Source organism: Prunus avium, chromosome 5 (assembly GCF_965620075.1).
Source record: "Prunus avium chromosome 5, drPruAviu1.hap1.1, whole genome shotgun sequence".
Lineage (NCBI taxonomy): Eukaryota > Viridiplantae > Streptophyta > Magnoliopsida > Rosales > Rosaceae > Prunus > Prunus avium.
The window spans coordinates 16,579,622-16,723,800 of record NC_142288.1 but is presented as its reverse complement, the minus strand read 5'-3'; the positions used below and the strand labels follow the sequence as shown (position 1 = coordinate 16,723,800).

At 36.7% G+C, this 144,179-nt stretch overlaps 8 protein-coding genes, 2 non-coding genes and 3 pseudogenes across 10 annotated transcripts; 8 read left to right on the top strand and 5 right to left on the bottom strand.

Moving 5' to 3' along the window:
• Positions 1-713: 713 nt before the first annotated feature.
• LOC110744368 (serpin-ZX pseudogene) lies at positions 714-2,069 on the top strand (annotated as a pseudogene).
• Positions 2,070-16,427: 14,358 nt separating this feature from the next.
• On the bottom strand, positions 16,428-19,452 carry LOC148294408 (uncharacterized; annotated as a pseudogene).
• A 12,061-nt stretch (positions 19,453-31,513) lies between these two features.
• LOC110744369 (zingipain-2 pseudogene) lies at positions 31,514-32,414 on the top strand (annotated as a pseudogene).
• An 11,032-nt stretch (positions 32,415-43,446) lies between these two features.
• BSK2 (BR-signaling kinase 2) lies at positions 43,447-49,909 on the top strand. Its single transcript, XM_021944328.2, has 10 exons — positions 43,447-43,745; positions 43,854-44,077; positions 44,562-44,697; positions 45,171-45,304; positions 46,239-46,344; positions 47,115-47,200; positions 47,770-47,958; positions 48,086-48,244; positions 48,975-49,088; positions 49,424-49,909. Exons 1-10 carry the CDS (start codon positions 43,658-43,660, stop codon positions 49,673-49,675), a joined length of 1,488 nt encoding a protein of 495 aa, XP_021800020.1. The 5' UTR covers positions 43,447-43,657; the 3' UTR covers positions 49,676-49,909.
• A 10,975-nt stretch (positions 49,910-60,884) lies between these two features.
• LOC110768794 (ent-kaurenoic acid oxidase 2-like) lies at positions 60,885-65,603 on the top strand. The gene is made up of 8 exons (XM_021972649.2): positions 60,885-61,117; positions 61,251-61,731; positions 61,824-62,087; positions 62,339-62,428; positions 62,571-62,649; positions 62,734-62,840; positions 62,942-63,063; positions 65,431-65,603. The coding sequence occupies exons 1-8, from the start codon at positions 60,885-60,887 to the stop codon at positions 65,534-65,536; spliced, it is 1,482 nt and encodes a 493-aa protein (XP_021828341.2). The 3' UTR covers positions 65,537-65,603.
• A 637-nt stretch (positions 65,604-66,240) lies between these two features.
• LOC110768800 (ent-kaurenoic acid oxidase 2-like) lies at positions 66,241-69,879 on the top strand. The gene is made up of 8 exons (XM_021972655.2): positions 66,241-66,507; positions 66,633-67,113; positions 67,206-67,469; positions 67,624-67,713; positions 68,017-68,095; positions 68,179-68,285; positions 68,383-68,504; positions 69,225-69,879. The coding sequence occupies exons 1-8, from the start codon at positions 66,275-66,277 to the stop codon at positions 69,328-69,330; spliced, it is 1,482 nt and encodes a 493-aa protein (XP_021828347.1). The 5' UTR covers positions 66,241-66,274; the 3' UTR covers positions 69,331-69,879.
• LOC110768801 (glycine cleavage system H protein 3, mitochondrial) lies at positions 69,498-71,037 on the bottom strand. Its single transcript, XM_021972656.2, has 4 exons — positions 70,833-71,037; positions 70,425-70,513; positions 70,102-70,272; positions 69,498-69,878 (listed from the first exon to the last, which is right to left on the bottom strand). The coding sequence occupies exons 1-4, from the start codon at positions 70,939-70,941 to the stop codon at positions 69,750-69,752; spliced, it is 498 nt and encodes a 165-aa protein (XP_021828348.1). The 5' UTR covers positions 70,942-71,037; the 3' UTR covers positions 69,498-69,749.
• Positions 71,038-80,340: 9,303 nt separating this feature from the next.
• On the top strand, positions 80,341-84,772 carry LOC110768792 (ubiquitin family protein). The gene is made up of 7 exons (XM_021972647.2): positions 80,341-80,810; positions 82,560-82,692; positions 83,163-83,248; positions 83,345-83,423; positions 83,505-83,614; positions 83,777-83,841; positions 84,396-84,772. The coding sequence occupies exons 1-7, from the start codon at positions 80,658-80,660 to the stop codon at positions 84,487-84,489; spliced, it is 720 nt and encodes a 239-aa protein (XP_021828339.2). The 5' UTR covers positions 80,341-80,657; the 3' UTR covers positions 84,490-84,772.
• A 1,228-nt stretch (positions 84,773-86,000) lies between these two features.
• LOC110768803 (phenylalanine--tRNA ligase beta subunit, cytoplasmic-like) lies at positions 86,001-90,998 on the top strand. Its single transcript, XM_021972659.2, has 18 exons — positions 86,001-86,159; positions 86,267-86,322; positions 86,437-86,537; positions 86,834-86,963; positions 87,056-87,171; positions 87,554-87,620; positions 87,922-87,963; positions 88,142-88,183; positions 88,445-88,521; positions 88,726-88,852; positions 88,942-89,109; positions 89,324-89,440; positions 89,534-89,635; positions 89,752-89,961; positions 90,083-90,190; positions 90,485-90,580; positions 90,679-90,762; positions 90,860-90,998. The coding sequence occupies exons 1-18, from the start codon at positions 86,102-86,104 to the stop codon at positions 90,926-90,928; spliced, it is 1,770 nt and encodes a 589-aa protein (XP_021828351.2). The 5' UTR covers positions 86,001-86,101; the 3' UTR covers positions 90,929-90,998.
• A 12,387-nt stretch (positions 90,999-103,385) lies between these two features.
• PLL1 (poltergeist like 1) lies at positions 103,386-110,286 on the top strand. The gene is made up of 4 exons (XM_021972652.2): positions 103,386-105,404; positions 106,767-106,880; positions 107,701-107,965; positions 109,588-110,286. Exons 1-4 carry the CDS (start codon positions 103,575-103,577, stop codon positions 109,710-109,712), a joined length of 2,334 nt encoding a protein of 777 aa, XP_021828344.1. The 5' UTR covers positions 103,386-103,574; the 3' UTR covers positions 109,713-110,286.
• A 525-nt stretch (positions 110,287-110,811) lies between these two features.
• LOC110768799 (pentatricopeptide (PPR) repeat-containing protein) lies at positions 110,812-113,427 on the bottom strand. The gene has a single exon (XM_021972654.2). It carries the CDS (start codon positions 113,088-113,090, stop codon positions 110,925-110,927), a length of 2,166 nt encoding a protein of 721 aa, XP_021828346.1. The 5' UTR covers positions 113,091-113,427; the 3' UTR covers positions 110,812-110,924.
• Positions 113,292-113,422, bottom strand: LOC148294407 (U6atac minor spliceosomal RNA). The gene has a single exon (XR_015836174.1). It is a non-coding gene; the product is annotated as a U6atac minor spliceosomal RNA (small nuclear RNA).
• Positions 113,428-121,145: 7,718 nt separating the features above from the next.
• On the bottom strand, positions 121,146-121,252 carry LOC148294406 (small nucleolar RNA R71). The gene has a single exon (XR_015836213.1). It is a non-coding gene; the product is annotated as a small nucleolar RNA R71 (small nucleolar RNA).
• Positions 121,253-144,179: the final 22,927 nt, after the last annotated feature.

Genomic DNA, 144,179 nt, shown 5'->3' with positions numbered 1-144,179 from the left:
TCAAGAAGACGTTCGAGTTTGTGGAGAATTTCAAGAAAGGTCCAAAGAAGTCGTATATGGTAGGGGCTCAACTAGTTCGCTGATAAGGACGAGGATGAAATGTCTAAGCCATGCAGATTGCCCGCTTGAAGGAAGAAGAAAAGGAAGGAGTTGTTTAGGCAGTACTCTGTATCTTTCTCTATCATATTTGTATTACAGCTAATATAAGCTTGCATTGCACCAAATCAAATGAATAAGAAGTAAGATTATTTCCTTTCATTTATTAGAATCGAATCTCCAAATTAATAATCTTTCTTTTTGTAGCGCATTATTAAACCTCATGTATTGAGATTAAGAAACAAGTCGGTGGAATGATATTCTTATATTATTATATTCAATTCAATCAATTCAGCAGTTTTATTATCCAATTGAAATACAAAACTCTAACCACAACGTTCCCTTTTGCACATAAAATAGGACTCTTTTTGGAGTTTAATTCAGTAACAATCCTTATGCAAACAACCTTGATAATTTTATAACCTTATTCAGATAATATAATATAAATTTGGCAGTAGAGTACGTATCCTTGTACAACAAGTAATTGAACTTCTAGAAAAGGCCGAGTGTTCTGTTCTTCTTTCCTATTTTTTCTTTTCTTTGGCTATATAGTAGTTACGCGCTGCAGACTTAAAATAGTGTTCTAGGGTTTAATCAGAGCTACATCTGTCATAGCAATGGCGTCTCTCATAGCGATTCGACACGCACGAAGCATGACGCTGTCTTCCTTCTTCAAGACACGATGTCCTCTGCCCCCTCCTCGTTTCACCTCCATCCACAACAACAATTACAACAACATCAGAACTCTAAGCACCTCTGTGGTTCCGGGAACAATAGACCTTCGAGAATCAGTGCGCAACCAAACCGACGTCGGCCTAAGAATGACGAAGCACCTGTTTCAAACTAAAGCCAACGGGAAGAACATGGTGTACTCGCCGCTGTCCATTCATACTTTGCTAAGCCTGACGGCAGCTGGTACAAAGGGTGCAACCCAAGACGAGCTGCTCTCTTTCCTAAAGTCTAAGTCCACCGCCGAACTCAACTCCCTCGCCTCCAATCTCGTCCCTCTGGTGTTTGCCAACGGCTCCCCCAGCGGCGGTCCGTGCTTGTCCTTTGCGAATGGCCTTTGGATCGACAAGTCTCTCCCTTTCAAGCCTTCTTTCAAAGAGGTGGTGGATACTTCTTACAAGGGGGTTCCAAAGCAAGTCGATTTCCAGAACAAGGCCGAAGAAGCCAGAACTGAAGTCAACTCATGGGCTGCAAAAGAGACTAAGGGCCTTATTACAGAGGTTCTTCCTTCAGGGACAGTTAATAGCTCAACAAGGCTCATCTTGGCAAATGCATTATACTTCAAAGGAGCTTGGGATGAAGATCCGTTTGATGGCTCAAAAACGAAGGACTATGTCTTCCACCTTCTCAATGGTAGATCAAATATAAAGGCACCCTTCATGACTAGCCGCAACGACCACTTTATAAAGGCCTTTGACGGCTTCAAAGTATTGAAACTCCCATACAAACGAGGAAAGGATGAGCAGCGGCGTTTTTGCATGTGCTTGTTTCTTCCAGATGAAAAGGATGGGCTACCTGCTCTTGTTGAGAGAGTTTGTTCTGAGCCTGGCTTCTTAGATCGCCATATTCCACGTTGCGATGTTGAAGTGGGTGACTTTAGAATCCCAAAGTTTAAGATTACTTCTAGGTTTAAAGTTTGTGACATTCTCAAGCAGTTAGGTTTGGAGCTTCCCTTCCTTTTTGATCCATATAAAGGAGGCAACTTGACAGAGATGGTGGAATCGCCTCCGGGTGAGGACCCTTTTGTTTCAGATATTCTCCAGGGAGCGGTCATTGAAGTTAATGAAGAAGGAACGGAAGCTGCAGCTGTTACAGCTTTTGTAAAGAAGGCAGGGTCGATGCTATATAAGCCTAGGAAGAAGATAGACTTTGTGGCAGATCACCCATTCTTGTTTTTTATCAGAGAGGAAATGACTGGAGCGGTGTTGTTCATCGGGCAGCTGCTCAGTCCTCTACAAGACTGATTATATATTACTAGACTGCTATTATATAAATCCTCTCTGAGTATTTACATCATTCTTCATAAATTTTTTTTAATCTTTTAAGGGAGTCTTAAGTTTAGGTGGAAATTATGAATTACAAGCAAGCCAGAAACGTCTATGAAAGTTTAGACTTTTGTTTAACTTTCATCGTGGATATATGATTTAATTCTTTTACTTGTCAAAATCCTATTTGCCTTAATTCGTTAGGTGTGTAAAACTTCATAAAGGAGGTCCACGAATTTTCTCACATTAAGTCTACTTGCATATGCTTTTCTTAGTTTCAAAATGTGTACAAGGGGTCTTGGACTATATATCGTACCAAATCGAGCTCTTCAGTATATAACCTGAAGGGTAATGATTTTAAATTCTCATTTTCTCCTTTGGCTTGATTTATTCAATCTTAAGACTAGAAAAAAGAGGGCACAGAAGAGGGGAGTGCGAGTGCAAAATGATGCAATTGAGTTTTTGTTAGCATACAGGAGCCAATTTCTGTCAACAATTCATGAAGCAAATGGCTCCTTGCTTCCTTATATTTCTTGGCAGTAGACCTTTAAATTTTTCTTCTTACATTCGAAATCTGTGGGTTTGAATCCAACATGGAAAACAGAGAACGATGCAGGTGGCAATGAGTTTTATGGAATTTGAGCTAACTGTGTCTACAAATTTTTGGTGCCTTTGCGTTGATTCTGTTCATCACAATTCAACCACCACTTTACTGTTTTGGAAACTAGGAATTTGGTTTGCAACTTCTGGTTTCTTTTTCCCACTTAATTGCTTCTGCTGGTAAAGCTTTCTCTTCTCTTGTTTTGTCATTGGATTTCCAGAAGGCTTTGTCTTCTGCCTTATAATTCTGCATCTCTATACAACTACACCCTATCAAATGAAAACACCCCCATCTTAAATCTCAATTTGTCTTTTTAAGGAGAAAAAAAAGATACTGAATGAAGCCTATAATAAATAAATTTTCATCTAAGATTTGTGAAATTGTTATGGAAGACAAGTTTGGATTGTAAAAACCAAGCTTTTTGTAACCCCAAAACTAAAAACCAAGCTTTAATAAATAAATAAAAACTATCCAAAATCACAGTTCTCATCTGGTCCTCAAATTTCTCAACCCTTTTTTCTTGTTTTATTTTGATGGGTAAATTCATTTTTGGACTTGGTGTCATTTTCGTGCCTTTCTCCCCAGTCTCAACATATTACTTGAAAATTTACCGAATGTGTATAGGATAATATTGGTATTAGCAGAAATTTGGAAAGCTTGGGTTCACTCGTCAACCGTGTTTAAGGAAGTTGCTTACATCTACACATGTATGGTCAATTTATCTAAATTGAAAACAAAAGTCACGCGGGTTATTCCTAATAGATGGGATTTATCTAAGGAAGTTGCTTACATCTACACAATACCAAAATCTTACATGCAAAGATATGTTAGAAAATAATGTATTTAAAATTTAAAATTTTATTTTTTAAGTCATTGTGAATGGAAATTATTTTAAAATTGAAAATATTCGGATTGTTGCTCTATTAAACGATGGCATCAGGCCATGTCTTATGCCCAAAAGGTATTTGACATGTTGTTTAAACTTTTCTGAAAAATTACAATTAAATATATTAAATATATTTGAAAAGATGCCTTACATACTAGAACACAAGTCCATTCTCTTTTGCCGTGTAAGTGAGTGAAATGCTTGTTGGGTACGTGCGTGTACCTTCACTTAGTACCAACAGGTATGGCATGTTTATAAATAGAAAAGGTCCCATTAGCATTCTTGATTCAATGCATTCCTCGATAATTAGTCTTCTATAGCATTTTATACATTACATTTAAAAGTAGTTTAAGAAAGAGTTCATGCACAAGTTTGAGTTTGCTTTTCTAGGGAATTGGAGTGTTACTTCGACAAAAAGTCGATAGTTGTATTCTTGGGGATGTAATGTAAGAGTTCCTTGGACTTTGTATTATCCATACCTTTCATTTCTTACTCACCTTACACCCTTGGCCCCATTACAACCTATACTAAAGACCTAAATTGATCTTAAATGTCATGTGGTTGAATTGCATCCATTTTTCTACTTTTAAGTGTTTGGCATCCTTCTTGAGATCATATTAATGCAAGTTCTTCATCTTCCTATTTTGAGTTAAGTCCCTTATGATTTAACTCTAATCTCATGTTTATAATTGAGTGTTGCATTGTAGCCCTCTTCTGAGTGATTCATTTGTGAGAGGACAACTTCGGTGAAATTTGAAGTTGCATTTGTGCTTGGTATGATTTTTGAAATTGTGTGAAAACTAAGATTGGGGAATTTGTTGCATTTGGCTATCACACTAATACACTTTGAACATGTTATGTTTTGAACTTTGCCGCCTTGTAAATAATGTCTAAAATTGAGCTTTTAAACTTTTGAGTCATGTGCATGAGTCATTTCTCTTCAGAAAATGTTCGGAAAGATTGTTTTGAGTTTTATTTTTATTTCTTTTATTTTTGTTTTTGTTTTTGTAATTATTTTTGTTTTGGTTTTTGTTTTTGTTTTTGCTTAAGGACTAACAAATCTATTAAGTTTTCTAACCATTTTGTTTTGTAGAGTTAGAAAAACGTTTGTGGGTATCGTTTCTGTTAAACCCTCAGGAGACACAACTCCTCCTACTAGGGATGCCTAGAGGTTTAAAGGCTTGTTGCATACGCTCAATGCAATCGAGTTACCTACGAAAGTGGTCTAGTTAACTTCTTGTTTTGTTTTTAACTTTGTTTTGTGTTGTTTTGCTCGAGGACTAGCAAAATCTAGGTTTGGGGGTATTTGATCGGTTCATAATTGTATATCATTTTGTACCCTTATAGCTTATTATTTGGTTATGTTTTTGAGTTAAACTTGTGCTTTTAATCCTTTTTGTGTTTATTTTTCAGTTCATTGAGCTTTAGGTAATAATGATGGCTTTAGAGAGCATAATTCATGCAATTCAAGCATGTTAAGGCCTAATTTGGATGAATGGATGAAGAGCTTAAAGACAAACTCATTTTGGCTACAGCCCCCTGCCAGTCCAGTTCCGTAGGTCATATTGCAAGCTTTGTTTCAACAACCTACATAGCTCGAATGAGGCCACATTCTTCATGAACGTTGTTCCAATTGGTGTGTACTATAACATATCCAAAATTCAGCCCCATTGGATAAATCTGGAGTCCGTTACCTAGCAAACACAGAACCATGCTCAGGATGGATCTTATCAGCGCGGAAAATGAGTTAGCAATTTGTTTCGGCCTTAACTTCTTCCTCCGACCTTGGATTGGCCCAAATAACATATGGCTGGAAATAAGACATTCTGAACTTCAATTTCGAGTGCTTAAAGTCCTAATTTGATTAAGAGAAGCCCAAGTTGTAAGCCCTTGAAGTTGCTGGTCATGCTGACCTCAGCATGTGCTGGTTGGATGCTTGGTCATGGTGAGCTAGGTATGAGCTATCATTTCTGGTTGGAAGCTTGGTCATGGTGACATGAAGATGAGCTAGGGCTGCTGGTGGGATCTATTGGTGAAGTGCATCAACCAATTCAAGATTTTCTAATACAAGTGCATCACCCAATTTAGATTTTCTAATACAAGTGCATCAACCATTTCAGATTTTAAAAAACAAGTGTTGTATGCATTAGCCATATTGAATTCAGATTTTCACTTCCCCTAGGCCTATAAATAGGGAAGTTCTCTAAGCTTGTAAACACACCCCAAGGGGGGGAGCTCTCAAACACTTCTCTAGAGCTCCCTTCCCTTCTCTCCCTCAAATTCTCTTAGTTTCTCTTTCTAGTTTTCAATTGTTATAATGAGATCTTTGTGCTGAAATTCTCCTTAAGTTTTTCCAAGTTCTACTTAATTTTCATTATGTAAACTCTTTTCTTTAGTCTCAAGTTTGATTAGTTTCCAAGTTTCAATTATGGTTCATGTTCTTATTCATTATGCTTATAAGTTAATATGCTAGTTTGAATGATTGATCACCATTAAGGCTTGCATGTTAGCTATCTTGGTTTGAATTAAGAGTATACACCATGCTTTAATTCGAATTGAACTATGAATAGGAAGAGTATGTATGGACATTCGACAACAGGGATTAGATACATGCTTGGTTGTTTAAATTGTTCTTCTATGCTTAATGGGTTCCTAATGCTTAATTTTAGGTTAGACAACAAATGATCAAATTAGGGAATTAGGAACACAAGGTTATGACCACACACCATGACTTAATTATACATTAGCTAGAATCAATCCGTTAATCTAATTGAACTTGGGAACTTATCTGCTTGAGTTAGTTATTTTCTTTCTTCCTTGTTTTATTTATTTCCCTTCTTTTTCATTTCTGTTTTGTGTAGGGAAAATGAATTGAATCATTCAATCACCAATCCTCGTGGGATCGACCTCGCACTTACATACGCTATACTACCAAACGGCTCGTGCACTTGCGAGTATCACAAGTTGAGGATGCAGCTGAATTCATTTTGGTGCAGCTGTATCTACGCAACAAGTTTTTGGCGCCGTTGCCGGGGAGCGGTAACATTGTTTGATTCTATTTGGCTTTCCTATTTTATTTTATTTTCTTAACTGATCAATTTCAAGTTTTAAAGTTAATGACGTTAATGGACAAGTTGTGTTTGTAGTCCAACAGAAAAGGACAATTGCCCAACAAGCAAGAGAACTGGGTTTAAGTCCCAGCTTACACAACCCATTGGTGCTTGTTGCTTTGAAACATGGAATTGGATGTGTGTTGATTTTCCTTTTCATTTTAGTTTTTATTTCCTAATCCTTTTAATTCTATTTCAAGTTTTCTATGTTTGTTTTAGCAATTTATTATAGCTCAATAATAAATGGAGAGAGATGGCAACCTCAATCATAAGAATGGGAAGTGTGGAGCAGTGGGAGAAGTCGCGACCTCCAAGTGCATCCATGCTCGACCTAATCGCTTCAAGGGGGAGCATTTCAATCCTTTCTCTTCTTTGAATTCTGTTTATTTCCGTAGTTGTTTTTGCCTTTTGGTCCGCGTTGAGTTCTTTGTTTTTCTATGCTGAATCCAACCATATAAAGAACTTAAAAGTTGGACTTACGGTTGGAAAGTTATAGCCTAAAAACTGAACAGAGGTCGAAGCTGAAAAACATAGAAACGAATCTGTCCAAATGGTGATAAATAGGTGATAGAAAGTGCTGTTTGTTTTTTGGTTTCTTGGTTTGTTTCTTTTAGTACAATAATTTATATCGTTTGTTTGAGTTTGTTTAGAGTACTTAGTTCATTTTCGTTTATGGTTTGTTGTTTCATGTTATCTTAATTTGTTTTTGTTTCTTTTTCTTACGAGAATATATATTTTTTTTTTTTAAATTTATTTTTCATATGAGCTGACTTATGGTAACTCCAGTGAGCACTTTCGTCAATACAGTGTCTAGGAGTTCTTTAGGCGACACCTTCGGTGTCTAAGAAGTTTGGGTTTTAAGCGGGACCATTGTGACCCCTCCAACCTTCCCGGATCCCCTGGCTGTGTTTTCTGAGGCCCTTAACTGGTCATCCGTGAGTTGCTTGTATATTGTGTGTTTTTAAATTAAGTTTTTTTTATTTTCTTTGTTTTCTTTTCTGTTGAGTCTTTGTTTTTGTTTTGTTTCTGTTTTTGTGTTGTTATGTTAGTTTATTTATTTATTTACGTGGTATGGTTAGTTAGTTTATTTCTGAGTGTTAAAACACATTTTTATTTCAAACATTGCATAAAAACAAAACAATAAAAATAAAAATAAAAAAACAATAAAAATAAAAAACATCATCATCATCATCTTCATCATCATCTTCTTCATCATCTTCTTCATCTTCTTCATCTCCATCATCATCATGGCTTGCCTCTATTTTCTCGCACTTGTAGAATCTGCAGCAGCTCCACATGGTCCTCATTTTTTCTCTGCAGTGCTTCCACGTGCTGATTGGCACAGTAGAGCCGCTTCTGCAAGTCCGCCACCATAGCCTTCAAGGAAGCTATTTCCTCGCTCATCGCGGCACACTCCCTTGTCCTCGCCAATAATCGCATGCCCAAATTGGTAACGGAGACCGCGTGGAGCACAGTTAAATTGTGGGACTCCTCTACTGCTGCCTTATCAGATCTCTGTGCCACATGCAGATGATCTGTCGGAGTGAGCTTGCTGCTAATCATGCCTCCTAGCAGCACTGCTCTGTTCGACAGTGCCTCAGAAAAGTTCGGTACTGCCTCAGCAAAGTTTGAGGCCGTGCCGTGATGATATGAAGAGTTTGGAAAGACAGTGTTTGGAGGAGCCCTTGTCTGGGCATTCGGTGGTGCAAGTGAGAGCTCAAGGTTGAGATCATCAAGGTGAGTGCATGAGGATGCCATTTGTTTTGCTTCTGAATTTTTTGATGTTTTTCCTTGAGTTTGCAGGAAGAAATGCTGGGTATCATCCGCTTGCAGAGGTGTGGTTTAAATAGACATACGCTGATGAGAGAAAGCCAACACCATTTCGGATTTCCCGGGCATGCTCGACCTAATCGCTTCAAGGGGGAGCACCTTTACTTTCACTTTACTTTTCTTTTTTCCGTGTTTTCTGGTGTTTTATGTTTTTGCCCGTTACTATCATTTTCTAGAGCTTTGTGTTTTTGCTTTTTCCTTTCGGCTGTCATCTTTATTTTATTTTAGTTAGGGAACTGTGCTTTCTTTTCCGTTTGTCGTCTTTATTTGATTTAAGTTTGGGAAGCGTGCTTTCTTTTCCGTTTTTTTTTTTTTTTTTTTTTTTTTTTTTTTTTTTTTTCTTCCGCAACTTTACTATTTTATTTTCAAAACAAAATAACGAAAATACAAAAACAACAAAATAAAATAAAAACAACAATAATGCAGTAGGAAATCATTTCTTCTCGGTGCTTGGTGTCTCGACCATTGGAGCTTTGAGTTTGGCCCTCTGGCTGTCCTCTTCCGGGGCTTCACGCACAGCTTCTTGGGGCTCATCACTTGAGCTCCCAAAGATCGCAATCTTAGCTTGAGCGTAACTGTTGCGTAGATACAGCTGCACCAAAATGGATTCAGTTGCATCCTCAACTTGTGATACTCGCAAGTGCACGAGCCGTTCGGTAGTATAGCGTATGTAAGTGCGAGGTCGATCCCACGAGGATTGGTGATTGAATGATCCAATTTAGTTTCCCTACACAAAATAGAAACAAAAACAAAGAACATAAAACAAGGAAGAAAGAAATAAGTAACTCAAGCAAATAAGTTCCCAAGTTCAATTTAGATTAATGGATTGATTCTAGCTAAAGTATGATTAAGCCATGGTGTGTGGTCATAACCTTGTGTTCCTAATTCCCTAATTTGATCATTTGTTGTCTAACCTAAAATTAAGCATTAGGAACCCATTAAGCATAGAAGAACATTTTAAACAACCAAGTATGTATCTAATCCCTGTTGTCGAATGTCCATACATACTCTTCCTATTCATAGTTCAATTCGAATTAAAGCATGGTGTATACTCTTAATTCAAACCAAGATAGCTAACATGCAAGCCTAAATGGTGATCAATCATTCAAACTAGCATATTAACTTATAAGCATAATGAATAAGAACAAAAACCATAATTGAAACTTGGAAACTAATTCAACTTGAAAACTTAATAAAAGAATTTACATAACAAAGAAAAATAAATTACAACTAAGAAAACATTAAGGAAACTAAGAGAACTTTGAGGAAGAAAGGAAGTGTTTGAGAACTTTGAGGAGGGAGAAGAAAGTGTTTGGGAACTTTAGAGAATTTTGGAAGAACATGTGTTTGAGAGCTTTGAGGATTTTGGAAGGGAATGTGTTTAAGACATGGGGAATTTGGAAGAGAGTGTTTGAGAACTTGGAGGATTTGGAGAAGAAAGTAGAGAGGTGTTTTGAGAGCTTTGTGGATTTTGGAAGAGAGTGTTTAGGAACTTTGAGAATTTGGAAGAGAGTGGTTGAGAACTTGGAGGATGTTTGTGAACTTGGAGAATTTGAGAACTTAGGGAAGGAAGAGAAATGTGTTTGTGAAGTGTTTGAGACATGGAGACTTTTGGAAGAGAAGGGAAGTAGAGAGATGTTTGAGAACTTTGAGGATTTTGGAAGAACATGTGTTTGAAAGCTTTAGAGAATTAGAAGAAGAGAAAGGAAAAGTGTTTGATATTTAGTACAAAGAAAATTTAATAGAATGATCTTATTACAACAATTGAGAACTACAAAGGGAAACTAAGAGAATTTGAGGGAGAGAAGGAAAGGGAGCTCTAGAGAAGTGTTTGAGAGCTCCCCCCCCCTTGGGGTGTTATTACAAGCTTAGAGAACTTCCCTATTTATAGGCCTAGGGGAAGTGAAAATCAGAATTCAATAAGACTAATGCATACAACACTTGAATTATAAAATCTGAAATGGTTGATGCACTTGTATTAGAAAATCTGAAATGGGTGATGCACTTGTATTAGAAAATCTTGAATTGGTTGATGCACTTCACCACTAAATCCCACCAGCAGCCCTAGCTCATCTTCATGTCACCATGACCAAGCTTCCAACCAGAAATGATAGCTCATACCTAGCTCACCATGACCAAGCATCCAACCAGCACATGCTGAGGTCAGCATGACCAGCAACTTCAAGGGCTTACAACTTGGGCTTCTCTTAATCAAATTAGGACTTTAAGCACTCTAAATTGAAGTTCAGAATGTCTTCTTTCCAGCCATATGTTATTTGGGCCAATCCAAGGTCGGAGGAAGAAGTTAAGGCCGAAACAAATTGCTAACTCATTTTCCGCGCTGATAAGATCCATCCTGAGCATGGTTCTGTGTTTGCTAGGTAACGGACTCCAGATTTATCCAATGGGGCTGAATTCTGGATATGTTATAGTACACACCAATTGGAGCAACTTGCATGAAGAATGTGGCCTCATCCGAGCTATGTAGGTTGCTGAAACAAAGCTTGCAATATGACCTACGGAACTGGACTGGCAGGGGGCTGTAGCCATAATGAATTTGTCTTTAAGCTCTTCATCAATTCATCCAAATTAGGCCTTAACATGCTTGAATTGCATGAATTATGTTCTCCAAAGCCATCATTGTTACCTAAAGCTCAATTAACTGAAAGATAAACACAAAAAGGATTAAAAGCACAAGTTTAACTCAAAAACATAACCAAATCATAAGCTAGAAGGGTAAGAAATAATATACAATTATGAACCGATCAGTAACTACTCTCGCGATCTGCTTGTTTGCGTTTACCCGGTCGGTCTAGGTCTTCCAACTGTTTTCGCATGTCGCGAGAGTACAACTCTACCATCTTTGATAGGTTTCTATTCTCGTCCCGCAATACTTCTAGCTGGTGTCGATTCACCTCCACTATCCTTGACCTCTCCCTTTTCAAGCTTTTTATAGCAGTCTGACACTCCTCAACCATACTTCGCTCCGCCGCCAACTGACCTTTCAGCACCTCTACCTCATGGGACTTCGCAAGTAGGCGATGACCCAAACTTGCGACTGTTGCTGTACTCTGCACGCTCAGTGCCAGGGCATCGCTCACGACCCGGTTATCATCCCTTGTCCCCAGAACACGTATATCTTTAGGAGTCACTAAATTTCTAGCCACTCCAATGGCAACATCGTTGTCCAGGAGTATTGAGTCAGTTACTGTCACAGGCCCCCGTGCGGAAGCAAAGTAGGGCATCCATATTGGTGCCGCTGCTTGGCCTCGTGTCTGAGTCGGTGGAGCTAGGTTGAGATCCAACGAAAATGGGTAGTTAGAGGCCATTTGATTTCTCACTCTCTTTTCTTCTTTCTTTCTTTTCTCTTTTGTGTGTTTCTGAGTTTGTGTTTTTTTTACCCTTTCTTTTTACCTTTTATAGACTTAGTCTGCTAAACCCTAGCCGCTGCGGTTCTGAGTTCTGTGCGGCCCTTACGGCTTATCTCTATATGTCGCCGCACCCGTTTCCCAACCCCCCTTAATTGCATTTTCACCTTTCACCACCTTCTAGTGAAAAAGTCGTCCCGCTTCACCCAAGAAGCCAATAATTCTGGCTTGGGGGATGTGACAGCTGCTTCTGCGCGGCGACACGTCCCTCACCCCTTTCACCCGTGACTTCCCAGGAACCAAGGCATCAGGGACCACGCTCTTCCCTTTCAGAAATCACACTCTTTGCGCTCCCATTGCACGTTTTTTTTTATAAAAAAATAATAATAATAAAAATAAATAAATAAATAAAAATAATAACAAACGTGTGGGCTTCAGATTTCATTGTGGGTTAGGTTTTCACCGTTGTTAGGTTTCAAGGTGGGCTAACTTTCTTTTGGGTTGGGCTTTCAATTGTTTGGGTTTTGGTTTGCGTAAGACTGTCTGTTTAGGGCTTACTGTTTTGTCTGTTTAGGGCTTTCTGTTTCGAGTGTTTTACTGTTTCATTTTTTTTTCTTTTTTGTTTATTTGTTTGTTTGTTTTGTAATTATTTTATTTTATTTGTGTTTTTTTTATTTTTTTTTGTGGTTTATATTTACTTTAGTACCTTTCATTTCTTGTTATGACATTGCTTGTTCCTAATTTTTAAACATTGAGGACAATGTTCATTTCTAGGTTTGGGGGTATTGGAGTTTAGCATGTAAAATTGGTTTTTCCTTAATTTAATTTTTTTTTTTTTATTTGCTTGTTTTTATTTTTACTTTATTTTGTTTAAGTCTTGCTTTTATTTTTATTTTTATTTTTATTTTATTTTGATTTTGATTTTATTCACTTTCTGAACACATTTGATGAGATTGTGATAAATATTGCATGACTTAAATAAAAAATTGAATTTTATTTATTATTTATTTTTTTCCTTGTAAATTTTTATTGTAAAAAATAATAATTAATTTGGCATCGTTCTAGCATGACATGTTCGAAACCTTCTTTGCACTTGCCATTTGTTTCATAATTTTCCAATTAAAGGATTTGCATGATCTAAAGAATTGTATGAATCATAAATTAGACTTATTTAACCAACTATATAAAGTGAGCTTTTGAGCCTTGTACTTCAATTCATGAGTGTTATATACATACTCTTATTTTCTTGTCATCAAAGTTGTTGTTTGATCTCATTATTCATTGATTTGGTTGAACACTTAAAAGTCATTCATTCTTATGCAATTTGATTTCATGACATTTAAGAAGTGATATTAAGGCCCTCTTTGGATCGTTTGTGCCTTTCAAGCTAACCTTATGCATGCTTAAGCATGATTTTCCATTGTTAACCATTTTGAGCCTACATGTAAACCTTTTCTTTCATTTTACCAATTATATTTCCTCGCCTTAGCCCGAAAAACAAGAATTTACCTTTCTAAGGAACTCATGAGCTCTAATTCGGATGTGTTTTTCATGCTAAGTTTGGGAAGGGATATTACATAAAAAAAAAAAAAAAAATTCACTCAATTGGTGAAAGAAAAGAAAAGAAAAGAGAAAGTTGTGATTAAGTGGCGGTTGTTTGAAAATTCATTTTTGGGCCTTCAAAATAATTTGGTGTTTGGAAAGGAGTTTGAATCAATGTAAATGAAGGTATAAGGAGTTTTGATCATGTAAAAGAAAAAAAAATCTAATCGTGATGATTCGAAGTCTTGTAAACAATTATTTTATGCTCTTACATTGCGAGTTCCTTGGACTTTGTATTATCCATACCTTTCATTTCTTACTCACCTTACACCCTTGGCCCCATTACAACCTATACTAAAGACCTAAATTGATCTTAAATGTCATGTGGTTGAATTGCATCCATTTTTCTACTTTTAAGTGTTTGGCATCCTTCTTGAGATCATATTAATGCAAGTTCTTCATCTTCCTATTTTGAGTTAAGTCCCTTATGATTTAACTCTAATCTCATGTTTATAATTGAGTGTTGCATTGTAGCCCTCTTCTGAGTGATTCATTTGTGAGAGGACAACTTCGGTGAAATTTGAAGTTGCATTTGTGCTTGGTATGATTTTTGAAATTGTGTGAAAACTAAGATTGGGGAATTTGTTGCATTTGGCTATCACACTAATACACTTTGAACATGTTATGTTTTGAACTTTGCCGCCTTGTAAATAATGTCTAAAATTGAGCTTTTAAACTTTTGAGTCATGTGCATGAGTCATTTCTCTTCAGAAAATGTTCGGAAAGATTGTTTTGAGTTTTATTTTTATTTCTTTTATTTTTGTTTTTGTTTTTGTAATTATTTTTGTTTTGGTTTTTGTTTTTTTTTTTGCTTAAGGACTAACAAATCTATTAAGTTTTCTAACCATTTTGTTTTGTAGAGTTAGAAAAACGTTTGTGGGTATCGTTTCTGTTAAACCCTCAGGAGACACAACTCCTCCTACTAGGGATGCCTAGAGGTTTAAAGGCTTGTTGCATACGCTCAATGCAATCGAGTTACCTACGAAAGTGGTCTAGTTAACTTCTTGTTTTGTTTTTAACTTTGTTTTGTGTTGTTTTGCTCGAGGACTAGCAAAATCTAGGTTTGGGGGTATTTGATCGGTTCATAATTGTATATCATTTTGTACCCTTATAGCTTATGATTTGGTTATGTTTTTGAGTTAAACTTGTGCTTTTAATCCTTTTTGTGTTTATTTTTCAGTTCATTGAGCTTTATGTAATAATGATGGCTTTAGAGAGCATAATTCATGCAATTCAAGCATGTTAAGGCCTAATTTGGATGAATGGATGAAGAGCTTAAAGACAAACTCATTTTGGCTACAGCCCCCTGCCAGTCCAGTTCCGTAGGTCATATTGCAAGCTTTGTTTCAACAACCTACATAGCTCGAATGAGGCCACATTCTTCATGACAGTTGTTCCAATTGGTGTGTACTATAACATATCCAAAATTCAACCCCATTGGATAAATCTGGAGTCCGTTACCTAGCAAACACAGAACCATGCTCAGGATGGATCTTATCAGCGCAGAAAATGAGTTAGCAATTTGTTTCGGCCTTAACTTCTTCCTCCGACCTTGGATTGGCCCAAATAACATATGGCTGGAAAGAAGACATTCTGAACTTCAATTTCGAATGCTTAAAGTCCTAATTTGATTAAGAGAAGCCCAAGTTGTAAGCCCTTGACGTTTCTGGTCATGCTGACCTCAGCATGTGCTGGTTGGATGCTTGGTCATGGTGAGCTAGGTATGAGCTATCATTTCTGGTTGGAAGCTTGGTCATGGTGGCATGAAGATGAGCTAGGGCTGCTGGTGGGATCTATTGGTGAAGTGCATCAACCAATTCAAGATTTTCTAATACAAGTGCATCACCCAATTTAGATTTTCTAATACAAGTGCATCAACCATTTCAGATTTTATAAAACAAGTGTTGTATGCATTAGCCATATTGAATTCAGATTTTCACTTCCCCTATGCCTATAAATAGGGAAGTTCTCTAAGCTTGTAAACACACCCCAAGGGGGGGAGCTCTCAAACACTTCTCTAGAGCTCCCTTCCCTTCTCTCCCTCAAATTCTCTTAGTTTCTCTTTCTAGTTTTCAATTGTTATAATGAGATCTTTGTGCTGAAATTCTCCTTAAGTTTTTCCAAGTTCTACTTAATTTTCATTATGTAAACTCTTTTCTTTAGTCTCAAGTTTGATTAGTTTCCAAGTTTCAATTATGGTTCATGTTCTTATTCATTATGCTTATAAGTTAATATGCTAGTTTGAATGATTGATCACCATTAAGGCTTGCATGTTAGCTATCTTGGTTTGAATTAAGAGTATACACCATGCTTTAATTCGAATTGAACTATGAATAGGAAGAGTATGTATGGACATTCGACAACAGGGATTAGATACATGCTTGGTTGTTTAAATTGTTCTTCTATGCTTAATGGGTTCCTAATGCTTAATTTTAGGTTAGACAACAAATGATCAAATTAGGGAATTAGGAACACAAGGTTATGACCACACACCATGGCTTAATCATACATTAGCTAGAATCAATCCGTTAATCTAATTGAACTTGGGAACTTATCTGCTTGAGTTAGTTATTTTCTTTCTTCCTTGTTTTATTTATTTCCCTTCTTTTTCATTTCTGTTTTGTGTAGGGAAAATGAATTGAATCATTCAATCACCAATCCTCGTGGGATCGACCTCGCACTTACATACGCTATACTACCGAACGGCTCGTGCACTTGCGAGTATCACAAGTTGAGGATGCAGCTGAATCCATTTTGGTGCAGCTGTATCTACGCAACAATCATCACCAGTGATGATTAGATCATCCACGTATACCAACACGATAGCTAATTTTCCTCCATTAGCTTTGACAAATAAACTAGGATCTGCATGGGTCACTGAATAACCACTTCGAGAGAGAAATTCTGCAATCTTACCGTACCATGCTCTTGGTGCTTGCTTCAATCCGTAAAGTGCCTTTTTCAGCTTGCACACATACTCGGGATGGACTTCGTTCTCAAATCCCATTGGTTGAGTCATGTAGATTTCCCGATCTAACTCCCCATGCAGAAATGCATTCTTCACATCCATCTGGTACAGGTTCCAATCTTTGTTGGCCGCAAGTGCAAGTAGGACTCGTACGGTCACAAGCTTTGCCACTGGACTAAACGTTTCATCATAATCTAGTCCGTATTGCTGAGAGAAACCTCGAGCCACCAACCGAGCCTTGTACCTCTCGACCGACCCATCAGGACGACGCTTTATCTTATACACCCATTTGCAGGATATGGGTTTCACATCTCTTGGCTTTGGCACTAGATCCCAAGTCTGATTTTGCTCAAGTGCAGTGATTTCTTCTCCCATAGCTTTAACCCATTCGGAACTCTGTGATGCTTCTTCAAATGTTTCAGGTTCAACTGTTTCTTCTGCTATGGCTGCGTTGGCGTATTTGGGATTTTGCTTCCGTACTCTTGTTGACCTTCTGAGTTGTGACTGTGGAGTTGGTATTTCCACTTCACTAGGTCTAACTTCTTCTAGTGTTTGTTGATGTACACCAGTTTGCCAAGGATTTTGAGTAACTTCTTGCTCGTCATCGTCATCGTCAGGAAAATCTTCATGCTCATTTGAACTCGGTCGGATTGGAACAATTTGCTCCCCCAACTTTTGTTGCAGCTTATCTTCAATTTCTCTCGAGTCTGGTAACACCTCCTTTTCTGGGGACCACCAAGATGATGCTTCATCGAACACCACATCTCGTGATGTGTAGCACCTTCCATTTGTAGGGTCACAACACTTCCACCCTTTTCTCTGGTTGTCGTATCCCACAAAGATACATCTGATTGCCTTCTTGTCAAACTTGCTACGTAGATGACTTGGAACAAATATGTAGCACACACAACCGAATACTCGAAAGTAACTGACTGTAGGTTTCATATCCCACAGTTTCTCGAATGGTGAAATAAATTCTAACCTTGGTTGAGGAAGTTTGTTGATCACATGGGCTGCAGTTCTCATGGCTTCAACCCAAAACCTTCCAGGCACATTCTTGGCATGCAGCATGCTTCGACATATCTCTGCAAGATGCCGGTTCTTTCTCTCTGCTACTCCATTATGTTGTGGCGTGTTGGCACATGTGAATTGATGACGTATGCGAGACTCTCGTAGATATTGGCAGAATTCATTCGAGGTATATTCTCCTCCATTATCTGTGCGTAGACAAATAATCTTCTTTCCCACTTCTCCTTCAACTATTTCTCTAAACTCTTTAAACTTTGAAAATGTGTCGGATTTTTCTTTCATAAAGAAAACCCACACATACCTGGAGAAGTCATCAATGAACGTCACCATGTATCGCATCCCGCTAATCGATGGTTGCTTAACAGGCCCGAACACATCAGAATGGATTAACTCTAGCGGTGCTTTTGCTTTGAACTTGGATTCCTCATATGGTAGTTGATGCGCTTTACCATATTGACATCCTGCACAGACCGTATCTGTTCTCACATCAAGCTGAGGCAGACCCTTGAGCATTGACTTCTTGATCATCACGCTTAGCTTGTGATAGCTAACGTGGCCCAATCTCATATGCCATAAATCTGCTGTCTCGTTCTTTCTTGTCTTGTCTACATATGCAGACTCTGCTGACATTACGTAGACTGACTCTAGTCGTCGTCCCTCCATTGTCGGCATCCCTGAGATCTTGAGGTCTCGATACACCTTCACATCTCTTGGACTGAATAGGACATAGTGGCCTGATGATGTCAGTTGTGCTACTGAAAACAGATTCTTCTTCATGCCTGGAACATGGTAGACATCTTGAAGCGGCACTTCATTAGAATTGTATCGTGGTGCTACTACTGTCTTACCGATGTGGGTTATCGGTAACCTTGAGTTGTTGGCAGTCACCACCACACGATTGCCTTTGTACTCAGTCAGGTTCTGCAGCTTCTCCTTATCACATGTCATGTGATTTGAGCAGCCTGAGTCGATAATCCAATCATTCTTGTAGTCAATCCTTTCAGGTGACGTCACAGTGAGAGCTATCTCCTCTTCCTCTATAGCAAGAGATGCTTCCGCGTCCCAATCATCCTCACTTTTCTCCTTTGAGTTGGAAGTAGCAGTATTACTCTCAGCGGGCCTTTTGTTGGACCAACAATCTTTCGCCATGTGGCCCTTCTTTCCGCAGTTGTAGCATTTACCTTCGAATCTTTTAGTATTCTTGGATTGACCACGGTTGCCGTGAAACTTTGAAGCTCCCCCTGGCCGAGAACTTCCTTCTCCTTGATGACTTTTCGCCTTGTCACCATCTCTTTTAGATCCATTACCAAAGTGTTGCTTGAAGTTGCCTTTACTTTTGTTGGAGTAGAGCGCTTCCTCCTCTCCTTTTAACGAGACCCCTCCCATTTGCTTAGCCATAGCTTCTTGATCGGCAAGCAAATTTTCAAACTCAACAAGTGATGGTTGAGTAGGCCACCCTTGTACAGCAGCAACGAAGCCTCGGTATTCGGGTCTCAGACCATGGATAATTATCCTTTTTATCCTAGACTCCACAATAGCAGCAGTAGGATCTAAATCAGAAATTTCACGGCATATGGACTTTACCTTGTGGAAGTACTGAGCAATCGTCATGTCACGTTGTGCAACGGATAGCAGCTCGTTCTCAAGAAGTTGTAGTCTTGTGTCATTCCTTTTTGAAAAGAGTGTTGCAAAGGTGTCCCATGCTTCCTTTGGTGTTTTGGCTTTCCTTATGTGCTCCAACATTTCTTCTTCAATTGTTGTCTTCAGGGCAAACATGGCTTTACCTGCTTTGATCTTCCACTTACGCAAAGCGTCGCTACTGTCTTCTCGTGGTTGTGCAACATCGTTGCCCCCGACGACATCCCAAAGATCTTGACCTTGCAGATAAGACTCCATGCATGTCGCCCACGTGTTGTAATTTTTGTTGTTGAGCTTCGTGATTCCTCCAACTACGTGAAGATCACCCATCGTGTCGGCAGAATTCCGGCAGTACCGAACAAGCTTGATCTAAATATGCAAACTTGTAGAGACAAACTCTTCACGACTCAAAGAAACTCCCGCAGAATCAGTCACTGACCGTCCCGCTCTGATACCAATTGTTGAGCAAATTTTAGAGTACACAACTCTAAGATAGACTTGTTGGAGACAAAACAAGTAAACAATTTACTTGTATTAGACTCACAAAATATTACAACAAACAACTCTCAAAGGAAAGACTAACTCTTACAAACACTCTTTCTCACTTCACTCACACTTCTCACAATGACTCCTTAGCTCTATAGCTCACTCTTCTAGTTGACACACACTTCACTTCTTGATTCTATACAACGCATGGCTTCATGCCTATTTATAGTTGTTCTAGCCGACATAGCTCTCCATTCCACTGCCTTTGCTACATAATTCTTTTACTTTCTAGACTATTCTCCATTCCTAGCCGACATAGCCTATGTAACTTTCTAGAATCAACTACATTAATCTATTACAATACTAGTTACTAGGTCGGTGGAACTTCCTTCACTTTTCCAGATTTTTCTCTACTTATCTAGCTCAAGTATATTGACTATCTTCTCTAGGCTTTATTTCCTTTTATACTTCTAGAACTTTGTAGAGATTGCTCCTCAAAATAGGTTGAGCTGGGGTTGATACTTTAACATACTATTCCACCTATTCCTGAGTTTCTCCCTTTGTTAACAAAAACATATAGAGATGGGATGTTTGGGGAAGAGGATGAGGGCTATTAGGGATGGGTTCATTCGAAGAGAGAGATGGGAGGAGAGAGAAAGAAAGAGATGGATTTATGGGAGAAATCATTTCAATGTCAAACATTAAATATTAAATATTTTTTTCTTTAAGTCCTTAGAAGTCATTTTACAAAGGAGTAAATTTGTCTTAAATTTTTTGAAGATAAGGTGGGTGGGGAAATAAGACAAGGGGTGGAAATAGCAGCACTCAAATAATAAACGAACCCGTAGAGAGAGAGAGAGAGAGAGAGAGAGAGAGAAACAAACTCGTGTTATTCGTTGGAAACACGCCTCAACCAAACTAATAATGTAATATATAAAATGACATGGGTTTCAACTACTTTAATGTTATTGTGTAATATACAACCCACAAAAGAAGTAGTAGGAAGTTTCTCTAATAGACACCGACTATCAATACTGTGGGTAATGCGAAAACATTATCATTATTAACTAACAATCCAACATAAAGATAAAGAAATATAATCTTGATTTAAAAATAACTAATAATGAGAAATAAATTAAAAATATAATTGGAAAAAAAAATCAAATAAGATCTAAACAAAATATCCAAACTAAGCTCAAAAACATGAAAAGAAAATAAGATATCAAATTAATTGGGGAGGACCGTACCACTAATCATGGAATCATGTGATTTTCCATTAGTATCAGCGAAGACGTCCGAAACATCAAGGTGGGTTATATCCACTCGGTGCAAGCCCATAAGATCAACTTCAAACGAGTGTGTCTCAACCATTTTTTCATTGCCCTTGATCGGGGCTTGGTAAAGATCTACAAAATGTTTTGACGTGCGGCAAATGAGTGCAATTGGAATTGAGGAATTTCAAGCCCTCAATTATTTAGAATCAAATAACTTTAAATTCTGATTCGATCAAGGAACTTCAGGCCCTGATCTCTTGTATAATACAAACTCATCATAAGATATAATAATTAATTAAAATGATGCTTTTTAAAAATAAAAATAAAAACCATGATAAGGTTAGAATTGTATGAAAATATGAAATAGCAATAGAAGTCATGACTACTACTACATATAAAAATTGTAAAACTCGTAAACCATAAATTAATAAATAAATAAAACAGAAACAAAGGAAGACTGTAAGCCATCAAGGTATTAGTTAATGAATAATTATGATATAAACAATAATATAGAATATTTCTTATCAAATGCATCTATAGCAACAAATAAACATGCCGTGTTGGCATAAAAGACATGATGATATATCAAATGCTTGAGTCATTCATGCAGTATTTCCCCAAAATTATTTTAAGAACGATTTTTTGCTGTTTTTAAATTTAATTTTTAGGAATAAATATAATTAATTGTTTCCTAAAAATTAAATTTCAAAACAGCAAAAATCGTTCTTAAAATAATTTTGGTAGGCAACGCAAAATTTGAATGGAATGGGAAAAGTATATAGGTCAAGCGGGTTAAGCCCAAAACGGTGGTAGCCTATCCAATGGGCCTTTTGTTAGGTGTATTTATTTTGCCTTACATTATCTTTCCTGAGGAGCATACTGCTCTTTTGGAATCGAATCTCCATATTAATAATTGTTCTTTTTCTAGCTCTAGCGCATTATTAAACCTCAAAATTTGAAATTAAGAGACAAATTGGAAATGGATTTGGGGAAAACCTTGAAAAATTATCTAATCTCCAAAGCCATACGGGGTAAACTTGTAATTTTACAAAATATATCGTAAAAATAATAAACAAATCCGAGAGAGAGAGAGAGAGAGAGAGAGAAATCCTAACCTAACACGGATTTCTAACAAAGCCTATGAATAATAGGCTACTCTCTCATTGTCCCTCCCACGCCTCTTTCTCTATAGTCTTCTTTTGGTCTGAATCTTTTTCTATAGTCAGTTCTTTTATTTTATAGAGAGATCAAGAGATTATTGTTTGGCAATGACTTTATATTTAAGAAACTTTGTCATATTATTGTTCCTAGCAGCAGTAATTGGCAGGCTCGGGAACTTGGAGGCAATGTCCGAGGAAAATCCTCAAAATCCAGCAAACGCTAATCTTACTCAAGCATTCAAGGATTGGATAATCGAGTACAAGCCCGTTTACTGAAGAGAATGAGCATTTTTGCTCACCACTTTAACCCAAGGTGTACCCTCACCACCCTTCTCAACATGTGACACGTGTCTATTGACATGATCATGGTTGCATAAAAACAAAGTAAATAGTTAACTATAGTTATACCAAGGGACACGTGTCAAGTGTTGAAAATGGTGATGAGGATACACCTTGGGTTAAAGTAGTGAGCAAAACGTTTCGCCAACTTCAAGAAGACGTTCGAGTTTGTGGAGAATTTCAATAGAGGTCCAAAGCAATCATTTACAGTAGGGCTCAACCAATTTGCTGATCGTAGCGACGATGAAAAGTTTAAGCCCTGTCTCTTGCCATATGTTGGAAAAGAAGAAATTAAGGAAGGAGATGTTTAGGCTAAACCTTAAACCCTCAAGCTATTATTAATAGCTTAGCTTTCAAAAATTAAATAAGAGTACAATTACTTCATTTGTAATTCAATTTCCAAATTTTTTTCCGCTTAAGGGGTTATTACAAGTAACCATATCATTATTCTCTCGTCAACAATTGATTAAGGGGTTATAGATAGTATTTTCATTAATTGATTAATGTTTTTGTGTTTTGATTAATTGATTAGGGCTTTGTGTTTTGATTAGTGTATTAGGGATTTTTTAAAATTTCATTTGGATCCATCACTCCCCAAGATTGATTTGAATGCAATGGAAGATTATAGTTGAAAACCTTGATTAAGTCTCCAAATTAATTTTTTTTCTTTAGCGCATTACCTTAAATAATTCAGAAATTAAGGAAACAAATTGACTTTATGAAAAAAAAAAAAATAATAAAAAAGGGAAACAAATTGAAGTAGGATTTCGTGAAAACCTTGAAAAATTATACTATTCAAAGCCATACAGAGTAAACTTGATTTTTAGGGCCTATCTTATACAGCTAACATAAACTTGCATTGCACCAACTTTCATGTATTAGAATCGAATCTCCATATTAATAATCTTTCTTTTTCTAGCTCTAGCGTATTATTAACCCTCAAATTTTGAAGATATCTATTTAGAGGGGGCCATAACTTGTAATTTTACAAAATATATTGTATGAAGAATAAAGGGTCATTATGTAATAGGCCCTTGCAACTCTAATAGTCTATACAAAAATCATCTACTGTTGTAACCTCAATGGTTATGGATGCCCACCATAAGTCCATTGTAATTCCTCCATTACGCCCATCATTATACCTATCATTATAGGGTTGTAACCTATGCACTAAATACCATATTTATCATTGATTACTATGTTTTGTAACCCACTACTTAAGGGTGGTAAATGGTGATGTATTTCCTATGTCTATAAATAGTAGGCACTAAAGATGAATAAGTGACTTGAGTATTGGGCTATTGAGAACTACTCTTACGACTTGAGTATTGGGCTATTGAGAACTACTCTTACCTTTCATATACTTTCTCTATTTACTTTTACAACACGTTATCAGCACGAATCCTCTCCCAAATTCCAACTGAGTTCTCCGACCAAAACCCATCCAAATATAGTCATCATTTACCCCTCTGAAACAATTTAAGAAAGTCTTCAAGAAGGATTTTGGCCAAGCTGATGGCTTGCTTTGCTGCCTTGTTCAGAGATCATGTGATGATTCGGTACGTTGCTGGATGAATCAGATCTCTTGTTCTGATATCACCACTGTGGTTGCAAGGGATAACCTTTCTACCTTTCTTTCATCTTGTTCATTTATCATATTATTATTATTCTAATATATATACTATTCATCATGCTAATTAACTACTATATGTGTAGGAGCTTGAGCTGGCTTGTGGAAAAACCATTGACTAGGGGCCAGCGTGATATCCGCCAAAAGGACTTTTATCTACTTTTATGATTATATATATATATATATATATTGATATATAATATCTTAATATTATTAGAAGATTTCAATTTTGTATACATAATATAGTATGTTATATATATAAGTAAAACTATGATTGCTAGAAGCAATCAATGTCCATTTACTATGTATTCATGGTTCAAATTATATGAAAATATGATAGTGGTTACACTTCATGTTTGTTACGATGGAGCTGAAAAAAAAAAAAAAGGAATTAAGACCTGAAGATCTTGATCCTCAATTATAAAGGGCTTGAAGACCCTAAATTTTATACAATTAAAGGAAAAGGCCCGAAGATCCTAAATTCCTATACATCTAAAAAGGGTATGAAGATCTCCATTCATCTTTGTATAAATATATGTGACCCTGAAGTTCACATCCTAATGAGTTAAACCTGGAGTTTAACATTGAGCAAATGTAATATTTAAAGAAACATAAGTTTTAAATGATTTATTAGTGGAGCGCACTATCATATTTACAGTTTTGAGGGTTACAAGTTCCTCAATTCATTTTCAATTAATTAGGACTACAAGATCCTAAATTCTCAACCCTTGTAGTATAATTGCATGTGGACATGAAGTTCCTCATTTCTCAAAAGCATAGAAGACCAGAAGTTCTTCAATCTCTCTTATTGAAACTAGAAGTTTCAACTATTTATTTTGTTACATCAACTTAATTATTGTATTTTATTTTTGTCCTTTCAAAATTTTATATACGGTCCTCATGTCCTAAAAAAGGACATGAAGTTCAAACATCTTAATTATAATATTTAATTATGTGTAATCCAAGACCAGAAGTTTTTGGGACATATGTATTAAAGTATATCAATTAGAACTTTAAGGATGAATTTGCATGTTTATTATATATATATATATATATATATTTATTTATTTATTTATTTATTTATTTTTTATTTTTTTATTTTTATTTTTTTGGTGTGTATCTACTTACAAGATTTCAACTAGGGGTGGCATTTTATACCGAAAAACCGAAAAACCGCAAAAACCAACCGATAATTTACCGTAATGAAACCGCAATCGCGGTAAACCGAATCACATTTGCGGTATTTAGAACCGAACCGCATTTGCGATTGCGGTTGCGGTATTTGATTTTCAAAACTTGCGGTTACCGCAAACCGCAAATATATTTTAAATAATATTGTCTATATTATATTATTATATTTCATACAACATATTTCATACAATATTTTCTATTCACACCCATTATTTATGCTTCTTCTTATAATAAAATGTACTAAACTTATGTTGTTTTATTTGTAGATAGCATTGGTGCTCAAACAACACAACGGGGTTCTTCAAATCCACTCACCACCACCAACACTTGAGTTTGTAACATTGGTGCATTGCATTTTCCTTTTAGTTTGTAACTTTAATTAACTTTGAATTGGATTTTCTTTTGGGTTGTAACTTTAATTCATTTTGCATTGCATTTTCCTTTTGATTTGTAACTTTAAAGAATTTGGAATTGGAATGCTTGAGAAGTTTAACTTTAATTGGAATGCTTGGAATTGAACTTTAATTTTCTTTAGGTTGTGAATGCTTGAGAAGTTGAGGAGATTGTGAATTTATATATGCTTGAGAAGTTGGATTTTTATGACACAAAAAGAACTTGCGGTTTTAAACCGCTAATTCACGGTAACCGACCGCTTTTTGCGGTTTGCCGCAATGCGGTAAACCGCAAAACGCGGTCGGTTTGCGGTTTCAAAAATCATCATACCGCAAATAGTCGGTCGGTTTGCGGTTTGGGCAAAAATTCGCGGTTACCGAACCGCAACCACCCCTAATTTCAACTATATTTTGTTATTTGTCAGAAATCTAAGATTTTCATTAAGGAGGAAAGTGAGAGACTCAAGAATTTTTATTCTTATACAACTAATGGAGGACTAGAAGTTCCTCAGTTCTTATTCAATCATATAAGGGTCAAAGGATCTTTAGATTTCAATCCTTATAATATAAATATTAATGGAGGACTAGAAGTTCCTCAATTCTTTTTCAATCATGGAAGGGCCAGAAGATCCTTATATTTCAGTCATTATAATATAAATATTTGTGGACTTGAAGTTCCCCAATTCTTAAAAGACAAATGAAGACCTGAAGCTCTTTGATTCATTTTTCATTGGAACCAGAAGTTTCAACAATTTATTTTATTTTATTTTTTTGTATTTTACTTTTACTTGGTTCTTTTCTTTGGTTTCATTTTTATTTTATGCAAGGACCTGAAGTCCCTAAATTATTCTTATATAATTAAATAAAGACACGAAGTCTCTTAGTTCTCAATCCATATAATATCTATACAAGGAATTAGAGTTCTGCAAATCTCAGAAAGCAAATCAAGACTTGGAGTTCTTTGATTTTTTTATTTTTATTTTTCAACTGGAACCAGAAGTTCCAACAATTTATTTTATTCAAGTATTTTAATATCTAGTTATTTATTTTTATTTCAATAATTTATATTTAAGGAATTGAAGTTCCTAATATGACCTGAAGTTCAATAATCTTAGAACCCGAATTTCTAATTATGTCTAATCCAACCTAAAAGTTTCGGCCGCATGTGCATTAAATTTTTTTTTAAAAAAAAGGAAAATTCTAGAACCTGATCTTCTAATTGTGTCAACCTCCAAATTGATATTTCAACAAGTGCATATGTATTATGATTTTGGGCTGAAAAATATACATCATGTTAAGAACTTGAAGTTTCGACATTATTTGGATTTCATGTTTTCTAATTTTTTTTTTATCATTTTATTTTATTACCATGAAAAATATCATATTAATACAAATTTGGACTTGAAGTTCAAAACCAAATATTCCTTTAAATTTGATATATGTACTCGAACCTGAAGTTCCAGATATATGTTAATATATATCCATGGTTCATCATTTTTATTGAGATTAATATTAATATGAACCTGGAGTTCATACCTTGTCAAGAATCTGCAGTTCTGGCATAACATATATAATATTTTAATTCAACTTGAAGTTCAGAATTAAACGTTTGTTTTTAATTATATCTTTATTATGTTTTCCACAATGAAATCAAAATATTGTAACCAAATTCTAATTGAACTTTCAAGTTCCTTGGTTCTTAATTTTAATTATTCTTATAATTAATTTGAACCTGTAGTTAAAAGCACAAAATGAGAAGATAAGACCATTGCAGAAGAATGGCATGCAAGAAATCACTCCATAAGAACGACATGTTTTATGTACAAAAGAGTGTTCCAGAAGAATGACTTGCATTATGTACAAAATATTGTTCCAGAAGAATGACTTGGATTATTTACAAAAGACAATTCCAGAGAAAAGGCTTGAATCATCCTGATATGTATTCATTTCCAAATTCTTAAATACAATGCAAATTCTAAAAGATTACAAGTTGAATACATTGATAATACACTGCATAGATTAAAGTCCCAGAAGGACAACCCATTAACATGTCAATATTAATATGATGCATGCCGAATGCATTAAGATTCTTGAAGGACAATACTTATGACATTCTTGGTATCATTTTGTTGAGACTATTTTCACGTCATTAGGGGGAGAATTGGTTGTTCTTGAAAGAACAAAATAACAACGTGAATGACTATGAAATACAATTATTATTGTCTTATCAACAAATTGGTATAGTAGATAGATGCAACCTAAAACATTGTAAGTCAAATACCAGAAGCATATCTACTAATGAGTAATTTGTTACATGCCTGAAGCATGACAAATTTATAGATTGCAAAAATTAACTCCCATAAAAGTTGTTAGATGCCTGAAGCATGACAGATCTATAGGTTCAAAAGACTTAACTCTACATAAGTGGAGGTTAATTGCAAAAATGCAAGCCCTAATCAAAATAACGCCCTAAAGAAGGTTGTGATCCACATTCGATAAATAGTTCATCTTATAAGAGATGATTGTCCATATGCAGTGGCGGATCTAGGAATTTTTCAGGGAAGGGACAATGTTAAAAGGCTAAAACATCATAAAAAAATAATAATAATAACCAAATAGCCTTACAATTTAAACAATACTAATGTTATTTATAATTAAAATAAATAAGAGTTTTACATCTAAGCCTAATCGACTATAGTCTATTTTGTATATAAATTAAATGCACAAAATTCATGTTACACAATTATTTACCAAAATTAATATCAAATATAAACAAAATGCATGTCAATTACACAATTAGTCTATCAAAATTCATATGAAATCATCCATTAATCTAATCAAAATCAATATCAATTAATCTAACCTAAAGTACATGTGATTTGGAGGTCACAAGATAAAAGTAGATGTGATTATGAGTTTGGGGTATTTTTCGGTGAATTTTTTGGAGCACATATGAATTTTTAATGAATTTTTAAATTTGGTCTAGTTAAAATTTGACACATGGCGCCTTGATAGTGGACCACATTAAAAAGAAATGCAAGTTGAGAAGCACAGGATTCTAACTACAAACAGGAGTCATCTTCTTCGACTGGTTGTGTCTGCAACTTAAGTGAAAAATTTTCAAAATCTTCTAAAATCTAAAACTTTGGTTGTGGAGGTCCAATTGACGAACCGTTTTCTCCTACGTGATCGTGTGATCGAGCTCAACAATCTAAGGTAAATATTCAGGGTTTCACACAGCAGCAACAAAACAGCCTCTTTGAGGCTTTTAATCGAACACTTGGTGGGCACAAGCAAAGGGGCAATTCCTGCATCTCCAACGCATTTTCCGGCGAGAGGAGGTGCACCTCCTTGCGCCTCTGTGGGTCCGCCACTGTCCATATGCGACAATTAAAGCTCCTGAAGAGATATTGGTATACCATAAAGAAATGAAAGCAATGAGATGCTTATAAAATATGCATGCGCATGCACATAAGAATGGAGGGATCAGGAATTGATGATCTATTGGTTTATTGTACGTACTAAAATTATCAAGGGCTATACATAATGATATTGCATCACTTGTTATAGTTGTGGAAAAATGAAAACAAAGATTGGCCAATTGGAAGAGGCAATCGAGTAAAGTTGAAAATTTTCGGAAAAAGTGGAATGATTGAACCTATAGTTCAAACACCAAAATATATGAAGATGTACATGTTACAAATGGGTGTTTGTTTGTAAAGTGAAATAAAATACTTGATATGGCACAATATTTCCCTGTAAAGACATGGGATTATGATGGTAAACATATGCACATATGTTATGCATAATTCATGAAAATCCCTAAAGGATTTAAAATGCACGAAGCAAATTATTTAAAATATGATGGCTTGTAATAATCCTTGTGTGGATTAAAGTATTTTAGAAGAATACGGTATAATTGTCCTATTGAATATCTCTTATAAAAGGGATATATAAATAATCCAAAATCAAGAAATGGGTTTTACCATCATTACAGTATATATGAAGAATTTTGTTGGAACTCTTGAAGAGTTTAGAAAAACCTCCCCTTATTTAATAAAGGAATTTGAGATGGAAAATCTATAAAGATTATGAAGTGTTTGAAACATATTGCTAGAAACGATTTCTTAAGAAATACAAAGGAACAAATCCTAAGAGATATAATGTGTCATGCAATATATAAATTGCACAAAGAAATCTTGGATAAGTGAAAGAGCCTGAAGCTCAGTATAAGTACTCAATCATCTTAAAATGAATAAATTGCCTCAGTAAGTACCTTGATTGAATTCAAAATTTAAAGATATTGCAACGTATTCAAATGTTTAAAGTTATGAAAAATGTTTAAAGACTCCTGATAGCCTATAAAGAATAATATATGCAATTGTTCTCAAAACATACAAGAATATGTATAAATGACTAATTATACCATATAAAGTTTCAATGCTTTTATCATTATAAATATGAGCTTATTGTTTTTATTTTTATTTTTTTTATATCGAAGAGCATATGAAATTATTTAAGCCATTGTATACAGTAAAAGGCTTAAGAAAATAGCCTAGATATTTTTGTTGTACTCTAACCTCAACAGGGATTAGATGAATGATGACACATATAGATCCTCTAATGATGTTGCAACAACAAGTTTTATACAAGCATTACCAAAGATCACTTCGTGAAGGATGGATGTGTGATCAATATCATTTATGTTGGATCATCAAAGAAGTATAAAGATAGCAAGAGGAGTAATTCTTCAGGGGGAGCATCCAATAATATTGCAAGATTGATTCACAGAAGCAGTGCCAACTACAACAATCAAAAATATGGTCAACAATATGGCTTAAAGATATTTTGTCAGCATCAAGGGGAGCTTGCCATCAATAAGATATTTTCCTGGCAAAGTTTTAACGAGGCAGTGTCGCACGCGTGTCAGTGTTATATGCATAGAATTTTATGTTACACATGGTTATGCACTCTTTTTCCCTTTGACCAGTTTTTGTCCCACTAGGTTTTACTGGCAAGGTTTTTAACGAGGCATACTCCATACATGGTGGACATCCAAGGGGGAGTGTTGTAACCTCAATGGTTATGGTGTAATTCCTCCATTACACCCATCATTATACCTATCATTATAGGGTTGTAACCTATGCACTAAATACCATATTTATCATTGGTTATTATGTTTTGTAACCCACTACTTAAGGGTGGTAAATGGTGATGTATTTCCTATGTCTATAAATAGTAGGCACTAAAGATGAATAAGTGACTTGAGTATTGAGCTATTGAGAACTACTCTTACCTTTCATATACTTTCTCTATTTACTTTTACAACATCTACATATTTTCTTCCAACCAAAACCCAATTTTGAAAATGGATGCCATGAAGGATAAAAGTTGCCCATTTCTTATTACTTATTTACAAAACCCTGCCATTTTTGTTATCCAACCATTTTTCCTAAACAATCCCTAATATCTAGCCTTTCCATTATTATGGTGTTGCTTGGACTCAACAAATCAAAACATTCTCATAATACATATAATATATGTTCGTTCATAAATAATATGTATATATAGCTATACATATAATAATTTACCTATACATATTTCGTAGTAGGTATATTATTCAAATGGTAGGTATATTGGATGACATATAATACCTAAATCCTAATCGTAAGTACATTAAAATTTATGTAGGTATGTTGAATGTTGTATAATGTAGGTATATTGGAAAAGATAATTATGTACACTTTTTATAAATTAAAAACAGGTACACTTTTCATACTAGGTAAATTATATTTTTCATAAAACAAGTAATAGGTACATTATTTTTTCAACATAATTAGTGTGACAGTATTATTCATAAAAAAAATTATAAAGGAGCCAAAGCAATCGTTTACGGTTGGGTTGAACCTGTTTTCTGATATGGACGAGGATGAAAAGAGAGCTTTCCACTGCACAGTACCCATCCTGCATAATCCACCTCCTATTCCTTCTAACAAGAGGATTAAAAAGAGAGTTACCTCCCTTGATGACTTTAGCAGAATATGTGACAGGGGCATTGACTGGTCAGAATCTTTTGCCAGTATCAAACGCATAAGGAGTCAAGGACTTACTTTTGGTATTGTACTGCAACCATTACATATGGATTCATTTTTCATTTTTCTTACTTTGTGCTAATTATTTTATACATATATTGTGTGTCTAACTCTAATTGTAATATTATATTATATGTACAGGTTCTTGTTGGGCATTTGCAACCATTGCAGCCGTGGAAGCTCTTCATGCTTTAACTTTTCAATTACAAAATCCTCCAATATTGCTATCCGTGCAACAGCTCATCGACTACAATGTTGCCAACCACGGGTGTGGAGGTGGAAATGTATTGGATGCATTCACTTACATAATCTTAAATGAAGGTCTAAACACCGAACAAAATTACCTATACCATGGTATCCAAAGAACCTGTGACACTGTCAAGGAAAAAGGAGATGGTCTAGAGATCGATGCCTATACAATCGTGAACCCAAGGAATAAGGACCAGCTTGCCTATGCTCTCTGCGAACAGCCAGTAGTGGTCGGGATCAATGCCCACGGCTCCAACTTTTCACAGTACAGAGGCGGGATATATCGCTCGGAATGTGGCACAGACATTAGCCATTCGGTTTCACTTGTTGGGATGCGGATTGACAAAGCTACCAATGACCAGTACTGGATACTCAAGAACTCGTGGGGTGAAAAGTGGGGTGAAGGAGGGTTCATGAAATTGTTGAAAAATGACGGCACTCCCGGTGGTCACTGTGGCACTCCACGGACATCTATATAAATACAATTGCGAAAAAATATTTACGAAACTTTGTAAGTCGCGCGTAGCGAACATGATTAAAAAAAAAAAGAGGCTAGTCTAATGAACTTTAGGAGCTAGGGGGATTCTTATTCAAGTAATTACCCACACGTTAATATTATCCAAAGCAAATCCAACATTAATAGGAAAATCTCAAATAATTTAAGTAAAATAATATTTTCATTCTACACAACATCGTAGTTTTAGATTATGGACATAAATATTTACATAGGAGGAAGACATGCAACGATCAAGCCCACTTATGCCACCCGTTCCTCTCTAAATGATCTTTCACTTTTTCATTGTCAATCTATACATAAATAACATGAGATGAGACAAGTTTAATCATATACTTATAAATTTTTAATTGACAAATTTTAGCATAATTTGGGAACACGTATACTCACCTTCAATTTTGATAGTTTATCCTTTGCTACATGCCTACTCCAATTATCGGAAGAAAACTATACCAAAAATACTGTTATTTTCAAAAGACAAGAGACAAAAGGAAAATCCTTTCGTTTCTATATAAGAAGCCTTGTTTAACAATAAAACAATTAATAAGAAATTGATTGAGGATTAAAGGAACAGTTTCATGATTTTACATTTATAAGGGGAATTTTATGTTGCCTTGACGCTTTTGTTAGGCCGACTACTCTACTATAGGCTACTTTTAGCTTCTATAGCGGCCCTTCCCTTTTTTGTGTATCTTAATTTTGTGCTCTAATTTCTCCACATAGCAACGGGTACGATGTTTGTAAAACTGGTACAAAAATGAGTATAAAAATAAATAAAAGTGTAAACTCATTCACTTGAGATGCTAAAGTGATATAAAGTATCTAGCGTAAAAAGTCTTTATATCTTTGATTAAGTTTTCTACTATACCAAAAGAAAAATGTTGTTACAAAATTAGAGTATCATCATGTGAAGTCCTGTATTTTAAAATTATATATATATATATTAGGAAAACAAATGTTTTGCTATCTATATAGGTTTATAAGTTAAAATTTCGTTTTATTGATTATATATTTATATTGGTTGTAATTGTATATATGGATAACTTGCCACGTACAAAGCCTTATCACTCAATGTGATATTTACATCAAAACTTACCCACATACACCACCCTAGTTTCTTCACAAGTGTCTACCTAGATGACTAAGCCTTTGTTCAAAGTATGAGCTGTTGGCATTAGGGGAAAGTTGGATAATATTGGAGTCAAGCATATCACCAAACCTACATTCCACCAATCAAGAGCCATTAGTTTCCGACTTCATTCTAGTATAAATAGGGAGCTTGCATTTGCAAGTTGTTTACTTCTACATCTAGAGATAATATGCATGCAATATGATAAGTTGTTAGAGTTAGAGGACTAAAGAGAGACGCAAGGAAATTTGATATTGGAGGAGATAGGTAGATGGGTTATCTTGCCAATTTATTTAAAGGGTTCTCATTAGCGAGGTGAGTGGTTTATGTAATATGTTCTAAAAGTTCTTATTTTGTGATAAAATATGAAAATCATGAATTATTGTGGATTTATTCTATTTACAAATATCTCTCCATTTCAAGTCAAGCATGTCTAATATGGTGCAATCTTTCACACTATGTATATATATTGATTGGAATATAAGTATGTATTATTCATGGAACATGAGAACTTCAATGTTGGAGTATCCGAGGGATAGATGTACCACACGGGGACATAGGGCAATGAGGCCAACGGGAGTCACGTGGTTGGTTACATGCTATGAAGGATAACCGAGATATGAAGGGATGATGTGATATGATCTGGATTTGTGTATCTTTTCATGATATTTTCTAGAGTATGTAAAAAAGCATTGCTTGACTGGCATATTACATAATCTACTCACTGAGCGGTGGTTGCTCATCCCTCACCATGTTTAATTTTTCAGATGAATTAGTGGGCAAGACAAAGACTAAATCAGTTCAAACTGAATTAGATGAGAGTGATAGAGCTTTATTCATTTCTTGTAAAGTTGTAAGATTTTGGATCAAATATTATAAGAAAAGTTTATTTTATGTTTCGGCTTCTTTTTATTTTCTCACGCACCGGGCGCGGGATTTCCACCGACCCCCGGGTCCGGGGCGTGACACATCATCAAGGTTATGATTTTCGTTTTCCTAATTTGAAATAAAAACAATACCTAATCCGACAAACTGTTTTGTAAGTCCAAATGATATGACGAACATTTTGCATGTTTGAGCTACTAAAGTGCACGATTTTTACGCCACCTATATTTGTCACTTGTCATCATTAACTTATAGGTAGGTAAAGTAAATATTTCTCCAATAAAACAATGCTTATTGCTATGTTTTCTATTTTTTCAATTCTTTCAGAATTAGAAGACTAAGATCACTGTTGTTCATTGTAATTGAATAACTCCAACCCGAAGAGACAACCGAAGCATGCCTATTACACTCTGCATCCTGGTTTGAGATTTTGTCAAATACACTATTTTCATGTACAACCATAAGCAATTCGAACGTCAGATACTCTTAAATAAGGATTTAAATAAATTATAAAAACATAACCTTTAATGTTGTACTTGCTGAAAAGTAAAAAAAGTTTACCTTGTTATCATCATTTGTTGTATTAACGTGCTGAACCAATACACTTTTTAAGTAGTTTGCTATAATAGCTTTATAGCCATTTTAACTGTAATTACTTTAGAGACTCTCATAATGATTTTTTTACCATGTTGCTTATATAACCTAAGAACCAAACAACAAACTCATGAAAGAAATAACATAATAACAAATAGATAACATTTGTATAACTTCCTCTAGAAGACTCGGAATCATGAACCGTAAAATGCTGCAAAAACTGAGACTTCCGCATGTTTCCAATGATGTATGGCTCATTATTTGGTTCTTCCTAAGCAATCTACAGACACAATTGTTAAGCTAACTTGACTTCAGTTGAAGGTTGGTTGTTTTCACAATGTACATTGCTATGAAGAAAATACACTTGTGTTTGTTGTCTGTTATTATTGGGCAGAATAAATTCTTGATTGACTTGGCTTATAAAGCCCCTTATAATTTGTAAGTGATGTCCACAGTGACTTTAGAAACTTGCATTTTTCATTGTAGGATGATACTGATGAGGATGATGAGAAAGGGGAAGGCTCTACAGAGGAAGGGGCAGACTCTACAGTGGAAGGCTCAACAAGAGATGAGGCATTGACAAATTCTACCAAGGGCATTTGCACTCCATTTTTTGGAAGGATACCGAGTTCGTTCAAGCACACTATTATTGTGTGTGAGAAGTTAGCCCCGAGAGAGGTGGTCATCAAGGTAAGCCCTGATGACCACAAACAAGTCCAAACCTTTCTTGATGAAGGGGATTCGGCGGACTCTATCTCTTGGAAGATAAAAATGACGGAATTTTTTAAAGGAGCCACGGCTGTGGGCGTGGTCTCAGCGAATGGGGAGCTGCTTATCAACAGCGGAGCTTTCATCAAATCGCTGGTGGACCATGGTTGTTTCAAAACCATGGAGACAGCAATGAACAAAATGAAGTTTGAAGATTGCTGCAACATCAAACATGTACATGGTCAATAGTGAGTTTTGTTATCTGCATCAATCACTAGGTAATTTTTTTAAAAATTTTATCTACCAACTTTATCAAGTGAATTATAAAAAGGGTTGATGATTTTGATTTTATGTATAGTGGCTATTGTTAGCTGGCTTTTCCTAATGATAACGAACTTACTTTCCATTCTGAAAATTAATGTGTAATTCTTGAGGATATGATGCGCCATGTAGCTTGCTACGTTTGCTCACTTGTATTTCCGAATTGGTGTGGTCGTGATCTTCACATTTTATGTTCTCATAGTCTTTGGAATGAAGATGTAGTTTTGCCTCCATTCATATTTATGTACTTCACCGAATCTGCATCGAACGATGATTCAGCTTCGTACGAGGACTCGGAGGATTCGGTTTCAATGGGTTTGGCCAATAGTGAGCTTTGTTATCTGCATCAATCACTAGGTAATTTTTTAAAGAATTTTTTTTCCCAACTTTGTCAAGTAGATTATATGTATAGTTGCTATTGTGGGATGGCTTGTCCTAACGATGACGAACTTGCTTTCCATTTTAAAAATGAATGTGTAATTCTTGAGGATGTGATGCGTCATATGGCTTGCTACATTTGCTCACTTGTATTTCCGAATTTGTGTGGTCGTGATCTTCACATTTCCTATTCTCATAGTCTTTAGAATGAAGAGTTAGTTTTGCCTCTATTGGGATTTATGTACTTCACCAAATCTGCATCGAACGATGATCCAACTTCGTACGAGGACGCGGTTTCAATAGTTCGGTCAATAGTGAGCTTTGTTATCTGCATCAATCACTAGGTAATTTTTTAAAGAATTTTTCCCAACTTTATCAAATGGATTATATGTACTGTTGCTATTGTGGGATGGATTTCCTAACGATGACGAACTTGATTTCCATTCTGAAAATGAATGTATAATTCTTGAGGATATAATGCGTCATGTGGCTTGCTACATTTGCTCACTTGTATTTCCAAATTGGTGTGGTCGCAATCTTCACATTTAATGTTCTCATAGTCTATGGAATGAAGAGGTAGTTTTGCCTCAATTGGAATTAATATACTTCACTGAATCTGCATCGATTGATGATTGAGCTTTGTACAAAAACTCGGAGGACTCAATTTCAATGGTTCGGTCAATAGTGAGCTTTGTTATCTGCATCAATCACTAAGTAATTTTTTCAAGAATTGTTGTCCCAACTTTATCAAGTGGATTATATGTACAGTTACTACTGTGGGATAGTTTTTCCTAATGAAGACGAACTTGCTTTCCATTCAAAACATGAATGTGCCATTCTTAATGATATGATGCGTCTAGTGGCTTACTACATTTGCTCACTCGTATTTCCGAATTGGTGCGGTCGTGATCTTCACATTTCATGTTCTCATAGTCTTAGGAATGAAGAGTTACTTTTGCCTCCATTGGGATTTATGTACTTTATCGAATCTACATCGAACGATGATTCAACTTCGTACGAGGACTCGTAAGACTCTGTTTCAATGGTTCGGTCAATAGTGAGCTTTGTTAACTGCATCAATCACTAGGTAATTTTTTAAAGAATTTTTTTTCCCAACTTTATCAAGTGGATTACAAAAAGAGTTGATAATTTAGATTTTATATATAGTGGCTATTGTTGGCTAGCTTTTCCTAACGATGACAAACTTGCTTTCTATTTTGAAAATGAATGTGTGAATTAAGGATATGATGCGTCTTGTGGCTTACTATATTTGCTCACTTGTATTTCCGAATTGGTGTGGTCGTGATCTTCACCAAATCTGCAACAAACGATGATTCAGCTTCGTACGAGGACTCGGAGAACTCGGTTTCAATGGGTTAGGTTAATAGTGAGCTTTGTTATCTGCATCAATCATTTGGTAATTTTTTGAAGAATTTTTTTTCTCAACTTTATCAAGTGGATTATATGTACAATGGCTATTGTTGGCTAGCTTTTCCTAACGATGACGAACTTGCAACGGATACAGCACAATACGTGTCCGTTGAGGAGACACATTTGACACAGGGGAGACTTGGGAAGGATGCAGTCAGGACACAAGTGGCGGGAGGGAAAGAGCGCTTGAGGTTTTCAATGGTGTCGTTGACAGAGACTGAAACAGTGCTTGATTCTTTGACTAGTGTACGGTGTAAGCTTGTATAGGACATCACAGACATTGAATCAATCTTGAACTCATGTTTGCAGACATAGAGATTAATACAAACTTGTCCAGTAAACTCATACATATGTGAATAAAGAATCCTTATGAGTTTAGGAATCCTAATCCTATTAATATTGACATTAAGTATATAGATGCTAGGTGTACAAGTTATATTCTAATTGGGTTTCTAATAGGAGAATCCAATCAGATTTTCACCAGCTAACAGTATTAATACAGAGTTCCCTACCTTCGCAAGAACACACATCAAAATAGTACTCAAGCCCCATGGAGAGTTGGTGATCTAGAGCTTGCAGAAGGTAGAAGATCTTTGTGTACCAGAGTTAGTTTTTTTTCCGCAGGTTAGTGCTTAATGAGTTAAAGCTTCAGTCATTATTTCAATCTACATACGGATCTGGATTTGTCTCTCGTTTTCTGCCATCTTCTTCCTTCTCAACTTCTCTCTCACTGCAATTTCCAATCCAAACGAAGGGGAGGGATTGGTTTGGCAGGGGATTTGCAATCACCATTTTATATTTTAGGGAGATTCACTATTACACCCAATATAGGAACCCAAATTATTTTATATATTTTTTTAAAAAAAAACCAAAACACTTTGTTTACAATTTCCAATATGAAATGAACTTTAGAAACACATTGTTGTGTCGATACAGCTGCATCAAAATGGATTCAGCTGCATCCTCAACTTGTGATACTCGCAAGTGCACGAGCCGTTTGGTAGTATAGCATATGTAAGTGCGAGGTCGATCCCACGAGGATTGGTGATTGAATGATCCAATTCATTTTCCATACACAAAACAAAAATGAAAAAGAAAGGAAATAAATAAAACAAGGAAGAAAGAAAATAACTAACTCAAGTAGATAAGTTCCCAAGTTCAATTAGATTAACGGATTGATTCTAGCTAATGTATGATTAAGCCATGGTGTGTGGTCATAACCTTGTGTTCCTAATTCCCTAATTTGATCATTTGTTGTCTAACCTAAAATTAAGCATTAGGAACCCATTAAGCATAGAAGAACAATTTAAACAACCAAGCATGTATCTAATCCCTGTTGTCGAATGTCCATACATACTCTTCCTATTCATAGTTCAATTCGAATTAAAGCATGGTGTATACTCTTAATTCAAACCAAGATAGCTAACATGCAAGCCTAAATGGTGATCAATCATTCAAACTAGCATATTAACTTATAAGCATAATGAATAAGAACAAAAACCATAATTGAAACTTGGAAACTAATTAAACTTGAATACTTAAGAAAGAATGTACATTACAAGAAAAATAAATTACAACTAAGAAAACATTAAAGAAAGCTAGAATTGAGAACTAGAAAGCAAAACTAAGAGAATTTGAGGGAGAGAAGGGAAGGGAGCTCTAGAGAAGTGTTTGAGAGCTCCCCCCCTTGGGGTGTGTTTACAAGCTTAGAGAACCTCCCTATTTATAGGCCTAAGGAAGTGAAAAATCTGAATTCAATATGGCTAATGCATACAACACTTGTTTTATAAAATCTGAAATGGTTGATGCACTTGTATTAGAAAATTTGAATTGGTTGATGCACTTGTATTAGAAAATCTTGAATTGGTTGATGCACTTCACCAATAGATCCCACCAGCAGTCCTAGCTCATCTTCATGTCACCATGACCAAGCTTCCAACCAGAAATGATAGCTCATACCTAGCTCACCATGACCAAGCATCCAACCAACACATGCTGAGGTCAGCATGACCAGCAACTTCAAGGGCTTACAACTTGGGCTTCTCTTAATCAAATTAGGACTTTAAGCACTCGAAATTGAAGTTCAGAATGTCTTCTTTCCAGCCATATGTTATTTGGGCCAATCCAAGGTCGGAGGAAGAAGTTAAGGCCGAAACAAATTGCTAACTCATTTTCCGCGCTGATAAGATCCATCCTGAGCATGGTTCTGTGTTTGCTAGGTAACGGACTCCAGATTTATCCAATGGGGCTGAATTTTGGATATGTTATAGTTCACACCAATTGGAACAACTTTCATGAAGAATGTGGCCTCATTCGAGCTATTTAGGTTGTTGAAACAAAGCTTGCAATATGACCTACGGAACTGGACTGGCAAGGGGCTGTAGCCAAAATGAGTTTGTCTTTAAGCTCTTCATCCATTCATCCAAATTAGGCCTTAACATGCTTGAATTGCATGAATTATGCTCTCTAAAGCCATCATTATTACCTAAAGCTCAATGAACTGAAAGATAAACACAAAAAGGATTAAAAGCACAAGTTTAACTCAAAAACATAACCAAATCATAAGCTAGAAGGGTACAAAATGATATACAATTATGAACCGATCACACATCCAAAGCCCATTTACAATATAACAAAAAGGCTTTTAACTTAGGCAAGGCAACTATCGTAAAAAGCAGTCTCGTTCTTTGGACATCAAGAGATTTGGGTTCCAAGCAACACATAGTCAAAGGTTGATGAAGTAGTGGGCGGATTTTGGACATCAAGAGCTTGCTCGGGACTCCGCCTCCATGTCCTTGGTCCGTGTCCATGCTTGGGAATGCACTCCTTCACCGTGGCCACGTTTGGGAATGCACAGTCCCTATCGTTCAACCTTATTCACAGTGCTGCTTCCTCTCTCGCCGGGTGCAACACATGTTTGGAGGTTGATGGAGTAGTGACCAGTTTTTTGGACATCAAGAGCCTGCTTGGGACTCCACCTTCACCTCCTGGGTTCATGGCCATGCTTGGGAATGCACTACCACCATCGTTCGACATTATTCACAGTGCTACTTCTTCTTCTCCCACCAGGTGCAACACATGGTTAGAGGTTGATGAAGCAGTGAGCAGTTGTTTGGACATCAAGAGCCTACTTGGGACTCCCCCTCTACCTCTTGGGTCCATGGCCATGCTAGGGAATCCACTGCCCCCACATCCTGGGTTTGACCTTATTCACGGTGTTGACCAAGAGGGTTGGCCAAATATTGATGATTGGTTGGATCAAGATGTGTTTTTGGTTCTAGGTAACAAAAGTACATGAACTGGATTTTTTTTTTTTCTTCTAGGTTATGGGTTATATTGGATTTTAGAATATGATACTAGGTAAAAGTAGTCCTAAGTTAATTGGATGTAGTTGCTTGCTTTTGCTTCTTTGTAAATCAACTAGCACTTGGACAAAATTGGAAAATGACTGTTTTAAATTTTTTATGGGTTATGGGTTATACTGGCTTTTAGAATATGATAGTAGGCCTGGGTTGGGTGTAGTTGCTGACTTTTGCTTATTTGTAAATCGAGTACCACTTGGACAAAACTAGAAAATGACTTTTTTTGTTGTTGGTATAATTACTGTTTCTTTCAATTTGATATTCTTTGTATAATTACTGTATCTTGTCTGCCTCGACAAGAACACCCACCAGCTATTTGAGAAATTGCACGAGTGAAGCCAATTCTTGCCCATCATGTGGCCGGCCAAAAATCTTGGTTTCGATAATCCCAGAAGCCTTCAATTGCAACAGGGAACAAGCACCTAGCAATGAAATAGGCAACCTTGGCTCATTTCCACATGGACAGAGGAACCACAAACTATTTGAAAAAATAGTTTCATGGTCTCCCGTCCTATCAAAATTAAAGTTATTGCAGTTCCTACCAATAGATAGACAGTTAGGAAGAGAGCAAGTCAAACACCCAATCTTTCCCTTGCAAAATAAGTATAAATTTATATACTGTTAAATTACTTATTCACATACCTTACTATCTAATCCAATCTAAAAATCTAAGCTAAAAATTATCAACATGAAGGCATCATCACAAAGTTGTTGTAAATTTGTTTAGTGCACATATTAATTTCTAAACTTAATCTTATGGCAATTGTATCTGTGTGACGATGACACTTACTGTAGATTATGAAATATTTGAGAAAATAAATAACCAGGTGTAAGGTTCTGAGAATATGATCCAATATAAATCGTTAAATATTGTTTTTTTCTAACTTTTAATCTAACTTTTAAAGGACTTGTGATTTATGTTATAGTTTTAAAATTGATATATTCGCATCCACTTAATAAATTTCACATCTGACAATAATTCCATTTGATAAACCACCATTGTCCATCTTGTTGACAAAAAAAAAAAAAAAACTAACATTATATATCTCCTTTGCCAAGTTTGCAATGAACCCCAATTCCAAACCTAATTCGACCAAAAACACTACCACCAAAAATAGGCTAAAGGCCCAAAACAAATGAGAAGCGACCATAGGCAGCATGAATTAAACCGAGCGGAGATGAGCAAACCTAGGTCAAATTGGAGAGTGAAATAGAAAGAAAAAGAAAGGGTATGTGAGCTAGTATTCGTGGGGTTGGGGTGAGAGAGAGAGAGTTTAAATACATGCGGTGAGTGTAAATACACGTGGAACTATATTATTGGGTATGTGGGCTCCATATATATGCCACATCAGCAAAGCATTTTTTACGGAAACTCACGACGCGGACTACTTGTGAGCACACATATTAACCTTGAGGACCATGAATAACACAAAAATTAAAAAGACGAAATCCGTAATTTCATAAGAGTAATGCTATTTGGACACACAACATTGACACACTTAGTGACACCCGTTGATGTGTCAATGTATCATTCGCTGAACAGAAAACGAGGAGAAAAGAAGAGCAAATGATACATTGACACATCAGCGGTTGTCACTAAGTGTGTCAATATTGTGTGTCCAAATAGCATTACTCATTTCATAAACCTCAAAGACATTTTTTTATTTTTTATTTTAAAAAGCCAAAATATTATAACAGAATCCTTGTTTTAGTCCTTAAATTTTCACATAAATTAATGTGATCTTTTATCTTTTAAATCCACACATTAATTTGATTCTTCTCGTCACATTCCTCATAATATTCACTAAAGTTGGTCACATCATCTGAGCCTTTCATTATCTATTAAAAATATAGATTATTGAATCCAAATGAAATAATTGCTCAAGTGGGCAGCTCTGTTTTTTACAAATATATATAACATATTATGATTTGAGTTAAATTCGAGTGGAATTCGGGCTGGTGAGGCCTCAACCCAACTCAACCCAAAAAAAAAAGCAAGTTAAGGTCGGGTTGGATTCGAGAGAACTTTTACCGAATTTTAACCAGCCCAATCAGGTTTTGTTCGAGCGGGTTGGATTGCCCAACCGAGTTGCACCCCTACTGCTCCCTCAATCTCCCACAACCCGCACGTGACTAATGATAGACTAATCACGTGACCCCCTTCTTCTGCTTCCATCACACACAAAGACACACACACTCTCTCTCTCTCTGTGGCTGTCTCTTTTCACAGATTCAGTTCAGTACTCACTCGGTCACTAGTCACCTTTTCCTCAGCTGTTGCAGCAGCACTCCCCCAAGTCCCGTGTCGTTTCTTGTCCCTCCATTTTCAAAGCTTTTCAGAGTTTTCACATTTTCCTTCTATGAACACAAATTACTGTTAATCCACCCACAATACTCAAAATGGGGTGCTTACACTCCAAAACCACCCACCTCCACCTCTCCCCTGACGACCCATCTTCTCTACCCGACACTCACAAACCCGACCCAGGTCTCTCTCTCTCTCTCTCTCTTGGTTCTGCATTTCTATTTTCTATGGCATTGATTTTTGATGGGTTTTCTTTGTTTTTGTTTTTTGTTTTTGGGTTTTGCTTTGAAGCTAATGGAGATCAAGATGAGCTAGAGGCCCAAGCCCCTGTGTTCAAAGAGTACAGTCTAGACGAGCTACGAAATGCCACCAATGGGTTCAGCTCCGAATGCATTGTTTCCGAGAGTGGTGAAAAAGCTCCCAATGTCGTTTACAGAGGAAAACTTGATAACAATCGCCTTGTCGCTGTTAAACGCTTCTCCAAGCAGTCTTGGCCCGACGCCCAACAGTTTGTGGTGAGTTTTGATTCCTGAGAAAATGATGGAAAAGGAAAATAGCTATTGGGAAATAATAAATAATAAAAAATGCATATTCTGTGTATGTCTTGTTTGGTTGCTAAAGAAGATGATAGAAATGCAAGAAATCCTTTGGGTTTGGAGCATTGACAAACATAATAGATTTTTCTTTCAGCTTCATAGAAGTGAGCATTCTTATAATTTATAATTTTTTTTTTTTATTTTAAAAAAAAAATTACTTTCTAACAGTGTATTTATAATGCTTGTTTTTCTTCTTGGATTTTCATTTGGGGCTGCTGATTTATCTGGTGATGCTGAGAAAAATGGAAGACAAAAAGGAAATGTAAAATGTTGGGTCTTGGATTTTTCAACAATTTAGCAGGACAGTTAATTTTTATATTTGTTTAATAATTTTTCCTTCAATGGAGGAGCGTTTGGCATTATTGAGGAATTGAGTTTGATGTTAAAGAATATGATTGAGCAGGTTGAGGCTGTGGGAGTGGGGAAGTTGAGGCACAAGAGATTAGTGAATCTGGTTGGTTGCTGTGCTGAGGGAGATGAACGGCTCTTGGTGGCTGAGTATATGCCCAATGATACTCTTTCCAAGCATCTCTTTCATTGTACTGCCAGTCAATCCCTTCTTGTTTCTTTTATATTTCTTTTGGTGCATACTATTGACTTTGTAATTAACCATCCTTTTCCTGTTTGCTTTTTCCAACGCGTTTTGTGCGCTAGGATTAACTTTTGCTTTTCTCCAACACTTTTTGTGTACCTTTAAGATGAAATCCTCTCCTACGTCCCTTTTTCTGATGAAATGTGTACAATTAAAAGGTTAGGTGGACTACCATCACTTTAAGTCCAAAAGAACAAAGCTTATTAGGACATATACCGTTTCCTGAGTCAAACCTGTTAGGAAAACCCCTTAATTTTAGTTGACTACTGTTTGCTTAGTGCAATTAAAATTGTTGATGCTTCCTGTGTATATTTATCACTTAATACTTGTCACTTTTTCGTGATATACATGCTCCAAAACTACGTTGCACAGGCAGGGTTATTTTTTCTTTGCTTAACGACTACTTGTGGTTTCTTATAGGGGACAAGAAGCCATTGCCATGGGAAATGCGTGTTAGAGTTGCATACTATATTGCACAGGCACTCGATCATTGTAATATTGAGAACCGGAAGATCTATCACGATTTAAATGCATACAGAGTTCTTTTTGATGAGGTATGCATATGATTTTGTGATGAAGAGTACAGTTTTTGTTCGGGGGTTTACAACTGTCATTCCTATGCCTTCAGATTATTCCAATTGGATGCAGTAGACTTTTGGGTTTGCATGTCGAAGTTCATCTTGGTTGTTGTCGTATGCATATGTTGCTACTTGCCGATCTGTCAAATCGTTCAATTTTTGCCATGATTTTCTGCTTTGGTGGCTATTTAGTTTATCACTCATCTTGGTAAACTTAATTGCACTGTTTAATAACTTTGCCAAATATAGCTTTATCAATAAATGGTTGAGGTGTCCACATTCCCAGAACTCAAACCAATACACTAGATTTACCAATTTATCCACATTTTGTTGTGCAATTCATTTATGCCATATTGGAAATCATATTAAAGCATTGTGTTGAATTGTATACCATATAAGGTGGGGTGTTCCTGTATAGTCTTTCTAAACTGCATAAAGAAGTTTGAGAATGGTCCAAAAGTTAGCTTACTTCATTTCTCTATATGTAATAAATTTACTGGGACTTGCCAAGCAAGAAAGAGGAAAATTAACCAGGCATTTTCCAACTATTTGAAATGTACTGCATTAGTTTCTTATTCCATTCCTTGTTGGCTCAATTTGCCCATTTCTATTAAGGTGTGCCAATGTTTCGCTAACATTGATCCAATGTAAAATTTCTTTTTGTTTTCATAGTATGGAAATTCTCTATTCTTGCTCTTTATTATTGCTATCTTAAACATCTTATTATTGCATTCAGTAATAGACTGTCTCTGAAATGACCGACTGCTAGTCCTTTTCCTTTGTATATAAATACATTTGAGTATCACTTTAGTGGACATGTTTTAGGTTTGGACATATTCTATAAATCATACTACAAGGTTCTGTAAGATATTTGTGATTAGATTATAACTGACTTATGAACTTGTGTCAGGATGGTGACCCTCGTTTGTCTACCTTCGGCCTTATGAAAAATAGTCGAGATGGAAAAAGCTACAGTACAAATTTAGCTTATACTCCACCTGAGTTTCTACGTACAGGTAAATTACTTAACAACAAGTCCTACGCATGACAAAAAAAGGCTTTTGTAGATTATCTTTTGCATCATATCGAAATAGCAAAATATTGTAATGAAGGTAGAACAAAAAGGGTTTTCTTTTCTATTTTAGGGAAGTGAACTTTGGCCCATGTTGCATTTCGGCAGCTGAATTATAATTTGTCCCAATAAAGCAACAAAATTGCCCTTGAGATATGTTTGTCATTCTAACAGAAGTTTGTTTTGGTACTTATTAGATGCAAAACTAACTTGGATACTAAACAGGGACAAATTATACTGTTGATATTGAATTGGGACACAAACAGAAGTTAAGGTAACAAAATTGAAAAACAAAAAACAAAAAACAAACCCTTCATATTATAAAGTGGTAACAAAAACACTCTAAATTGATTAGATCTTCTCATAGTCAGGCTTCTTGGATATCATGTGATAAATTATCATGCTTAGATTGCAAGATTTTTCACTCATATTACAGAGAATTATGCTGGACTAAGAAACATAATAATTTTTGTGCATCAATGCACACAAACTTTGAGTGTGTTATGTTCTTTTCGAACTATGGATTAATGGAATAGTACATAACTCTTGGAAGCATTTTTCTTGCTTACAAGTCCTGATATTGTGCATCAAGTTAGTGTCTTAGTATCGTCCCATGGTGGTGTTATAGTTTAGCCAGATTTGGTTGATAACTTAATATCATTGGAGATATGAAAACTGGTTTTCAGCGTATTTGATTAGTGTCAAACTTTGCAGGCAGGGTCATTCCAGAGAGTGTAATCTACAGTTATGGAACTGTCCTGTTGGACCTTTTGAGTGGCAAGCATATTCCTCCAAGCCATGTACGTGGACTTACATCCCATGAACCTTTACATTGTACTCCTCGTGAGATTTTCAGGAAATTTTTTATTTCTTCTGTAAATCCGTTGACATTTCTACTGCATGGGCTGCAGATTCTCTGCCGTTCTGCAAATATTTTTTTGGTGATGATCTCAGGATTCCAAATGTAGCTTCTTACATATTGTTTTAGGATCCTTCTGCTTGTTTCATTAGCATTCTGTAAAACTTTAACGTTTTTTGAATGTTTTGTTTTCACTGTATTCAGTATGTATCTAGGTCGTGCACTTGGTTTATAATTTTGATGTGTTTGGTATCATTGACGTCTTAAATTCAACAAGAAAGTGAGAATTTGACTTTACAAACAGTTTATGTTCAGTAAGTCTACTTGAAACCACTACTTTTAGGTTCAGTATTTTGCTGTCGTTTGTGATTCTTCCTCAGCTCAATTTGCATTAATTTCAAGGTCATTTGGGAATGCAAAGTTGGGAAATGGTTCTGTTTAGCTCAATTAATTGATGTGCGATTACATTTAAAGATACAAAAATTGTTTAAGTGATTATTGTATCTCCAGGCACTGGACTTGATAAGGGAAAAGAATGTATTGTTGTTGATGGATTCATCATTGGAAGGGCAGTATGTGAATGATGATGCCACTAAATTGGTTGAACTTGCTTCCAAATGTCTTCAGTCTGAGGCTAGGGATAGAGGAGATATTAAGTTTCTTCTTACAGTCGTTGCACCACTTCAAAAGCAGAAAGAGGTGATATATCGTGTTATCCTCAGATCATGAAATTGCTATTTCTTTGTTTATCCTCAGAAAGAGGTGATAACAAAGTCTTTTTTCCGTCCTGATTTGTTCTGATTGCTCATATGGTTTGTTTATTAAGGAGGCATCTCTTGTTCTAATGGGCCTTACTAGAAATACTGTTGTGATTCCAACCATGCTTTCTCCTCTTGGAAAGGCTTGTGCAAGGATGGATCTTACTGCTGTGCATGATATTTTGCTAAAAACAGGCTATAAAGATGAAGAAGGTGCAGAAAATGAGGTACGGTGAATTGCCTATTATATGTGCACTTATGACTTGACAGTTAGAAAGAGAGTTCGTAAATAATCTGTTCACAACATTATTTAGATAAATAGACCTTAAATTGTAATGCATGGGTTTTCCCAATTTTGCGAATAGGTTTCTTGTTTAGTATATTAATTTAGTCCTTAGAATTTAAATTTCCTCTAGGTTTTAGTATTTTTCTCTTTTATGCGTCATTGACTCGAAACAAGTAGCTTGAATGCTCCCCAATCTGGATTGCAGACATGAGAATCCAACCTGCTTTGGCATACGTCAAATGCTGCAGATATGTTCGAAACTTGTCGTATTTTTTCCCATGTGTAAAGTACATAATAGAGGGAAAAAAAAATTGTACAAAATGGTTGTATGTCATATAAGAGGAATGAGCTACACTGCTGTTCACTAGAGATTTGTTCTCCCTATTCTATTTTTTCTACTCGGGGAATTTACCCTATTTGTTTGTTGATGTTGTGCGGGTGTCATGGTTGTCTCTCGTGACAAGTACATAATTGTATCTGGATGTAATCTCTATTTGGTTGCATTGTACAATAAGGCATATCATCTCTTTTTTTAATTATTTTTTTATGCATATATATATTTGGCAAACTGTGGTTGATGCTTCTTTTCCATGATTGACCTTTTCTCATGTTCATGGGCTCATGAATTAGACTTTATTAAAGCTCTCTCACAATGTGATCTGTTTTTTCAGCTCTCATTCCAAGAATGGACACAACAAGTCCAAGATATGTTGAACACGAAGAAATTTGGGGATATTGCATTTAGGGACAAGGATTTCAAGAATGCAATTGAGTATTATTCCAAGGTACATGCACTCTCCCTCTCCTTCAACCGAATTTTATCTTAAGAATGGATGATATTATGTGACAAATTAGTTCAATATTCTTTTCGCTATGCAAGGGCTTTTAAAATCGAAGTGCCACAATTTAAATGTGCATGTTGCACATTGCACAGGTACCAGGTTGGTTAATTCACATTAAGCAGATAAACATTGTGTTACTCAGCCTAATTATTTGGAACCTACCGTAGACTAAAAAAGAGAAAAATCCTGAATTCCTAAACCACTATAAAAAGAAGATTGTTGATTATTTATTTTGGATACACAATTATTCAAGGATACCTTTTCGATGCAATAAACAGTTAGTCGCTATGATGTCTGGCCCTTCAGCAACTGTTTTTGCGAGAAGAGCCTTCTCCTACTTGATGAATGGCCTAGCAGAACTTGCTTTAAGAGATGCGATGCAGGCACAGGTGTGTATACCAGAGTGGCCAACTGCATTCTACTTGCAAGCTCTGGCACTCTCAAAGCTTGGAATGGAGACTGATGCTCAGGACATGCTTAATGATGGAGCAGCCTTCGAAGTGAAGCGGCACAACACATGGCGTAGTTAAACTTGTACACTTGAAAATCTGTAGGTCTGTCTGATTTCATTTACTCGGCTGGGGGAAAACTGGATAGAATAGGTAGTGAAGTGCTAGGCGAATGTGAAATGTGGTTGATAGAGTTGTTTAGGTATCTTTGCAAATGCTATGTTAACTGTAGTTACAAGTGTTTGTTTTTACCTTTATATAATGCATTTCCGATAGAAATGAGTTATTTATATATATAACATTTAATTTAGTGCATATTGCCTCTTACTTGAGAGAAAACCCCAACATTCTTTTTGATTTGGGAATGTGCAGAACACATTAATTTTGACCAAAACTTTACTGGATTTGGCGTTTCATACCAATGTTGCCTTTATTGAGAAGTTTCAATCGGAAATGTGAGTTTAGACATTCTCTAATGAGTATTTTAGTTAAGGATTGGTTACATACTTCTAATCTCGACCGTTGGATTGCATCTAAGAGACTACCAATACATTTAATGAATGTAATCCAATGGCCAATATTAGAAATATGTAATCAATCCTTAACATAAAATACTTATTGGAGAATCTCCTACGTGAGTTACATGTGCAAGTTTGGGTGCATATATATTAACACGCATTCTACCTTGTTTGAAAAATAAATTGAAACCATGAAACAATCCATAGTAATATGATTGACCAAAATGCACAAGGGTAATTGAGAAGGTTTTTTCTTTATAAAGAAAAAGAAGGAAAAACAAACATGTAGTCAGAATCTTTAACTAGCGACTCAATCAAGGAAGAAAATAAAGTTATCGATTTAATTAATTTCATCCCTGAAAACTTTGTTCATTGGGAGGGGAATTTGAGCTTTGAACCTCTTCCAACGTTAGGAAGAGAAGTACCGCTAGAGTAACATCTAGTTGGTAAAAACTATATTTTTAAACTAGTAAAAAATATAATAATACAAACACTTAATCATTCATTTGCGTTATATACATTTTTTTCTTTTTCTTTTTCTTGATACAAGCAGTGGCAGGGCTAGTATTTTGCATTAGAGGGAGTCCTTCACAAAAGTTAAAAGATAAATAAAAGTAGGACTGCTCAATCGCTAACATGTTAAATAGGAGAAGAAATACAAATAATGTGCATAAATCTCAATATTTTTTAGAAAATGTGGTACCAACCTTCGAACCCAAGACCACTAGGAGTTAGTGCAAGCGCACTTAACCACAAGGGCAGGTTGAAGGCCAGTACATAAATCTCAATATTAAAAGTGCCCAACTCAGATAAAAAAAAAGGGAGGAAACAAAAAAAAAAAAAATCCCAAAGCTTTAGTTAATTGTCACTCATTCCCGATGGGGAGTAGACACATTTTATGAATTTATAGGCAGAGAACAAAATGAAGGAAACGACAAAAGAGAGAGAGAGAGATTAAAAATTTGTAAGTTTTTACTGCAAATATCATAAATTGAGTTAGAAGATTTAAGGACAGAACTAGAAGAGAAATTAAGAAGTTACATGGTTAATTTATAAACAAAAAGAACCTAATATATTATTTATTTTAGGGTAAATATCATCAAAACTAATCTAATATATTATAATATTATACATTATATATATATATATATAAGAGCAACAAAATTGGGAGGGAAGGGGAGACCACTCTCTCATTTTAGTTGCTTCATCCCTGGATACAAGTAATATTACGGGAGGGAAAATCGAATCTAAGATCTCGGACGCAGAATAACTGCTCTTAAGTTACAAGTTCCTAGCTATACTTTTTCCCATTTTACTTTATTTGTTTTAATTATGTGTCTCATCTTACTCTGTTTTGTCTATTCTGTATGGATATGTTCCGTGAATTCTGTTAATAAATCTGTTCCGTAGGTTACGTAGATTCTGTTAATGAATCTATTTCCAGAAAAAGTTTCGCTGTCATTTGGAGGACATTGAATGTTGTCCGTAAATTTCCTATCAATAATAGTGGCAAAATCGTATTTTTAGCCAATAAAAAAATATAAAAAAATATAAATTTGCTGAGATAGAGAAAGAGATAGAGAGATATAGAAAGATAAGAGTCAGATAAACGCACGGCAGCCAGAGGTAAGACTGCGATTATCCAATTAGTTTATTCTAATTTATTTTCTTATGAATTTTCTTATCTCTTAATTCATTTTTGTTCATCAGACCTTAGCTTTTGCTTGGTTCGCCAGAAAATGAAAATTTATCGTTCCCACGTTCGAGCAACCTGATTGCTCTACCTTTTATTTGTTTATGGGGTTTGTAGATCTATGATTTGGGAATAAAACTAGAGAATTAGAGAAGATAATCTGTGTTAGGAAAAAGCAACAGAAAATTGAGGTTTAAATCTTATCATAATTGGTTAAATTTGGTAATTCATTTGTTGTTTCATGAAATCTCTAGAACTGCATTTTCATATCTCATAGAAGATCTTCATGTGTTCAATTTTTCCGCACGCATCCTTTATTAAATTTCTTAGTGGTAATTAGACCATTAAATATTTATCAAAGGAGTTATTCTTTTTCTTTAATGTTGGGTAGGGAAGAAATCAAGACAGTTGAGTTTTCGTGAACAGTGTTTTTGTAATGGCCATGGAGAAATCACTGTAAATGGATCCTCAAACTTGGGTTATGCTTTAGGGTCCGTTTAGGAGTGCATCTTAGTCACAAATTGTCAAGTGCTTTTTCAGGAATCACTTTCGAGTGCTTCTCTAGGTATCACTTTCACGTTGTTCTCATAGAAGCACTTCTAGAAAAGCTATAATGAGCAGAAACGCTTTCTATAGAAGCAATCCCAAACGAGCCCTTATACATAAACTGAATAACTTTTGAATTGATTTTGGGTGATATTAGGCTCAAAAGAGTTGGCTATATAGAAATTAAAAAGAGTGACAACAATTATGGAGTCGACCAATATCAACTTTTGATAACATTTTGAAGAAATGTTGGGTTTGAAATGCAGGAAAGAGTCAACATTTTATGGATAGCAGAGGAGCATGCAAGGAGGTTTCTGATGAGCTGGCCAGGGAGTTGCTTATTGCAATTTCTTACCCTGTAGCAGACCAGGTTGTTGATCTGAATTTCGTGCCTCGGGACAGTGTTCTGGTGGCAAATGGGGATGAGGATGAGAAGTATGTCTCTGAACTTATGACCATTTCTAATGTGCAATCCCCTGATGTCAAAAACCTGAATCAAGCAAGCATTTGCAATTAGCAATGCTGCATTCTTCATGGAAAATGGAAATACCCTTACCCTTACAAGATATTGTAATTATTTGTTATTGTTTTTCAACTACTACTATTATATGAATAAAAGTCACACAGAGTCTAATCGCTTCAAGAAGCTTCTGGTGATCAGTGTAATAAACCTTCATATTATAAAGATGAGAATGGCAATTGGACCTAATGGTTCTTGGTTTCTTCTTGCTTCTGTACTGAATATTCTGTAAGCATTTTTGTATAGTAATTTGCTATTCTCGTCGTATTGTTCGAAAATCGGATAGCAAGTGCTCCGGATTGATTTAGGTTTGGTTTGTTGAGGTTATGTCATCTGGGTTTGTTCTTCCATGCCTTAAGCCCTCATTACTTGTTTGAAACTTTCGAAATGTAAACGATTCTTATCAATTTTATCTCATGATTAGCTTCTCCAAAATAGTATATAGGCATCTTAATTTGCAATCATTTATCTAGCTCACATTCCAGATCAGTAGTCTTTTCTCAGGATTAGCTCAGAAGTATTTGAATTTTGTCTTTGCCTTGACTAGCAAGCATGCTTCTACCTGTCTGATGAAAGTGATTTCTTCTCCCATGACCAATTTCCTTTACATTGTGATCTGAAAGAGCCATAACTATTCAGTATTCACATAGAAGGTTATAGTTACCGAGTTGTGATTATTCTGGTATTACTTTGCTTTAACAAATGCTTCATATTTACTTTTTATAATAATTCGACTAATGTTTTTCCTATCTGACTTCCGCTCCCATAAACCTCATGTTTAATCCAAATAGAACTGTTCTTTTTCGTACAGAAAAGGGCACATAGTCGTCTTTTTTTTAAAAGAAATCAAAGAGAGACTTCATTAGATAAATAAATTCAAGTCCCAAAACACATTTTGGCCATCTCCAAATCCATGCCAAAATTCGAGATCTAAATTCTATAATTTAAACACCACGTCTAAAATGTGACGCAAAAGTGACGTTCTATTTTAGCACAATCTCAACAAAAAAATTCTGAAGTATGCTAAAATAAAAGAGCATAAAACTTTGGTAGGAGTTGCTACTACTTCGTCACATAAAACTGTTGAAAACCACACTATAATTGTTGGAATTGGGGACCGAGCATCTCCATTGTAGTTTTAAAAATCCTAATCAAACTCACCTAATCTAGGATTTCTTATAAAAATATTTTGAACGGATAACATTGTTGGCCATGTTGAAAAAGACATTGATTTGAAGAGCACTTGTTGGGCCTTCCCAGTTTCCTGAATCTGTTCCTTTTTATTTGTGACATGGCAGAGCACTTGTTGGGTCTGCACCCCACGCAAAGGCCGAACAATACATATCTAACTAGAGGATAAAACCCAACAATGTTATCCTCAACCCAAATCAAGGAAGAACACTCAACCGTTGGGTACAAATAGCCACGAAAATTTCGTTAAATTGTTTGTGAAATTCGTAGGGTTATAAGACAAATTAAATTTGTAGATAATGTTTAGGAATGATTCGGAGTTTCAGCACTAAGTATCGGTGCATTTTCATATGTACTCTTAAGTATCAATTATTGAACCAACGCAATCTAGCTCAATGGAAAAGTGCCTTAATTTACAAACCAGAAGTCTCAAGTTCGAATCCCCACATAATTGTTGTGTGTGTGTAAGAGAAATCCACCTCCCCTCTACTTTAGACTATCGTTTGTACTAAAAAAAAGTATAAATCATTGAATTAATTTATTGAATTTTGATTAGTTTATATCAGCATATTGTATTAGACTAATATACACTAGTCTCTTCGCATGCGCTTCTACGTCTGCGAGATGTTTTTTTTTTTAATTTTTAAAATTTATTTTCGAATTAAAAAAAGATAATGGGTAGTTGTTTTCCATAAAAATAGGATCCATTATCTTATTTTTCTTTTAATTTTAATTTTTTTTAAAATATGAAAAGGTGTGAATTTACCATATTATCCTCAATTAATTAAGAATTTCAATTCTTAATGTTTGCATTAACCAAGGGCATTTTCTGGTATTTTGAATGTTTTACCATTCTATGCCTTCTGCTTTATATATTTAATTAAGAATTTCAATTCTTAATGTTTGCATTAACCAATAGCATTTTCTAGTATTTTAAATATTTTACCATTCTCTACCTTTTGCTTTATATATAAAGATTATACGACATAGAATCCAACTTTAAATAATAAGAATAAATCTAAAAAAGTTGAAAATTCAATTTAAATTTAAAATAAAAAAGATTAACACCAAAAAGTAAAAAACCCTAATTCCTAAATTAATAAAAACCACTCTAAATCAAATAGTTTTTATTTATTTATCAAAGAATAATAAACTTTCATTCCAACCATCAACCGTACAAATTGCAATAAAAAACATGGATGCAACAGGAGGTGGCCTCATTAAAACCTTGCCATAAAAACCCACAATGGAGGAAATCCGGTCAAGGAAAAAGAGTACCACAGCATCCAAAACCGATAACTAAAAACAACTACCCACCCTCCAAGTCTGTTACTAACAGTGATACAAGCCAGTCAGGAGCAAGACCAACCCAAAAAGAATGATGCTGTTCTCGTAGCCCAAACTGCGCCAAAGAGTGAGCAACCCGATTACCCAGACGTGGCTGAAAAAAAACATCATCAACACACAAATGTACTAGCAACCTTCTAATGTCATCCACAATGTTACCCAAATTACTCCATAGCTCCCCACCTCCCTTCAGTAAAGCCACAACTTCTTGCGAGTCTGATGCTACCAAAAAATCAGAGATTCCCAGCTCAGCAGCCTTCAGTAATCCCATTTGTATAGCAGCACATTCAGTAGCCACAACATCCAAACCTGCTGGACCTTGATCCGCATACCCCCAAATGAAGTTACCTGCAGAGTCTCTTAAGACACCACCCACCCCTCTATTACAACCAGCTTGTCCAATCGCCCCATCGCAATTCAATAACAACGAAGAAGTGGGAGGTTTAATCCACCTAATAAAACGTGGCACCCTTGGTGGCTTGGTGCGAGCATTATGAATTTTAAACTGCTCCAAAAACTCCATGGTCCCCTCAACAATCTCAGAGAGCCCATCAACGGTCTTTCCGTAGAGGACCTCATTGCGGAGCTTCCAAACTCTCCAACAACAACACACAAAACGTTCCAATTCACAGTCTGACAGAGTATGAAACATAACTTCCAAGAAATCAACAAAAGATCCTTGTCTATCCACCGAATCAATGTTGAAGGAAGTTAGCGCCCAAAACCGTCTGCTGGATAACATCCTCCGTCGCCGTCCCACAACCAGAACAATAAGCTGAGACTAGTACCTTCCTATGAACAAGGTTTAGTGCTGTAGGCAAAATATTTAAACTTGCCCTCCAAAGTAGGATTTTAACCTTATTTCGAACCTCCAAATGCCAAAGTTTTTTCCAAAAAGTGCACTGAGTTCCAGAGTTGGAACCTCCAATCTCCCCATTGACCTCTCTATCACAAAGTCTTAATGCAAGACGATATCCAGTCTTCACAGAATATTTACCATTTTTTGAGAAAAACCAAAACCGCTTATCTTCAAGATGCTCAACTGATGACAATGGAATGCTCAAAATTGCTGAACAGTCCTCATCACTAAAAGAATCTAGGAGAGTCCTATTCCACCCACCCGACGCCGTAATTAAATCAGAAACTCTGGCCTCCATAGAAAGACCTCCATTTAATAGAGGCAAGAAGGTATAAGGCTTTGGAATCCAATTATCATGAAAGATCCTCACAGATGTCCCACCACCAATGCGCTAAATAAGACCCTGTTCAATAACTTGTCTTCCCCATAGAATTGAGCGCCAGATTAAAAAAGGCGCCTGACCATACCCAGCTGTAAGGAAATCACCATTCGGAAAATAACGAGCTCGAAGGATTCGACCAACCAAAGAGGAAGGGTTCTCCAACAGCCGCCATGCTTGTTTGGCTACCATAGCTTGGTTGAAAGCCTCAAAATTTTTGAACCCCAATCCTCCTAAGCATTTTGGCCGACACATTCTGCCAACTCTTCCAATGTATGCTCCGCTTTCCTGACTTCCCCCACCAAAATCTCGCCACCATTGCAGATAAATCCTGACATAAACCTTTTGGCAGTTGAAACACCCCCATTGTGTATGTTGGGAGCGCCTGAGCCACTGCCTTAATAAGAACTTTTTTCCCTGCCGTTGACAACAATTTAGCATTCCACATATGAAGCTTATTCCACAACATGTCCCTCACATAATTAAACAAACGGTGTTTACTCCGTCCAGTAATAGTAGGCAACCCCAGATAACGTGTATGGCAATCCACAATACGTACTCCCAGCATGGAAGAAATAAGGCACTTCATGATTGGATCTGTTTTAGGACTAAACTCGCTGCAGACTTCACAAAATTTATTTTTTGGCCTGACGCACGCTCGTAGATTCTGAGAAGAAGCATCAGATTATAATAGTCAGATAAATGGGCATTGCAGAATAATAAACTATCATCTGCAAAAAATAAGTGAGAAATGATAGGAACGCCTTGGGCCACTGCAACACCGCGAATATGCTTATTCCTTTGAGCCTGAGACAACAATGCCGAGAAACCTTCTGCACAAATGAGAAAAAGATAAGGCGAGAGAGGGTCCCCTTGTCTTAATCCCCTAGAAGGAGTAATAAAACCCATTGCCGACCCCCGGACTTTTACCGAGAAGGATACAGTAGAAATACAATCCATAATCAAATCCACCCATCTGTTGTTGAACCCCAGTTTCCTCATCATACAGTCGAGAAAATTCCATTCCACTCTATCGTAGGCTTTTGACATATCAAGCTTCAATATCATCTTTTTTAGAGCACTTCCCCCCCTTCTCTGAATGGCGTGAATGCTTTCAAAAGCAGCAATAATATTGTCAGTAATCAACCGAGAAGGAACAAAGGCACTTTGGTACTCCGAGATGACATCCTGCATAATACCCTTCATTCTGTTCACCATTGTTTTCGATATCAATTTATAAAGAACCGAGCATAGACTTATTGGCCGGTACTCAATAACTCGTATTGGATTGTCCACCTTTGGGATAAGGGTAATGAGAGTATGGTTGATCTCTCGCACACTCGCCCCGCCATTTAGTACATTTAGGCAAAAACTGACTACATCATTTCCAACCACGTGATAAAACAGAACTGGCATCCCATCAATACCAGGAGATTTAGTGGGAAACATTTGTGTGAGCACACCTTCCAATTCAGTTCTAGTAAAAGGCTGGCTCAGTCTTTCATTATGTTCCCGAGTCACTTTAGGTTGCACTGCTGCCAGTACCGTACTAAAATCAGTCTCACCACTAGTGGTAAATAGCTTCTTGAAATACTCACAAAAAACAGAACCAACGGCTTCGTTAGAAGTATTCCACACATTATGATCATAAAAAATACCTTGCATGAAATTTCTTCGTCCCCTTTGTTTAGCTTGTGCATGAAAGAATTTTGTGTTTCGATCCCCATATTTAAGCCAAGAAACTCGAGACCTTTGTTGCCAGAGCATCTCCTCTCTCGCGAGTAATATATCCAACTCACCAGCCAGTCTACGCTGACATCGCACCACATCATCTGTTTGCGGCTTATTTTTTAATCCATCAAGTTGCCCTTGAATCCGACGTATCTGCATGGGAATATGGCCCACCTTGGATTTATTCCAACCCAGTAAGGACTGTTGGCAAGCTTTTATCTTAGTAACCACATCACCTTGTTCCTCTCCCCAAGCTTGAGCAATTGTCTCCGTACACCCATCAATTTCAGTCCACATTTCTTCAAACATAAATCTTCGGGCCCAACGCACCGACTCTGAGCCCCCAAAATGTATAAAAACAAGAAGATGGTCAGAAACCAAAGAGTTCACATGATGAACTATCGCCCCCGGAAAAGCAAGAAAAAACGCAGTATTTGCCACTCCTCTATCTAGCCGAAGTTGGACTCTGTCGTCCCCAGACCGATTGTTTGTCCAAGTATATTTGTAACCTTTATACTTCATCGATGTCAAACCACAATCCTCAAGAGCCATACCAAAATCCCGCATTTGTGACGCCGGTCTATATCGTCTGCCCAAATACTCATTAAGCTCCAAAACTTCATTAAAATCACCTCCCACTACCCAAGGACCCAAATACCCATCCGTCAAACGACGTAACAATTCCCAAGAGTGTTTCCGCGATGCAAGGTCCGGGTTACCATAAAAACTCGTAAAACGAAAACAATTTTGTGTCACACCCTCAATCATGGCATCAATATGCCCTGAAGAAAAAGATCTAATAGAAACCTTCACCCCGTGCCGCCACAATAAAGCCAGACCACCAGCTCGGCCATTTCGGCTCACACTAAAATGCCCAATTGCGCCTAAATCAAATAGTTAAATTGACATCTCAATTCAAATCTAGGTAGTTGATGATTGGTTATCTAGTAACAAGCACTATATAACTTTTTGAAATTTATTTTATATTTTTAAATAAGGAAATCTCGTTGTTAAAAATATTTATCTAATTTCTTGCTGGGTTTTTCTTTTAGGGTATAGGGTTTTGGAATTTTTCTTTGCAATCTAAACATGCCACCATCTAGGAGATACGATTTTGGATATACAAAACAACTAAAAAAAAAACATCGAGCAATTGACTCAATCTCAAGATTGGTTATTAGAGGTAGCGAGGGAGCTTTTGGGAGCCTAAGGAGCTTATTTTTGTACCTAACATACTAATATTTAACTTTCGAAACATTCAAAATTTTATGAATTTGATTTGTGATTGCTATTGCATGCTAATTGATGATTAATTTTAGATATAAAAAACTTGTTTTATGACATTAAGCTATGGAAAATGATTTGTTTTAGTACTTTCGTCTTAGATTATGTGAGGGCCTCAATTTAAATTTTGCACAGGGCTCTCAAAATCTCAGGCCGGCTCTACCTCTCTGCATCTCTTTGACTTTCAAACTCTTCACTCAATTACTTTCTTTGGTTAACCATATCTTTATTTTCATTACACGTTTATTCTGGGATAAAATTCATTTTTAATGACTTTTTGTTCTCACCCAGACAAACAAATCCTAACATTGGACGTTGTTTGCTGGATTGTATTTATGTCAGTTATTTAAATTCATGGAATTTCTCATACGCTATGTTTTGGTTTTAACTATATACTCAGTATCTTCGTAACAAATTTATTCTGCGATAAAAATATAATTTTAAGAAGGAGAAGCTTAGCTGGTTAGATACTGCACATTCTTAAAAAGAAAAAAATTGGTAATAATGGCTTATGGAAAATTGTAAGATGCAGAGGGGATGAATGGAGAGGAAAGAGACGTAGAAGGAACAAAGAGGGAAAAGGGAGAAAAAAGAGTCAAATAGGAAAGAGAGAGAATTAAATAACTATTTTTTTTGGAGAAATAATAAAACAATTAATGAGATGGGAGAGATATTAAAATCTTAATTAAAATGTTATCAGGATTCAATGCATAAATATTTAAATAATGGTCCAAAAATTGGGTCATAACTTGTGTTACTTCTGTTTTTTTTTTTTTTTTGAGTGAGGGAGGGGAGTTTCTCTCACACACACAACTAAGATGTCATGGGGGTTCAAACCTAGGACTTATGGTCTGCAAGTTAAGACCTCTTTTCACTGGACTAGACCCATTGGCTTTGTCTTACTTATTTAGAGGCATTTGTAATGGTTGTTTACAAAAGCACAAATATTTCTTGTCATTTTAAGTATTAGGAAGGTAGGTAGTGTATGGTAAGCTAATATAGGGGATCACTTTTTCCTTTTATAATCTTAATCACATAGTATGGTACACATTCTGTGCATGATCCTTTTGGGTTCATTCATCACATTTAATATTTCTTTGTGAATTTAATATTTTCTTTCTATGACATGTCACCAAAATATTCATGGTACTACATAAGCAAGCAAAACCCAAACATCAGTCACTTGTTGTCTAAAGGCCTGTAAATCCAAGGAAACTGGAAAATGGAGTTGGGTTTCTGGAGTTTGGTTTTCACAGCTTCAATTGGTGGGCTTGGTGCTATACTTTTGATCCTAAAGAGAGCAAATGAGTGGTACTTTGTGAGCAGATTGGGAGAAAAGAAGAACACTCTACCTCCAGGTGACATGGGCTGGCCTTTCATTGGCAACACCTTGTCTTTCCTCAAGGCTTTAAAATCTAATGATCCTGATTCTTTCATCTCAAACTGTGTCAAAAGGTCTCTCTCTCTCTCTCTCTCTCTCTCTCTCTCTCTCTCTCTCTCTCTCTCTCTCTCTGCTCCCATTGTAACTCAAAGTTGAAACAATTTGATGAGAAATCGAGTATATTCTTAACTTTTCTGTTGGTACCAGGTATGGCAGCACAGGAATTTACAAGGCCTATTTGTTTGGAAAGCCAACCATAATTGCTACAGCACCTGAAACATGTAGGCAGGTCTTGATGGATAGTTTACAATTTAAGACTGGTTGGCCAAAAGCGACTGCTGAGTTAATGGGAAGGAAATCATTTGTGACCCTTCCTGAAGACGAACACAAGCGCCTTCGCAAGCTGACCACAGCCCCAATCAGCGGTCACAAGGCGTTGTCTATGTATCATGAATACATTAAGCATGTCACAGTAAGTTCATTGGATGAATTGGCCAAAGCAGATAGGCCTATTGAGTTCTTGTCTGAGATTAGGAAGATAACTTTCAAAATAATCATGTTTATTTTCTTGAGCTGTGAGACTGGTCCAATGATGGAGACCATGGAGAGAGAATATGCTATTCTCAATCATGGACTAAGAGCCATGGCCATAAACCTTCCCGGCTTCGCTTTTCATAAAGCGCTTAAGGTCAGATTATCCTAAATAGATTTCTTCATTTGAGTTCATTTCTTTTTTTCCTTTCAAACTGGACTTGATAATGACATTCTTGCATGTATCAGGCTCGAAAAAAGATGGCTAAGATTATTCAAGATGTTGTAGATGGAAGAAGGGCAAGAAAAGCGAATAATCTATCACGGGAAAGAACAGATTTGATGGATTTGTTAATGGAAGTTGAAGATGAGAATGGTAAAACATTAGATAATGAGGAGATAATAGACATAATTCTCATGTACTTAAATGCAGGACATGAATCTTCAGCCCATGCCACTTTGTGGGCTATTCTCTTCTTACATGAACGTCCAGAATACTACCAAAAAGCCAAGGTGGGTGCATATCAATAGTGGTTTGATGCATTTTGAACATTTTTACTAGTCTTCATTTTCCAAAACTGATAACTGTCTTCTTTTTTTTTGGGTTAAATTTGTTGTTCTGTTTTGTTAGTTCTTCTGAGTGTTGTACTTGTAAAGAAATTGTTAGTGTAAAACTCAACTGCATGTTTTCCTGCAGTTGCTATCTTATCTTGGTTTCTTTTCAAACTTTTGGAAGCTAATTTCTAGATGTTGTTATGTTTCAGGCAGAGCAAATGGAGATTCTGAAAAGGGCATCATCACCAGAAGCGGGATTGGACTTTAAAGAAACTAAACAGATGGAATATCTATCCAAGGTATGTTTTCTGTGGCTATTGAATCCTAGAGAGGGTGATTTATTTTCCTCTGATACCCAAGTCATGCCCTCAGATTTGAACTTCAACTAGCTCTACAGCTAATAGAAATGTAAGTAATACGTAACATATTTCGACAATATAGGTCATCGACGAAACACTGCGCGTTGTTAACATCTCATTATATAGCTACCGGGAGGCTACAACTGATGCGAACGTCGCTGGTAAATTTCTCTACTTTCCCCCTTTCTTGTTTCATCTGTTTCTTGTACAGAAAGAAACTTACTAGAAGATGATCTGCTTTCAAGGTTATACAATACCAAAGGGCTGGAAAGTAATGATGTGGTACAGAGGTGTTCATTTGAACCCAGAATATTATCCGGATCCAAAGGAGTTTAATCCCTCAAGATGGAATGTAAGCAAGAAAATGCATATAATTGAATGTAATTTTTAATTAATAGCAAATGCATGTGATACAAGATGTGGGATTTTTTACTGTTTATTTTGTTTTTGTAGGAAAATAAAGGCAAGGCAGGGACTTTCATTCCCTTTGGAATAGGAAGTAGGCTATGTCCTGGAAGTGATTTGACCAAGCTTGAAATTTATGTATTTCTTCACTATTTTCTCCTTCATTACGAGTGAGTTTCCTTGCTTTCCATTTGTTCTTTCTTTCCACTTTTCTTTGAAACAACTAACTTCAAAGTCATGAATATAATCTGTAAGGTTCCACTTGGACATTTGGATTTATAAGATGTAGGATTTGTATCCCTCATTTTAAATTCATACGTAGTCAAAATGGAATAAAATTTGTGGAAGGTGAGATTTCAAATCTAAGAGTTTTAGTTATATTGTATGTGACATGTCCAATAGAAATGGTAAATATGGAAGGTGAGATTTTAAATCAAAGAATTTTGTTGTATAGTAAATTTGGTTTAAGGAAATGTTAACAATTTTAATTGCAATGGTCCCTGAATATGTAACTAAGTTTCATTTTGGATGTCAATGTGGCGGTCAAAATAGGTAGGTTGTTTGCGTGGTGATTAATTTGTACATGAATTGATAGTTCTACACTTCAAATTGACGGTTGACACAATTGGGGACGCTAAAAGTTCAAATTTGAATTGAAAGACCAAAATAAAACTCGAGTACAAGTTCAGGGACCATAACAGTTAAAAATTGGGCTTGTCCAATATAGGTCCCTACAATTTCTATTTCCTAGACATATACCCATCATTCTATAAATTTATGTGTAAAACCCAATTTCAAACTTAAATGACCAGTAAGATATAAGAGGTCGTAGTATTCCTATGTTTTTACATCCTTGCCATCATACTTCATATTTTATTTATAATTAATTCCAAGCATTTCATTAACTGCTATAATTGTAATTAAAACTCCCTATTAATAGCATATCAATCACCCCATTTCTTTTGGTTGTCATTCCCTCTAACATATCGCCCCCTAAAATTGCAAACCAAAAATATATATATGTAAATTACATGTCTAATAATGTACATATGAAAAATATAAATATAAATATATAGGTATATTATTTACCAAATTTTTTAAAAAACAAATAGGTCAGTTACTTTGTAATTGATACTTCCGTACATTTTTCATAAATTAAAAATAGGTACACAATAATTTATAGAAAATAGGTGCGTTGTATAATTGAAATTTATACACATTTTTTTAATAAATTAAAAATAGGTACATTATACTAGGTAAATTGTTTTACTAGGTAGTTGCATTGTATAATTGAAATTTATGCACATTTTTTATAAATTAAAAATAGGTACATTATTTAGAAGAAAAAAATAAATTCATTATATACTAGGTAAATTGTTTTACTAGGTATACATTATTAGAGGAAAAAAAAAAGGTACATTATTTAGAGAAAAAAAAAAGGTACATTATTTAGAGAAAAAAAATAGATACAAAATTTAGCGAAAAAATAGGTTCATTATACTAGGTAAATTGTTTTACTAGGTACATTATTAGAGAAAAAAAAAATAGATACATTATTTGGAGAGAAAAAATAGGTTCATTTAAAAAAAAAAATTGTTTTCATAAAACAAACAATAAAAAGATGATCAAATTATTTTTCATAAAACAAGTAATAGGTGCTTTATTTAGAGAAAAAAAGAGTACATTATTTAGAGAAAAAATAGGTTCATTTAAAAAAAATGTTTTTCAAAAAAGAAACAATAAATAGATTATCAAATTATTTTTCAACATAATTAAAATGTACACTATTATTCATAAAACTATAATAAAATGGATTACTAGTCGTATAATTCATAAAAGGAAAACAACATTAATTTCTAAATTCAACATTGAATTTAAATTACTAATACGTTAAATAGATTACTAGTCGTAATTCATAAAAGGAAAACAACATTAATTCAAAAATAGATTACTAGTCGTAAAATACATTACTAATACATTAATGTTGAATTTAATATTTAATTTCAAATAAGTTTCTAAATTAATTCTTACATCCATTACAACCATTTGGTGATATTTTCAAATTCAACGTGTGTCATTAGTTACACCCCCCATAACACATTAAGTCATAAATAGGGGTAGTTTTGGAATCCGAAAAATACAATAAATCAGATTTTAAGTTATATTAGGTAACTTGCTTAGTTGGATCCTAGTCATCGGGTATTATTTGAAAAAATTGGGTATTTTAAATAGAAAACTAAAGGAAAGGGTTGTAGGTGATTTAAAATGAATTTTATGGGTCTAAGCTCAATTTACTATTAAAAACTCATTAACAACATATATGCATTTGTATAGATTCAAAAGAACTTAAATTTCAACCGTACATTGTTTCTAATCATTTCAAATTATGCATGTCCCTTCTTTTTTAAGTCCTTTCCATTGCAATGTCCTGGTTATATACTATTATTTTATCTATGTTCATGTGTCACACAGTGACAGTGCTTTATGTAAAAGTGCTTCCTTACATTGTTTCTGACCTTTGTGCTTTCTGAGTGCAGGCTTGAACTAGTCAATCCGGGATGTGGAGTGAAATACTTACCTCATACAACTCCTAGAGACAATTGCCTTGCAAAAATTAAGAAGCTTCCATGGCCATCTACATAACCTGAAAATATAAGGCCAAAACTTGCTTCCTTTGGTATAATAATAAATATTTACTCGTGGAGCTAGTGGACTTTTTAATTTATGGGATGTAAACTTGCTTCATTTAAATTCATGGATGGTGTATTCTAGGATTGTGTTTGTTAATTGAGGTAAAGAAATGAGTTTGATCTTCTCTCTCACTTTTTTTTAGTTGTTGAATGCATTCTTTCTTTTGATAAATGCAAATTACTTTAATTTTACTTTTCCAAGTTGGTTTGAGCGGATTTGCTCTCTACCCTGCACCCGATTTCATATCTCCCTCCTCTTAGTTTGGATTAAATTAAAGTAGAATATTGTATGTATAAAAATAAAAAAATAATTAATAAATAACTTGTGTCACATTTTTAGTGGCATTTGTTCTCCAATGGTGGTTTACAAAAGCAGAAATATATCTTCTCGTTTAATTAATAAGAAGGTAGAGTATAGTAAGCTAAAATAGGGGATCACTTTTTCGTTTTATAATCTTAATTACATAGTATGGTCAAATTCTGTGTGCATGATCCTTTTAGGTTCATTCATAATTTTTTTGTTGTCATTCAAAGATGCTGTTGAGAGATGCTTTGGTATTTCAGAGAGCATAAGGTCAAATTCTACATGCAAAACCCAAACTTGAGTCCAAAATTTCTACTAAGATAAAAGGTTGGTGTTAGCTCAATCAGTCACTTGTCTAAAAGCCTGTAAATCCAAGAAAAGTGGAAAATGGAGTTGGGTTTCTGGAGTTTGGTTTTCACAGCTTCAATTGGTGGGTTTGGTGCTTTGCTTTTGATCCTAAGGAGAGCAAATGAATGGTATTTTGTGAGCAGATTAGGAGAAAGGCAGAAGACTCTGCCTCCAGGTGGCATGGGCTGGCCTTTCCTTGGCAACACCTTGTCTTTCCTCAAGGCTTTAAAATCTGATGATCCTGATTCTTTCATCTCCAACTACGTCAAAAGGTCTCTCTCTCTCTCTCTCTCTCCCTCTCTCTCTCTCTCTCTCTCTCTCTCTCTCTCTCCCATTGTAACTCAAAGTTGAAACTATCTGATGAGAAATATATGCTAAACTTTTCTGTTGGTACCAGGTATGGCAGCACAGGAATTTACAAGGCCTGTTTGTTTGGAAAGCCAACCATAATTGTTACAGCACCTGAAACATGTAGGCAGGTCTTGATGGATAGTTTACAATTTAAGACTGGTTGGCCAAAATCAACTTCCGATTTAATGGGAAGGAAATCATTTATGAGCCTTTCTGAAGAGGAACACAAACGCCTTCGCAGGCTGACAGCAGCCCCGATCAGCGGTCACAAGGCATTGTCTATGTACCATGAGTACATTAAGGATGCCATAGTAAGTTCATTGGATGAATTGGCCAAAGCAGATAGGCCTATTGAGTTCTTGACTGAGATTAGGAAGATAACTTTTAAAATAATCATGTTTATTTTCTTGAGCTGTGAGACTGGTCCAATGATGGAGACCATGGAGAAAGAATATGCTATTCTCAATCATGGACTAAGAGCCATGGCCATAAACCTTCCTGGCTTCGCTTTTCATAAAGCGCTCAAGGTCAGATTATACTAAATAGATTTCTTCATTTGAGTTAATTTCTTTTTTTCCTTTCAAACTGGACTTCATAATTACATTGTTGCATGTATCAGGCTAGAAAAAAGATGGCTATGATTATTCAAGATGTTGTAGATGGAAGAAGGGCAAGAAAAGAGAATAATCTATCACGGGAAAGAACAGATTTGATGGATTTGTTAATGGAAGTTGAAGATGAGAACGGTAAAACATTAGATGATGAGGAGATAATAGACATAATTCTCATGTACTTGAATGCTGGATATGAATCTACAGCCCATGCCACTTTGTGGGCTACTCTCTTCTTAAATGAACATCCAGAATACTACCAAAAAGCCAAGGTGGGTGCATATCAATACTGGTTTGATGCATTTGAACATTCTTACTAGTCTTCATGCTGCAGAACTAAAAATGGACTTCCATTTGTTTGGTTAAATTTTCCCGGTTTCGTTTCAAATTTTTGGAGGCCAATTTCTAGTTGTTATAATGTTTCAGGCAGAGCAAGTGGAGATTCTTAAAAGGGAATCATCACCAGAAGAGGGATTGAACTTTAAAGGAACTAAACAGATGGAATATCTATCTAAGGTATGTTTTCTGTGTCTAATTTTAACACCCTGAAGATATTTTATGTTATAGCAAATGCTTACTCTTTTCTTGGGGAGATTGCAAAATATTGATTTATCATCATAAGTACAAGAAGTACTATTGAATCCTAGAAATAATTCTAGGTACAATGCAAACTCTTGCTCAAAGTGAGACCACTAATTTCAAATGCTGCACAAAGGGAGGGTGATTTATTTTCCTTTGATACCCAAATCTTGCCCTCAGATTTGAACTTCAACTATCTATACAGCTAATAGAAATTGGAGTAACATATTTTGACAATAGGTAATCGACGAAACACTGCGCGTGGTTAACGTCTCATTGTATGGCTATCGGGAGGCTGCAACTGATGTGAACGTCTCTGGTAAATTTCTCTACTTTCTCCCTTTCTTGTTTCTCTGTTTCTTGTACAGAAAGAAACTTACTAGAAGATGATCTGCTTTCAAGGTTATACAATACCAAAGGGCTGGAAAGTAATGATGTGGTACAGAGGTGTTCATTTGAACCCAGATTATTATCCGGATCCAAAGGAGTTTAATCCCTCAAGATGGAATGTACGCCAGAAAATGCACATAATTGAATGTAATTTTTAATAGCAAATGCATGTGATACAAGATGTGGGATTTTTTACTGTTTATTTTGTTTTTGTAGGAAAATAAAGGCAAGGCAGGGACTTTCATTCCCTTTGGAATGGGAAGTAGGCTATGCCCTGGAAGTGATTTGACCAAGCTTGAAATTTCTATATTTCTTCACTATTTTCTCCTTCATTATGAGTGAGTTTCCTTGCTTTCCATTTGTTCTTTCTTTCCACTTTTCTTTGAAACAACTAACTTCAAAGTCTCCTGAATATAATCTGTAAGGTTCCATTTGGACATTTGGATTTATAAGATGTAGGATTTGAATCCCTCATTTTAAATTCACATGTCCAAATGGAATGACTTGTATGAAAGGTGAGATTTCAAATCCAAGAGTTTTAGTTATATTGTGTATGTCCAATAGAAACGGCATATATGGCAGGTAAGATATCAAATCAAAGAGTTTTATTGTATTGTAAATTTGGTTTAAGCAAATGTTAACAATAGGGTTCTTAATTGCAATGGTCCCTAAATTTGTAACTTATTGTCAATGCGGCCGTCAAAATAGGTAGGTCGTTTTAGCAGTGATTTGTACATAAATTAAAAGTTCTATCCTTTAAATTGACAGTCATATCAATGAAATTGTCACCTAAGTACAAGTTCCGAGACCGTAACAATTAAAAATACATTAACAATATGTATGCTTTTGTGTAGTTTCGAATTATGCACATCTCTTCTTTTTTAAGTCCTGCCATTGTAATGTTCTTGTCATCATACTATTATTTTATCCATGTTCATGTGTCACAATGACAGTGCTTCATATAAAAATGACCTTACATATGGATGGCACAAAACGAAATGCTTGTTGATCTGTAAATATAATAGATAGTCTTTGACCTTTGAAATTTTCGAGTGCAGGCTTGAACGACTCAATCCGGCATGTGGAGTGAGATACTTACCTCATACAAGTCCTAAAGACAATTGCCTTGCAAAAATTAAGAAGCTTCCATCGTCATCAGTATAAACTGAAAGTTAATGGATTTTTTTCTCTATTTTTTGCTTTGTGCTTATTTGCCTTTCATTAGATTTGAACTCGAAATCTACTTCAAAATAATGGATATTCAGTGTCACTAAATCAAATAGTTATTGGCTATATAGTGTGAGAAATGAGAGGACTAATAGCCATCGATGTGAAATGAACCTTAATTCTTTTTTATCCCTTATTTTTTTGTCCAAAAACATTCGTATGAACCTTAATTCACATGAAGTACAGACAAAAGGTGGAGAGATGATACATAGTACAACAGAAAGGGACATAAGCAAAGCAAATTGAACTTAGAGCCCGGAGTACTTTCATAATATATGACAACTTATCAAACATTAAACCTTAAACATCTGAAAACCAGTTAGTTTCAAGATCATTGGGACCTGCATGTTCAAATTCTAGTGGGCGGCATCTTCTTCCTCACAAAACTTCGTGTATTCTTTAGCACCCAACAAGGATTCTACTTCTGATGGATTGCTGGGCTTAATCTTGATCATCCATCCATCTTCATATGGGCTTGAATTGATCTTCAATATAGAACACACCCAAAGAAAGTTAAATTTATTAAATAAATAAAAACTGTATACTTGTGTACAGTTTAAATAATGGCATCAGTTCAAATTAACGGTTTAACAATATAACATGGCAAACTATCTGAGAGTACGCAACCGGTCAATTATAACATGCATTTCAAAGAAGGGTAGCTTTGTTTTGGTAAAAAGTGTAAAGGTGGAAAGGAAGATTAATTACCAAACCAGGTGATTCAGTAAGCTTTGAGTTAACCTCAACCACATCACCAGAAATTGGGGAATTTATATCACTGGTTGCTTTGACACTCTCCACAGCTCCAAAGCTGGCACCTGCAGAGACTGAGCGACCAGCTTCTGGCAGCTCAACAAACACAACTTCTCCAAGATGGTCCTGAAACAAAACTTCACCTACATCACTCACTCTCTGGGCTATTTCAAACTTCAGGTCCAATAGGGAATTTTTTGGACCAAGTTAACTTCTTTTTCTTTTCTTTTTTTCACAGACAAGTGGAAATGGAGATGTGTATATTATTTAATATTAACCTGAGCATGATCAGTGATACCAATTGTTGCAACTGAGCCTTCATGCTTCACCCACTCATGTGAAGATGCATACTTCAACCCTTCCAGAACTGCAAATCCAACATCACTCCCAAAATTACAATTCTTTTGAACTTAGCAGCAATAATAAATAAATAATAAAAAATAAATCCAAATCATTTGCATAACTTTAAAAACTTGAATGTTACCCAAACCACTAAAGAAGAACATCGGAACCAAAATACAGCATTAAAAATGAAAAAATGCATGCATTGGTGAAAAGCTAGGCCATTCTATAATCTGTAACCCTACAAACTGCTGAATTTGTCACCAGTTCATACAAATGTAAAGAAACTAAGAACCCATTAACTTGAAATAGAGTATTAAGTTGAAGAGAGGAGTGTTTATTACCAGAAGAAAAGCATCTGGAAAAAGAAAATGCAGGAGAGAGGTGGGCTTTGGAGGCACTAGAGATTCTGAGTGCATTGGCTGTAGAAGAAGCCCACATTCTCAATGCCATGTTTCTCTGCCTGCGTTATCTCTATGTGTATGTCTGGTTATCTCTCAAACTCCAAGGCTAATATCAAAATAAGAAGGGCACAGTTTGGAGATGTCGTTTTATCTTGGATGGATGGTTGGCAGCAAAAGCCTCATCCTAATAAGAGTGAGAATACACAGACCCAGCTTTTTTTTTTTCTTTTTTTTTTTTAAATTTCTATTAATATTTTGTTTTGTGAATATATCAACCTGTTTTAAAAGTGAGACTGTCATCATTCATCACTGTATATCTAAATTGAAATTTGAGAAATTCATTTCTTATCTATTTAAAGAAATTTAGAAAAAAGTTTTATCTCATGTACTATTTCCCAGTGTACTGTTCACAGGCTTAAGTGGGCTGTAGCCCAGTGCAAAATCTGTAGAAAACTAAAGGGGGTCCAAATTTTATAAGCTATTTCTACTCCCCAGAAATTTTAGTCTACCAAACTTGCCTTTGTTTTTTTTTTTTTTTTGGCCGAACATTGTGACTTGCCTTTGTTTAATATTAGTCCAACCTTTTTGGGTTGACTTTAATATAATAAGTTAATTAAAAAAATACATATTTTTATTTAATAATATATCTTCACCTCACTTGCATTCTCTTTGCCTACTTTACCTTTTTTTTATTGTCGAATTTTACCAATTAATCTTAAACCCTATTCTTTGGCTTTTGTTTGGCCTAACAAAATAGCCCTACGTTTTCTTTTCTCTCATACACGAAAAAGTATCTCATATCTCTTTGTACTTTGATCAAGAGGCAATAAAGAATCTTAGGTGTTTTTACTTTATTACCTCTCAAGGTAAACTTGATTGTATGTAATAACCCAATTCTAAATTAATACTTAATTATTCAAGTATTCAAGTAAAAGACAATTTTACTCCGGGAATATTTTAAAGCTTTAAAAATTGACTTTTTGTCCGGGAAAGAATTTGGGAATTTCAGTTGTACCGTTACGTAGAGCACGCTTAAATGAGTCCATAGACACTTAGTGGGCTCAAATAGGAGTCGTAACGAAGAAGTTATGATAAAAAATAGTCCAATGGCAAAATCGTAAATTTTTTGAAAAGGGATTTTTTTTTTTTTTTTAAAACCTGATTTCTCTCTCTCTCTCTCTCTCTCTCTCTCTCGTCGCAAGCCCCCTCCCCCTCGTTTTTTTTCTTCTCCAGGCGATGGCTCTAAGAGCCACCACAATCGCCACTTGGGGCAGCACCGGTCCCAAAAGGACCGCCGTGAGTTCCTCTTCCAGCCCCACCCTGTCGCCACCTCCACCGCTCAACCAGGCCGCCGAAAATTCAAGAAATCTGGCCGGTTTTTGACAGATTTTATGTAATTTTTCGGAAGCTCATTAGGGTGATTCCGACAGCCAAATCTTGCGATCCAAGTATGCTTTCTTATCCTCTCGAGGTGTTCTAGCTGTTGGTTGTGATATTTCGGAGAAATTTTTGAGTATTGGTGGGTAATTAAGCGATAATAGTTTGGCCGGTTTTCAACCTCCGATTCCAGCAACTTCCGTCGACTTTTTGGGATAGGTCCAAGAACAAAAGTTGCTCCACTCTATATGGTGATCACGTAGGTATAAGTCTTGATCGGCGGTTTGGAGATTTTCCAATCGCCATAATCGCTTTGGACACCCACGCGTGTGGCGGCGCTTGGGCCACTTTTTGGCTAGTCCTTGAGTCCTAAAATCATCTTCATGTCGTCCCAAGCACGACGGTATGCTCGGATAGGAAATTGGTTATCGTTTGATCGTCGATCGGATATCGCATATTAGGCGTTATTTGGGTTTGATATGTTCGAACCGTTGGATCGACTCCAATTTAGTATATGTTGATCTAGGCATTCCTAGGATTGTGTAGGATTTCGCGGATTGTGAATCGGAGCTCCGGATGTTCTGATTTAATAACTTAAAGTTTGTGTTAAACGATAACCGTCTGATTGTGCGATCGCGAGCGATCCGATCATTTGATTCGAACCAATCTTGCAGTACGTGTATCCTAAATGTTGTTGATCTATAGGAACTTCCGGATCGGGAATCGGAGGTCGTGGGCCCCGCGGGCCCGATTGACCAAGTTTGGACAGTTTGACCCCTCGGTTGACCGTGAGTCTTCCAAGGTAGTTTTACCCTTCGAGAAGTACTAGAATGACCATGTAAACAAGTCTTAACCGGTAGTTGAGTTATTCTGATTATGTTGGGATTAAGAGATTGTTATAGTATCTTATGGAAATCCTTGGATATTATATTGATAATTGAAGTTATGAATTGGGCGAGCTTGGAATATCAAATTGGTGGGTTGTGAAAGTGAGCCTTGAGCTCGGCTATGATTATTAGTAAATCAATGGACATTTGTTTTTAAGAGTACGTAGTTCTTTTAGTATGGAATTTCTTGCATACTGAGTTTAGATTGGAAATTGATTCGATATGGGATTTTCTTTAAAGGTTATTACTTTTCATTGATTATATTACCATGCAATCTATTATGGATGTATATGATTATGGAATGAATATATATATATATATATATATATCGCTAATTGTGAATATCTCTATTATTTTGATATTTGAGATTATATTATAGTATTTTATGGTATTCCTAAATATTATTTCCGATATTTGAAGATAGTTGTGAATTGATTTTTGGAAAGTTGAGAAAAGATTTGGAATATGGTTTTCAAACCCACCTCAAGAGTACCCCCCCCCCCCCCCCCCAGCTGCCTTTGAAACAGAATGCCCCACGAGTTTCAGGAACGCCTAAACCGTGTGGTGCGAGGATGTGCATTCTTGGGGGGACTGCATGTCCCTCAAGTTCTGCTAGGAATGCGGCTCAAGTTGACTAGGTGTCCCCTGAGTCTTGCGAGAATTGCGGCTCGGGATGACTTTGTGTCTCCGAGGCCTGCGAGGATGTAACAGTCAGGGTACTTGGAATTGACGGTATACTAAAGGAATTGGCGGAATATGAATGGGGGTACGCCTAGGTGGGAAATATTTGGGTTTTAAGAGGTTTAAACTAAAATTGAGGATTTTATCTTGGTATTTTTGGGTAAAAGTTTTAATACCTATTTTTTTGATTTTATGAGGCAAGGAATGAATGGTTTTTAAAAGTGCTTTATGAGTTGTTTGTTTTTGCATATGATTTATGCAAGTAAAATATAAATTGATTCATGGGTTTGAGGAAATTCTTTGAGTAGCCTACTTGTGTGCAAATATAATAAGTGGAAGAACTACATATGGCTTGATCCCTTTAGAGGGTGAAATGTTTTACTTGATTCATTGAGGCCTGAGGCCATTCAAAATTATTTGTGTATTGCCTGCTGAAGATTGTGAATATTATAATTGAGTTTGTACAAATAAAAAATTTTGGGGAATGAGCATTTTACAGGGGAGACTCTGCCGAATTTTCAGCAGAAGTCAAACTTGAAAAAGAATTTTGAAACTTATAAGGGCATTTTGGTCAAGTGTGCTCGGCATCTGCCAGGTGTCGGATACGCACAAGGTTCGGCGCTGATTCCAAAGTAGAATTTGGGTTCGGTCATGTCATTGTAGTTTTCAATCTATGTGTTTATGATGTGTATTTATTAAAGAATGTTATTCTAACTATTTAGCTTTATATTATATGTATTTCTACTACAGGTATTGACAAATTAAGGTGATTTGAAACTCCATCAACACTGCAATACGCCGGGTCAACAACAACTTCCTCAATTCGTACTAGGGGTGGACATCGAAACCGAAGAACCGATCAATCGAACCAAACCGGTCAGGAAAAAACTGAAGAAAAAAAAATGGTGTTGACCAAAAAGTCAAACTCAATTCAAAAAACTGAACCGGATCGATTCTAACCAGTTCTCATTCCAGTTCTATACCCAAACAAACCGAACTGGGCAGAACTGGACTAGTCAAATTAAAAAATATATCATTTTAATATTTAATGTCAAATGCTATATTTTTAATCTCATAACTAATATTTACCCAAGCTCAATTCCAAAATATCTCTCTTTTCTAGCCCCAATATTTCTTTTTGTATGAAATTGGATAATTTGTTAATTTTCAAGCCAAAGAAATAAAATTTCAGTTGAAATTTGTATAAAAAATAATTTGAAATAATAATAATAATAATCCAGTTCAAAATCGAACTAGACCAGAACCCTATAGTTTTATAAAATAAAAAAAAATTAATTGAACCAAACTGAATCGGGTAAATAGTACCAGTTTCGATTCCAATTTGAGGCGAAAATTAGCCTGAATCGAACCGTGCCCACCCCTAATTCTTACCTCCATAAAGTTTTCCTCATTGAACATGTTGATTCTTCCCATGCTGGGACCTCCTCTCCCGTGCCTTCCTCTGCCTTTTCCACCTCTTCTTTTAAACGTGTTTAGTTTGCCTGAGCCACTCACCGCCCTTTCTTAATCCCTTTCTGAATGCTCCACCCCTTTTAATTTTGGAACTTTCCCACGTTTTGGGGTTTCATGGACAGTAAGGAGGTCCATGTCTACTTGTCTATTTGATTTCCTCACCAAATCCTCCTAATTTAAAACCTTGGTCACATTCTGCTTTGTAGGAGTCACATATTCTTGGATCCTTAGGTTCTTAACTAGAGGAGGGTTGCTCAATTTTATCGTTCCATAAAGCCTAGCCCGCTGTTGTAGAGAAAGAGGATATTTTCCAAGGCAACCACACTGAGGCAATTTACATGTGGGCTCACCTCATCTATTACTTCAAGTTGTCTTGTAGAGCTTACAGAGCTGGCAAACCCTAGACTATTTTGCTCGAAAGGCTGAGTAACAATGGGACCAGACACTAGGCCAAGGAGGATCCAACTGCAAGGCCCAACAAAAACCTCAGGATTGGGCTCATAACACGTAGAACCAAGTCTAAGCCAATTTTGAATTTCATTTGCACAAAGTATTGGCCTCCTATTTGATGAGCTAGCTTCAGGGGTAGCATATTTTTGTGGCCTCCACCTGTCATGGATATTTGTCGTAACATTAGCATACATGCCGATTTGGTGGTGCGGTATCAGGACTCTGTCATTCTCAAAGTTTGTAGTGTTGTGCTCCACTACAGGAATGGTCTGTCATTCTCCTCTCCTTTGTCGCCCACCTCATTGACCCATTTGCAATCTGCCAAGCCTCAGGACCTGGTTATCACGCACCACCTCTACCTGTGGAGATAGCATCCCCCTTTCATCCCTACCACCACCATTTGTTCTCAGATTTGGTTTATATGCTTTGGCACGCAGGTCTGTGGTGAAAATTCCAAAGCCTCCTTAAGGAAATCTCCATGTATCATTAGAGTGGCCCAACCTACCACAGTGATAACAATAGTCCGCCAAGCGTTCATCACTTATCTCACCCCAAGTCTCCATCCTGTTAGACTAGGAAAACCAAAATCCTTCCACTAATGGTTTCCTAGCATCAAGCTCTACCTTTAACCTCATGAAGCCACGGTAGCCTTCCTCCTAGTATGGGTTATCAACGTCCACCACTCTACCAAGCTTAGCACCTATCCTTCAATCGTTAGCTTCATTTAGCTTCTCCAGTGGGATCTTACTCACCTACACCCAGTAGGTAATTGAGTGTTGGTCCACCTCTTCAATGGCCATACCGTCTTGCAATCGATGAGTGCTAAGGGCATAGCCAATGACCGCCCAAGGGCCACTCCCTAGGACTTTCTCAGCCATCACCTCTAATTCCACCGTTATTGCCAATAGTTTGTCTTTGACCACTGAGATCTTTGCTTCACCAAAAGGTTCCCATGCCTTTCTTAGGATTCTTTTCACCGCTCCTCCGTTTGAGGCCTTATCAGCCATGAGGACCCCAATTAGTGGGACTCCGTTACTTAGGTCACCCAACCCTAGATTATCCCCAAGCTGGATGAACAACTGTGTAGCGTCTTCTTCCATTGTGGGTCACCAAAGAGTAGAACCCGTCAACCAAGGAAAAGAGAGATATTTTTTGGGATTTCTGTGTGAGTGGGAGAGAAAATGGTGTTAGGGATTGAGGGAAAGCTACCTTGAAGAGACGAAAGGGAAAAGTATGGCACTTGTAGCAAGATAATGACTCTAATCACAACTTAATTGGCACTTGTAGGATGTCCTTCCTCATCATGGGCTTGCCATAGGAAAGGATATTCATGTTGAGCAAAAAGAAATCATAATGTTATCTCGTCTATCGACTAGTTTTTTTACCTAGTTTAAGGTCATACCTTCATATTGGGCTTTGGATGAGTTTGGGCTATCAACTTACTTTTGGTTCAACAAGTAAAAACTTATTGTCATTTATATGTTTGGAAATTAAAACAAATTCCAACCATCTTCCAACAAATTTTAAGAAAACATTATTGTAAAGATAATTTAGCCATGTGCTACAATAGGAAATTTGACAATAATATTGAATTAGATTCATGCATACATATCATTCATTGTTGTAAATGGATTTCCAATAGGACATTTGACAATCTATAATTAGATTCATGCATGCAAATTAATCTTGGTTGTAAATGTTCCAATAAGGAGATTTTATCTTTTTTTAAATTAGATTCATGCATGCTAATCATTCTTTGCTATAAGTGGATTTTAAATATTTATCATCCAATGAAGAATACAACTATATATTTGTTGTATAAATTTTATTTTTATTTACATTGTGTTATTCCAGTTACCAAATAATCAGGATATAATTCTTCTCTAAATACTACTAGCTTGGCCATTTTGTGGAAGCACTCAAGCAACTCCTAAGGTACCATTTCTACCTAAACTACATCGCGTGCCAATTTTGTTGTTTTTTCATTGGTCGTTGTCACACAAATTCATATCTTAGGGTTTGAAGTTTGCGAAGCCATTTTGAGGACTAGTTATCGTTTGTTTCTAATTAGATGTGTGACAACTGAAGAAAAAAGATACAACTGACAGTTTCAAGATCTATAGCAACAATCTTCTTCAAAGATACTTTTGGGTAATTGTTTTCTTTCAAATTACATTTGGGATATAAACTCTGCAACTATTTTGGTCTTAATTTACTTTTATTCAACTTAGTCTTGAACTTAGATCTTATATTTCCACAACTAAGTCATAGGTCACATAAATTGTCACTTGTGGAAGTGAAACATTTTATTTATTTATAATAATGTAATCATTTCAAATATGATTTCAAAGATTATTCTGGTGACAAGAATATTTTCCAATTTTTTTTATTTTCAAAATTATATAATATTTTTCATGTTATTTTTCTTGACATGAAATATTGGATAAACAATTTAAATTGTATAGTTTGACAAGTTTAATTTGTTCCTCCAACTAAATCCAATGTTTAATATTATAGACGGAGAGTTGGGTTGTGCACATGGAGGGGACTACAAAAGAAACAGTGATGAACATTTACAGCATGGATGAAAAAAAGTTCAAACATAAGTTGTTGGTTTAAGAGGCTTCGTTGAGATGTTATCGAATCTATGATTTACCATAAAATGTATGTATTATTAAGAGTAGTGCACAACATATGTTATTCCCTTTTACCTAATCTCTTATATTCTTATCTATATTCCATACTATTTATTATTCTTATGTCTCATAAGCTATAGTTAAAGTCTCTTTATGCAATGATTTTAACAAATATTAGACCACACGAGCTTATTCTTTGTCATTTTCTATAAGCATATATCTCATAATTTTGTAAACCACCATAAATTTATATACCTTTTGCAGAAGGTGAAGGTCATCAGGACTTGGAGAAGAGTAGTGAAGATGATAATTACCCCCATCCACTCTCATTCTCCAATTTGAAGAGTAGTAGTGTGGGAAACTCTTGGGAAGAACAAGAACCATAGCTTCCAAGGATATTGTTTTCCCTAAAAGAGATCGAAGGCTTGGGGCATCAATCTTAATACCATGAACCTCGGCATCGCAATTTCCCACCTTCAATGCCCTAAACCTATTTTGCTTCTGAGCATGGATCCTCAAGTATCGAAACCCGTGACATCGTCCCATGTCAAGGGTTTCGAGGAGGGCGCAATGGTCAAATATACTTTCGATGATTTTCGGAGTGATGTCTATTCTTCATAGAATAAGAGTCATGAAGAAAGACAAAACTTTCGAGGTTGGGTTGGAGTTGGAAGGCAAAGTAAGAGGGTTTTAAGACTTTTAGAGTCTCCAAGTCAATAAAGTTCATAGGGCCAAACAAATAAGGTTCCTATTATGATGGACATACGTCGAGATCGGGCTCATGGATGCCTTTCCTGACACATTACGCCACCAATTCGGCCAAGTGAAGTTTGAAAGCCTTGGAATCGAAGTACATTATCAAAGAAACTAAAGATTGTGACCTCATCCCCATACAAATGATCATTGTAATAGTAGTTTTTGCACAATTTATCTATATATCTGTAGTGAGTATAAATAGACATAGGGTTATCTACTGTAGACGTCCCTGAATTTGGCCCCCAGTTGCAATTGGGTCCGTTAACTTTTTTTCGTGCCAATTACATCCTTTAACTGGACAAACAGTTGCAATTAGGTCCTGTCATCCAACTTTGTCTATTTGTCCGTCAAAATGAGGGGTAAAAGCGTCCTTTCGAGTCTAAAACACCTTTCTTCTCTCTCTTCGACAGCCATGAACCCCAATCATCCTCCACCCTCTGTCCCAGTCTCATGGTTGGGGGAACGTAGAGCCCTCTAGTCTCAACAGAAAAGAGGAAATGGAGGGTTTCTGTAGAAATTTCAATCCCTCTGCACCTAATCCTTCTTCTTTCTTCCTTAGATTGTTTGCTTGAGAGAGCAATCTTGCTGCAATTAAAGAAGAGAAAGAATCTTTATATCTTTCTTTATAGATATCAGAAACAAGGGAGGGTTAGGGTGGTGAGGGATGACGATGGGGTTGAGGGTGGTGGTGGGATTGATGAGGGGTTGGTTTCTAGTTTTTCTTTATAGATTAGTTTATTTTGATCATATTGTACATGCATTAGTCATTCCTATTAGTGGTGAAATACGTTGACCGAAAAAATCTTAACTGAAATTCATATATACATCTTCTATTTTTATACAAGCAATGTTGAGGGAGATGGATTTTGAACCTATGACCCATCTTAAAGTTTGTTTGGGAGTGCGTCTGAAAGGGCTACAAGTGCTTTCTAACAATCGAAAGCGCTTTTGACAGAGTTTGGTAGAAAAGTTTAGAAGTACTTCTGGGCCATGGAAGCGCTTTTTGGAGAAGCACCTGTCATGTGCTTCTTCAGGAAGCACTTCGATTTTTTATGTTTTCAACAACTTTATAATATAAACGTTTTTATTAGAAGCGCTTATGATCAGAAGTGCTTCCTAGAGAAGCAGTGCCAAACGAGCCCAATGAGTAGTTAAACCGAGAAAAACAAGGGCCAATTTGTTAAAATTGAAGCGCAATTGGGGTACGAGGACTCGTTCGATTCTGGACCCAAACCAAGCTTGACCATTGCATATTAGGGAGAAACTGATCCTATTCCGGCTGGGTCTGGATGTGTGAAACCCGAACCATTGTACGAACCAATTACCCATCAAACCCGGTCCATTGCTTCTCTTCTGACTGCTGCGAGCTTGACAGAAACGCCCAAAACCAAAGCCCGCGAACGGACTCCGCTGCAACTGTACGGACGCCGGTGTCTGTGAATTTGGTGACGGTCGACGGAGACCCAGAAAAGAATTGTGGTGGTGGCGCTGGTGGTTGATATGTTATGGATGAGATTGTGGAGGAGCAGGAGTTGATGCCCATTTCTAGGAAAAGCATCAACAATGGTGAAGAGGAGTTTCAGAAGAAGGTGGAGATCGTTGTGAGGACCATAGGCCCTGCTCCCCCTTCTCGTCTCCATGTCCCTTCTCCCATCAGAGTACGTATTTCTTGCCCGTCTCTCTTTTAACATCTGTGTATGTTTGTATATGGAAGCATGATGAAACCCCGGAGACTCAGATTGCATGTGGAAAAGTAGTTATGTTCGTTCATTTTCTGTTCATTGTAATGGTTTGTATGCATAATTGATTGAGACCCAGATTAGCAATTCTTGATTGTTTGAGGCTGTTTGTGACTCCATGAATTTAACACCCATTGGTAAGAGGAAAATTGAAAATTTGAAACAATGGCCAAGTCAAGCAATTAACCAGTTGTTAGACATGACCAATTGTTTGTGGAATCTTCTTTTCACTGTTGTTGGTCTCCTAGTCTTATGGACTCATATTGGGTTTTCTAGACCAATGTGTCAGGGAGCTAATTGAACCTAGAATCAGGGGTCTTTTTCTTCTGCTAGCATTAAGGGTGTGTATATGTTTCTCTTTGCCGGAGACCTCTACATGGACCAGAAGCATGTTGCCTAATAAATTAGGAATGCATGCGATAGATTTGATGAGATCGCATTGCCTCTAAGAAATAGACGCTTCAATTAGGTTGCTTTATTACAATCCACAACCTTTTCCGCCTTATGTGATGACAAAACTCTGGGACTTAAGGATCTGTGTTGTTCCGTACGGTGAGGCTAAATTCCTTGCTTTAGACAAATGTTCTTATTTTACCATTTAACGGAGCCTCTTACCTGTGGAGTTCAACTATAGAGCCTGCCCCATAAAGCAGTTTCATTTGCCATCTTGTTGAGTGATTCCAATATTTCACAACATGGAAGTGTCAATTGGGATAGTATTGGTATGTCATTCTCTTTCGTTAATTAAACCCTGCATTAGGTGCCAATATTTGTTTAACTCTTGGTTACTTAGAGGGTGAAGCCTTAAAATAAGAAAACGAAATCCTACATCTAATGATAGTTACGTCAGTGATTTTTTGTAATTCACTTGTATTTTAGCTCTTGTTAAACAATAAATTTTGGTTAAACAACCAGGAGCATATGATGGCATGATAACTGCTCTCTCTCTCTCTCACTCTCCCTGGGTCTGCATTTGTTGGGACAACCAATCCTCTAAGCTTTATATGCTTCCGCTTCAATTAATTAAAGCAATCTCTCAGAAAATCTAATACTAGTGTTTGCTATCAATTTTTGGGAATGCACTTTGGTACACAAGGAGTGCGTTTCTGGAGTGTGGACATCCGCACCAGCACGATTTCATACACACATTTGCAGGGTTAATTTCTTGATCTTCGTGCTGATATTTTGATGAGGAGTTACAGCAGGCTGAGTGTTGCTCTTGGAGTGATGTGGAAATGTTTTATGATTACTAAAAACTGGCAAGTTGTTGTATTGTAAAGTCTGGAAGTGCAGGGTTTGAAGTCAACATGTTAAATCTCAAGGGTGATTGTGTAATAACCCTATATATATGTGTGTGCGGATTACTTTAGAGCATGTACTTCTCACGAATTCATTGCTTTACCTTTACGTTGTGATTTTGTCAAACACTACAATTAGTTGTAGCTAATCTGAGATTTCTGACATAACTAATCCCATGCTTTCTGTAAAATATCTATCCGAACCAAATATATATCTGATGATTCTTAATGTTTTAAAAGATTTATTGTTTCATAGAATTTAATTGTATGTTGTTATACGGAAAAATATGACTTTAATAGCACTGATGTGTGAGATTTAAAGTTGAATGTCATCACATGTTAATGAGCTTACACTTTCTGTCATAAATAGGTACATGATTTGAGAAAATTGATAGCTGAGAATGGCCATTTACCAATCGAGAAGTTGAGGATTATATTGGGAGGCAATGTCTTGCATGATAGCAAAAGTGGGCATGATGTGTACCTACAACTCAGTGATGGTGGTATTGGTCTTGTCATAATATTTATCACTTGATTTATATTTTTATCTCCTTATATATATAGTTAAGTACATGTAAGCTTCACATGGGTTTCTTGCTCACATTCATCTAGAAATTGTTTGGAGTTTTCACTGTATTTTTGTCCAAACTTTTAGGAATTGTGATTTGGTTGTCAGGAGTGGTTTAATTCCATATTATTGGTAGAATTTACTTTTACAAAACTGCTGACTACTTTGACTTAATCAGCTACCTGAATTACAGATTTTGATGGATCAAGGTTAAATAGTTCTTGATTTAACAAGCAACACATCATTTAAATTTTTCATTGACCTTGCCTTTGTTTTTTCCTTTTGAGCGAGGTTTGTTACCTTGGAATGATAGAGAAAACCAATTTCTTAGTTAAGATTCCTTGTTTTTTGGCTCATTGGGTGACAAGCTATGGATTTCTTATCATATCTTTGTTTATTGTCAAGATTCCCTTATTGTTGCTGTCAAACCAAAGGCACCAGTTAAGCATATTAAGGATGGATTTGATGATGACGACGATGATGAAGATCTGGTATGGTTGGATCAGTTCTCCTATTGAAAAGAGTTAATGCAATTTTATTTTACAGTGATTCAACTGATGGTATTCCCTTAATTTTTGTATTTCCAGAAGTTTCAGCTTCCACAATCATCAAGCCAGTGGAAGAGGACATTGTACAGCTTTCTTCATGATAAGTTGAAGCTTCCTGGTAGGCATCAAGCTGAGTTCTTGTTATCTGCCAAAAAGACACAATGTACTGACAGAAAGCTCTTTTGTGTTTCATTGATAGATATCCTTTTGATGGCAATTTTCTCTCTAAGTGTGAAGATGTGGATTATTATCATTATGTGGTTTATTTTGGCACCTGTTGCCCATAGATGGGACATTGGCCCTTTATATGTAAGTTTCCTCGTTTCTCTTAGTTTCTGTTGTTTATGAACGCACACTCTGTATCTTCTATAAAGTACCTCTTTGTTCTGCCATTCTTTAAGTTCTATTCAAAGCACAGATCACTAAACTGAATTTTTATGTCATTTATGTTTGTTATTGCTTTATATTCAGATACTGGGCACAGGTTTTGGTATCATCCTCCTGAATCTTGGAAAGCGGCAGCCTGGCGAAGTCAGGTATGCAGTCTATTGTGGATATAATCGTTTGCTCTTGATCATGTAAATTATGGTTGTAGTGAAAGCTAAATTATTAGAAAAAACTGCATCATCACTATCAAAAGAAGGAAGTTAAACAGAGATCTGTTTGGAAGGGGTTATAAAAAAAACAGAAAAGTTTTGCAACAATTAAATGACCATAGGTTATCTTTCCTTCCACGAGGAACTACCTGAGCACTTCCGAATTTGTGGCAAGCGGAGACATGGGAAATTCTTGCAGTGCTTAATGGTATTTGTTGAACATTGCTTAGATATTTGTTGAAGACTCCCTTATCATCCTCTTGTAATTTATTGGTCAGCCAAAAATGTCTCAAATATTTCTGGTAGTTCCTAATTATCGCTCCTTCCCTTCCTTCCCCACTGTGCCCACACGCATCTGTGTCATGGTAGCTTGTGTGTCCTTCCATACACACAATAGGTCTTTTTGCATTTTATTACCTCTTAATAAATTTCTCAGTGAACAATGTCAATATCTCAATCTTTCAGGATCTTATTTTGTGGTTTGAAAATTGCAGTGCGTATTCTATTTTCAATGAAGACTTTAGAGAGCTTCCTGGGACTCTTAATGCGGAACGTCTTGACGGGGACATACGAACAGGTCAGTTGTGAGCCTGGTACTGACCAGTTATGATCATCCATTATATGATGGTCATGTTTTGTGTATCAACAGAATAGCGTTTAAGATTTCATATTAATCCAACAAATGTGCACAGTTTTTCTTTCTGGTCTTTTGTTCGGTTGATGAGTATATTGTAAGATTACAAGTTTCTTCTGATAAACTAAAGCAGCGATAGCATATTCTTATGTGTATATAGTATTGTCCAGAAACACTTACAAAATGACAGATGTTTTATGAATGACTGGAGTAATTGAACCCAAATTTTGTATATGTCATTAGCTTGAAAAGACCTCTCAGGATTATTATTTTTTTATTTATGGTCTGAATAATACTTAAAAAGAAAAAGCCGAAAGGCAAGAAGGGGGGCTGAAAGTCCAAAACCCCATAGAAACTGAAACAGAAAAGAGCACACCCCACTCGGGGAAAGGCTAACTGAGAAAGGACGCACCGTTCGCTTCACAAAAGGATCATTATTTCTTCTCTATATTGCAAGCATATTTGTAAATTATTATGTGCATAAATTTGGTGTTTGAATGTACTTACATTGATTAAAACGAACTTAGAAAATTCAAAAAGATCATTATTTTGCAAGAATTTTGTAGCTCGAGTGGTTAAAAGAGGAACTTAATTTTTATTCTACCACCGCACGGATGCTAGTCAGGTAAAAAATAAAAAATAAAAAAATAAAAAAAGAGGTATTTTAGAATACCTGAAATATTCCATTCATGGTAGTCTATCACGAATTCGATGCCAATCAAACCTAAGACATGTTGAGCTTTGGATGTAACACAAAGCCAACAAACTAGCAAGCGACTAGCGATAAAATGTCTTACGTTATTATACTTGAATGGATTCTAGTGGTATCGGCGGAAATATTGAGGGTCCGGAAACACAAAAACATGAAGAAAATGTCGATATTGGAATAGAAAAATTGAGAGAATCCATAAAAAGCAATGGAAGTATTAGTGAAACTCCATAAGATGTTTATTTAATCAAGTACCTACGATATTGATTGAAAGAAAAAACTTAATCGGGTAATTGTTGCTTTACAAATCGTTCAATGCATTAATTAGGGGTCTGAACTAATATTGATCCACGCTGTAGTTTTAAATAGAAAAATGGAAATACACTAAGAATTAATTAGAAAATAAAAAGTGATTAGCCAAAGGTGTTTTTTTCTCCAACTGACCTCTCTAGTGTTCTTATGTAAAATTAGTATTCAAGGGGTTTTTTCTAATTTACTAATTGAGGGATACAAAGAATTTGTAAAAGTTAAAAAGGATCGTTACTTCTTTATAGTTCTCGTGTGCATATTTCTATATGTACAAGCATTTTGCAAATTATTATATACATAATTTGGGGTGTGAAAGGGTCAAAACAGAAGGAATTAATCGAAGAAAAATATGACTTGTCTTTTTCCTTGGTCTAATTATCTCGCGCAAGCTTTAGAAAAAAAAAAAAAAAAAAAAAAAAAAGAAGAATTATTTACACTAATAATTCCTAAGGTTTTCGGGGATTTCACAAAACAGCCCGAGGTTTTAAACCCTGGCTTCGCCCTTGGCAGTCTGTGTGCGCTATCGGAGAGAGTAATCAAAGTCCGCCATGCCTACAGTCAGCGTGGGACGGGATCGTCTGTTTGCAGCATTAGGAAGAACTTACAGTGAGCTCGCAGTCTTCCCATTATTTCTCACTCCTCTCTTCATCGCATATTTAAGGAATTATTCACTTTCGTTTGTCTGTGTGTGTTTGAATTGAATAATGTGACAGCTCAGGAAGAGTTTGAAGAAGTATGCTTCAGTTTCGGCATCGAGCTGGACGACGTTGTAAGCAATTTTGCTGCTTTATCTTACATTGTTTTTGTATTTCTCTGATATATATCTTTCTTTGAGATGTTTCTCAAAATTTGTAATGATTAATTAATAATGCTGTGTTTGTAGACAACTGAGAAAGCAATTATTAGAAAAGAAAAGCATTTGGACGATGATGCAGTTGACGAAGATGAAGAAGTTATTTACAAAATCGAAGTTCCCGCAAATAGGTAGGTAGCTTTTGTTATTCTTTTTCTTATTTGTCTGTTTTGATTGAAACTTGATGTTTTACCCTAATCCATTTCATGGGTTGGTTTGAGATTTTGATATCAACATATATAATCCTTGAGTTGAGCCCAAATATTTTAGATAACATACTGCTTCTATTTGCTTAAGTGGGTAGGCTCTATTTCAGACTATCAAGCAGTAATTGTAGGAATTAATGACAATAATTAATTGTTGTATGATGTTCACATCACATAATATATAAAGGGTTGAACAAGTTTGTTATTTGATTTATACGCAGATACGATTTACTTTGCCTTGAAGGGCTGGCTCAAGCGCTCCGTGTTTTCAGTAGGGAAGAGGAGGTTCCTACATACAAGTTGGCCAACATTAGTAAGGAGTCCATGATTAAAATGCATGTAAAACCAGAGGTAGTTATATGATCTATGAAAAGGGTTGGTGTTCTTTATTTTCTGGTTGGTGATACTGTTTAGTTCATAGAGGCCCCTTTTTCAACTTGCAGACATCTTCCATTCGCCCTCATGTTGTCTGTGCTGTTTTAAGAGGCGTTACCTTCACTGAAGCAAGTTATAACAGCTTCATTGATCTCCAAGACAAGCTTCATCAAAATATCTGCCGGTAATGTTTTCTGACTCATAGGTCTGATTCTGAATTTAGCTTGGCATGCTCTCGATCGGTTGCTCCCATCTCCTCTGTATTCTGTTGCTCTAAAATATTTCTTTGATAATTTATTTTTATCGCCGTTTTATGTTGTATTGGATTGGCTTAGTCATACTTCTCTGTGAAAAATTTGGAATCTACATGATCATTTACACTAGATAAAAATGTTAGAATACAAAAGAAATCAGAATAGTTTGTTTAAGTGCTACAAGGGTAAGAATAGCAAGACCAATCAGAATGAATGCATGAAGTTATGATAAGAGCTACTGCTTGTCTTTCTGCCCAAAGATTTCCTGTGGTTTATCAGTTGAGATGCTTACATATTCTAATCATTTTACAGGCGAAGAACTCTAGTTGCCATTGGGACTCATGACTTGGATACATTGCAAGCCCCTTTCACATATGAGGTGGGCTTTTGAAATTTGTTCTCTTTGCTATGGTTTTATATTCTACAATCTTTTTTTTTTGTTTGAGCGCTCACATGGTATTGAATTTTGTACTAATTTATGGTAATAGTTTAGATTCCATGCCGGAATTTTCAGTTCTAGGAATGAAAAATAGAAACTTCTAGCCGAAGATCCCCTGATATTAACACAAGTTTCAATGAAATAACTTTTCATGTGTTTCTTTGGTTGCTAAATTCTACTTCATGTATCTAAGACGACAATACTACCAACTGTTGACTTACATTTTTCTTTCCACGTTCAGTCTTTGCCACCTTCAAGTATAAATTTTGTGCCTCTGAAACAGGTACTTTTATAAGTTTTTTACTATTCTCAATTTAGTAGTTTATATGACTATGATTTTCTAATCTCTCTCTCTCTCTCTCTCTCTCTCTCTCTCTCTCTCTCTCTCTCTAATAGTTTGAAGATACTTGTTAATGGTTATTGTTAGCACTAATATCATGTTGTTTTGATTTCTATATTAGGCGAAGAACTTCAGAGCTGATGAGCTCATGGAATTTTACAGAGTGAGTTCTTAACTGGATGCTTTTTAATCTGTCTTTGTTTTCATCTTTTTCTTTCTTTTTCGTTTTTCCCCTTTCTGGAAGTGTTATAGTTAGTCTAGACCAAACTAGAATAGTCATTTTAGAAACCATTGCAATAATAGCTATTTCGTGCACATCCTTGTTCAGAATCTCCTGTTTTATATGCCCTAGTAATCATGACTCATGAATGACATTAGGAAAGTAAAGTATCTTGATCCATATTTTACCACTGTATTCTTGCAGTCGGATTTGAAACTGAAGAAGTTTTTGCACATAATAGAGAACTCACCGGTGTTTCCTGTTTTATATGATAACAACAGGTATGATAATTTCTTTCTCATTCATTCATTATTATGGTCATTTCTAATCACCTTTTATCAACCTCCGGTTTTCCTTGTATTGTTAAGAGGTTGAGTTCATAATACTGTTTCGAATGTGTAATATAGTCTTGTTGACTCTATATAGACATATGGCTTAGCATTATTTTTAAATCTTGATGAGTGATGTTAAGTTCATTTTGGCAGAACTGTTTTGTCTTTACCCCCCATTATTAATGGTGCACATTCAGCAATCACTTTGAAGACGAAGAATGTTTTCATAGAATGTACAGCTACTGATCTGACAAAGGCCAAGATTGTTCTGAACACAATAGTAAGAAGCTGAAAGTTTATGATGCATTTATTTGCTAGTTTTGGTTCTCGCTTATTAGTGAATGATGGCTTCAATTTATTTTCTTTTAGGTGACAGCGTTTTCAGCATATTGTGAAAGAAAGTTTGAGATTGAACCTGTTAAAGTGATATATTCTGATGGAAAGTCATATATCTATCCTGATTTATCAATCTACAACATGGATGTTTCTCTATCATATGTTAATGGTACAATTGGAGTCTCTTTGGAAGCGGAAGAGGTATGTCAATAACTGCGTTTTATCTATTCCTGCTTTATTCTTTAATGTTGCTTACTGATGTCTGCAATAAGGTTATTATTTGCTTAGTGCTCGTCATGTGATTGACATTTTCTGTATGGTATTAGTTCCACTCAGTTTTTATACGAGTTTTACTAAGACTTATGATCTAAAATAGGAACTATTATGTATGTTACTGACTTTTATTACCATGTAGGTTACTGACTTGTTGAATCGAATGCAATTGCGTGCCGAGCAGTCTGTATCAGGCGATATCACTGTATTTGTACCTCCCACTAGAAGTGACATTCTTCATCCTTGTGATGTTATGGAGGTTCAACTATAATCATTCATAACTATCTAATTGGATTATAAACCAAACCTTTTGCCATGTTTCTTTAATGAGGCATTTTTCTCTCTTGTTTAGGATGTTGCAATTGCTTATGGATATAATAATATCCCAAAGAGAAAGCCTGCATCTTTGAAGCCACTAGCCTTGAATGAGCTCACTGACCGCATAAAATTGGAGGTGTGAAAAAAAAACTTTTCAATTGATAAATAACATTTTTATGCGTACCTTTCCATAGTTTACTTAATGGAAGTGTGATTTATTCTTGTTTTATGTTTCCTCAAAATTGTGTTCAGATTGCAATGGATGGGTTCACAGAGGTCTTGACATTTATATTGGGCTCATGGAGAGAAAATTTTGCCATGTTAAATCGTAAAGATGATAAATCAAAAGCAGTGGTTGTTGGAAATCCTCGATCGTCTGATTTTGAACTTGTTCGAACCAGTCTGATGCCTGGTGTTTTGAAAACTGTTGGTCACAACAAAGATCATCCAAAGCCCATAAAGGTATATGTTATAGTGTTATGTTGCTTTTGCAAGATTTGTTCTCATGTGGGTTTGTCCCTTTTTTCCTTTGATAAATTGTAAGCTTCTTTCTAAATTTCTTCTCACTTTCACTTTGTTGAAGATTTTCGAAGTGGGTGATATAGCACTATTGGATGAGAAGAAAGATGTCGGTGCGTCAAATCGACGCCAACTAGCAGCTCTTTTCTGTGGTGCTAGCTCTGGATTTGAGGTACGATACTAAACCCTTGGTATACACAGTTTGGTCTCACCTATTTCAAAAACTAGTCACTATTAATAAAAAGTTTTGCTCAAGTGGTATAAGGATATGTAATGTTGGATTATACACACACTTAACTGGGATGATGGATAGCTCTATGTTAAACAAACAATCTGATCTCTTAAATTATTTTTTATTTAAAAAAAAGTCATGTTATATTCCTAACCCGTTAAATTCTTTTGTTTTCTGCAACAAGATAAATGGGGTATAATTGCACATTACTTAACTTGGGTTTCCAATATGCAGTTGATTCATGGCTTGGTGGACAGAGTTATGGAGTCGATTGGTGCTGCTTTTGTTCCTATTGGTGACGACAGTGGGTACTTCATAAAACCTTCAGATGTGAGTTGTATATTCTTTCATTTGCATTTTTCTTTTGCTATACCTTTGTTGGTTTTGTATGAATGAATCATTCACTTACTATTTACATCTACTGAAAGGAACCCGAGTTTCTTCCGCGTAGACAAGCAAGCATCATTTATAAAGGGAAGAACATTGGAACTTTCGGCATTGTGCACCCAGAGGTACGTATCATAACGTTAATCAAAGACGGGGATCATGTTCATACTTCATTTCTATCATAATTAGCTTAATTTTCTATTATTTTTCATGTCTTTTCAGGTGTTAAACAACTTCGACATTCCTGATCCGTGCTCCTTTGTAGAACTTAACATTGAGAGTTTGTTGTAGTGCCTATTCTCTAACTATTTAATATTTTTGAATTGGGTTTTCCTAGTTGTTTCGATTTTTTCGCTTTCAACCCAGATCTTCTCATTTCTCACATATGTACACATTTATGAAATCAGTTCATGTTAAACAAAATTCCCAAAAAAAAAAAACGTTCATGTTGAACAAAAAAAGAAACGAAAAAAGAATAGCATTCCTGTCAGGGTACATAACAATAGCTCTTATCGAGTCAATTTCGTATAAGCCATCTCATATTATCCATCCATGTTTCTGTCTTGACTTATAAACCAAAATATTTTTTGGTATCTGCATTCTACTAACTAGTACGTCAATATTGTTGAAATTCCAACACATACTCTATGTTTGGTTCATCATTGCAAAAAGGAAAATAAAGCCCAAATCCAAAAAAAATTGGAAAAAAAGAAGAGAAGAAGATGATTCATTAACTTGAACTCTAGCTAAATTAATAGGAAGAAAAAAAGGAGACATATTTCTTTTGCCTTGTGTGTTCAGTCCACCCTAATTTTCCCCCTAATTTGTGTAATATTAAGGTGAAAGCCCTACATAGGTAAATTGTTGATTGGAATTAAAAAGCACAAAAGTTTAACAGTTCTAGCCTCTTTTAAAGAGAGTTGAAGAGTATTTATCCCCGAACCCTAGGTCCTAGTTCGATTCCCCCTCTTTTAATATTACTTGTGTAACAATAAATAAATAAAACTAATAACAAGTGTGAGAGTTGAAGAAATTAATTCATTTGTTTTAGGAGTATTTTGGGTCTGCCACTAATTCTCAGCTTTGGCCTTGAGTAGTTCGATGGGCTTTCTCAAATTTCTTCCTCCTTTTAATTAGTCTTTTTTTTTCAGTCGAACTTTAATTAGGCTTCTCTTTTGCCTTAAAAGAGTGTTATTTGGGCTTATTCAGTGGACCCTAATTGAATTGGGTATCAACAAGATGCTTTTTTTTTTTTACACTCCTCTTTAAAATCAATGGAGTTTTGACACTTATCAAATTCAAGCAATATTGACAAAATTTCAACAAAAAAGAAAAAAATAATATTAAAAAAATTTAACTAGTGCCAAAATCACATTGATGGTAAGGAAAAATTTAGAATTAGCGATACATTGCATTGGGGAGGGAGGCACTTTTCCTAGGATTCAAACGGGTGACCAAGAGGGGAAGGGAGACCTCACCACTGAGGTAAACCCCTAAGTCAAAATGATAAATTTTTTTGTAAACTTCCATAAGATATTTATTTAATCTAGCCCCTAATGTATTTATAAAAATAAAAATAAAAAGGAATATGGAAAATTTTTAAAATTTATTATTGTTTCATACTTCTCTTGTGACATCCCTATGTTCATGCATATTTACAAATGATTCTATGCACAAATTTAGTATCTGAACCTATTATATTGATTAAAATGGATCATTACTGAATCATAATTCTCTTAGAGCAATTCCAGCAATAAGGGCTAGAGGGGGGGCTGGGGGGTTTAGGCCCAAAAACGTTTCCAGCAGAAAGGGCTGGGGAGAGGCAGTTGTTGGGGCACACAAAACTAGGCTAGCCCTCAAGCAAGATGAGCCCTAATTCAAGCCGGGGTTTGATGACGTCAGCAACAACAACAAAAATTTTAAAAATCGAAAAAAATCTTTAAAAAATACAAAAAAATTCAGATTTTTTTTTAAAATAAATACTTGGTCATAGTTTTCACTTCCCACACCAAAAATCTATACAAATTTCTCTCCTCATATCTCATGTGAATAGTTGTTGTCATGACAATTGGTGGAAACACCACAACCTTTTGTAAGGGCAGCCACTATTCATGTGAATAGTAGCTGCCCTAGCCCCCCCCTCCTGTCATGGCAAAGGGTTCACTGCTGAAAGTGCTCTTAGAGCCTCTCTACGTGCAGTGCAATCATATTTGCAAATTATCTAATCATAAATTTGAAGACCAAGACTTATTATTGGTCAAAAACAATAAAATAAAATAAAATAAAATAAAGGTTAAAACTAGTTACTTGGTCTACTTGTCTCATGTAAAACAGATTAAAAAAGGTATTTAGGGTACTTTCATCTACCATAAATCTATTATTAATGTGATGCTAGTTGAACTTTGAATGTGAGACAACTCAAAGACCTACAAAAGGGCTGAAATTAAAAGGTCTTGTGATAACTCTTAAATTGTAAACTCTTTCTTTTTTTAAGAATCAACAATAAGGTTCGGTTGTTGGACTAATCAAGTAGTTTATCCTTTCAACCGAAAAACAGAAGAGAATCTTGTTCCCAATAAAGCATCAAGAATAAGATCAACAACTTGTTACAATTCTCAAACAAACAGTACATCAAGAATAAAATCAACAACAGTTACTAAAATGCGTACATTGAATTCGAATTGCTTGTAGAATTTTCCTTCAAATAAGTAGGGAAGTGTCAATTTTGAATGGGACCGAGATTTGGTTGGTCCAAGCCTCTATATAATTTAATTTTCAAACCTATAGCAGAGGGCAATGGCAATTGCCAATCCAAGTCACATTAATGTGACTTGATTGAAAGAAAATTGTTGGACCGTATCTGCAGATAATTAAGGTTAAATCTCACCTTATACTCAGATTGACCTATATATGCAGGTGGTGGCTAATTTTTGCATTGCCATGCTCGGATCGGATGTCATTTGGGTTTTTGGTAGGTTATTTTCCTCATGCTATATTGACTTTCTAATTTTTCATGTGTTTTATTTATTTTTCTTTTTGTCACAACTGTACTTGGACGAATCGTGCCTTTATACTCTGGGCACTTAGGAGGTCCCCACTCCAACAAAGACAAAAGAAAAATTTCGTCAACCCCAAAATCTTCTCGGCTCTCGCTCTCTTCAAATTTAATACACAAAGAATTGGTACACACAAAAAAACATAAAGAATTTAATGCAAGTTGGACTAAAGTTGGGTAAGGCATCTTTGGGGTTGAATTTATATTATATATATCGTTTAAGCGCTAATTAGTTAGTAATTTAATACAACACTAATTATTTATTTAGGCTCATTCGACAATTTATATTGTGATACGAATCGTTTACTAGTCAAGTCTTTATTCCAATATCATTTCTACAATTTTAACTATAATCCAAATTATTCATTGATTAAGACTTTATTCAAAGACTATCTCTACAAAATTCACATAATTTAAATTTTTTTTTTATTGAGAAAAAGCGATAGTAATTATTGATGAAATGTATCATAGTACAAAGCCACAAAATAGCCAAAATAGGTACAACATCTCAAGTGACCAAACAAAATAACATGCTGATTTGATTTGGAGAGAATTACACCTAAACCAACAAATACTCAACCCCCTGAGTCAGCATCTCGAAGGACTCGTCCTCAAACTAACAATGCATCTCCACTGTGCAACGGCATAAACGACAAATTTGTATTGCAGCCGAAAATTAGAATATAAAACACAGCAAACTCCTAAAGAGTTACTGAGAATTAAAATAAAAAGGTACAACAAACTTCTAATGAGTAATAGACTTCAAATAAGAAACAAGAACACCGATCCACATCCTCTTCAGCAACCGAAGAAATCCATAACGCTATACCGGCTAAACCCTTAGTGTCACACTGGCTAAACTAACTTTTATTATTGTAACTCCAAACACTGAACTAGAACCAAATCCTTGTATATGTGGGCCAAAAGTGGCAACTAAATCATAATGACAATGGTGTTTCGCGGTGTCTACTTTCATATCACATACGAATTAGCATAACAATTATTACTACCTCTATCGACGTTGACGTCGTCGCCTCTGCTAGGATAGATAGCACCTCCAGAACTCTTATTACAACCAAGTAAAAAACACCCAAAAGAAAAAACCTGCAGCCAGAAACAACAAAAACAAAAAACAAAACCAAAATCCACGGGAAAAGAAGGGGAAGGAAAGAGGAGAAGAAAAAAAAAAGGATACAGAAAGAGAGAGGGGTTGAGAAGAGGAAAGAGAGAGGAGGAAAATAAGGGCAAGATGGGGGATAGGGGAGGAGAGGCAGAGGCCACCTCCCCCCTTAAACTAGCTAGGAATACGAACACATGAATGTTATGTTATGATGAAAAATTCCCATAAACGTGTGCATACTTTTTTCTTTACTTTAAATTCTTGTAATATATATTGACAAATAAATAATGAAAATATTCATGGTAAGAATTAAGTAGTTAAATGATTTTTTATTTAAGTGTACTTTTTGTAAGGATGATCCTTAAATGAGAACTTAAAAATTGAAATGTTCAAATTATAAAATTACATTATCGAGTGAGTCCAAAGAAGTAGTTAGCAATTTATTAACTTAGGTTGTATGACATATAAAGTTAGTAAAGTGACAAGTCGAAATTAAGAGGTATTTTTACATAATATTATATTGTCTATCAATGGACTATTGGTTTAGTAGTGTTTATTGAGAGTGGTTTCAAATTTGAACTCTCCGTCTCCTATATAAAACAAAAAATTGATACCAAACCATGTAATTTTTTTAAAGGAAACAAAGATAACAAGCTGACCCCAAAAGTGCTTTTATATATATATTTATTTATTTTTCTTGGCACATACCATTACATGTAGTTCTTTCTCATGGTAAACAATAAAAATGTGGTGCAATTCTAAGTGGATTTTGAATGGTATTTTGCACTGCCCATCCTTGACGGCACGTAACATGCATCCAAGTCAACCATGTGGAAAATAACAATGTGCCTTTTTTTTTATCCTTAATTTTTCATTTTTTGGTAGCTAATTACTAATATGAACCTTAATTAAAATATTGTGCTTTTTTGTTGGCTTTTATTTGTCTAAAATATAATTTACTTATTAAGTAAGTTGTCTTTCCCATGCTATTTTCAAAATAGTATAATCTATTCAAACATCAATGAGGGTGAATTTATCAATAATAATATTGTGTCAATCAAAGTTTGTAAATAAACGCGGGTTATGCCAGTTGGTCAAGACAGTGAGTCCGTCCTCTTGCACTCAAGTTCGAGTTCCCTCTCTGTAGATAAGAGTAATTTAGACTATCGTTTGTATTAGAAAAACAAAGTTTGTAATGTTATTTTGAGATGTAAAAGGTTTGGCTTCCACTTAATTATACACACATGACAATTACAATACTTGTTATGATGTTTTCTTGATTTGATTTGTATTATACACTGGTTAAAGTTGAAAATACTTTTTCTCTTTCTACAACTGACAAACAAGAAAGCCATAAATCTAAGTAGTGGATGCATATAAAAACTATACAAGGCACTCCCTCTCAAAAGTGAGCTCTGGATTTGTGCCAAACTATGAGAGTGGAGCTCTTCCACCCAAAATTTTCGCTCCCTCCCTATAGTCTTTAATTAAATCATTCAAAGAAATTTTAAAAAAAATAAAATCATTCATGTCATGTTAGAGTGCTAAACCTGCTCTAATGACCATTTGCAATGAAAAGAACCCATTTTACCATCCAAACTAATTGATGTAGGCTTTTAAATCCAAATTTTATAGCCCATTTTTGTTGTCACCATATTTTCCCTTCTTTTTGGGTTGTTATCTCTAATGGAAAAAACTCATGTACATGGGTGAATGCAAAGAAAAGCGAAGAAGAAAGAGGGGTGACAGAAGTCGAGGAAATGGGGCTAAGAGAGTTAAGGTGAAAATATTATAAACAAAAATTAATTAATAACCTAAAATTCGCATATGATAAAAAAAATACAAACACGGCTATTTTAAAAATGACATAGCATTTACACATTAACTATCACATAAGGTGGTCAGCTAAATGTGATCAGTTTTGTTTGTTTCCATGTTTCTTTACCAACTATCATTTGTCCAGTCGTTGTCTCCACTTAGTTGGAGGAGGTCACAGGTTTGATTCACATGGATGTCGAGGACAATATATATTTTTGATGAGTTTTGAAATCTAGTTAGTGGTTGCTATGCTCATTGTAGTGGTGCAGCTTTGGCAGGAGCGGCTTTGAGATTTTAGGGGCCCTGTACAAAATTTGTAATAGAGCCACCTAAAACAAAGTCTTGAACCAAAAATATATACAAAGAATCGGACCATGTATATTGATAACAAATTTAAAACTACACATCAATATTTATTTTTTTACATATTATAAAGGATTATCAAACAACTAATTCAACAAGGAACATAAAATCAAAAACTCATGGTTCATCAAATTACTAATTATAATTAACAAAAACAAACCTATGCCCGGCAGATTTAATATAGATCAAGAGCTCCTATTATATGTAATTTTAATGTAATATATTATGTGAGAACAACTTAAAAGAAACAGTGGATATAATTTCTTTTTAAAGGTGGATATATCATATATTAAGTTAGAATAAATATATGATACATAATATATTAAAATGATATATATTGTGAAACAAGAGAAAAAAGAATTTTGAGACCTTATACAAGGGCCCACCTTGCACACCCCAAAGCCGCCGCTGAGCTTTGGTATTGTTGGTGTGTATATATTAGCCTGTTGTATAATATCTTCAAAATATCCTATTGTTTGTCTAAAAGAAAATCTTCACTTTGTCATTCATCAGATTTGGACTCGGAATCTCCTTTAAATGTCGTTAATTCTTTACTTTGTCGTTCATGAGATTTGAACTCAGAATCTCCTTTAAATGTCATTAAATTGAAGTAATGCGTCAAATTTCTTTTCTTTGAAAATAAAGGTATTGGATTCCAATTTGCAAATTGATGTGGCATATTAATGAATTTAGGTCTGCTGTTATTTGGACTAAATGTTATAAAGTCAAAAGCTTGTAGAAGATTCTCATTATAAAAAATAAAAATAGAAAAAGCTTGTAGAAGATGTCAAATACCTGCTAGACATATGTGATGCACCGATCATGTGATCCCGATCAACGCATCTGATAGTGGAGATGTACGTCCTACAAAGAAATTGTACTGCAGAACACTATTCGTAAATTATACCATTCCTTCAAAGAAAATACATGTGTTGGAGTAAATTTGTAATTCGCGTTTGAGAAGCATGATATTATTTTCACTTTTTACTGATGAGGGATGGAGAGTACCTATAAGAAAACACTTCGAATGGTAGTCGATGATGAATATTTTTGTGAATTTAATTTGTAATCAACGATAATAAATTATTTTCTTAGGAATCAAAAGAGGAACAAGTATAACCAAGGTGGTTGGTGTGAGTGGTTCGGCACTCTCATTCCTTAAGAGAGGTCAGGGGTTCAATCCCTGCTCTCGTACGGAGTCACTACTTTGGCCAACACTTTACCCCTTACGGGCCGACCCGGTGTGAGTGAGGATTAGTCTGGGTTGTGGTTAAGGCTTAAAGGTGCCATCCATAGTTGGGGCCCATCCAGGACCACCTCATGGTTCAGACCAAAAAAGAGGAACAAATATAAAACTAATTAAAATTAGTCTCTCCGCACCCGTTTCTGCGTCTGTGAGAGGCTTTTTTTTAAAATTAAAATTTATTTTAGAATTAAAAAAAATTATTGGTGGTTGTGTTCCATAAAAATAGGATTCATTATCTTATTTTTCTTTTAATTTTAATATGAAAAAGTGTGAATTTACCATATTATCTTCATTTAATTAATAATTTCAATTCTTAATGTTTGAATGTTTCATCATTCTCTGTCTTTTTCTTTATATATACTAGCCTCTCCGCACGCGCTTTCGCGCTTGCGAGAGGCTTTTTAAAAAAAGAATTTTAATTTATTTTAGAATTTAAAAAAATAATGGGTAGTTGTGTTCCATAAAAATATGATCCATTATCTGATTTTTATTTTTATTTTTATTTTTTTAATACGAAAAAGTGTGAATTTACCATATTATCCTCATTTAATTAATAATTTCAATTCTTAATGTTTGCATTAACAAAGGGCATTTTCTGGTATTTTGAATGTTTCACCATTCTCTGTCTTTTGCTTTATATATATAGATAAATAACAAATACAATGATGAATCAATTACAGGTCCAAGTCACAAGGGGTGGGCCCTATTATAAGGACTCTGTCATGGGTCGTTGACCAACTGAACCACAGTGGACCCCACGTGTCCTTTTCTTTAAATTTATATTAATGTTGGCGGGGGATGAATATTTTTCGGTGGCCAGCGAATTTAGTAAAGGCTGGTAGCTGAGTTTGAATCTTTTACTTTCTAATTAAAATACAAAATAAAATAAATAAAATAAAATAAAAAAAGAGTTAGAAAGAGAAACCACAACTGGGTTAGTTGGCAGTATTGACATTGTCTTGCAGATTCCTCTAAACAAATTTAAAATATTGATTAAAGTCTTCTAATCTTTTTTTTTTTTTAGTATTTAAATGCCATATTGATTGAACTAGTTCTTATTAATTAATAATTATCTATATCATTTCACATCACCTTCATGGATGCATATTTTATTCTGAGTAACTTGAGTTTGTGTTGAGTTTGTGTTCTATTATACAAAGACATGGGTCATTCTCAATCTTTTTCCCCCATTTTTATTGACTTGTTCACACAACTAAAAACAAAACATATATATCCAAGTATTTATTTCTATGGAATAGTTTGATACATGCAAGTTCATATTTCTGTGCCATTTTTTTGAAGTTTGAATAATTTTAAAAATATTGTTTGACCAACGTTACGATATTTTTACAAGATACTTTTGTAACGGATTAATGAAGCCACCATAAAGAGGTTAGCTACACAACTAGATATTTAATTTATGATAGTTATATTTTATCTCATCATCCGTGTCTTTTAAATTTGAGACTTCCTCCAATAAATCAAAGACTAATTTATTATTATTATTAACAATAATAGTTATATTAATATTCAAATATTTTTGTTTAGAGAAATAAGATAGAAAATAAGAAAGGATAAACTCTTTGTAATTGCTTTGATAGCTCTTACAATTAAGATTAAGATAATCAAGATAACTTCTATAACTAAGATAATAGTGTCGAATACAAAAAGCTGATTGTTATTAAAATTTATGGAATCGATATGGTCGGTCCTTAAGCGTAGAGCAGGCTTTTCCAATTGTCAAGAAGTTATGCACAATGAATTTTTTTTAAAAGAATGATTATGGTAATCAAAGGAATCAAATAAATTTTAGATATCTCATAAAGCTAAAGAAGGTTGTTTCATTATATATATATTGGCTTTTCGTTGTGTTCTAAACTAATATATTTTTTTTTTTCACAACTAAACTAATTTAAGTTGATTCAAAGTCAAACAACATGATATTTTAACTTTTTGATTAAAAAAAAGGGATAGAATTTTATTAGATTAATAGGAATAACAGTACAAATGACACATATGGTAAAGAGAGCCATCCGAATAACAATATGGCAGACATGGGCAAAACTTCCCCAGTGACATGAGCAAGTCGAAAAGTTGAAACGATACGGAGAGAATCACTCTCAAAAATAATTTTTCTATAACTCAACCGCCATAAATTCCCATAATCCAGTCCAAATGACATTAAGTCTTAAAACCAGCCTGAACTGGCATGACTCTCCTTGAGAGACTAAGAACACCCATCAAACTCAACTACTTTTATGGAATCATAAGAGAAAAAAAAACACAAAAAACTCATAGAGATACGGACTTCATTGAACAAACTAAAACAACGCCAACAAAAGGAAAACCAAACGCCACTAATCTTCCTTCGGGATATGACATAGAGAGCGTCACCTAGTTACTCCAGGGCCTTAATGCACCAATGAGCAATGAATCTACCATGACCAAGCTGCAACACATCCCGAGATCGGCTCTGCCGTAGCACGATATTGTCCGCTTTGGGCCCCCCTCTCTGCCCTCATGGTTTTGTTTCTAGGAACTCACGAGCAACTTCCCAGTAGGTCACCCATCATGGGAGTATTCTAGCCCCAACTCACTTAACTTCGGAGTTCCCATGACTTTGAAGCCAGTGAGCTCCCAAAATGCCTCGTGCTAGATAGAGGCCGACATGTACATATAAGGCACATCACCTCCTTTCTATTGGTCAATGTGGAATCTTACAATCCACCCTCTTTAGGGGCCCGACGTCCTCGTCGGCACACTCGCACCACACGGCAGAGTGACTCTAATACCAAATTGTCACATCCCGAGATTGGCTCCGCCGTAGCACGATATTGTCCGCTTTGGGCCCCCCTCTCTACCCTCACGGTTTTGTTTCTGGAAATTCACGAGCAACTTCCCGGTAGGTCACCCATCATGAGATTGCTCTTGCCTCAACTCGCTTAACTTCAGAGTTCCCATGACTCTGAAGCCAGTGAGCTCCCAAAAAGCCTCGTGCTAGATGGAGACGGACATGTACATATAAGGCACATCACCCCCTCTCCGTTGGTCGATGTGGGATCTTACAATAAGAGACAATAAAACTGCCAAAGAAAGAGTAAATCGACATAAGTCTACCAAAAGATGAAGAACGCCGAAGATCTGATGGGATCCGGGGGAAAACCTCTCGGATCTAAAACTCTCTCTCTCTCTCTCTCTCTCTCTCTCTCTCTCAGAGCAGTGGATCCTCATTCCTTATGCAGTAGTGGATGTAATCCTTCCATCAACTCACTCTCTTTGATTCCCATTCTTTCACTTTCTCATAGTTTTTTGCTTTTTATGTTTTAATGTATATATCTACGTTTGAGGGATATTATCCCTCATCCCCCATGCAGTGGAAGTACTCATTCCATCAGAGTACACTACGCAACTATGCACCTCATAGCGTTCAACGACGTTGATGTTGTGTATCGTAACCTACTCGAGATTACAGGCTTGGTGATCTAGGGATTTCACAATCGTGATGTTGCTCTTATGGGCAATAGCCATGTTTGGTGTCGATACAAGGTCTGCAATGGGGAGCCAATTTAGTGTGCCCCTTGGGATTTGTTGAAAGCCTCCAATCAAATTTGTGTAATCTAGTTAGGGATCAACATTTGTCCCTCGACCTGGGCCTAATGGGCTAGCCATACTAGCCCGTTGTTTAGGCTCAATCAATCTAATCGGATCTTAGATTGGGTAAGGATTAGGGAAAAGACTTGAAACCTTGGGCCGATATAGGCCCCATCCGGCCTGTTTGACCTCGTCCTCATCCATACTCATATCACTCCCACTCCCACTCACCAACATAACACTTGTTTTGTATCTAACGACACTAGTCGAGGCTGCATTGCAAGAGTATACGCACCTCTTTGGCCAGAATATTGTCTCTCATCCCCCATGTAGTGGAAGTACTCCTTCCATCCTAGTAAATTACACACACTTTCTTCTCTCATGGCCGACTTAATTTTGTGTTTTCCTTGGTTTGTGTCACCATTATTAATTTCTTATTCCTATTTGCATGTTTTTTTTTCATTCCTTTTGTTTCAATCTCATTGTTTCTCTTTTTTCAGTTTTAATTTTTTTTTCTTAGATTTTTGTTTTTGAAATGCCAAAAAAGGCCATGGAGTTTTGCAACTGAAGATTAATGTATTTGACTAGACTGATTAAGGTAAACTTTATCACCACATAAATTTCTTATGAGTTGGGTGCGCTAATTTCATCCCTTTATTATGAGGTGATACCGTGATAGTAAGGAAAGGAGTACACTTGTCACTATTATCATGTGACATGTGGATGACTCTGATTGGTTAGTCTGTAATGAATAGTTAAATATATAGAGAGAGTTAGTTAGAGAAGTTAGCGTTGAGTAAGTTATGTTAACATTGTATGAACATTGTATTGAGTATTAATCACACTGTGTTCAATTCAATGAACAAGTAAAAATGCTTAATCATGCCTAATTAATATTATTAGTTCTAATCTAACTTGGCTTTGTGCTGCTTCCATTGAATGTAACACACATTATTTCTGAAACTGAAAATTTTAATGAGAAGCTAGCTAGCTACCATGTTCGAGACTCATGAGGGCATAATGGTAAATTTGCATGAAAAGAGAAGGAGGTGACCAACCCAGATTGGGCCTTGGGCTCGGGGTCCGGACAGAGTGTCTCGTTCATCCAAACAACGAAAAGGACAAAAGCACCCCTATAAGACAACCCTTTTTCATCCAATCCAACCTCGGTTTTCCACATTGACCTACAGTCACTGAACAGTCCTACCACCACCGCTTTTTGTCTTTCACTAAAGAGAAGGGAGGGACCGGTCAGGGACAAAATGGTCACACCACACCACACATTTTTGCATTTCAACCCGGGCCCCACATTTCTGCCACGTGGAATCTGACGTGGCGGTCTTTACAAGTACCCCGAACCAGCACCTTGCCATTTTGCGTTGCTAGGCGCCAGGTGTAACCGTCAACCCAGAGGAGCCAACAACTGCACCCAACAACAAAAAATAAACAACATTTAGAAAAAAAAATATTTTTAGAGAGACAAAGTCTTTCTCTCTCTATAAAAACGAGGTCAGTCAGTCTACTCAACTAAATATATAAAATTACTGCCACTCTCTCTCTCTCTCTGTTTACTTTCTCACTTTCTCTCTCTCTCTCTCTCTCTCTCTCTCTCTCACTGCTTCTCTCTTCTTTTTGTTTATTTTTCGTTTTTTAAATGGTGCTATTTGGGTTGTTGAGCTTTGCCGGAAAATCGTGTAGCAGACAATTTTCTCGGTAGCCAAACAGCGGAAGCGAGTCAAATGTGATGGGAAGTGGAGTCTCGAGCCTCTCCTCTTGCTTCAGGCCGGTTCACCGGACCAACCACCACCACCCAGACCACAACGACGTCGTCTTCGCGGCCTCTGAGCCGTTGGACGAAACCCTAGGCCACTCTTTCTGCTACGTCCGCTCCTCAGCTCGCTTCCTCTCACCTACTCAGTCGGATCGCTTCATTTCCCCTTCCAACTCGCTCCGGTTCTCTCCCTCTCACGAGCCGGGCGCGAGGACCCGACCCGGGCTGCACGAGACCGGGTTCAAAGCCATATCTGGGGCTTCCGTGAGTGCTAATAGCTCCACTCCCAGAACTGTCCTCCAGCTTGACAATATTTACGACGATGCCACTGACAGTGTTCTCGGTGGTTTCGGAGGTGGAGTCCGGGGGAGCATAGTCAATGGTTTCGAGAGTACGTCGTCCTTTAGCGCCTTGCCTCTTCAGCCCGTGCCACGTGGCGGCGAGCGCGACCCCTCGGGCCCAATGGAGCGGGCTGGGTTCTTCCTCTCCGGCCCAATAGAGCGCGGCGCCCTCTCCGGTCCGCTCGACCCGAACCCGAACGCGCATGGACCGGACGGCCAGGTTCACTTCTCGGCGCCGCTCGGTGGTCTTTACGTGAAAAAGAAGCGGAAGAAGGGCATTTCGGGGATTCGGAAGGCGTTGTACCGGAACTTCTCGGAGAAGAAGCAGCGGCCCTGGGTGGTTCCGGTGCTCAATTTCGTTGGACGGAAGGAGGGCCCACCGCCGCCCGGGGACGAGGCGGAGCCCAAGAGCGAGACCAATGTCCAGTGGGCTCTTGGAAAAGCGGGGGAGGATCGCGTACATGTGGTTGTATCGGAAGAACAAGGTTGGTTGTTTGTTGGGATTTACGATGGGTTTAACGGCCCTGATGCGCCGGAATTTTTGATGGGCAATCTCTACCGTGCATTTTACAATGAGCTTCAGGGATTGTTTTGGGAGGTTGATGAAGATGATCAAGCCCCAGGAGCCGAAGAAGCCAATAACACTAACCCACCAAATGTAGCTACAGAGAGTGAAGTTGTTGTAGATGTTAAAATTGATGGAAATGATTCGAATTCGAACCCCTTGGCTGAAGCTGATCGGACAAAGAGAGTGACCTTTCAATCGGAGGGTAGGAGGCGGCGGCTTTGGGAATTGCTAGCTGAGGCTGAGGCTGAAGACGGGCTTGACCTTTCGGGTTCTGAGAGGTTTGCGTTTTCTGTCGATGACGCACTTACAGTGAGCAATGAGGGTTCTGGTTCTGCAGTTAGTAGACGCTGGCTTTTGCTGTCAAAATTGAAACAGGGATTGTCCAAGCACAAAGAGGGTCAGGGTCATGGTAGGAAGTTGTTTCCATGGAGGTTTGGTTTGGAGGATAAAGAGGAGGTTGAGGTTGAGAATACAGTGGAGGAGAGGTCTGCTCCAACTGGTAAGAGGAGGAAGGAGGGTCCGGTGGATCACGAATTGGTATTGAGTGCATTGTCAAGGGCTTTACAAGTGACTGAGAATGCTTATTTGGAGATGACAGATAAGGTTCTTGATACGAATCCGGAACTTGCTTTGATGGGGTCGTGTTTGTTGGTTGTGCTAATGAGGGATGAGGATGTGTATGTGATGAATTTAGGGGATAGTCGGGCTATTGTTGCTCATTATGAGCCTGAAGAAGGTGGTTCAAGCATGGAATCAAGAAGGCACAAGGATAATGGGTTGAGCGCCGAGGATATAACTGAGTCGTCCTCGGCTGTGGCCAATGAGGCTCCTACTCAGGCAATGAAACTGACCGCACTGCAGCTGTCCACTGATCACAGCACGAGCATTGAAGAAGTAAGTTCTCTTGTCATTATTTATGCTGCCTTAGCTCTCATGGTACCGCATTCCTATTTGGTGAGATTGTTTTGCCTGATGAGTTGGTGTGTTTTAATGTTCTTTTAAACGAAGAATAGTCACTTGTATAAACAATGTTTTGAAAGGCATAAGTCCAGTTTGTTGTTTTCCATGGTCTCTTGGTTCCTTTAGTTTCTTCTGTTCCTTAACAATTTTGAAGCAGCATGTTTTGCAATTTTATCTCCTGCTTATGCATCTTGGTCTCAGATTCTAACTTCTTCTGTATGTCAAGTTGTTCAGAGAAAGTACACTGGTCGAAGCACACTTCTTGCCGATGTGCTTAATGCCAGATAGTCTTCTGACTGTTAGAGCTGGATAAATATTTATTTACTTCATACTTTTGCTCTGCGACTTCTTTGATTGCATTATGCCTTTCCAATTATGTGTTTAAGATTTTGTTGACTTGCTGGAGGTGAGGAAAGTATTGACATCAGATTTATTTGCTTTTCATGGCTTATACAGTGCATATTCCTGAATGCACTGACTGTGGTCACAGCAGTTTATGCTTCAGAGGTCTCCTTTTTTATTCTTAGAAAATGCCACATTGGTCTTATGCTCCATATGAATCCGACACATGCAGAAGTGAATGGTGAACTTTGTTTTTATTAATCATGTCTCTGTTTGTTCCTTTATCTTCTGATGTTTCTTAAAGTGTTAGGAAACATGTGGAAAATTTAAGGAATCCTAATTCATTGGCAATCTATAACCAGACTGTTTTAATAAACTGTTCCTCATCGTATTTTCCATTCCTTGAACCTAATCCTGTTCACTCAACCTCAGCAATCTGTTTTCCCTGGGGTTGGGGACAGCAGGCTGAAAGAACTGAAGAAGCTTCCTTTTCCCGTCCCATCTAGATGTCTTGTCATTTCTCCATATCGTCACGTATTCTCCCAACGGATAGGGACGATGTGGAAGCTTCCTTGTGGGTTTCGTTTCCTGTGTGCTTTCTTGAATGTGTAATGTCCCCTTATGGATCTATAGTTGATGTACGCTTGTTGATAATTATCGAGGGTTTTCTGTCACTTTCCTGATTACCTCAGCATTCCAGAAAGTTACTTTTAGTTCTCAATAACAATGCTCCTGGGCACTTATTTTTGTCATTTCATTGGTGGCGTTGTTTGGGTGTTCTGCTTTGTACTTGTCTTGTTGGTTTAATCTTTATTTTCCTCTTTCCTGTCTATAGTGTCCTCTGGTGACTATTATTAATTTCCTTGGTTAGCTTCCTGGCCACGTTGATGCAACTTAGCTCATATCACTATTTTTTATTTTTTATTTTTAACCATTTCTGTTTACCTTATGCAGGAAGTAATAAGAATCAAGAATGAACACCCAGATGACAAACATTGTATTGTCAATGATAGAGTGAAAGGTCGTCTTAAAGTTACCAGAGCATTTGGGGCAGGATTTCTGAAACAGGTCCTACAGATATACTTGTTAACTGCCCCAATAAATTTCATTTTTTTGCATGGTTTGGCGTCATTTCTTTTTGGCTGGTACATACATATAAGAATATTAAGTGTCTGGTAGAGGCCAAAAAATTGTCTTGATTATCTGTTTCCATTCAGTTTTTCCAACTTCCTAATTCACCAAGATTGGCTTATTCTTCATTTTGCTTAAGATATTTAAATTATATATCGTATGGAGAAAAGAAAAACTAATTGAGTCAATTTGAGTATAAGATAGTGGTAAATCATTCTGTTATAAACGAGGTGCACTGATTGAAGGAGCTTACTTCATAGACTTGAGAACCTGAACATTAGCTTTAATCTTGCAAGTGACCAATGTGCATATTTTCCTTGTCTGCAAATGAGGGGAGGGAGTGGAATGCTTATTTTTTCTTCATAACTTTCCATATCCATCCATGATCCTGTACACATATCTTGGAAAGTTGTGGCATGATATGACCTGTTCATTAATTGAGCGACCTTACATGATAACTCTTATTGATATATAGTTTCCACTGTCCCAGGTTGTGCACAGTCAGCTTCAATTGTGTACATATGTTGTCTATACCATATGCAAAATACTTTGCTCTATGGCTCAATCAATATGAAGATAAATTGCTTTTCTTTGGTATAATTAAACAAAAACAGCATCTGAAGGAAAAAGCTACTAAAATGGTTTATGATTTTTGACTGCTTCATGAAACTTTCCATGTACAACTACTTGTGGATGCAGAGTCCAGGTGAAAAATATTTTACAGTAGGTAATAATGTGATCTGCATTTTTGGTGCAGCCCAAGTGGAATGACACATTGTTGGAAATGTTTCGAAATGAGTACATTGGTACCACACCATACATATCATGTTTGCCTTCTCTCCGCCACCATAGACTCTGTCCTAGTGATCAGTTCTTAATCCTCTCGTCTGACGGTTTGTATCAGTATTTTAGCAATCAGGAAGTAGTTTCTCATGTTGAAAATTTTATGGAGAAGTTCCCAGATGGAGACCCTGCACAACACCTAATAGAGGAGCTTCTTTTTCGTGCTGCAAAGAAAGCTGGTATGTTTCACCAGTTATCCTGCCTATTATATTGTGTAAATTGTTTATGCATAATATTTGCTGTTTATTGTTTTGTTTTGTGATTTGAGTGGTCATGCAAGAATAATGCAAGACTTAGAAGGTGTTAGGATGCAGGCACTAGTCTTTAGTGTCGGAAATTCTTACCCTCAGGAAGAGATAACTGCACTGACCATAGTTTTGACCTTGCCCTATTATTGTGATGTTTTTCATATTTGCACCTATATCCTGTACTTGGATTCAATTGTAGTTAGTATGTCATATTTCATGATTATGGAAGGACAACACTATTTGTGCTCCCCAAAAGGCCACAATGGCAGTATTATAAGCACTTCTGTATAGAAGCGCAGGATGCAGAAAGGGAGCATTCTCCCTCTTCTTGACGAAACAATTTGGTTTTATTGGGCTAACAGGATGAAGGCATATGGTCTGTTTTTTTCCCCCTCTTTTTAACAGAAATTATTTGCATTTTCTTCAAAATTGAGCTCTAATTTGTAAAACTTGTCAAGGATAAGTTACAGTGTTATGTAGAGTTCTATTTGATTCAATTTGGGGTGGAGGTCGATCTTTGGGCTTCAGTGTCTGACAAATTTAGACATATTCCTTTCTTTTTCTTAGGGAATGCTGTTTCTTATGTCAACTGGTAAACCTTAATGGTATTTGGTTGTCAGATGTAATGCTGTTAGTTGTCTGGGTTTAATTGTGTAGGTTTTGAATATTTTTTATTTCAATCCAAAAAATGGGTTTTGATTGTATCTCCAATGCACTGCTTGCTCGCTGTTGCTGTCTCCTGTTCAGTTTTCATCAATAAAATTATTATATTTTATTTTTAGAGGGAAAACGAAGAGAAGGGAAGGTTTAAGTACTTGGAAGTGGTCGCTTATTTAAAATTTTCTATTCTTTAACTAATAAAATCTCTTTTGCTGAGATATACATGTATATGTGCATTCATGTGTCCCTTGGTGCATGAGTGCAATGAAGGTGCCTATGAGCATATACTAATAATTTATATTAGATTTCAGTAATAGTTAGAATTTTCCCTGTGCTTTTCCCTTGAGTGATTACACAGACTGCTGAAGCATTAGTTATTGGGGGATAAATGGAGTTCTACGAAGGGTTTGCCTTTTAGGTTTATTTACCTTAGGGTTTAGGCTTTTGGCCTCACTAAAACATAGACTGCCAAATACTTGTAATCGGAAATGATAGTAGATCTTTACTTTTTCATTGGCCTCATCCTAAATTGAAACTGGGGGGAATATTTCATTTGTTTTTAAAGCTTTGCGCTTGTGTAACTGAAGAAACTTTCATTTTTATATCTCTAAGTAGAGGGCTAAATAGAAGGAAGATGAAGTTACTTCTTGCACCAGGTTTGGTACTCTTTAGGTGAGAAGATCTTTGTTTTCATTAGATTCATGTAAAACGAAGAGATAAAGTTGGATTGTGGAATAGAAATTGGCAGTAACGACTACTGATCCACTACATTTAGTTCTTTTTTCTTTTTTTTTTTCTTTCTGATTTTGTCTCTGCTTTTGAGTTCGGCTACTGTCGCTGTATATAATTCTGCAGGGCATCTAGCTTTAAACTGGAACTGTTTTGGCTTGCAGGAATGGATTTCCATGAATTACTGGACATCCCACAAGGAGACCGCAGGAAGTACCATGACGATGTCACCGTTATGGTTATATCGCTTGAAGGAAGAATTTGGAAGTCATCAGGAAAGTACCTTTGACAACTTTATACACAGGCAGTATTCTCTATAAAAAGGGGACATTGCAATTTCAATTTTCAGCTAGAGATATTCTTCAAGCAGTATGGAAAGCTTTGCTGCTGACAGTTCCATGGGTCCGTTAGGTTTTTGTTCTCACAGCATAAGCATACAACTAATACGGATGGTAATGGCAAAATGCTGATGTTAGATATCATCCAATACTTAATAGATGCAAAAATATTGGGTTCAGGACAAAATGAGATTTTGCAGATGGGAGGTTGTTGGGGGAAATGCTCTTTAGGGGAAAGAAATCTTTTCTTTTTGTCCCATTTCTTTTAGAGTTCTTCATTTTTTGTTTAAAGAAAAAAAAAATAGAAAATTTGCATAGGTGGAGGCTCTTCGATTTCATCTGTGCCTTTCTCTTTCTTCTTTTCCAGAGCGGAAAATGTGTTTGTAAATTGGTGGGGGTACAGATTTACTTACTGAAAACTTTGAGCATTCCCTTGTCAATACTGAGCATCTGTAATTTTGAAGGTGGGTTTTCCACCATTGCGGATAACAAGAGTCAAAATTTTACCAACTTTCTTGTGTAGAATTTATGTTGCCTTTTAAAGTTTTGTTTCCCCATGAAGTCAATACATATGGTGGAAAAATAGTAAAAGGAAATTAGAAAAGTTGGTTGGTACTTGGTAGCAAGCACAGCGTAAAAGTGAAAGAATTCTTGACCCAAAAAAAGGTGAGCAGGAAATCTTGACCAAAAAGAAAAGGGGGAAACCTGCGATTAAAACAAATTTGGAAATCTGGTTTCTACTGTTGGATTGATTTAAGACAAAAGAAAATTTGTGTTGAGGCCAATAAATCAGACACAAGATTATTGAAAGATGCATACATGGGCTTAGGCAAGTTGGCTAAAACGGATGTACTTCGCACTCTGCACTCGATTAAATTAAAATAGAGTATCGCTTGTATAAAGTAAAAAAAAGAAAAGATTATTGTAAGACTTGTTTTATTACTACATGAAGCTGAAACCTTAACAGGTCAGTGGTGAAAGCTCTTTAAAGTTATATATGGATCTCATGCTAAAAAATTAGGGCTACAAAAAGTTTTTGTGAAATATACATCGACCCAAATAAGATAATACATTTCACATTTGAACGAGGGTGTAAAAAACTAGAAATTACAAAGTATAAACATACATATAAGCACTAATGAAGCTGTTAGTTGGTCCAACAGTTACGCTGTGATGGCTGTAGATGGAGCCTGTGACTGCACCCAAGATACTAAATCCTCCCTGGTCGCCACAAAACGACCAGCTTTCTCTTCACTCTTCCTAAATGGTGCAGCCAATTTCTCCACATGAGAAGCAAAGGAATGAGCCAGCCCTTGAGAGAACTTGTGTGTTCCGGTACCCGTTTGGGCTGAAAACAACTCCGGCAATGCCTCCTCACGCTGAACAATTTTGTAGAGTGTTCCCATCCACTCTTCAAGTGCAGTGTGAGCTGCACCAATGGACAGTGACCTAACATCCAAACACCACTCCCTTGAAGTCTTGTTGTGTAAACCCGGATACAACCCGTATAGGGTTCCCAGATAGAGCAACTCATGAGCTCTCTCATGGTTGTTTTTGTTTCGGCATATATCTATCAAGCAATTACAGAAGGGTCTCCGGGATTCAACCGATGTGCCACTGATAACATCCCTGAACTCATCTTTAATGGTCTCAAACCCAAGTTTCTTATCCTGCAGCACTTTGACAAGGGTAACCAACTTGGGATTAGCCTGCTGCAAACAAGAGAGGACCTTATCCTCATCCTCAGTTTTTTCACACAATGACACAACAGACAGTAAGCACCCACAAAGCCTATCATCTGGTTTAACCCCTCTTTCAACTGCAACACCAAAGACTCGAACCATATCACCGAATCTTCTAGCTTTCCCCAAGCACTGAATCAAACAAGTGCACCCCATGACATTCAGCTCAATCCCCAACTCAGACATTTCTTCAAACAACCCCATTGCCTCATCAACATTCCCTCCACTCCCAAAAATGTTCAACATTGCCGTGTAACTCCAACTGTCCGGCCTACAATGCTCCGACTGCTTCATATCCTTGAAAAGCTTCTTAGCTTCCTCCTCCAAACCAAGGTCAGCACACATATTCAACAATGTGTTATACAAAATGAAGTCCATAGGCCACTCGTTCGATCTCATTCGTTCCCATAATTCCAAAGCATCTCGAGCCCACCTAGCCTTGCCATAGATCTTAACAAGCGCTGTCAATGTTTTCTCATTTGGTTTCAGCCCGGATCCCACCATTTCTTCGAATAAGCTTCTTGCTAAACCAGGCTTTCCAGCCTTGCCCATTGCCTCTAACAAAGTATTGTACACAACCAAATTAGGCTGCACACCAAGAGCAGCCATTTCCTGCAAGACATACCTAATGCCATCATAGTCCCCAGCCTCACCAAACATCTTACCCAATACAGAAAATGCAATGGGGTCTGGTTTCCACCCACTAGCTCTCCCTCTCTCATATAAACTAAGAACCTCCTCAACCTTTCCCAATTTGGCATAAACATCTAAAATAGCAGAGTAAGTCACCTCATCAGGCATTAAACCAGTCTTGTACATCCTCTCAAACCACTCCACTGCCTTGTCAAAAAGCTTGGACCTCTTGGCACAAGTAATTATAGTGGAGTAAGTAATGTTATCAAGCTCAATCTCATTGCTTACCATCTCCTCAGCAAGCTCTTCAATGAGTTGAAACTGCCTCCCAAACCTCAAAGACTTCATTGTGACATTGTAGAATATGGTATCCATGGGAAACGAATTCTGGGCCTTCACCCAATTGAAGAACATATGGGTTTTCTGCCATGGCTTCAAGCTATTGAGTATCAAAAGCGCATTTTCTCTAGTGGGTGGGTGTGGGATTTCTTCAAGAGCAGCCAAGAAAGCACCTTGAGAGGCATCACAATCATTGAGCTTATGAGCAAACTGCCTGAGATCTCTCACCTGAGGATTGTAAGAGTAAAGTGACCGTTTCTGCCTCTGCAGAGAGAGAACAGAGCGTTTGGGCTTGGCGGGGTTCACCCAAATGGACTTCGGCTTGGAAAGCAATTGGGATTGGTCTTTGGGAGGGTTGGAGAGAGTGGTTGAGGTTAGAGGCTGGAGTTGCTCAGACAAAGATGGGGTTTTTTTGTTGTTGTTGTCGTTCTTCTTCTTCTTGTTCTTGCTGTTGGGTTCTGCTAAATCTGGTGGAGATTTTGGAGGAGACTTGGTGGACATGCAAGAAAGGTTGAATCTTTTGGTTGGAATTTGTCTAAACGGTGAAGTGAAGAAGATGGGTCTCTTTGTTTCTGAGGAATTCACAGTGAAATGGACAGCAGAAGTAGCAGCCATAAGATTGATTGAGAGAATAAGAGTGTGTTATTTTTTGGAAGAACAGGAAACCTAAACTTATTATAATGGAGCTACTGCTAAGGAAGATGTTCTTCTGGATATTTTGTCACCTTATCTAAATGCAAGCAAAATTTGAACGAACCCTAAAATGAATTAACATGAAATTATTCGGAAATTTAAAAAAGCAAAGAAAAAAGTAAAAAAAAAAAATGGTTATAAGATCCACCACAAGGGTGGGTAGCCTTAACCGGATGTGTGGTAACAGGTAAGCCCGAAAGCTGTTCCCGTCCCTGTCAGGGGAGATGCCAACCATCTCTCCTTTCTACGAACACGATCTTGGCATTGAAATTTTTGTATATAAAGCAGTGCAAATTTATACACTATGTCGATGTGGGATTCTGGTGCTTCTTTGATTTGGGTTTTCCGTGCATTTATTTGGGCTCTTCTAGGCTTAGTGACTAGATTGACCTGGGTGGAAACCAACTAAACGAGATTTGTATATGAGAAGTAAACATTTGGGTTTTCTTTTGGAAGTGATTTGCATCTAATATTGTGATTGAGGGGACTATTGTTTTTTTTTTTCCTTTTTTTTTTGTTTTTGGCACAAATTGAGGCAACTTTTTGTCATAAACAAATGATTCCCAGAAAGAACCATTTCTCCATAAATATAAAAAAAATGTAATTCTCAATAGACTCAGTTTGATTTCACATAAAACTAATACGTGCTATCATCAAATTAAAGTTTGACAAGATTGGGCATTCACATTGATAAAGAAATTTCGTAGGAAAAAAAAAAGGTATAAGTTCATGTAATCAAGAAGGCATTTTCTCATGAATTGGTGTTTCTAGGTTGAATAAAACAATTAACAAACCCAATATAAACTTTGATTTGTAAAAAACAAAAGGATGTAAATAAGATCAGGAAATAGATTTCAACTTCCATTTCAAGTTCTTTTTATATAAAAAATTTAATTTAATTTAATTTATAATTTGACAAACTAGACAAGTGAAAAATGATAAATTTCTATATTGTCTTTGTATGGGCTTTTTTTCTTCCGGCAGCTACAAATGGGCTGGGCTGCCGTAAAGAGCAGATGGATGAAATTATCCCCTGTGCCTGAGTTCAAAGATCAAGCCCCAAGAATGTTTCGAAAGGACAGTGAAGTCTTAGGAAACACCCCGGTTACCTTCACCAACAAAAACACCGTATGCTTACAGATAGATTTTTAACTTGACATGAGAAGTTTGTGGCATGGAAGCAAATCTGTTGTGAGTTTAGCACAAAAGAGAGAAAATTGTGAGTTCTTAGGGAAAAGGGGGTGTCAAGGTAAGGAAAGAGAGGATTGTAAGAGAGTTTGGCTGAAAAAAGGAGGAGAGGGTGAGAAAGAGAAAGCAATGGGTGGCTTAAGTGGTTTCCGACAGCTCGACAAAGGTTCTGTCAAGTATTAGAACAATCTACCGAGAGAGAAAAATAGGGGGAGAAGGGTGAACAGGGCACGAAATTGCTGGGCTTTGGTGAGAGAGGAAGCTTGTTCTTCGGTTGTGGTTGTCCCTTGTTGGGTAGAAGGTGCCTCATTTATAGCCGCTGGAAGCTCCTATTTTCCAAGAAACCCTAATGGTTTCTGTCCAATTAGGCAAAGCTTTTCCTTTCCTTTCTCCTCTCTCCCTTTGACTCATCTTATTTTGGTGAAATCTTCTCTGCCCAATCGCACAAAAACAAAGATTTTTGGGAGCTCAATGCTTTTCTCGCGGCTGCCTCAGTGGTGAACTCCTATTCCCAGCCATCTCCTTTCTTTCTTTCTTTCCTTCTTTCCTTCTTCCATGGCCAGATCTGATGGGGGAAAGAAATGGGTATGCACGCTAGTTTGAAGGGTGACTCCTCTCCTAGCAATCTGCGAAACAATACCCCTTGGTCCTTTGCATGTTTTTGCTTGAAATTTGTTCCCCCTCTCATGTGCTGGAGCCCCCCAGCAGCTCCGCGTACGTGTACCTCCTGGCTCCTTTCGTGGCTTTTGTTCTCCAGCAAAGTGCTGGGGCTTTTGGAGCTCCTTATTCTAATTGTATGGGCCTTCTAGGACAACAAGTTAGTTTACCAAGTAAATGGACTAACCTCATCAAGTATTGGGCTATTTTTGGTTGATGTGATGGGCTATATTGGTTGAGGTAATAAGCTATTTTCTCTTTTATGCTCACCCACACGTTTGGGCCTAAGAAATGGGTTGGAGTTCCGAGGCTCCCAAGTAGCCCGGGACTTCCATTTCTCGGCCCATTAATGGGCCTCATGACAATTTATTACTATCCATACCATAACCCACTCAAGCAAGTCCCGGGCATTTGAGTGGCTTGGGGCCCACTTAAGCTTGTAGTGTGTTTGGGTGTGAAATCATGATTTCTCGCTTGGCATAGCATGTCACTTGGCATGCTTTAATTTTATCGTCCTCGAAAAGAGACATGATGCTTGACAGGATAATTAGCATGGGCTCGTAGAGCTAGTGTATTTTATAGGCTCATCTCGATTCTTAGCATGACGGATTATTTATTTGGCACGACACGTGGATTGTGGCTCGTGTGAGCTCGTGTGACGAATTTTTGTGTGCTCCAAGTCAAATATTTTCTTAATAAGGTGTTGTACTGGGCCGAGAATTTATTTGGGCCCGACCTTGGATTTTTTGGGCCTTAACAGTCTTATTTCACAAAATTCAAACTAAATTAGTTTCTTGGAATCACATACGTTTGTAGTAATGCTCACAAATGTATAAGATAGAGAATTAATTGGTAGCACTTATCTGGAGGTATATGATACTGGACTCTCAATATCTCAATTCCATCATAACTCCCGCTTGAAAATCACGTCATATATGAGACCTAAGCTAGTCATATATTTTACTTAATGACAATCAATTGTAGAGAAAAAAAAGGGTGTTGTTAAACGAACCTTAAAATTAACTGAGTACACTCTATTACTAAACTATTTATTGAATTACTAATGTACCCTAATATAAAATGATTAAAATGGATATATTGAATTGTGAAACAAATGTATTTTAATAATACGCCCTAATCACCATATTCAATCCTAATCAAATGTAATATATTGGAGCGACAAAATCCATCAAAGAAGAGCCTTTGAAAAAGTGAGTATGTAGTCAGGTACAGAGTCATGAACCCAACCTTCTATATTTGAATTTGAACTTTTGCTTTGTACACAGATTAATGCTACAGAGTAGGCTGCATTTGATCTGTAGGCAGTGAAAGTGCCATTAAACAATATACAGCAGTGATGATTGACATTGATGGGGAGATGGTATCTCAAACACGAACCTCCAACGAAACTACACCAACACTAGAAATATATAACGAACACTCACAATTTGCGGCTAAACTTAGCTGCGTTTTCTGAATAAATTCTCAATTTCAATCTGTCCGATTGGTCTACAAGAGAAAGGTTTAAATAACAACTACATCCTAGGAATATAAGGAATTATAATTCTAGTACAATCAGGAAAACCAAAACAGAAGGAAAATATAAAAGGAAGTCAATCAGCAGTAGGAAAGGTCTCCTAATTTATTTTGGGAAATAATCTTTAAGGTAATTAGGAGGTTTGACTGATCTCTTGGGCTTCCCTAGTTTGGCTTGGGATGCTCCTGCATCAGACTCCTCGGGTTGGAAAGGACTCGACCTCGAGTCAAAATCTGGGGTTTCATTCTCGCCATAGTAAGCTTGTAAGTCAGCGACGTTGAATGTAGGCGAGACACCAATGTCATTCGGCAACTCAAGTACATAAGCATTTTGACCAGCCCTTTTCAATATTTTGTATGGTCCACCACCTCTATCATGCAATTTACCATATTTTCCACGAGGAAATCTCTCCTTTCTTAAGTTGATCCACACTAAATCCCCTTCTTGGAACTCCTTGTAACGCCTATGTTTATCAGCACTCTCTTTATACTTTGTGTTGCTCTCTTTAAGTCGAAGGCTAACACGTTCATGGACCTTCTTGATATGATCAACCATGTCATTGGCATCCCCACTAAAACGATTCTCTACCGGCAAAGGAATTAAGTCAATTGGACTAGAAGGGCTGCGACCATAGACAGCTTCAAATGGGCTCATTCCAATGCTTCTACTTTTTGACTGGTTATATGCAAATTCTGCATGTGGTAGAACATCACTCCAGCCCGTTTTATTGCTACTAACCAAAGACCTCAATAAGTTACCAAGGGTCCTATTGACAACCTCTGTCTGACCATCCGTTTGGGGATGATGTGCACTACTAAATTGGAGCCGAGTCCCCATCTTACGCCACAAAGTCCTCCAAAAATGTCCCACAAACTTGGTGTCTCTATCTGAAGTAATTGTAGTAGGAATCCCATGTAATTTGACAATCTCCTGAAAATAAATATGAGCAATATTGCTAGCATCCATGGTCGTTTTACAAGGAACAAAATGGGCCATCTTCGAAAAGCGATCAACAACTACCATGACTGAATCAAATCCTTGTTTTGTCTTCGGAAGGCCAACAACGAAATCCATGCTAATGTCTTCCCATGGTGCATGTGGCTCTGGCAAAGGAGTATAAAGCCCCGTGTTCTGACTACGACTCATGGCCAAGTGGCAAGTCCTGCATCTTTGTACGTATCTCTCCACGTCTCTTCGCAACTTTGGCCAATGAAATTTGTTCTCAACAAGGTCAATAGTTTTGTCTCGTCCAAAGTGTCCTCCAAGGCCTCCTCCATGTTGCTCCTCAATTATCCATAACCGTAAAGAACAATCAGGAATGCATAATTTGTTCCCCTTGAACAAATATCTATCTTGAATATGGTAATCTTGTATTGAATTATTTTGCACACATTCGGACCAGATTTCACCAAATTCTTTGTCTTCTTTATATAACTCCTGCAATTGCTCAAAGCCCTCCACTCTAACTTGCATGACAGATAATAAGGCCACCTTGCGACTTAAAGCATCTGCTACTTTATTGTGGATTCCAGCCTTGTGTTTAATCACAAAATTGTACTCCTGCAATTCTTCCACCCATCTGGCATGTCTCCGATTCAGTTTGTGTTGCCCATTGATAAATCTCAATGCTTCATGATCAGAGTAAAGGATAAATTCCTTGTAAATCAGATATTGCCTCCATTGTCTAAGAGATTGCATAATGGCATAAAACTCAATATCATAAGTGGAGTAGCGTTGTATAGTGTCATTGAGTTTTTCACTAAAGAAGGCAACTGGTCTCCCCTCCTGGCTAAGAACAGCTCCAATCCCAACTTTGGATGCATCACAATCTACCTCAAAAACCTTTTGGTAATCTGGTAGAATCAGTAATGGTGCTTGTTAAGCTCATAATTTCATACATATACATGCCCAATTTACTTACTTCTTTTGCTTAGTTCCTATAATTCTAAGTTATTTCCCTCCCTTTGTGTGTTTTGTAGGCCAATAGAGCAAGAGAGCATAATTCATGCAATTCAAGCATGTTAAGGCCTAATTTGGATGAATGGAAGAAGAGCTTAAAAGACAAACTCATTTTGTCTACAGCCCCCTGCCAGTCCAGTTCCGTAGGTCATATTGCAAGCTTTGTTTCAGCAACCTACACAGCTCGGATGAGGCAGCATTCTTCATGAAAGTTGTTCCAATGGGTGTGTACTATAACATATCCAAAATTCAGCCCCATTGGATAAATATGGAGTCTGTTACCTAGCAAACACAGAGCCATGCTCAGGATGGATTTTATCAGCGCGCAAAATGAGTTAGCAATTTGTTTTGGCCTTAACTTCCTCCTCCGACCTTGGATTGGCCCAAATGACATATGGCTGGAAAGAAGACATTCTGAACTTCAATTTCGAGTGCTTAAAGTCCTAATTTGATTAAGAGAAGCCCAAGTTGTAAGCCCTTGAAGTTGCTGGTTATGCTGACCTCAGCATGTGCTGGTTGGATGCTTGGTCATGGTGAGCTAGGTATGAGCTATCATTTCTGGTTGGAAGCTTGGTCATGGTGACATGAAGATGAGCTAGGGCTGCTGGTGGGATCTATTGGTGAAGTGCATCAACCAATTCAGATTTTATAATGCAAGTGTTGTATGCATTAGTGAAGTGCATCAACCAATTCATCTTTTATAATGCAAGTGTTGTATGCATTAGCCATATTGAATTCAGATTTGTCACTCCCCTCTCCCTATAAATACCACATCCATTCCACATTCAAGACACAACAAATCCTGAGATTCACAACCCCCACAATTCACTCCAACCATCCTCAAACACTCTCAAAATCCCAAACACTCCAACAATCACCAAAACAACTCCAGCAAACCTCTCTTCCATTTCCCTACGAATTTCATCTTCCTTAGCCATCACCACTCACTCAAACTCATCCCAAATCACCTCCATATCCTTCATACATCTTTCTAGAAGTGGGGAAGCTCTTGGAGAAGCATTAGAAGTGGAGAAGCACTTGGAGAAGCCTTGGACACCACAAGAACTTCAGAAAAAGGGTTTTTCTACTCTTATTGCATTCATTATGTTTTCTCATTTCTGTTCAAGTCTCTTTTCCATTATGAGTAGCTAAATCCATAACTAGGGCTTCGATGTAACCTAACATGAATATTCTGGGTTTATAAGTTTGGAGTTTCAAGTTTGATTCATGATTCATGTTCTTATTCATTATGCTTATAAGTTAACATGCTTGTTTGAATGATTGATCACCATTAGAACTTGTTTGTTAACTATCTTGGTTTGAATTAAGAGTATACACCATGCTTTAATTCGAATTGAACTATGAATAGGAAGAGTATGTATGGACATTCGACAACAGGGATTAGATACATACTTGGTTGTTTAAAATGTTCTTCTATGCTTAATGGGTTCCTAATGCTTAATTTTAGGTTAGACAACAAATGATCAAATTAGGGAATTAGGAACACAAGGTTAGGACCAAACACCATGGCCTAATCATACTTTAGCTAGAATCAATCTTTGAATCTGAATTAGACTTGTTACTTGAATCTTTATAACCCAGAATTGAATTGTTATGGTGATTCGAATGCCCTAGTCTCAAAATCTGTTTTCCAACTCTTAAAACCACTCTTTCTTACATTTGTTTACTTGTTTTTGTTTGCAATTTCATTTTGCTTCTTTTGTTCAACAATCACAACCACTCTTGTTTTAAATTCTGTTTTAGACATAACCTCCTACTTTCTTGAATTTGGTAATCTAAGTACATAACTAGTTTTAACTTCTCAGTCTTCGTGGGTACGACCTCGTACTTGTCTTGCTATACTACTAATTGCCCCGTACAATTGCGAGTTAACATAATATTAACAACAAATTTTGGCGCCGTTGCCGGGGACTGAACGAAAGTTCTTCCCTGGTTATGTGCCCAAGGTTACCCTATTCTTTTTAGTGTTTCTAATTAATCTAATTTTCTGTTTCAGGTAGTTTATGTCTAAAAATCCATTACTTGAACAAGTGAGGTCTTCGTTCCAACGTTCTAGATCTTTGAACGCAGGACCATCATTGCAACCCAGACGAGTGACCTCTGAAATTCAGAATCGTCTAGAAAGGGAGTTGTCAACTGCAAAAGAGCAAGCTCTTGCTACATTTACAAGTCTTGCTCTCCACACTGAACTTCCCGGTTCTTCACTTTCAAATTCGGAAGCAAGTTCAGACCAAGAAGAAGAAGAAATGATGGCTGCCATTGAGTTCATGGGAGAACTTGATATCCCAACAATTCCAGCATCTCCTTCAAGCATTTTGCTGCCCACTGTAGCTCGAAATTATGAGCTTAAATCTTCTCATCTTAATATGCTGCCTTCCTTTTATGGTTTACCTAATGAAGATCCATTGACTCATATAAAGGATATTTTTAATGTTGTGAGTTCTTTTCCCTTGACAGGTGTGACAGAAGATCAACTTCGAATGAGAGTGTTTCCATACACTTTAAAGGATAAGGCGAAGTATTGGTTGAATTCTTTGAAGCCTGGTTCACTCACTACATGGTCTGCCATTCAAAAGAAGTTCCTGGAAAAATACTTCTCCACGCAAAAGACCGACATGCTTAGGGACAAGATCTTGTTATTTGCACAGCAAGATGATGAATCGTTTTGTGAAGCATGGGAGAAATTCAATGGGTTGCTCAACCAATGTCCTCATCATGGGATTCCATTGAAGCTTCAAATGCGTATGTTTTATAAAGGACTAACCCCTTCTAGTCATAATATAGTCACCAATTTTGCAGGTGGTTCTTTTAAAACCAAAACTCCAGAAGAAACGTACGAACTCTTTGAGGAGATAGCAATGGAGACCCAACATACGGATACAAGAGGTAAACGTGTTATTAGTGGTTCTAATGATGCTTCTAGTGTGCAGATTTCAAAACTGGAACAAAAGCTAGATGCTCTTCTTGCATTAAACTCAAGAAGCCCTCCGAAGGAAGTGTGTAGCATTTGTGAATCTCATGACCATGATACCACAGCTTGTCCACTTGGGGCTGGATATCCAGAATTTGTGCAAGAGCAAGCTAAGTTGGTAAATTCCTACAACCAAGGTCCAAGAAATGATCCATACTCTCAAAGTTATAATCCAGGTTGGAGGAATCATCCAAACTTTTCATGGAGAAATACCCAGAATCAAGCAAATCCCCCTTCATTCCAAAGGCCACAACAATCATCATCATCATTGGAAGATATAGTGAAGCAGATGGCAATCAACCAATCCAATTTTCAGCAAACTACACAAGCTGCCATCTCCAAATTGGAAGTCCAATTAGGCCAAATAGCTGCTGAAATAACTCAAAGAGTGCCTGGGAAATGGCCAAGCCAAACTGAGATCAATCCAAAGAACCCAGAAGCCAAGGCCATTCATGTGCTCAGATCAGGTAAGATCATTGATAATAAAGATGATTCTAATCTTTCAAATGATGTTGTGATTGTAGAAAATGAAGAGGAGGAGACCATGGCCACGGAAGGAGAACAACTCAAAACTTCTCAATCTGCTCCTAAGGCCAAATCAGATTCTCAGAAATCCGATCAATTCCAATTGCATAAAAGGGATGACAAATTTGTGCCACCACATCTTCAAGAAGATAGATACGTGCCACCCGCTCCATATGTTCCACAGATTCCATTTCCAGGCCGTCTTAAGAAAGCAAAGCAAGATAAGGCTTTTAAAGAGATTTATGATATTTTGAGTAAAGTTAATATCAATTTGCCTTTGCTTGATCTTATTGAACAGATTCCTGCATATGGAAAATTCATCAAGGACTTGAAAACTCACAAGCTCAATTTCGCTCCAAATGAAGGAGTAAAGCTCGACCAGAATGTAAGTGCTGTATTGCAAAGGAAGCTTCCACCAAAACTAGATGATCCTGGCAGCTTTGACATTCCCATTAACATTGGAGGCAAGAAGGTTGGAAGAGCCATGTTGGACTTGGGAGCAAGCATCAATGTTTTGCCATATTCAGTTTATCAAGAGCTTGGCTTAGAAGGGATGAAGAAGACTTCAATGCGACTTGAACTAGCTGATCATTCTATAAAATATCCAAAAGGTATTGTAGAAGATATTCTAGTTCAAGTTAATACACTAATTCTCCCTGCTGATTTTGTAGTGATGGACATGGAAGACAATCCAAATGGAGATCGTGTTGATCCCATTCTCCTAGGCAGGCCATTCATGGCCACTGCAGACACAATCATCAAAGTGAAAGATAGCACTCTCTCCATGACTGTTTTGGGTGAAACTGTTGAATTTAAAATGCTTAATGCTCTATCTCAACCTTCTATCTCTCTTGATTCTTGCTTTTCAATTGATGTTGTGGATCATGAGGTTTCTTCCAAAATTTTGCAGAGAAAGTCTAATGATGCTCTAGAAGCTGTCTTAACACAAGAAGAGGAAGATCTTTGTGAACCGGAGTTCCAAGAAGTGGTGGCTGCCTTAGAAGTGTTTCCGCCATACCCACCATCCTTTAGGCCACCAATCGAGCCTCTTGGACCATCATCCACGAAATTGGAGCCATCCATTGTCATCCCACCAAAGCTAGAACTTAAACCTCTTCCCAATAATCTTAAATATACATATTTGGGTGCTAACGAAACTCTCCCTGTTATAATTGCTGCAGGTCTCTCCTCACATGAAGAAGAGAGCTTAATTAAAGTTCTAAAAGAGCATAAAACAGCCATTGGGTGGACCATAGCAGACATCAAAGGAATTAGTCCAAGCATGTGCATGCACCGGATTTTAATGGAAGAAGACAGCAAACCATCTCGTGATGCCCAAAGGAGGCTAAATCCCAACATGAAAGAGGTGGTTAGAGCTGAAGTTTTAAAGCTACTCGATGTAGGAATCATCTACCCAATTTCAGATTCTAAGTGGGTGAGCCCTGTGCAAGTTGTTCCAAAGAAGTCCGGAATCACCGTTGTGAAGAATGAGAAGAATGAGCTAGTTCCTACACGAACTGTCACTGGTTGGAGAGTTTGCATTGATTACAGGAAGTTGAACACATCCACTAGAAAAGATCATTTCCCCTTACCTTTTATTGATCAAATGCTTGAACGTTTATCTGGCCATGCTTACTATTGTTTTCTTGATGGTTTTTCAGGTTATAATCAAATTCCCATTGCTCCGGAAGACCAAGAGAAAACCACATTCACATGCCCATTTGGTACGTTTGCTTATAGAAGGATGCCATTCGGTTTATGCAATGCCCCAGCAACTTTCCAAAGATGCATGATGTCAATCTTTTCAGATATGGTGGAACGATTCATTGAGGTATTTATGGATGATTTTTCAGTTTTTGGTTCCTCTTTTGATAATTGTCTTCACCACTTGTCTCTAGTGCTTAAAAGATGCCAGGAAACAAATCTGATTTTGAATTGGGAGAAGTGTCACTTCATGGTGAGACAAGGCATTGTACTAGGCCATGTGATTTCAAGCAAGGGAATCGAAGTGGATAAAGCCAAGATCGACCTCATCTCAAATCTTCCACCCCCTACCTCTGTTAAAGGAATTAGAAGCTTTCTAGGTCATGCTGGATTCTATAGAAGGTTCATCAAAAATTTCTCAAGCATTACAAGGCCATTGTGTAATCTCCTTGCTAAGGATGCTGTTTTTGAGTTTAATGAAGCTTGCATGGAAGCTTTTTCTACCTTGAAGAGGGAGCTAACTTCAGCCCCTATTATCATAGCTCCGGATTGGTCTTTACCATTTGAAATAATGTGTGATGCCTCTGACTTTGCTATTGGTGCAGTTTTAGGTCAAAAGAAGAACAAGCTGCCCCATGTGATTCATTATGCTAGCCGGACCTTGAATGATGCTCAAATCAACTACTCCACAACAGAGAAGGAGTTGCTTGCTGTAGTTTTTGCTTTAGAAAAATTTCGTTCTTACCTTGTTGGTTCTAAAGTAATTGTTTATTCTGACCATGCAGCCCTTAGATACTTGCTCACTAAGAAGGATGCCAAACCACGCTTGATTAGATGGATTCTCTTGCTGCAAGAATTCGATTTGGAGATTCGAGATAAGAAGGGATGTGAGAATGTGGTAGCTGATCATTTGAGCAGAATTGTGGTTGAAGAAAAAGGAGGAGCTGTGCTACCCTTGAATGAGACTTTCCCTGATGAACAACTATATGCTGCCCAAGTCAAAGAGCCATGGTATGCTGATTTTGTTAATTATCTTGCTTGTGGTGTTCTTAGAAATGATCTAACTTCTCAGGATAAGAAGAAGTTCTTTTCCATGGTGAAACATTATGTATGGGATGAACCTTTCTTATTCAAGCATTGCCCGGATCAACTCATCAGAAGATGTGTTCCAGAAGAAGAGCAAGAAAGCATACTTAGGCATAGCCACGAATTGGCCTGTGGAGGTCACTTTGGAGCTAAGAAAACAGCACTTAAAATTCTGCAATCTGGTTTCTTTTGGCCCACTCTATTTAAAGATGCATTTAATTTTTGTGTTAAGTGTGATAGGTGCCAAAGGATGGGGAACATAAGTCGCAGGAATGAAATGCCATTGAATAACATACTTGTTGTGGAGCTCTTCGATGTGTGGGGTATTGATTTCATGGGACCATTCCCATCTTCCTTTGGTTATACTTACATACTTGTTGCTGTTGATTATGTGTCTAAATGGGTGGAAGCCATAGCCACCAAAACCAATGATTATAAGGTGGTGCTGAAGTTCTTGAAGGATAATATTTTCACAAGGTTTGGTACTCCAAGGGCTGTCATTAGTGATGGAGGCAGCCACTTCTGTAACAAGCCATTCGAAGCACTCATGAAGAAGTACAACATCACCCATCGAGTCTCTACACCATATCATCCGCAAACTTCTGGTCAAGTGGAAATAAGCAATAGAGAAATTAAGCACATCCTGGAGAAGGTGGTGAACAATACAAGGAAAGATTGGGCAGCCAAGCTCAATGATGCATTATGGGCTTATAGGACAGCATATAAGACTCCCATTGGAATGAGCCCTTATCGTCTTGTGTTTGGGAAAGCTTGTCACCTGCCAATGGAGCTTGAACACAATGCTTTTTGGGCCATCAAGAAGTTAAATTTTGATCTAGACAAGGCAGGCCATGCAAGAAAGTTTCAGCTGAATGAATTGGAAGAAATTAGACATGAGTCTTATGAGAATGCAAAGCTTTACAAAGAACGAACCAAGAGTTACCATGACAGAAACATTCAACGGAAAGAGTTCTCCAAAGGTATGTCAGTTCTTTTGTTTAACTCACGTTTGCGTCTCTTTCCAGGAAAATTGAAGTCTAGATGGCAAGGCCCATTCACCGTGGTCAATGTTTCTCCCTATGGAGCTGTGGAGATTCAAAACCCTAAAGATGGCTCGACTTTCAAAGTAAATGGACAACGTTTAAAGCCATTCTATGAGGGAGTTTCAGCTGGCATCCAAACTGGCCATGTGGTAGATCAACTTCCCTTCGTACCATCAACTTAGCTGATTGCACAATGTCTTGCCAAGACAGTAACTAAGGCGCTTCTTGGGAGGCAACCCATGTGTTCAAGAAGAATGTGCTTGGTAGCAATCGACCTAATCGCATCAAGGGGGAGCATTTCAATCCTTTCTCTTTACTTGTTATTATTTTAAATTTCTGTTTTTTTTTTTTTTTTTTTTAATAAAAATTTAAAAAAAAAAATAAAAAAATATAAAAATTTAAAAAGATTTTTCATATGAGCTAACTTATGGTAACTCCAGTGAGCACTTCCGTCAATACAGTGTCTAGGAGTTCTTTAGGCGACACCTTCGGTGTCTAAGAAGTTTGGGTTTTAAGCGGGACCATTGTGACCCCTCCAACCTTCCCGGATCCCCTGGCTGTGTTTTCTGAGGCCCTTAACTGGTCATCCATGAGTTGCTTATATATTCATTTTTTTTATTTTTTATTTTTCCTAAACCTTCTTCTAAACTTTTCCCTTTATCATTTGTTTGTTCTCAATCATCTTTTGTATGCTTTCACATTGAGGACAATGTTCAATTTAGGTCTGGGGGGAAGGTTTTCAATTTCAATTTTCTTATCCATTTGTGTTTTCAATTTTCGTTCTCTTGTCACAATTTTTTTTTTTTTTTTTTTTTTATTTTTTTATTTTTTATTTTTTTTATTTTTTTATTTTTTTTATTTTTTATTTTTATTTTTTTTAAAGAATGTCATACAATCAATGCTATGGAGCTGCTATTTGAGGTTTTCATATCAGAATTTTGCACTTCACAAAGCTTTTGCTCTTAGAATTCTGGTGGCTAAAGTACCACGCTCAAATTCTTGAAGGAAAATAGTGGAGACTACCCTAGTGAGCTATATCGAGCCTAATTGCTTTCTTGAGAGGGTTTAAAGTGTTCTATTTCTCATCCATACTTATTTTCTTCAATTCACTCTAATTGATCTCATTATTCCATTTTGATTGAATACTAAGGATGATTCGCTTTTGCAGATATCATGTGCTTGCTCTCATTCATGAATGAACTCATTGAAGTGATGCTAGGCTATGTGTGCATAACCATTCTATGTGCTTTCTTTTCACCCTACCTATATGTGTGTTCCATCAACCCTCTTGAAGCCAAACACTTAAAGCCTTTTCTTCTATCACCCTCATCATTTCCCTACCTTTGTATCTCAATCTGAGATACTTGACCTATTGTAGCCATACCCTATAGCTTAGAAATATACCAAGGTGTGCCAAGATAAAGTTTGAAGCAAGGAAGTTGCAGCCATGTACCTAAATAAAGATGATGTGAATCTGTGCAATGAAGTTAATGAAGATGCAGATCAAATCAACGAAGATGAAAGTGTTTCGATTTGATCTAAGTGTGAAAAATAAAGTCTATGCCAGGAGATACCATGAAGTTTGCTGCCATGCCAATCTAAATCAATGATGCCTTGCAGATTAATGAAGCATGCAACCTTGGTATGTTCTTAAGTTATTTGTTTTTCCTTCCAATTCTTCCATTTCCCCTAAACCTTAGCCTTTCATTACAACATTGTGAAAGACCTAGCTGATCTTTGAGGATGTATTCATGGGTACTGGTAAGTATGTGTGTATCTCTATTCTTAGTATTTAATTCCTTTCATGAGATCTAACCAAATTTGTGCTTCTATTTCATACACTCACTTATGCTTTCTTGAGAGAATTAAAACATAGGTCCTGAGTGATTGAGTGTTATCTGTGAGAATTAGAGTCGAAGCATGTTCTCTATTCAAGGTTTGAGTGTGCTTGCTTTGAAACTGTGTGCCTTTGAGCTATAGCTTCCACTTGTACACACTGATTGATGACCTATCTTGGCAACTCTATGGTGTTGGAGGTATGACTAAAACTTTCTTTCATTTTCATTAGTTGATTTCAAAGTTGTTTTTCTAACCATTTTGTTTTGTAGAGTTAGAAAAACGTTTGTGGGTATCGTATCTGTTAAACCCTCAGGAGACACAACTCCTCCTACTAGGGATGCCTAGAGGTTTAAAGGCTTGTTGCATACGCTCAATGCAATCGAGTTACCTACGAAAGTGGTCTAGTTAACTTCTTGTTTTGTTTTTATCTTTGTTTCTCTTTTGTTTTGCTCGAGGACTAGCAAAATCTAAGTTTGGGGGTGTGTTAAGCTCATAATTTCATACATATACATGCCCAATTTACTTACTTCTTTTGCTTAGTTCCTATAATTCTAAGTTATTTCCCTCCCTTTGTGTGTTTTGTAGGCCAATAGAGCAAGAGAGCATAATTCATGCAATTCAAGCATGTTAAGGCCTAATTTGGATGAATGGAAGAAGAGCTTAAAAGACAAACTCATTTTGTCTACAGCCCCCTGCCAGTCCAGTTCCGTAGGTCATATTGCAAGCTTTGTTTCAGCAACCTACACAGCTCGGATGAGGCAGCATTCTTCATGAAAGTTGTTCCAATGGGTGTGTACTATAACATATCCAAAATTCAGCCCCATTGGATAAATATGGAGTCTGTTACCTAGCAAACACAGAGCCATGCTCAGGATGGATTTTATCAGCGCGCAAAATGAGTTAGCAATTTGTTTTGGCCTTAACTTCCTCCTCCGACCTTGGATTGGCCCAAATGACATATGGCTGGAAAGAAGACATTCTGAACTTCAATTTCGAGTGCTTAAAGTCCTAATTTGATTAAGAGAAGCCCAAGTTGTAAGCCCTTGAAGTTGCTGGTTATGCTGACCTCAGCATGTGCTGGTTGGATGCTTGGTCATGGTGAGCTAGGTATGAGCTATCATTTCTGGTTGGAAGCTTGGTCATGGTGACATGAAGATGAGCTAGGGCTGCTGGTGGGATCTATTGGTGAAGTGCATCAACCAATTCAGATTTTATAATGCAAGTGTTGTATGCATTAGTGAAGTGCATCAACCAATTCATCTTTTATAATGCAAGTGTTGTATGCATTAGCCATATTGAATTCAGATTTGTCACTCCCCTCTCCCTATAAATACCACATCCATTCCACATTCAAGACACAACAAATCCTGAGATTCACAACCCCCACAATTCACTCCAACCATCCTCAAACACTCTCAAAATCCCAAACACTCCAACAATCACCAAAACAACTCCAGCAAACCTCTCTTCCATTTCCCTACGAATTTCATCTTCCTTAGCCATCACCACTCACTCAAACTCATCCCAAATCACCTCCATATCCTTCATACATCTTTCTAGAAGTGGGGAAGCTCTTGGAGAAGCATTAGAAGTGGAGAAGCACTTGGAGAAGCCTTGGACACCACAAGAACTTCAGAAAAAGGGTTTTTCTACTCTTATTGCATTCATTATGTTTTCTCATTTCTGTTCAAGTCTCTTTTCCATTATGAGTAGCTAAATCCATAACTAGGGCTTCGATGTAACCTAACATGAATATTCTGGGTTTATAAGTTTGGAGTTTCAAGTTTGATTCATGATTCATGTTCTTATTCATTATGCTTATAAGTTAACATGCTTGTTTGAATGATTGATCACCATTAGAACTTGTTTGTTAACTATCTTGGTTTGAATTAAGAGTATACACCATGCTTTAATTCGAATTGAACTATGAATAGGAAGAGTATGTATGGACATTCGACAACAGGGATTAGATACATACTTGGTTGTTTAAAATGTTCTTCTATGCTTAATGGGTTCCTAATGCTTAATTTTAGGTTAGACAACAAATGATCAAATTAGGGAATTAGGAACACAAGGTTAGGACCAAACACCATGGCCTAATCATACTTTAGCTAGAATCAATCTTTGAATCTGAATTAGACTTGTTACTTGAATCTTTATAACCCAGAATTGAATTGTTATGGTGATTCGAATGCCCTAGTCTCAAAATCTGTTTTCCAACTCTTAAAACCACTCTTTCTTACATTTGTTTACTTGTTTTTGTTTGCAATTTCATTTTGCTTCTTTTGTTCAACAATCACAACCACTCTTGTTTTAAATTCTGTTTTAGACATAACCTCCTACTTTCTTGAATTTGGTAATCTAAGTACATAACTAGTTTTAACTTCTCAGTCTTCGTGGGTACGACCTCGTACTTGTCTTGCTATACTACTAATTGCCCCGTACAATTGCGAGTTAACATAATATTAACAACAGTGCTTCAGTCATAGCTTTCTTTATGGCTTGAAAGCTCTTCTCTGCAGTTTCAGTCCATTTGAAAGTATTATGCTTCATACAATCAGTCAAGGGCGCCATAATAGAACTGAAACTTCGGATAAATCTTCGGTAGAATGAAGCTAAGCCATGGAAGCTTCGCACCTCATGGACAGATTGTGGTATAGGCCACTCTTGTATTGCTTCAATTTTTTTTTAATCCATTTTAATACCATCTGATGATATCACATACCCAAGAAAAATTAAGCTATCTGTCAAAATTTCACACTTCTTCAAATTGGCAAAGAGTTGCTGCTCCCGTAAAACTTCAAAAATTTGTCTCAAGTGCTCCAGGTGTTGAACAGCATTATGACTATAAACCAGAATATCGTCAAAGTAAACAACTACAAACTTTCCAATAAAAGGACGAAATACCTGGTTCATGAGTCTCATAAATGTGCTAGGAGCATTTGTCAATCCGAATGGCATCACCAACCATTCAAATAAACCATCCCGCGTTTTAAAGGCTGTCTTCCATTCGTCACCGGGCCTCATTCGGATTTGGTGATATCCACTCCTTAAGTCTATTTTCGAAAATATTTTTGCTCCCGACAAGTGATCCAACATATCGTCGAGACGAGGAATTGGAAATCTGTACTTCACGGTGATCTTATTTATTGCCCGACTGTCGACGCACATACGCCAAGTCCCATCTTTTTTTGGAGCAAGCAATGCAGGTACTGCACACGGGCTCATGCTCTCTCGGATAACCCCTTTCTTCAACAATTCTGTCACTTGCCTATTCAGCTCCTCGTACTCTAATGGGCTCATCCGATAATGAGCTTTATTTGGGAGAGTTGAACCTGGAAACAAATCTATGCAATGTTGGATGTCTCGCATAGGAGGTAACCCTGCAGGTAATTCTTCAGGAATAACATCATTAAATTCCTGCAAAAGAGGTGTTAATTCTTTAGGAAAATTAAGAACATCTGGATTTGTCTCTTTCACCATCAGCATGTACATATCGCCACTCTCCTCCGCCTCTTTTAGGAATTTTCCTTTGGTGAGAAAGCTTCCAGCACCAATTTTCATGGATTTGGAATTAAATTCGGATTGGGAGGGACCTAAAATAACCTTCGTACCATCTTTGATGAAGGTATATGTATTTTTGTATCCGTCATGTGTGGCCTTGCGATCAAATTGCCAAGGTCTCCCCAATAATATGTGGCATGCATCCATTGGAATTACATCACACCATTGAGAGTCCTGATACTTTTGCCCAATGGAGAATGGCACTAGGCAGCGATGATTCACCACGACTTCGTTCCCTTTCTTGACCCAAGATAACTTGTAAGGGATTGGCTTCGTTTCAGTCTTCAAATTCAGTTTATCAACCATCTCCTGTGAAACAATGTTTTCACAACTTCCACTATCAATAATAACGCTACATACCTTCCCATGAGAGGTACACTTGGTATGGAATATATTATTCCGTAGCCAATCCGGGTTGTCCTCCACCTTGGCAACATTCATGACCCTTCGAATCACCAAGGACTCTCCATGGTCACTCCATGTGATCTCTTCTTCTTCATTGTCCCCATAATCATCAAATATGGGCAGCATCTCTTTTGACATACCGCTGGTTTCGCCCAATTCTTCAACCAAACTTACAATTTTTCTGTTAGGACATTCAGAAGCAATATGTCCTATGCCGGAACATTTGAAACACTTGATCCCTCTCGGTTTGCTGGCAGTAAAGTTCTCCGGTGCATTGGTCTTGGGTGCTTCACGCTTCCCTGGTTCAGAATTTGATGAGCCTTTAGTCATCCAATAATTTTTTTGCTCAGAACCCTCTATTCCAGTACGCCTTGATCGTGTCTTCATCTGTTTCTCTACTTGTATGGCTAACTTGAAGACATCATCATAACTCCAGTATTGCTGTAAAACCACCACATCATGAATTTCCCTACGCATCCCTCCAAGATAACGTGCGACTGTGTGTTCTTCTTCTTCGACGAGTCCACACCTCATGGTTAAGAGATCAAATTCTTCAGTATATTCCTCAATAGTACGATTTCCCTGTCGCAGATTATGAAGTTTCAGGACGTTTGCTTGAAGGTAGTTTTCTGGCAAAAATTTTCTCTTTAGCTCTTTCTTCATTTTCTCCCAGGTTTTAATTTTGGATTTTCCCGTACGATCACGCCGAGTCTTTAGCTGCTCCCACCATGCAGAGGCATTCCTCCTCAATTTAATGGCCACGATCTTAACTTTCTTCTCATCTGGTACCTCTTTGTAGTCAAATATACGCTCAACGGTATTGAGCCAATCAACAAAGTCATCAGGTTGCATCTTTCCCTCGAACTCAGGTAAGTCTACTTTCATGTCGAAATTTCGACCGTAATGATCTCGTCCCCTTTGCACACCTTCCATGTTGTTGTAAAAGGGATTTTCGTCTCCCTCCCCGTCGAAACTCTCACCACCATGGCTTTGAGTCTCGATGCGAGCGACACGATCAGTGAGTTGTTGAATCATTCGTTTAATTTCATCCATGTCGTCTGTAGTGTTACGGCCCTCCATTCGGACACCACCCCGACCACGCCTGTTATGAGCCATGGAGGCTTCCCTCCACCCACAAGAACCAAAGCGCTGATACCAAATTGATGGGGAGATGGTATCTCAAACACGAACCTCCAACGAAACTACACCAACACTAGAAATATATAACGAACACTCACAATTTGCGGCTAAACTTAGCTGCGTTTTCTGAATAAATTCTCAATTTCAATCTGTCCGATTGGTCTACAAGAGAAAGGTTTAAATAACAACTACATCCTAGGAATATAAGGAATTATAATTCTAGTACAATCAGGAAAACCAAAACAGAAGGAAAATATAAAAGGAAGTCAATCAGCAGTAGGAAAGGTCTCCTAATTTATTTTGGGAAATAATCTTTAAGGTAATTAGGAGGTTTGACTGATCTCTTGGGCTTCCCTAGTTTGGCTTGGGATGCTCCTGCATCAGACATTGATCCAATTAATCCTATCGGTATGTCTCTTTGAGATAGAGTAATTTTTTTAATTTAATTATACAAATCAAAAAAACAATTTTTCCTTCAGTGTATGTAATATTCATTGCCATGGAGTCCAATATCAAATTGGATTGCAGTTACAAATACAGTTTTTATATATTTCATACTCATAGACATAATATAAGATTAAGCCTAGTTCCATATCTGGTCACCATAATTGTTTAGGTTTTTGAACTCTAGAGGCTGTATGGGGAAGAAAAATCCTGATTTGAGTCAGAACTCCTCAACCAAAAGAACATAGGTTTTTCATTTTAAAACAAAAGTATTTTGTAAGTTTTCTAGACTTTGGATATTTTTTAAACGATGTGGCATGCTTAAATTAAAAGGCTGGTAGATCTTAGCAGAGAAAAAACAAGTAAAAGATCCGGATCCGTTATTAGGAAACTGAACATATTTTGAGTTCTATGACATAACCAAGATTTCCAAACATTAATTGTGATGAAAATGTATGGATTCTTACCCCCCGGAATTGAAATACGAATGACATTATGAAACTAATTGTTTTTAGCTACAAAAATGCTACTTAAAAGGAGTAAAGTTCGAATCTAATATAACAACTTCCATAATAAACTTGCCCACCTCTCCTTCCATGACTTTGACTAAGAAGTTTCTCAATTGCAACATCAAGGCACTTCATACAATTTCATTTTTGCTAGAAAGATCTCCAGTACATTGAGCCGCACCATAAATTGAATACTTATTTGTTTATACCCAAAATGAACAGCCAATAAAGACTGGACACGTGGAAGAAATCGAGCCTGGTCAGGGTAGCCTTCAGCACCCTGCCTACCGATCGCTCAATTAGGGCAATGCCCTCTCCTGGGACACATGGCACGCTCACGATCGACGTCCACAGTCCCACATAGAAATTATCAACAAAGTGCACACCTCCCAAGGCCTATAAAGGAGGCCAACTACCCCAAAATAGAGGTAATCAGAACTAACGGCATACAAGCCTATTGATCTGTCAGTTTAATTTACTAAATCCGAACTTACTTAAGCATCGGAGAGCCTTCGGCCGGTATCGCACCGGTACCCAAGGCTTTACCGAGCGTTCTCTCATATTGCAGATAACACTCCCTACTGAGGCCACTTGGACACCGAAGGCCCAAAATTACTAAGTTGCGCCCGAAAAGGACTAAACCATTTTTGAGCTCGAACATTATTAAATGTCGAAAGACTTAGAATCCCATGAGCATAGAATGGTGGGTTAACATAAGCTTTAGAGCGTACTTGTTTTAATAACTTATTAACATTCTGATCAAACAACAATGGGGCCTTAACGAGTCCAGTATGCACTAAAGAGACCCAATTATCCGTGTCCATTGTACCCCAGAAATCTTCATCTGAGTATTTTACGAGACATCCTTTACACCAAATTATAGCACCTCGGCTGTAAGGGCAATGTTTGCCAAGCTCTTGACTTGCTGCAGGGATACATCTTCTACAAAGTGTAAGGTTGTAAGGGCAATGGGCGAATAACCCCATTTTGTTTATGGTGGAAATCATAAAGCCAATCTAAATTCTTGACATCCAATTCATCCTTTAGCATAATTACATAAAGTTTAACTACTCTTGTCAAAGGTGCTACAAATCTCTAAGACAAGCTTGTTGGGAGGCACTAAGTCATCGTGCGCAATAACAAATAGTATTGAGAATATAAGTCAAAAAAATCCAAGCTGAAAATTCATTTCCTTAATTTAAACTTACAATATTTCCTTCTCTTATTCGGGCTTTAAATTTTTGACAACACAAAAAATTGATCAGGACCTTCCTTCCCTCCATGCCCCTTAGTGTTTGTGGGCCACACTACAAACAATTATAAAATTAAGAAGGAAAAAAATAGAGGTGCAATTATTTATTTATTTTTTCTTTGTTAAAGTTTGGATGGGTAAGGAGTACGTGTCATTAGTGGTTCGAACATGAGATCACTGATTTACCGACAAATACTCTTATCTTTAAGCTATTAACCTGAGGTGCAGCTATATTGGCCCATTCATCTCATAAACATGTTATTTGGTTCAAGAATTTTATTTTTGTATGGGTTAAGGGGACTCAATTGTCTACAACTTGTGAAATATGAAAGAATGATCAACACCATTTTGATACATGATTAAGTGCAAAATTAGTTTTTGTCTTTTCTATGTTTAATACATTGTAATCTTCCTTGAATTTTCTAAGTTTGAACAATATAGAACTTTCACTTTAATAAACACGACACGACACGACCCTAGAATGAAAACTAAAATAATATGACCCAACTGACCTGAGCCTAAAATATACAAAACATTGTGAAACACAAGGCAATAAAGGAGAACAATATGGTCGTTAGGAGGGAAAAAGAGAGAGAGAGAGAGAGAGAGAGAGAGAGAGAGAGAGAGAGCAATATGGTTGTAGAATTCTGTAGTGAGGGCCTCTCCAATATGGTTTTGACTTGGCAAGTGCACAAGACGGCAAAAGGTGCAAAACGAGGTCATTTGATTTAGTCATGATTCGTAATTATACCCTCCTTAGTGTTTGACGAAACCCAAGTTATTGGTATCATTATCGTTTTTCTTTTGTTGCCAAAATTGGTATCATTATCGATTGAAACACCAGAAGATCTCCATCTACCACAAAATCAAGATTTGCTTGCTCTTCGTAAACATCTAATTGGTCAACTAATTACTCAGATAATCAGTTTAGCAAAACCCTATCGTGTTCCATGTTGGGACATGTCTGCTAATTCAATGCTCATTGAGTCATACATAGGTGTCTTTAACAAGTCAATGACGATCAGAGGAAACATTATCAAGATAATTGTGATTTGTGTCTTGGTGAAGGGGGAGGTGATGTTTGGCTTTTGGGTAATAGTGTTTGGAGGCTGCTTTGGTTTGGCATTTTCCTCATGACCAAATTGTTACAAGCAAAAATAACTTGATAATGACCAAATTCATAATTACCCACCAATAAAAAAAATGTTAGAAGATGCAACCAAATGAATTTGGACTTTTTCTTTTGTCTTATCAAAGATCTCCTACAAATCTAACCCCCACTAATTTGGGGAAGCAATTTATCACGTCTCTCTATCCCTACGTTAAATGGTCCTGTATACGGAGAAATGATAGAATATTGATTCCTTAATAATTTGGATCACATAAACCAGACAGCTAATGAGAAATACAAATGATTTTTTTAGCCTAAATATTCAGAACTCCTAATGAAATTGATTCTCAAGTAAGCACCAAAACCAAACGGAACACCAAACTCAACCAATTCATCAACATGTTTGAGTAAATCCAAAATCAAATATTCATCAAATGTCCTTGTTCTTTGGCCTTGGATTGGATTTATTGTGAAGTTGAATTTTTGAAGCAACCCCAAACCCTTCTCTTTTGGAGCATTAGTCTGACATGTATATTGACATTTCTGTCAAAGTGTAGGGGTGTGTGTGTGTTACAACTGCCATTGATGTACATTGGCACCAACAGACAAATTGGCCGAAAGCAGTAGACAAACAAGGACCAAGATAAGCAAGATAAGGTGGTCTTCCCATTTTTCCAAGTCCCCATAAAACAAGAACATATGCTGCCCTTAATAAATATCATCATTGAATTCATTCACAATTAGAGCAGCATGAGTCACGATCTTCTTTTCCATTGACTTTCAGACACAGCCTCATCAACGGCTGCACAGGACTTCAACTACTTTTAATAATTAATCATACTAAAAACTATTTATAGCTGATTTGATGATGAGTATACTTTTGTCCCAACTCAAACTTTCGTTTACCCTCAGGTCATTTCAGTTTTATTGGTCAAACAAATATATCTCTTCAATCCCTTTCCAAATGGAGCATGTTAAGGAAAATTTTGACTACTAATTGAGGCGTGGGAGGGAATAGGAAGAGTGTGGTTGAATAAACACTACACATTTTATTTTTTTAAATTGCCAACTGTGAATATGTATGTATAGTTGATATAATGCATTGCAATCAATTTCCTTCGGTTTATTCTTGGGTTAATCGTTTTATTAGTCTTTGAACTTAGACTCGATTTGCATTTGAGTCCCTTAATTTCCAAAATCGTTCATGTGGTCCTTAAACTTCAGTTTCGTTAGTACAAATGATCATGTCGTCAATTTTGTTAACTTTTCTGTTAAATGCATGGGAAAAATAGTATTTTTGTATTAAATTGATTAAAATATGAAAAAAAAATAAAAAAACTAAAAAAATAAAATTAAACTCTCTCTCTCTCTCCCCCTCTATCCCAATTTCTACTCCCCCCAAACTTGATTTTTTTTGTTGGTTTTTTATTTGATTTTCTTTTATTGTTATTTTAAAGATATGATTTTTTTTTTTTTTTGTTTTAATATAAAAATACCATTTTGCCCCTGCATTTAACAGAAAAAGTTAACAAAATTGACGACATGACTATTTGTCCTAACGAAACTGATGTTAAAGGACCACATGAACGATTTTGGAAATTGAGGGACTTAAATAAAAATCGGGTCTAAGTTTAGGGACTAATAAAACAACCCTTTTTATTTTTATAATCAATAAATTACATTGAAATCTCATGAAAGCACAACATAAGAAAGAGAAGGGGCAAACCAAGTGGTAATTCTTTGCAGACATGGACTTACCAAAGTTGGTCAGAGCGGATGTACTCTCCACTCTGCACCCAAGTTCGAATCCCCTTCCTTGTAGTTTAGATTAGATTAAAGTAGAATATCGCTTTTATAAAAACCAAAGTGGCTCTTCTTCAACCCAAGTATTAAAAGCTAGGTTCCTTAATGTAAGGCTCATACAAGAATTCATAAATAATATATGATACTAACTTGAGAAATAGTCATTATGAAGAAGTCAATAGCAGTAGTATAATCTTCCTCTCAATTCAATATTTGCACCGTGCACGACTACAATCAAGATAGTATATATGGTGTAGCTACAAGTTAGGGGACCTTACTATGGGCTAGTTTGGTAGTATTGTGTTGTGAAAATAAACAGTTGTGAAAAAAAACAGTTAGGCGTTTGGTGAACTGTATTAGAAAAAGTGCTGTGAAGAGTTAAAGTGTTTGGTAAATTTTTATTAGAAGTGCTTTTAGTATGTATAATGACCAAAAAGGACATGATGAAATTGTTACTTATTTTGCCACAAATTCTAAATTTTTAAAGTAACAAAATTAGTTCCAATTCCAAATATTGTGACAAAAAATATTTTAAAAAAAAAAAAAATTAAAAAAGTAACCTAAAAAAACCCCATCCCACTGTACCCACCTGCATCTCTCTCTCTCTCTCTCTCTCTCTCTCCAACGCCACAAAACACCAAGAGAAAAAACCTAGATCAAGAATTTTAAAACCAAAAACTCAACCCAAACCCAGATAAAAACTGTGTTGTCATCAAAGAAAACAACACGAAGGAAATCAAATCCAAATGAAATTTTTTTTTTCTTGTGGTTTTGATTTGAGTTTCAACTTTCCCTTGATTTTGGTTTCCAAGAGAAGGTCAACGAATTGTTGATGGGTTCAAGAATCTATTTTTTGTGAAAATCATTGATCAAGGATGGTAGATGCCTGTGTTGCTATCGATTTTGGTCCTCCACAATTAGCATACAGATGTTTGAAGATATATTCGGGGTTTGGAGTGGAGATCACAGACTGGGGAGCTAGGGTTGAGTTATTTTTAAGCTGTGGTTTGGATTTTTGTGATTGGGGTGGAGATAACAACATGGAGAGCTAGGGGCTGGGTTTTGTTTTTTGGTCGGAGGGAAAGAAGATGAATCGAGTTGCAGACATAAGTCGAGTTGCAAGAGAGAAGAAGAAGAATCGAGTTGCAATGCTCTAGGGATAAAAGCTGTCAATTTAGAAAATTATTAGGGGTATTACGGGAAACGTGAAACTTCATTTAAAAGAACCGACTGTTTTTTTTCAAAGCAGCTTTAAGAAGCAGCGTGTTGATTGCTTCGAGATTCTGCTGTGGATCACCTCAGTTTTTAAAATAAGCAGCCTTGATTTGTTTTACCAAACGCTTTTGTTTCCATAACTTCTTTTATAAGCTGCTTATTTTTTAAGCACAACAATCCCAAACGCCACCTATATATGTTGTCTTCAATTAGGTTTCCCACACATCAAGGAAAACCCTAATTATTCGAGCGTTGTGAGCATCCTATCTATTGACGAGTAGAATTGAATGGTCAACATAGGACTCTAAAGAGGTCAAAGTTAAAGGGCTATGGGTTTGGCTTGAAGTGGTCAAACCCAGGGCTAGCCATTTCTACCGAAACTCGACCAAATTGCTCGAACTAGACTGGTTTGGTCGGTTTGGTTTGGTTTCTTAGTTTTTATTTTAAAATTCAGTAGCATAATTAGACCGAATCGGATGAACCGATCCAGTTCACGGTTGCCAGTTTTGCAGACCGCCGGTTTGTCGAACCGAATCGATCAACTTCAGAAGACCTTAAATATTTATAAAAACTATAATGAAGGGGTTTCAAACCCTTGACCTGCAAGTCTTTGTTAAGTTAGCATACCATTGTTGTGGTTGATATTCTTGTGTTATAATAGTATAGAGAAGATATTTGTACACTTCCCAATAGGATTAAAAAAAATATTACAAAAGTGTTAGGGTTAAAACCCTAACATATCTCATTTTTCCATCTCAGCACCGTTTTCTTCTTCTTCCTCCTCCTCCTCCCTCTCTCTTCTCCCACTATTTATTCTCCCTATTCTCCTTCTCTCTCTCTCTCTCTCTCTCTCTCTCTCTCTCTCTCTCTCTCTCTTCTTCCTCCCTTTCTTTCTTTCCTCTGTTACTTCGCAAAGTTGTCGTTGTCGTCATTTAGAGCCCATAGTCCAAGCCCAGTGAAGCCATTGTTGGTGCTTGCCAAAACCGACTGTAACCACCTTGATTTCTCGGTGAACCGACTGTAGTAAGTCTCTCGTCTCATTGGCTTGATTTGCCATGACTAAGCATGGGGAAGAGGGAGTGCCAGGTGATCGGTTTGGCCATTGCTCCTCACGTGGTAGGGTTTAGGGTGCATTAAGTGAGGAGTCCACCTTTGGCCTACAGGTGGCACAAGGTTAGGTCAGCATTCCCTAAATCATGGGCTTGGGAGGCATGTGTCTCAAACTGCTCCCCTTTACAAAAACAGTGCATGGGACTCAACTTCTTCTAGGGGGTTGAGCCGACCAGATTTGGACTACTATGGGCTAGGTATGTCCTTGTGCCGACCCAATCACGAGCATTTCTTTAAGATCTTTACACATGGGGTCATAGGTGGTATGCAAGGTGGTGATGATGTGGCCTCCTTGTGGGGAGCCTTATTGGTCATTCAGCTTAGGTAGATATATGTGTCAGAAAAAGTTCCCCAACTCCCTAGTCCAAGGTTCCTTATTGGGTGGGGGCTTGAATCAGCCTTTTGTTATGAGTTAAATGGTTGATACTTGTGAAATTTGTACCCAAGTTTGGGTGGGTTAGTCTGGCCTGGTCGACTCATAAGGCATCAAGAGTCTCCCCCACTTTAGACCAACAAGAAGCACCTCATTGTCATTGATGAACTATGCAACTAGCACACACACACAAACTACACAAAATAGAAGCACACACACACTACACAATAAAAGCAAAAATACAGAGAGAACACAAGAATTTATAGAGATTCAGCGTTATGTCTACATCCTCTTGGTAATTGCCTTGAGAAATTCACTAATAATAAGAACACATTTGATTAAAATAAAGAACCCCATTAGCTCTTACTATACCATAGCTCTATTATTTTGCATGAGTCTAAGAACAGCCACCTGAGAACGCCTCACTTCCACTCGAGCGACAACACATAGTCTTCGGATCTGTAGCCCCGTTCTGACTTCTTTACTCAATTCTTTCAACATCTTTTAGGTGAGCCAACATCAACACTCCTTTGTGTTTGAGTGTTTGCACGTAAGTGACCACCATGGTTGGTACTAAACTGGATGTCTCTGGTCTTAGGTCGGGGGATATGCCCAACCAACCCTTCACTATTGAGACACCACTTGAAAGGAATTCGGTTGACACCTACAATCAAACCTAGTAGGGGTGCCTCATCTCATAGTTGGCACCGTCATGATCAGGTCATATAAGGGTAATCGGCTTAGAGACTTGGCCATGAAATGTCCAAAATAGCGAAGGCACCGCCTTCCCAAATCTTCACTTCAAACCTGCAACTTTCCACATGTCGGCCACTTATTAGACCTTATGCTAGACAAGATGAAGGACAAATGAACCTTGAGCATTATCACCTTAATGAATCGTGAAATATCTTCTCATAATCCACGTGTCAGTACATTGTTGGACCTCCACTCAAACACTTGTTTGGCTTAAAAGTAGCCGCTTCTTCCCCGGTTGACGAGACTGTACCTCATCCCTTTACAAAAGGTATATCAATTAGCTTATCTACTAGCTTCTCCTTGATATAATGCATATCCACTTCAACATGCTTAGTTTTCTATAATGTTGAACTAGATTATTTGCTATCTCTCTCTCTCAGCTTGGTTGTCATCGTAAAGCTCCATGACTTTCTTTGGTGGAAAATCAATTTCAGACAAGAATATCCTTAGCCAAAGAAGCTTACAAACTTCGTGTGCTATGCCCATGTATTCTACCTCAGCTGAAGATCAAGCCACTACATTCTGCTTCTTACTTCGCTATGTAACCAAATTACCCCAAATGAAAGTGAAGTAACTTGATGTAGAACGTTTATCTGTTATATTGTCTGCCTAATCTGCATCTGTATAACCCTTGACATCCAAATGTCCAAGTTTTCTGAATATCGAGCCTTGGCCTGGAGATTAAGATGGGAACAAACAAGAACATGAGCAGCCAATGTCTGAAGTGGTGTTTTAAAATCCAAAACACGTGAAGGCATACGATTAAGAAGGTAGATAGCATACTGAATAGCTAAAGGGTTTGGGGAACACGCCCCCCCCCCCCCTTCCCCCAAATAAGGAAAGCTCGAGCAGTCTCAAGAATATAACGATTTTTGCGTAAGCCACACCATTATGTTCTGGAGTCTGCGGACATGTAGTTTCATGGAGAAGGCCTTTTTTAGTGAAGAAGTCTGTGAGTATGTGGTTTTTACAAATTCTAATCCATTATCTGAGCGAACAACTTTAATCGAACACAAATACTTGAATAAAGAACCAACTTCACTTTTATGCTTCATAACATAATGCCAAATTAACCGAGTACAATCATCAATGAAGATCACAAATCACTGAACACCAAAGACAGTAGTAATCGGAGATGGACCCCAAGCATCTGAATGGATTAAATCAAAAGGAGATGTGCTTTTATTCAAACTAAGGGGATAAAAAGTTCGATGAATTTTTGCAAGAATACAAGTCTCATACTAAAAATCAGAATGTTTTATACTCCACTAAATAGAGATGGAATCAAAGACTGCAAATAAACCAAAGGAAACATGACCCAACTGCCGATTCCATAACCAAATCTTCTTATGCTTCTCACTGACAGCGCCCTTGTCACGCCCCAACCCACGGGTTTACGTAACCTTGGATTAAGACGTGATTCACACCTTAATTATAGAATTTAATAAATAAAAAACTATAACTAAAATGTGAAGAAACATTAAATAAATAAAGTAAATATTTCACATAGAATATTCGAAACAACAACATTGTTCAAATAGTTAAGAGTATGTAAACACCCAATAGAAGGAATGTCAATTAAACTGTACCACGCATAATATAATGCTCACAAAATTTAATTGAATCAATCTCTGAAAAAAGGCCCCCAAGAAACCCTTACCTTGACACCAAAGCTTTTGCTAGAACTGTAAGACGACTCCCTAATTTCCACCGCATCCACACTCAAATTCTATCTCTAGTATTTCCCTCTTTCTAACTCTTATGGTTTTCCCTTGCAAACCATGCATGTTGTGTGTTTCAGAATGAAACAATTGAATTCCTATTTATACTAAAGGAATGTTGGCAACACCTTTACTTCTATTGGATGAAGTAATTGGCGGTTTACAAAAGGATAATAATATAACAACCTTTTTCTTCAAGCCAAAGTTGAAATATCAATCAACAATTTTACTAAACAATTGCATGTTGAAAATCATAACATCATTACCCACTACATCCTGGTACTTTTGATAAAACAAAGTAGGCATGCCATCTACTCCTAGCAATTTGGTAGGGAACATTTGATTCAAGGTGCCTTCAGATGTGAGAGTTGTCAGCCGTGCCGTTTGTCTGAAATAATCCTTGGAAGTAGTCACAAATTTTTTTACCAATTCCCTCTCTGGACATACACCCATTGCCACTGTCATCTAAAATCCCTTTTATCGTATTCTGTCTTCCTCACTTCTTGGCTTGCTCATGAAAAAATTTCGTGTTCTTATCCCCATATTTCAACCAGGATACATGAGACTTCTGACACCACAACATTTCTTCTCTATCGAGCAACACACCCATCTCGCAGGATAGAGCTCTTTAATGAAAAGCAATTGCTGCATCTTGCTCCTTTCCCATTAAAATATCTAGCTTACTTTGCAAGCATCTTACTTTATTGGGAATATAGCCCACTTTCTCCTTATTCCACCGGGTCAAGGATGCTTGGTAAGAGTGCAATTTGCTCAAAACAGATCCCTGATCAGCCCCCCAAGCACTAGTAATGGTATCCTGACAACCTTCAACTATGGTCCAAAGTTCCTCGAACATGAAACGTCGCTTCCTCCTTACCTAACTATGCTACCCAAACCCCGTAAGGATAGGGAGATGGTCCAATACCATAAATTAAGATGATGGGTAAACATATCCGAGAAAGATAGAAACATTAAATCATTTGCCACCATCCTATCCAAACGTAGCTTAACATTGCCATCACCTCTCTATCGGTTGGACGAAGTAAATTTATACCCTTTGAAACCCACCATCGACATA

Excerpts from the sequence above, each read along its gene's own strand:
- BSK2 (XM_021944328.2), top strand. The coding sequence starts at position 43,658 with ATGGGGTGCTTACACTCCAAAACCACCCACCTCCACCTCTCCCCTGAC. Across the intron at positions 44,078-44,561 it reads CCGACGCCCAACAGTTTGTG|GTTGAGGCTGTGGGAGTGGG; the intron begins GTGAGTTTTGAT and ends ATGATTGAGCAG. Across the intron at positions 49,089-49,423 it reads CAATTGAGTATTATTCCAAG|TTAGTCGCTATGATGTCTGG; the intron begins GTACATGCACTC and ends TGCAATAAACAG.
- LOC110768794 (XM_021972649.2), top strand. The coding sequence starts at position 60,885 with ATGGAGTTGGGTTTCTGGAGTTTGGTTTTCACAGCTTCAATTGGTGGG. Across the intron at positions 62,088-62,338 it reads AATACTACCAAAAAGCCAAG|GCAGAGCAAATGGAGATTCT; the intron begins GTGGGTGCATAT and ends GTTATGTTTCAG. Across the intron at positions 62,650-62,733 it reads AACTGATGCGAACGTCGCTG|GTTATACAATACCAAAGGGC; the intron begins GTAAATTTCTCT and ends TCTGCTTTCAAG.
- LOC110768800 (XM_021972655.2), top strand. The coding sequence starts at position 66,275 with ATGGAGTTGGGTTTCTGGAGTTTGGTTTTCACAGCTTCAATTGGTGGG. Across the intron at positions 66,508-66,632 it reads ATCTCCAACTACGTCAAAAG|GTATGGCAGCACAGGAATTT; the intron begins GTCTCTCTCTCT and ends TGTTGGTACCAG. Across the intron at positions 67,470-67,623 it reads AATACTACCAAAAAGCCAAG|GCAGAGCAAGTGGAGATTCT; the intron begins GTGGGTGCATAT and ends ATAATGTTTCAG.
- LOC110768801 (XM_021972656.2), bottom strand. The coding sequence starts at position 70,941 with ATGGCATTGAGAATGTGGGCTTCTTCTACAGCCAATGCACTCAGAATC. Across the intron at positions 70,273-70,424 it reads GTATCACTGATCATGCTCAG|GACCATCTTGGAGAAGTTGT; the intron begins GTTAATATTAAA and ends GTTTTGTTTCAG. Across the intron at positions 69,879-70,101 it reads TTACTGAATCACCTGGTTTG|ATCAATTCAAGCCCATATGA; the intron begins GTAATTAATCTT and ends TCTATATTGAAG.
- LOC110768792 (XM_021972647.2), top strand. The coding sequence starts at position 80,658 with ATGGATGAGATTGTGGAGGAGCAGGAGTTGATGCCCATTTCTAGGAAA. Across the intron at positions 83,424-83,504 it reads TGATAAGTTGAAGCTTCCTG|ATATCCTTTTGATGGCAATT; the intron begins GTAGGCATCAAG and ends TTTCATTGATAG. Across the intron at positions 83,615-83,776 it reads GGGACATTGGCCCTTTATAT|ATACTGGGCACAGGTTTTGG; the intron begins GTAAGTTTCCTC and ends CTTTATATTCAG.
- LOC110768803 (XM_021972659.2), top strand. The coding sequence starts at position 86,102 with ATGCCTACAGTCAGCGTGGGACGGGATCGTCTGTTTGCAGCATTAGGA. Across the intron at positions 89,962-90,082 it reads ATCATCCAAAGCCCATAAAG|ATTTTCGAAGTGGGTGATAT; the intron begins GTATATGTTATA and ends ACTTTGTTGAAG. Across the intron at positions 90,191-90,484 it reads GTGCTAGCTCTGGATTTGAG|TTGATTCATGGCTTGGTGGA; the intron begins GTACGATACTAA and ends TCCAATATGCAG.
- PLL1 (XM_021972652.2), top strand. The coding sequence starts at position 103,575 with ATGGGAAGTGGAGTCTCGAGCCTCTCCTCTTGCTTCAGGCCGGTTCAC. Across the intron at positions 105,405-106,766 it reads ACAGCACGAGCATTGAAGAA|GAAGTAATAAGAATCAAGAA; the intron begins GTAAGTTCTCTT and ends TACCTTATGCAG. Across the intron at positions 107,966-109,587 it reads TCGTGCTGCAAAGAAAGCTG|GAATGGATTTCCATGAATTA; the intron begins GTATGTTTCACC and ends TTTGGCTTGCAG.
- LOC110768799 (XM_021972654.2), bottom strand. The coding sequence starts at position 113,090 with ATGGCTGCTACTTCTGCTGTCCATTTCACTGTGAATTCCTCAGAAACA.